Below are 144,179 nucleotides of genomic sequence, written 5' to 3'. Positions count from 1 at the left end.
TTTTAGTAATTTCCTGTTATCAAAGTGGAAAATTTGTTCTGTTTAAAAATAAGAGTCACATTGCTACTTTATATTGACCATGATTCAACATTGAATTCCAAAGGTTCATTGGCTCAGGAAAACAGCCTGATACTGGTGTGTGTGCTTATTAACTTTTCATTGGTTGAAAGCAAGTCATACTATTTCATACTGTAATGTGGAGGTTATTAGAGTTCAACTCTGTATTGTGCCTGCTCTTTGTAGAAAATTTAAATGTTTTTCATTTTCATAGTGTCACAGACTTGCTACCAATGTGTCAGCTTGAGCCAGTTAGTAGCTGCCTCACCTCTGAGTTAGAAGCACATCATTTAGGTTGACACTGCTGAGGGAGTGCTGCATTGTTGGAGGTGCCATCTTTTGATTGAGATGTAAACTGAAGCCTGTCTGCTTGTTTCAGTGGGTCAGGTGGATTTAAAGATTCCAGGGCATTGTTCGAAGAAGGGCAGGGAGTTCTCCTGTGTGTCTGCATAAGCTTGGCTTGTATTCCCTTGAGTACTGAAGATTGAGGGGTGACCGGAATTTCCTGGCTTCATGTCCATGGATCCTGCCCCATTTTCCACACCCTTTGAGCAGCAATGCCCAAGCTTTTTGTTACCTTTCCAACTATCCCCTTCTTTGGCTCAGTGTCCATTTTGTCTGATTATGCCACTATGAAGCACCTTGAGATGTTTTTCTTTATTAAAGGCACTATATAAATGCATATTTCTGTTGTTGTTGAGATGTGACTACTGCAATGGCGTAATTTCAGGCACAAGTCTTTCTCACTGTCTCATTTTTGCAAGTACCACAGTACAAACATTTTAAGAGCCACATCGCGAACATATCCTACGTGCAATCCTCAATTTATTCTTGTCCCCTGAAATTTCCCACATTCCATTATATAATCAACCTTGTGTTAGAAACATAGGAACAGGAGTAGGCCATTCAGCCCCTCGAGCCTTTTCTGCCATTCAATTAGATCATGACTGATCTGTATCTTAATTCCATTTACCCGCCTTGGTTCCATATCCCTTAATAACCTTACCTAATAAAAATCTATCAATCTCAGTTTTGAAATTCTCAATTGACAGCTCCTCCACAGCTTTTGGGGGAAGAGAATTCCAGATTTCCTCTGTGAAGAAATCCTTCCTGACATCACCCCTGAATGGCCTAGCTCTAATTTTAAGGTTATGCCCCCTTGTCCTGGACTCCCCCCACCAGAGGCTAGAGCTTCTCTCTCTATCTACACTATCAAATCTTTAATCAGCTTAAGCACCTCAATTAGATCACCCCTCAATCTTCAATACTCAAGGGAATCCAAGCCAAGCTTATGCAAACTGTCCTCATAATTTAACCCTCTAAGACTCAGTATCATTCTGGTGTTCATACACAGAAATTGGAGTTATTGGAACATCTTGTATTTTTCCTGGTTCATGTAAATATAAGATAATGGCAACTTGTGCCATGAAAATGTTCTTTTTTACATCTCCCGAATACCTTTTCAACAGTTCTCACATTCCATTCCTACTCCAATAAATGTAAAAACAATATCCTTTTTTCTGCGTCACGAAAAAAGCACCATGTTTGCAGCAATTAAAATTAATTCTTTTTTGAATAAATTGTTCATCATCTTAAAATGGGGGTTGTCTCCTGAAGTAGAAAGAATTTCTTCTTCATACATAGAAATTGGGGCAGGAACTGACACACATGAAGACAATGGGGGGAAAATTGAATAGGGCTTGTTTTTGGGCGGGAGTAGCACAATCCGCGATTACCCTGCGCCCAATGGTCCCTGCGCAGGCAGGACGAGATTTTTGTCAGGCCTGAGGACTTATCTTCAATCTGCATTGGAAATCAGCGTTGAACGAGGATTCAATGCAATTCGCACTTTCCACCAGCAGGGGGAGCTCCAATCTCTTAAAGGCAGGCAGTCTGTTAGAAATCTCTTAAAGCTAGCTGGTACCTGTTATTTGCTGAAAATAACAATCTGCTGTCTGCACGGAGTCTGAAAGGAGATCAGACATCACACGCGTAAAGTACAGATGCATGTCCCTTCCCTATATTTACACACTGATGAGTTATGTTAAAACATTGCATAAAGGTTGCACAACACTAAATCCCACATCCTCCAATCTGCACGCCAGACCTCACCAATCTGCCGATCTGAGTTTGTACCAGGCCTGCGAGAGAGCGTTCACCAAGATTCTCTGCTGATGCACCAGGGGCCTTGGTGCAAGAGCTGGACAGAAAGAGGGACATCCTATATCCGCAGTGGTGGGGGGGTGGGGGGGGGGGCAAGAGGCCATCCAGACATATACCCAAAAGGCAGTGGGAGGCAGTAGGGGACGAAGTCAATGCCAGGCGCACAGCATCATGAACATGGATGCAGTGCAGGAGGAAGTTCAGTGCTTTGACATGAGTGGTCAAGGTGAGTGAGGTCAACTGTCAAGCGGTGTCTCCTACCAACTGCACCAGGCACTACACCCCCCATCACCCACATACCAATATACTCTTTCCATCAGTACTCAACTCATCCAATCAGATGCTTCCTCTCACCCTTACACATTACCACTGTTTCAAGCCGCCCACCCACAACTCACAGGCCACACACACTGGCAGCTATTCAACCATGACAGGCACATCACCCAGGCACACGTCCCACTTTCTTGCAGGAGAAGGTAGTGCATATCAAGAGGCAGCAAGGGGCAGTGGCATTTTGCCCCTCGAGCCTGTTCCACCATTCAGTGAGATCATGGTGGACCTGTGACCTAACTCCATATACCCTTCTTAGCCCCATATCCCTTAATACCCTTGGTTCACAGAAATCTATCAATCTCAGATTTAAAATTCACAAGTGAGCTAGCATCAACTGCCATCTGCAGAAGAGCGTTCCAAACGTCTCCCACCCTTTGCGTGTAGAAGCATTTCCTAACTTCACTCCTGCACGTCCTGGCTCTAAATGTTAGGCTATGTCCCCGCGTCGTAGTATTCAAGGAGACCTCCAAAAACAGGTACAAATGTCTCGGCAGCCAGAATCAATAATCCAGCCACTAACCTGTAAATCCTGCATGGTCCCTTTAAATAGCTCCGTGGGGGGTCCTCCAGGCACTCTAAGACACGTTCAGATGGTCGGGGTTAAGACTGTGCATTGAGTTGAGCGTTAAGTCCCAAAATGGGGTCCATTACTTTAAATCAGCGTTGCACACTGATTGAAGCCATTCTCTCCCTACTTTACATGATTTTAGCATGCGTTATCTGCGCCTACGTTAATCCCCAAACCAAGATGGCGTCTGGCACACGTCACGCAGGATACATGCGTGCGCATCCAACACGCCGTCTTGGATGTCGGAGCGGCCGTGTAGCGCCGAAACAATGGGCCCTACATGGCCCAATTTAGCGCCCAACGTACCATAACTACACTAATATACGAAGCACTGTATGATCTTTCTATTTTGAAAAAGGACGTCCCACCATTGAGATTTCATTCAATGAGAGACATGGGGCTCAATTTTGAAATAGAGATCGGTGGGACATCGGGGGGGGGGGTGAAGAGGGGAAGACCGGGGGGATCATCAGGGGGGAAGAGGGGGTGATCAGGGGGGCACGGGGGGGGGGGGGGGGGTGGAGAGGGGGAGATCAGAGAAGGCGACATCGGATATCAGAGCAGGGTGCAAAGGTCAGTTGATTTTGTTTCATCAGGCGTGAATCAGAAGCCATGGGAAAGCCGCCCAAGTTGAAAATCGTTCTAACTACCTAATATGTCACAAGTACCTTAAGTACCTCAATGAGGTACATTTAGTTCTTTAAATATTATTCCACCGGCTTTAATTGTCGACGGGACTTCCGGATTCGGGATGCCCGTGTGCACACAGGTGCGTCTGTGGGAAACTCCGAAGTCGGCGGGTTGGAGCCGGCTCCCGAACCCGCTCTGCATTTTCTGCAATTTTCGCAGCCCCCCCGCCTCCAACGCACCCGCAATTTAAGTTTAAAATTGAGCCCCATGGTTTCATCATCTTCAGGATCAATTAAAAATATTTATTGAATTTTTTTTGTAAGTTCTGCTGATTTTTTAAATATGGCATTTTATGATTAAGTACTGATAACATCAAAGATGATACAATCTACTCAGCCCAGGTTCTGAGGCAACTGCTTGCTTAGATATCATTTTGGCGTCCATAGGTTTCTCCTATAGGATCCTTCATGCTAGGATAGACATGGAAGGCAGAAATCGGTGGGAAGTAACCAAAATAAAAGATAGTATTCTGATCACACAAAAATGCCGTAGGTGAGCAGCATTCATAGCATATCAAAAAAAGTGACATGTGGTGGGTGGGGGGATTTGGATGAGAACAGTTGCACAAGCTGAGGTAGATGAGGTGAGCGAATATTGAATAAGGCCTCGGCCCCCACCATACCTCTGGAAATCCCTTGAAGCATTCTTTCCAATAGCACGATGCACATGGTTCTGTCTAAAGAAACGCATTACGCGGGAGATGATGAGGATTGCCAGGGGCTTAATAAAATAGGGCCTAGCAATTCGATTACACCCAAAAACGGGACCCCAGAGGGCAGGGTGCATGCTGCGCGCTGCACGCTCCTGTTCACATGGTCTCAGGGACCACATGAAATTGGTAGTGGCAGCTCATTATCGTGAGTCAGGTATGCAGCCAGCACTACCCACACTGCCTGCATGTCTGTTTATGGGAGGAGGGAACCAGCGTGCTCCTTCTTTAAATATGCTCCGATTGGACTCTGATGATATCATGACTGCTATTTTAACCAGAGGCCTGCGTGGGAAGCCATTGTGGTTTCCCCACCGAGCGGGAAGAGTAGGCGGGGCCAGAAGTTTTTTTAAACATTTTTTGACTTACCTTGCGTGGCCAGGAGAAGCAGCCCACTCCTACTCCAAGTTAAGTATGTTTTACACTGGAAGCAACACTTCACCACTTTGGTATTAGTGTTAATGCTGGAGATCTGTCCAATCCCAACTGTATAATAACAATGTACGTGGTAGAGTGCATCCAGTGCATACGGCGTATACTTTTGGAGCTTCCAATATTTGATCTAAATATATCAAACCAATCTTTGTCCTTTCTCCTCCCTTATATTGGCTAAATTGGCTACCTACCATGTATGTATAAGGTTTTTAAGATATCAATTTATCTCACCCTTAAATTGTCTTACATCCTCAGTCCAGAATAATTTAATAGTCATACCCCAAGCTAATTAACATAGAGCAACAGCACAAGCCAAGTGAAATGAGCTAACTTCCTCCTTGCCAAAGTCAATCCAAGATGAAGACAAACACAGACTTGTAACTATTACTAATTTACTCAACAGTCCAGTTAATACACTAACATTTTCATAAGATAAAATATTGAGTTTACAATTGGCATTTAGTTAAACATTTATCAGCACTAGTTGGAAATGATTACTGATGACAAAGTATAAATAGTTGGACGCTATGAAATTTAATCGTAGCTCCATAGCTCAGCCGTAGCTGGGTCTATAACATAGTATAACATAGCTAAAATTATAGTTTAATGTTGTAAGATAGATAGATAGACAGACAGACAGACAGATGTGTGATCTAGTCCTTTGGTAGGTTGATTTTCTGGGTTGATTTCCTTCTGGAAGCTTGCAGTCATGTCTGCAGGCGTCTTTGGCATTCAAATCTACTCATTCTCACTCAGCTAACTGCCAAGTCTTGTTATATTGTGAATAAGCCTAGCACTGTGCTTACAAGCATGAGGTTAAATACTGTAGCAATACGCTTTAATAGTTTTACTTCTATTGGTTGAATACTGAACCTCTATTAACCGTACAGTTTCGGCTCTGCTTGACGGAACTTGGCTGTTTCTGCCCAGTTGAACTGAGGAAGCCTGACCAACTGCTTGACCCAAGTAACTGAATGCTTGACTTGGCTATGGATTGCCAATTTCCATCGGTTTTCACGAGACCAGCACTTCCTGGCCTTCTCTCACCTCTGAGTCTCTTTCTCCATCAGTCATCACCCAATGGTCATAAACCCAGACTTTGAGTCATTTCAGCTTCTCACATGACTGGGACCACAAACAAATTGATCCATCCATATAGCCATTCAAACTGCAATTGGACATGATTATAGTCTTTACGGTGCCAGGATAATCAGCCATTGGCTGTTTGAAATTCTCTTTATCCTGGTTACCTGAAAACCTTGGCTCAGCATATTTCCAGTGTTAACCCCTCAAGAATGTCCAGAATTCAGTGGCATGGTTCAGAAAGCCCATTATCATATAGGGTTTTCCCAGAATTCAGTAAAACAGTTCAGAGAGCCCGCTGTGCTACACAACTAACTCCGATAATGTCGGTTTCATTTTTCTGAATTGGTTTAACAACCCGCCAACACTAAGCCAGCCGTAGATAGAATGGTTCGGCACTGCTTTCTTTCATCTGTGAAGGAGAAAAGCTCACTTAATCGATAGTTCTGTGTCTGAACTTTCAGCTCTGATCTTTGAGAGGAAAGAGGTTATGGCCCTGAAAATGTGCAGGGAGCTGCTTCCTGGCCTAAATGCTGGATGCACCTGCCCACAGCCTCCACAGTTCACAGGGTCATGGGATGGGGTCAGGAGAAGCGGGCCTTTGGAGCTTGGAAGGGGTTGTATCAGGGCGATCCCCAGGAGGAGGCCACATGCAGCAGCATAATAGCATAGGGGAGTGCCAGCATTCTCCCCAGAAACAAATAAATTATGGTGCCCTTCTGTGGGTTTTTTAAACCCACAGCAAACTGAACCTTAAGTCTCTTTAGAATTATTGTTTTCTTCTAGAAGTCCTTCCTTAAACAGCCCAGGGCATCTGAAAATCCCATGCAGGAGTTTACCAGGATGGCATTACATTAGGTCACAGTTTATCCTCTTTGATTGTAAACATTATGGTCTGTTACAAATTTCAGATCTGCCTTAGACACCCTGTCAGGTTCAGCGATGCTGGTCACTCCCATAAGTGATCCCCATGTCTTAGGTTCAGGAATATGCCCATTTTGCCCAATATCTAATCATACAATAGTGTAACCTGGGGGCATGACAATAGCACTCTCTATCATGTCTTTCACATGTGCTTAGAAGCACAGAACCATAGAAAAGGTGCAGCACAGAAGGGGGCCATTCAGCCCATTGTGTCCGTGCCGGCTCGAAGAACAACCAAGTGCCCATTCTAATCCCACCATCCAGCATCCGGTCCGTAGCCCCGCAGCTTACAGCACTTTAGGTGCACGTCCAGGTACTTTTTCAAAGAGTTGAGAGTCCCTGCCTCTACCACCAATTCAGGCAGCGAATTCCATACACCCACCACCCTCTGGGTAAAAAGGTTTTTCCTCATGTCCCCTCTAATCCTTCCGCCAATCAGCTTAAATCTATGTCCTCTAGTTCTTGAACTCTTCGCTAGGGGAAACAGGTACTTCCTGTCTACTCTATCTAGGCCCCTCATAATTTTGTACACCTCAATCAAGTCTCCCCTCAGCCTCCTCTGCTCCAAGGAAAACTACCCCAGCCCATACAATCTCTTCTCGTAGCTGCAATTTTCAAGCCCTGGCAACATCCTTGTAAATCTTCTCTGCACTCTCTCCCGAGCAATTACGTCCTTCCTATAATGTGGTGACCAGAACTGTGCACAATACTCCAGCTGTGGCCTTACCAGCGTTTTATACAGTTCCATCATTACATCCCTGCTTTTGCATTCTATACCTCGGCTAATAACGGAGAGCATTCTGTATGCCTTCTTCACAAGCTTATCCACCTGTACTGCCACCTTCAGGGACCTGTGCACATGCACTCCAAGGTCTCTCACTTCCTCTACTCCTCTCAATATATTTCCGTTTACTGCGTGTTCCCTTTTACTGTTTGCCCTCCCTAAATGCATTACCTCACACTTCTCCGGGTTGAACTCCATTTGCCACTTTTCCGCCCACCCCACCAAACCATTGATATCTTCTTGGAGTCTACAGCTGTCCTCTTCACATTCAACTACACGGCCAATTATTCTGTCGTCTGCAAATTTGCCAATCATGTCCCCTACATTCAAGTCCAAATCATTAATATATACCACAAACAGCAAGGGACCCAACACTGAGCCCTGTGGCACATCACTAGAAATGGATTTCCATTTGCAAAGACATCCAGTGACTTTTACCCTTTGTTTCCTGTTACTGAGCCAATTTTGGATCCAATTCACCACATTTCCCTGTATCCCAAGGGCTTTTACCTTTCTGACCAGTCTACCATGTGGGACCTTGTCAAATGCCTTACTAAAATCCATGTAGACAACATCCACTGCACTACCCTCATCAATCCTCCTTGTCACTTCCTCAAAGAATTCAAACAGATTTGTAAGGCATGACCTTCCCGAAACAAATCCATGCTGACTATCCCTGATTAAACCATGCCTTTCCAAGTGACAGTTTATTCTATCTCTCAGTATTGATTCTAATAGTTTGCCCACCACTGAGGTAAGACTGACCGGCCTATAATTGTTCGGCCTTTCTCTCATACCCTTTTTAAACAATGGTACTACGTTTGCAGTCTTCCAATCCTCCAGTACCTCCCCTGTATCTTGTGAGGATTGGAAAATGATCCTCAGAGCATCCGCTATTTCCTCCCTGGCTTCCTTCAATAGCCTAGGAAACAATCCATCCGGCCCTGGTGGCTTATCGACTTTCAAGGATTCCAGTCCCTCTAGTACTTCCTCTCTCATTATGTTTACCTTATCCAGTATTTCACACCTCTCCTCCTTAACTACTACGTCCAGATCATCCCTTTCCTTTGTGAATACGGAGACAAAATATTCATTTAAAACCCTACCCACATCCTCTGTTTCTACACACAAGTTACCCTTATCATCCCTGATAGGTCCCACCTTTTCCTTAGCTATCCTCTTGTTCTTAATGTACTGATAAAACATCTTTGGGTTTTCTTTAATCTTACTAGCTAATAATTTTTCATGCCCTCTCTTTGCTTTCCTTATTTCCTTTTTTACGTCATCCCTGTACTTTCTATACTCCTCTAGGCTTTCTGCAGTATTTGGTTTTCTGTGACAGTCATAAGCTTTCTTTTTCTGCTTTATCTTGCCCCGTATACTTCTAGACAACCAGGGGGCTCTACATTTGGCAGTGCCACACTTTTTCTTTGAGGGGACGTGTCTGCATTGTACCCGTAGAATTTCACTTTTTAGTGCCTCCCACTGGCTTGCCACTGATTTCTCCTCAAGTAGTTGTGTCCAGTTCACTCCTGCCAAATTACCTTAGTTCTGTAAAATTTGCCTCCCCCCAATTTAAAACGTTTACTCCTGATTTAAACTCTGTCCTTTTCCATAATAATGCTAAAACTAACTGAATTGCGGTCACTATCTCCAATATGGTCACCCACTGTCACTTCAACCACTTGCCCATCTTCATTTCCCAGGACTAAATCTAGAATTGCATCCCCTCTTGTTGGGCTTGTCACGTACTGGCTAAAAAAGTTCTCCTGGACACGATCAAGAACTTTGCGCCCCCTGTGTCCCTCACACTGTTTGAATCCCAGTTGATGTTAGGGTAGCTGAAGTCCCCTACTATTATTGGCCTCTTATTTTTGAACTCAGAAATTTGCCTACATATTTGTTCTTCTATCTCCCTTTCGCTATTCGGGGGTCTGTAGTACACTCCTAGTAGTGTGACTGCCCTTTTTTTATTTCTTAGCTCAACCCATATGGCCTCGATTGATGATGCATTTAGCATATCATCCCTTCTCACAACTGTAATTGATTCTTTAACCAATAATGCTACCCCCCCTCCTTTTTTATCACCCACTCTATCCTGCCTGAAAACTCTATATCCAGGGATATTGAGCTGCCAATTATCCCGCTCTTTAAGCCAGGTTTCCGTTATAGCAATGATATCATGTTGCCATGTGTCTATCTGTGCCCTTAGCTCATCTGCTTTGTTTGTAATGTTCCTTGCATTGAAGTATATACCCTTTAACCCCATCAAATTCCTGTGCTGAACACTATTTAACTTTTGCTTCTTTTGCCTTTCTGAGTCGCTAACTACAATCATTCTGTAGGACTGAAAATACTTTAGTGAAGCAAGGCTAGTTACAAATTATTTTACAGATATGTTCAGTTACATAAAGTGACAAGTTATAATCAAAAGAAACTCACTTCATTTAATTTCAAATCCCTCCTCATGAGTAATAAGAAAAAAATAATAAATCACCCTACACTATCCCGCGTCAGTGGGCTAACAAATTTTCCTCTGTCAGTCCTCTGGTTCTCACCGGCCCTGAGCTTAAGGTGAGCAAACCTTTCCTCGCTTGGCCAGGCTTCCTACCTACATCTAACGGGATCGCCTCCTCCCACAGGACTGGATGTAGCCAACGACCTGTGGGTGCTCAATGGGTGCTCAGAGGTTTTGTGGCCTTTCCCTTAGTTTAATAAGCTCCATATTCGAACAATGCTTTATTCTTCGCTCTGTACTAACAGATCTCCCATGAAATTGCATATGGTGAGTGGGAGGATATACAGTTTCATGCTATGTAACATACACTGATTTACAGTGATTGAATAAGTCAAATTTCATTTTGCTGTAGCTCTACAGCCTTATGCCGAGCCAACCAATTTGCCGCTCTCACCTGCCTTAGAGCGCCTATTCAGCACCCACAGTTCATTGGCTACATGCTAGTGAGACTCAACCATGAGATGGTTTAGGCCTCTCGCTGGTGCAATGAAACGGTGGAGCGATCGCAATGGCGGCTGCCCGCTCAATTAGTCGACCAGACAAAAATTGGCCCTTCCGTATGTTTTGAATGCTGACATTAGAAAATGGAGAAGTTTCTATTTTCCAGTACAAATATTTTTAAAATGTTTTTTAAAATTACAGAAATAACTACAAACCAACTTATAATCAATTAAATCAACTAAACGAAAACATTTTTTCATGAGGGAATTGAAGCTACAGAAGAATGGTTCTGTGGCTTTTGAATTTTGTGGTCTTTCCCTTAGCTTAATAAGCTCCATGTTCGAACAATGTTTTATTCTTAGCTCTGTACTAACTGATCTCCCTGACATTGCTCATGGTGAGTGGGAGGATATGCAGTTTTATGCTTTGTAACATACACTGATTTACAGTGATTGAATAAATACTGCCGGCCAAGAGCTTTACCCACCTGCAGCTGTACTCAGAACATCTGCCCTAAAGGGTTTGATGGGCCATTCACATGAATGAGAACAAAAGAACTTCTTATGCAATGGTTGAATAAAACTAGCCGAGTTGAAGCATAGTGTTGTCTCAGACTCGTGTCCTTTATCAGTTTTAATTTTTGTCTTTATTGCCATCTGCTGTGAGCTGGTTCAAACCCTTATTGCCTTCATTCCCTTTCTGCTTACTCTCCCCAGGAACAAATCTTGAACTCACATCCTCTCCATTTCCCCCCTCCCTCTCTCTCCAATATAATGGATGGATAGAACCTCATGCTGAAAACATGACTAATTTGAACCAAATTTTCTCCCATTCTTACTCCTTTTTACTCCCAGAAATACAGCCAGCCCTAACCCACATCTGTACCATTCTCTCTCCATAACTGACGTCCATTTCCTCCATTCTTCTTCCTCCTCCTCCTCACCTCTCCAGGAATTGTCTTGTATTTACAGAGGTTATTCTGCAATCCAGTGCTCCGAGCAGGAAACCGTGTTTGCATTAATTTTAATGGACAGAAAAGCACGGTACGTGCATGGTGATTTCCCAAAGTACACTCCCTGCGAGCAACATTCCATGCTGGGAGCGCTGGACCATGGAATTTCCCCTCACATCTGGGAATTCCTGCTGGGGAAAGTGTTTTTTTCTAGTGGGAACTGTATTAGCAGGGGTCAGAAAATCATAAGTTCATCAAATCATTGGCTTTCTGCCCACTCTGTATTTTGCAACACATTCCTAAACTGCTAGCTTGCCAGCAGTGCAATCTCTTGTAGGAACATACATAGGAACAAGAGTAGGCCATTCAGTCCCTCAAGCCTGTTCCGCCATTCGATTCAATCATGGCTGATCTATAACTCAACTCCATTTGCCCACCTCTGATCAATATCCCTTGCTGCTCCTTTGCACCCGGTGCAGCTGATGAGGTAGGCACTGGGTACTGGGCACCGAACGTGGCTGCCCAGCGTTAAAATATAGTCAGGGTCTAATTGACGTCAAATGATCCCGACTTTTGAATCTCAATGAGACCCTCGCCTGCTTGGTGTGAGGGCCTCGCTGATTGGCCAAAACGCGCCTGTTAAAATGGCTCACCGTGTGAAGCCAGCAAGGATCATGTGAGTAGGTCGCTGCAAAGATTTTAATAAGAACATAAGAAATAGGAGCAGGAGTAGGCCAATCGGCCCCTCGAGCCTGCTCCGCCATTTAATAAGATCATGGCTGATCTGACCCTAACCTCAAATCTAAATTCATGTCCAATTTCCTGCCTGCTCCCCGTAACCCCTAATTCCCTTTACTTCTAGGAAACTGTCGATTTCTGTTTTAAATTCATTTAACGATGTAGCTTCCACAGCTTCCTGGGGCAGCAAATTCCACAGACCTACCACCCTCTGAGTGAAGAAGTTTCTCCTCATCTCAGTTTTGAAAGAGCAGCCCCTTATTCTAAGATTATGCCCCCTAGTTCTAGTTTCACCCATCCTTGGGAACATCCTTACCGCATCCACCCGATCAAGCCCCTTCACAATCTTATATGTTTCAATAAGATCGCCTCTCATTCTTCTGAACTCCAATGAGTAGAGTCCCAATCTACTCAACCTCTCCTCATATGTCCGCCCCCTCATCCCCTGGATTAACCGAGTGAACCTTCTTTGTACTGCCTCGAGAGCAAGTATGTCTTTTCTTAAGTATGGACACCAAAACTGTATGCAGTATTCCAGGTGCGGTCTCACCAATACCTTATATAACTGCAGCAATACCTCCCTGTTTTTATATTCTATCCCCCTAGCAATAACCGCCAACATTCCGTTGGCCTTCTTGATCACCTGCTGCACCTGCATACTAACTTTTTGATTTTCTTGCACTAGGACCCCCAGATCCCTTTGTACTGCAGTACTTTCCAGTTTCTCACCATTAAGATAATAACTTGCTCTCCGATTTTTCCTGCCAAAGTGCATAACCTCACATTTTCCAATATTGTATTGCATCTGCCAAATCTCCGCCCACTCACCCAGCCTGTATATATCCCCCTGTAGGTTTTTTATGTCCTCCTCTCTCTCTACTTTCCCTCCCATCTTTGTATCATCTGCAAACTTTGATATGTTACACTCGGTCCCCTCCTCCAAATCGTTAATATAGATTGTAAAGAGTTGGGGACCCAGCACCGACCCCTGCGGAACACCACTGGCTACTGGTTGCCAGTCCGAGAATGAACCATTTGTCCCAACTCTCTTTATCCCTGCTCTCGAGGGACGCGAGGGGTTTAAATCAGGACTTTTGTGTCAGTAAATGAGCATGCATCATGCAACTAGATTGTGTGAGAAGGATTTGCTGTGTGTAGGATCTTTAAGCCCTCAGTGTGACAACAGGTTCAGATGCAAGCTGCAGGGTTTTTTTGCTCTGCGCCATACAGCCATCCATGTGAAACATTTAAAGGGTTGTAGGATTGTCTAAGTGCTGTGAATGGGCCAGTGGTACAAAAGTAACAGGATCCGAGGAAGCACCTTGAGCCAGCTTTTGGTATAGGAAGCTGTTGTATAGCCTCATTTTGACAGCTTTCCTTTGGTCTTCCATCTTCTTCTAAATTTGCATCAAGGTCTTATGGGCTTTTGGTGATGGCATTTTGGTAGGCAGAATAAGGAGGCCACATATTACTTGGATAATAAGTGTCGAAATGGGGTAGAGGAGCAAAGGAACTAGGAGTACAGATACACAAATCACCAAAAGTAGCGACACAGGTTAATGAGGCCATAAGAAAAAGTAAACCAGGCACTGGGGTTCATTTCTAGAGGGATAGAATTGAAAAGCAGAGAAGTTATGTTAAACTTGTACAGACTCTTGCTTAGACCACATTTAGAGTATTGTGCACAGTTCTGGTCTCCATATTATAAGAAGAATAAAGAGGCATTGGTGAAGGTGCGAAAATGATTCACAAGGATGATACCCAGAACTGAAAGGATATACTTATCAGGAAAGGCTGAACAGGCTGGAGCTCTTTTCTCTATAAAGGAGAAGACTGAGGGGTGACCTGATAGAGGCCTTTAAGATAATGAAAGGGTTTGATAGGGTAGACATAGAGAAAATGTTTCCACATGTGGGGGAGTCCAAAGTGCGAGGTCATAAATATAAAATAGTCAATAATAAATCCAATAAGGAATTCAGGAGAAACTTCTTTATCCAAAGAATGGTATGAATGTGAAAAGCGTTACCACAAAGACTGGTTGGGGCAAATAGCATAGATGCATTTAAGGGGCAGCTAGACAAGCGCATGAGGGTGAAAGGAATAGAAGGATATGCTCAGGGTTAGATGAAGAGGGGAGGGTGGAGGCTAGTATGGAGCATAAACGTGGCATAGGCAAGTTGGGCCAAATGGCTCGTTTCTGTGCTGTAGACTCTATGCAACTATATGCATTCGCTCTGTCAGCTATCTGCTACTAGCCTAGTCTTTTCTTCAGTGCCAAAGAGGGCAGACATTCTTTCTTTCATTCATGAGTTCCATAAGAACATAAGAAATAGGATCAGGAGTAGGCCATACACCCCCTCGAGCCTGCTCCGCTATTCAATAAGATCATGGCTGGTCTTTGACCTCAACTCGACTTTCCCGCACGATCCCCATATCACTTGATTCACCTAGAGTCGAAAAATCTATCCATCTCAGCTTTGAATATATTCAATGACTCAGTATCCACAGCCCTATGGGGTAGAGAATTTCAAAGATTCACAACCCTCTGAGTGAAGAAAGTCCTCCTCATCTCAGCCTTGAATGGCCGACCCCTTATCCAGTAACTATACCCCCAAGTTCTAGACTCTCTAGCCATGGGAAACGAACCCCCTCAGAATCTTATGTGTTTCAATGAGATCACCTCTCATTCTTCTAAACTCCAGAGAGTATAGGCCCATTCTACTCAATCTCTCCTCATAGGACAACCCTCTCATCCTAGGAATTAATTTAGTGAACCTTTGTTGCACCACCTCTAAGGTAAGAATATCCTTGCCTTAGATAAGGAGACCAAAACTGTATGCAGTACTCCAGTTGAGGTCTCACCAATGCCCTGTACGACTGTACTAAAACTTCCTTACTCTTGTACTCCAACCCCCTTGCAATAAAGGCCAACATGCCATTTGCTTTCCTAATTGCTTGCTGTACCTGCAAACTAACTTTTTATGTTTCTTGCACAAGGACATCCAAGTCTCGCTGAACACCAACATTTAATAGTTTCTCACCATTTAAAAAATATTCTGTTTTTCTATTCTTGCTACCAAAGTGAATAACCTCACATTTCCCCACATTATACTCCATCTGCCACCTTCCTGACCACTCACTTAATCTGTCTATATCCCTTTGCAGACTCTTTGGACTCGATATTGCCAGGGCTGCGGGTTCGCGGCGGGGGGGCTATTGGGCGCGTGGGTAACGCGCCCGGTGAAATCAGTCTGCCCCGCGGGCGATCGCAGCCTAATTGGATCCACTTACCTTCTCTTCCGGGTTCCCCGCTGCTGATCTGCACGTCAGGCGGACTGCGCATGCGCAGTAAGTTCCGTCAGCTGGAGGAGCTCTATTTAAAGGGGCAGTCCTCCACTGACAGATGCTGCAACAAAGAGGAAAAATTACAGCATGTAACAGCCCAGGGGAAGGCGGCTGCCAGTTTAATGATGCCTCACTCCAGGTATCATTAGATAGGGTGAGGAGGAGGGGGAGGACAGAGATCTTCCCCCTGGTGGGTGGGAGGAAGCGGCCTGCCTCTGCCACCAGGAAGGCCTGGCTCGAGGTGGCAGAGGAGGTCACCTGCACCATCAACATATTGCCCACCTGCATACAGTGCAGGAGGCGCTGCAATGACCTAAGTAGGTCAGCCAAAGTAAGTACACTTACTCATTTCCCTACACTCCATCTGCCACATCACCGCCCCCACCCCACATCTCCTTCTGCACTGCCAACACTACTCTGTCACATCACCCCTCACACCCACTCAAACCTCATCCTCATCTTACCTGCACTTACTCACCTCGCCAGTACTCATCCCGCCACTACCACTCAACCCAATCCTCATACAATCTCATGGCTCTATCTCATACTCACCCTCTCATGCATCTCTTTCACGGTCAGCCTCACTCAACCTGCCACTACCTGTGCTGCAGCCACAAGGCATGCATCACATATGTGCAGTAGGAAGCGTAAGGCAAACGTGCCGTGAGCATGATGGGGATGCACAAGGGTGTTTGAGGGTTTGTCATGGTTTTTACTTACATTTAATTTCTGACCAATTCACATCACATATTATATTGGCACCACGACTGCCACGTCTTTGTGAATCTTGTCTGGTTTGTGCAATAATGCCCTTTCCTGAGGATCACAATGAAGACCCACACCTGATGCCACCCATTGTGTCACTGCAGAGTGGGTGTAGGTGTATTTCATAGAATCATAGAATCATAGAAGTTTACAACATGGAAACAGGCCCTTCGGCCCAACATGTCCATGTCGCCCAGTTTATACCACTAAGCTAGTCCCAATTGCCTGCACTTGGCCCATATCCCTCTATACCCATCTTACCCATGTAACTGCCCAAATGCTTTTTAAAAGACAAAATTGTACCCGCCTCTACTACTGCCTCTGGCAGCTCGTTCCAGACACTCACCACCCTTTGAGTGAAAAAATTGCCCCTCTGGACCCTTTTGTATCTCTCCCCTCTCACCTTAAATCTATGCCCCCTTGTTATAGACTCCCCTACCTTTGGGAAAAGATTTTGGCTATCTACCTTATCTATGCCCCTCATTATTTTATAGACTTCTATAAGATCACCCCTAAACATCCTACTCTCCAGGGAAAAAAGTCTCAGTCTATCCAACCTCTCCCTGTAAGTCAAACCATCAAGTCCCAGTAGCATCCAAGTAAATCTTTTCTGCACTCTTTCTAGTTTAATAATATCCTTTCTATAATAGGGTGACCAGAACTGTACACAGTATTCCAAGTGTGGCCTTACTAATGTCTTGTACAACTTCAACAAGACATCCCAACTCCTGTATTCAATGTTCTGACCAATGAAACCAAGCATGCTGAATGCCTTCTTCACCACCCTATCCACCTGTGACTCCACTTTCAAGGAGCTATGAACCTGTACTCCTAGATCTCTTTGTTCTATAACTCTCCCCAACGCCCTACCATTAACGGAGTAGGTCCTGGCCTGATTCGATCTACCAAAATGCATCACCTCACATTTATCTAAATTAAACTCCATCTGCCATTCATTGGCCCACTGGCCCAATTTATCAAGATCCCGTTGCAATCCTAGATAACCTTCTTCACTGTCCACAATGCCACCAATCTTGGTGTCATCTGCAAACTTACTAACCATGCCTCCTAAATTCTCATCCAAATCATTAATATAAATAACAAATAACAGCGGACCCAGCACCAATCCCTGAGGCACACCGCTGGTCACAGGCCTCCAGTTTGAAAAACAACCCTCTACAACCACCCTCTGTCTTCTGTCGTCAATCCAATTTTGTATCCAATTGGCTACCTCACCTTGGATCCCGTGAGATTTAACCTTATGTAACAACCTACCATGCGGTACCTTGTCAAAGGCTTTGCTAAAGTCCTCAATGACGGCGGAGTCCAGCACATGAGTGCAAAAGACAAGGCTGAAGCGTTTGCAACCATCTTCAGCCAGAAGTGCCGAGTGGATGATCCATCTCAGCCTCCTCCTGATATCCCCACCATCACGGAAGCCAGTCTTCGGCCAATTCGATTCACTCCACGTGATATCAAGAAACGGCTGAGTGCACTGGATACAGCAAAGGCTATGGGCCCCGACAACATCCCAGCTGTAGTGCTGAAGTCTTGTGCTCCAGAACTAGCTGCGCCTCTAGCCAAGCTGTTTCAGTACAGCTACAACACTGGCATCTACCCAACAATGTGGAAAATTGCCCAGGTATGTCCTGTCCACAAAAAGCAGGACAAATCCAATCCGGCCAATTACCGCCCCATCAGCCTACTCTCAATCATCAGCAAAGTGATGGAAGGTGTCGTCGACAGTGCTATCAAGCGGCACTTACTCACCAATAACCTGCTCACTGATGCTCAGTTTGGGTTCCGCCAGGACCACTCGGCTCCAGACCTCATTACAGCCTTGGTCCAAACATGGACAAAAGAGCTGAATTCCAGAGGTGAGGTGAGAGTGACTGCCCTTGACGTCAAGGCAGCATTTGACCGAGTGTGGCACCAAGGAGCCCTAGTAAAATTGAAGTCCATGGGAATCAGGGGGAAAACTCTCCAGTGGCTGGAGTCATACCTAGCACAAAGGAAGATGGTAGTGGTTGTTGGAGGCCAATCATCTCAGCCCCAGGGCATTGCTGCAGGAGTTCCTCAGGGCAGTGTTCTAGGCCCAACCATCTTCAGCTGCTTCATCAATGACCTTCCCTCCATCATAAGGTCAGAAATGGGGATGTTCGCTGATGACTGCACAGTGTTCAGTTCCATTCGCAACCCCTCAGATAATGAAGCAGTCCGAGCCCGCATGCAGCAAGACCTGGACAACATCCAGGCTTGGGCTCATAAGTGGCAAGTAACATTCACGCCAGATAAGTGCCAGGCAATGACCATCTCCAACAAGAGAGAGTCTAACCACCTCCCCTTGACATTCAATGGCATTACCATCGCCGAATCCCCCACCATCAACATCCTGGGGGTCACCATTGACCAGAAACTGAACTGGACCAGCCATATAAATACTGTGGCTACAAGAGCAGGTCAGAGGCTGGGTATTCTGCGGCGAGTGACTCACCTCCTGACTCCCCAAAGCCTTTCCACCATCTACAAGGCACAAGTCAGGAGTGTGATGGAATACTCTCCACTTGCCTGGATGAGTGCAGCTCCAACAACACTCAAGAAGCTCGACACAATCCAAGATAAAGCAGCCCGCTTGATTGGCACCCCATCCACCAACCTAAACATTCACTCCCTTCATCACCGGCGCACTGTGGCTGCAGTGTGTACCATCCACAGGATGCACTGCAGCAACTCGCCAAGGCTTCTTCGACAGCACCTCCCAAACCCGCGACCTCTACCACCTAGAAGGACAAGAGCAGCAGGCGCATGGGAACAACACCACCTGCACGTTCCCCTCCAAGTCACACACCATCCCGACTTGGAAATATATCGCCGTTCCTTCATCGTCGCTGGGTCAAAATCCTGGAACTCCCTTCCTAACAGCAATGTGGGAGAACCGTCACTACACGGACTGCAGCGGTTCAAGAAGGCGGCTCACCACCACCTTCTCGAGGGCAATTAGGGATGGGCAATAAATGCTGGCCTCGTCAGCGACGCCCACATCCCATGAACGAATTTAAAAAAAAAAAAAAAAAAATGTAGACCACGTCTACTGCACAGCCCTCATCTATCTTCTTGGTTACCCCTTCAAAAAACTCAATCAAATTCGTGAGACATGATTTTCCACTCACAAAACCATGCTGACTGTTCCTAATCAGTCCCTGCCTCTCCAAATGCCTGTAGATCCTGTCTCTCAGAATACCCTCTAACAACTTACCCACTACAGATGTCAGGCTCATCGGTCTGTAGTTCCCAGGCTTTTCCCTGCCGCCCTTCTTAAACAAAGGCACAACATTTGCTACCCTCCAATCTTCAGGCACATTTGCAGGGCTCTTTTGTGCAGACGACTGAGAGACGTCGGCGATGTCCCCGGTGGCACCCTGGAAGGATGCGGAGGAGAAGTTGTTGAGGGCAGTGGTGACGTTGACAGCGACAGGTAAGAAGATGGTGCTCGGGCCAGCCGGGAGCAGCTCGGCATGAAGGAGGCTGCAGATGTCCACCACTACATGTCAAGTGACTCTGAGCCTCCGTGTGCACTGCTGCTCAGAGAGGTCCAGGAAGCTGAGCCTCGTTCTGTGGACCCTGTGGCGAGGGTAGTGCCCCCTGCGACGCATCTCTCTCTGCGGTTGCCCTCCCTCCTGCTGTGCAGGTGGATGTGTCACAGCACTGTATTGTGGAGCTCCACGTGTCAGAGGTGGACGGCTTGGCCGGCGAGGCTGGTGATGCTGTTCGCCCTCCGAGGAGGTCATGACTGCAGTTACAGTGGCCCCCATCCGCAAGATGTACATCTGAGGGGGTCCGCAAGGTAGGTACATGTCTCTGGACCCCGGGGTAAGTGTGCAAATTGGTGAATTTGATTGTCAGGAGGAGGGTGGTAGAGGCCAAACTTTGTCCCAAGTGACAGAGTGGCCTCCTGCAATGAGTGAGGGTCTCCCCCCCCCCACAACTGTCAAATGGACCTTTGCAGCTGCCACAGGCTGCTGGCTGCAACACGTCCATTTCAACTGGGAGTGTTTCCCCCAGTATGAGAAACAGTCCCAGTTGTTTCTAAAATCCCACCCCTCCTGAAATATTCCCTTAATCAGGTCTGTTAATGACCTGAAATAGCACAATAAATACTCTCAAGTGGCACCCCGCTGGCTTTAATTGCCTGCGGGAGTCCCACATGCGGGGGCTGCGCGCGCACGTCGGCGCGTCTGTGGGGAACCCGGAAGTGGTCGGGTTGGAGCCGGGCTCCCGACCCGCTCCGGGATTCCCCGGTTTTCGGAGCCCCCCCCGCCAGGAACGCACCCGATAGCAGGTGCTAAAATAGAGCCCTTTGTGTCCTCCTCACAGCTTACTTTCCCACCTAGTTTTGTATCATCAGCAAACTTGGATACATTACACTCGGTCCTTTCATCCAAGTCATTAATATAGATTGTAAATAGCTGAAGCCCAAGCACCGATCCTTGTGACACCCCACTAGTTAAAACCATGCCAACCTGAGAATGACCCGTTAATCCGTACTCCCTGTTTTCTGTCCATTAACCAATCCTCTATCCATGCTAATATAGTACCCCCAACCCCATGAGCCCTTACCTTGTGGAAGAACCTTTTAAGTGGCACCTTATTGGATGCCTTTTGAAAATCCAAATATCCATTGGTTCCCCTTTATCCTACCCTACTAGTTACATCCTCAAAAAACTCCAATAAATTTGTCAAACACGATTTCCCTTTCGTAAAACCATGTTGACTCTGCCTAATCATATTATGATTTTCTAAGTGCCCTGTTACCACTTCCTTAATAATGGATTCCAGCATTTTCCCGATGACTGATGTCAGTCTAACTGGCCTGTAGTTCCCCATTTTCCCTCTCCCTCCCTTCTTGAATAGTGGGATTACATTTTCTACCTTCCAGTCCACTGGGACCGTTCTAGAATCTAGAGAATTTTGGAAGATCACAATCAATGCATTCACCATCTCTGCAGCTACCTCTTTTAGAACCCTAGGATGTAGGCCATCAGGTCTAGGGGATTTGTTGACTTTTAGTCCCATTAGTTTGTCCAGTACATTTTCTCTGGTGATATTAATTGTTTTAAGTTCCTCACTCTCATTTACCCATTGGTTCCTCACTATTTTTGGTATGCTTTTTGTGGCTCTACTGTGAAGACAGATAAAAAATATTTGTTTAACGCTTCTGCCCTTTCCTGATTCCCCATTATAATTTCTCCTGTCTCAACCTCTAAGGGACCAACATTTACTTTTGTTACTCTCTTCCTTTTTACATACTTGTAGAAGCTCTTACAATCCGTTTTTTAATTTCTTGCTAGTTTACTATTTTCTCCCTTTTTATTAATTTTTTAGTCATCCTTTGTTGGTTTCTAAAACTCTCCCAATCCCCAGGCTTAATTATTCTTCTTGGCAATATTATAGACCTCTTTTTTCAATCTAATATTCTCCTTAACTTCTTTAGTTAGCCATGGGTAAATCACTTTTCCCATGGAGTTTTTATTTCTCAATGGAATGTATATTTGTTGAGAATGTGGAAATATTTCTTTAAATGTTTGACATTGCTTTTCAACTGTCAAACACTTCAATTTATTTTCATAATCTACCTTTGACAACTTGCCCCTCATACCTATGCAATTGGCTTTTTTTAAGTTTAAGACTCTAGTTTCTGACTTAAGTACGTTACTTTCAAAATCAATCTGAAATTCTACCATATTATGATCACTCTTCCCCAGAGGTTCTTTTACCTTGCGATTACTAATTAACCCTATCTCATTACATCATACAAGATAAAAAATATTTTGTTCTCTGGTTTGTTCCACGACGTATTGCTCCAGGAAACCATCTCGAATGCATTCCGTGAACTCGTCTTCCAAACTATCTTTGCCAATTTGATTTGCCCAGTCTATATACTGATTAAAATCTCCCATGATGATTGCATTTCCTTTATTACAAGCTCCTATTATTTCATGATTAATACTCTGTCCAACGGTATTGCTACTATTAGAGGGACTTTCAACTACTCCCACCAGTGTTTTCTGCCCTTTATTATTTCTAATTTCCACCCATATTGATTCTACTTCCTGATTTTCCAAGCCAAGATCCTTTCTCACCACTGTCCTTATGTCATCCTTTATTATTAGGGCTACACCCCCTCCCTCCTTTTCCAATCTGCCTGTCTTTTCATAATGTCATGTACCCTGGAATATTTATATCCCAACCTTGGTCATTTTGCAGCCATGGGCTCAATTTTAAAACAGAAGTCCGGGTGCGTTGGGGGAGGGGGTGGGGGGGTGCAAAGAAAATCAGGATCTTCTGGAGCGGGCAGGAATCCCGGCTCCAACACACTGAGGAACACGCATGACACAGACTCATCTGGATGCACGCGCCCAGTACTTAAAGTACTTGAAATGTGCATGAATGTAATTAATTATGCTGGCAAGCGAATTCAATGCTGCCTCTGCGTGTTTCCCCTGCTGTGTGAAACACGCCATGATGAAGGAGTCGTGTTTCAGCCGGCAGCCATTGGACATTTAAATGCCTGTTTGACAGATGGGGATAAAGTTCAGTTATTGCAGCAGGGCACTCAGTTCTGTCAGATAAACTTTTGACTGGGAAATCTTTCTGTTTAGACCGAGAATTCTTAGTTTCCACTCAGAATTGTTCTGTTTACACATATTTACCGACTTTTCAGACCCCCTCAGGATTGGGGAGGGGGTGGGGGGGGCGCGATGGCTCCCGTACCTGTGTCACCATTCCACTCATGCAGGAGTTGGACTCCTCCATCCTCTGCACTATTGTGGAGAGTGTGGGTGGAACCTGTTCCAGTACCTCACAAATGTGCTGCTGCCCCTCAATCATTCTCCTTTTAATGGGTGGCTCTCGGGTTCAGCAATCTGGATCCATCTGAGCAAAGCCTGGAGAGGAGTGCGGACTCTCCACAGTGCCCCTGCCACCAGTGTCTGCTCGTGCTCACTTGTGTGTGGTGACTCACCAGGTGCCAACCCAAATAACTGACTACTGGGACCCACCGAGGTGTGAGTATCTGCGCTGGTGGATGGCCCACTAAGATATGACGGTGCACTCTCAGAGTCCTGGAGCTCCTCTGAGGAATCGCCCTCTGTCGTCACTGCGGTCGTTGAACGGCCTGTAAGAGAACAGAAGGCAATATGAAGCATCATCACAGATGTGTAATGTTGCAATGAGCATACTGAAGTGTTCAACATGCCAAGCATTGTTAACATCAATTCATGTTGTTTGTGATGAATGTTAAAGTTGTGTCACCAGATGTTTGTGGGGTGCCAGTCTCGGTGTCCCGACAGACAGGCACTTGAGGGTGCGGCTGATCTGCAGGACCTCCTAATCCGTGTTTGTGAGAACCAATATTTGTTGTGACCCCCCTCCAGTCCTCGCCCTCTTGAATACATTTTGTTCTCTCTTCTCCTAGAAGGGGAGAAGGTACAGGCGTGTGAGTGAGTGATGGTGAAGTGGCCAACCGATGAATGCGTTGGTTTGGATGAGGCTGACCGTGAAAGAGGTGCATCAGAGGGTGAGTATGAGACAGAGACATCAGATTGGATCAGGATTGGGGTGAGTGGCAGTGGTGGGGTCACAAATGGGGAGGTGAGGAAGGGCAGGTAAATTGAGGATGAGCCTTAAGTGGGTGTGAGGAATGATGTGATGGAGTAGTCTTGGCAGTACAGAATGAGTTGGGGGGTAGGGGGGTGATGTGCACCATGGAATGTAGGAGAATCAGTAAGTGTACTCACTTTTGCTGACCTAGTTAGGTCATTGAAGTGCTTCCTGCACTGGACCCAGATGCGGGAGATGTTGCTGCTGCTGGTGACCTCCTCTGCCACCTTGAGCCAGGCCTTGTTGGTGGCAGAGGCAGGGCACTTCCTCCTGTGGGCTGGGTAAAATAGTTTCCTCCTGCTCCTCACCCCGGCCAGTAGCAGCTGAAGTGAGGCATCGCTGAATCTTGGAGTAGCCTTGCCCCTCTGCTGCTCCATTGCGTCTTCTTGCTCTTTGGTCCAGCAAAATCCATTGGAGCAATGGCCCTTTAAATCTAGACGGAGCAGCTGACAGCCTGTCATGCGGGTGCGCAGTCCGCCCACTACGCAGCTTTCGGACGGCCAACCCGGAAACAACATCAATGGCCACCAATTAAGTTGTGATCGCGTGGGGAAAGGTAAGTTTTTATTATTCAGGTTTGCCACGCGCCCACTGACTCCCCCCGCTGCCATCCTGCCACCCTTTTAAAATTGAGCCCCATGTCTCTGATATAGCTATTAGATCAAACCCATTTATCTCTATTTGTGCAATTAATTCATCTATCTTAGTCATAGAGTCATAGAGTTATACAGCACGGATAGAGGCCCTTCGGCCCATCGTGTCCGCGCCGGCCATCAAGCCCTGTCTACTCTAATCCCATATTCCAGCATTTGGTCCGTAGCCTTGTATGCTATGGCATTTCAAGTGCTCATCCAAATGCTTCTTGTTGCGAATGCTCTGTGCATTCAGATAAAGAGCCTTTAATTTTGACTTTTCACCATTTTTTCCTGCTTTGACCTTACTTGTTGTTGCACTATTATTGGTAAACTCTCTGTCCCTTCCTGCCACACTCTGTTTATCTTTACCCAAGTCACTACACTGTTCTATTGTCTTAACTTTCCTCATTAGATTTCTAAATTTCCCCTCACCTGACCCCTCCCCACCTTTTTGAGTTTAAAGCCCTAACTACAGCCCTAGTTACTCGATTCGCCAGGACGCCGATCCCAACCTGATTTCAGCTTAGCATCAGTGAATCTGAGCATGAGTGAGAAGGAACCCTGGAATTTCCTAACTCAACGCCCCTTTACTTATCTTGCAGGTAAGATTGAAGCCACGTAAATGGCTGTTGGTGCCCTTTAGATCCCTGTCTACAGTTTTCTTCACTCCTCAGGCAGCCCACTGCAAAGGCAGAAGTCCGTATGTCCCACATTGTGCTGAAAGCTGTTCAAAAAATGACAACGACAGAAGCTTGCACAAAAAAGTTAATTTATTCCCATATAATCGGGAGTAAATGGCCGTATGAATGCAGGCAGCAGCTAACCTTGCATTACACCATTTATACCTGAGGTGAGCACATACAGAAATTTTCTGACTCAAGCCCCCAATTTGAAAGCTTTCTCCACCCTCTCCAGCAACATGGTCAGCACTAACCTATGTCTCGTCTGTTCCTCCTTCATGTTGTTCTTTAGTATTTATTCATTTTGGTCATTCATTTTTCATTTCAAAGTCCCCTAACAGTCAGTTTACAAACATCCCATTATCACACTAAACCATGAAGAACAATATAGCAAGACGATGAATCACACTGTTCTCTCTGGCAATCACGATGACTGTGTAAATGCCTCTCTTGTGAAATGGTACCAGGGACAGAACAAAACCACAGAAACTTCTTCAGTTCTTAGAAGCTTTTCTTTGAATTTGGTCATTGTAACCTTGTTGTATTTCAATCTTCGTCCAAATATGTTAAGCCTTTAACACCAGCATATGACTTGTGGTTATTTTGGATGATTCCAACATTCCTGGAAAGTTTCCTAATTGTAGTTGCATGTATGGGTGGTGGAAGCAGATTCAATAGTAACTTTCAAAAGGGAATTGGATAAATATTTGAAAAAGAAAAATTTGCAGTGTTATGGGAAAAGAGCAGGGGAGTGGGACTAATTGGATAGGTCGTTCAAAGGCCTTCTGTTCTGTATGATTCTATGCTTGCTGAATAATTTAATACTTTCCAATTTCAAGCACTCGGTGCTGGATTAAATATTCCCACTTGGTATAGCCAGCTGCAAAGTAAAACGCCTTCTACTCTGCCCTGATAATGACCCTTGGTCAGCATCCCAGAGCAACACCCTCTACTCCACCAGCAATTTCTGCACGTGACTGCCAGTTTAGAGGCAGTTTGGTGCTGTGACCCCCATAGTAGATTGTAATTGACTAAACTATTTGAACATAGAACCCTTACAACAAGCAGTCAGAAGAAACCTTCAACCTGTCGACATGGGTTGGATTGAAACTAACTTTCCAGTGGTGAAAGGGTTGTGTTATGACCCGCTGCCCCCAAGTTGTCCCCACCAGTGCCATTTTACTGTATTAAAAAATTGTCATTTTACAACAAAGGAAAGTAATTTTATGTAGATTCCTTCATCACAGCAGCTGCCTAATTTATCACAGTTTTGAGTTGGAAACACTGTCATATATTAGAGTCATTAATATATCTGGATTGTTTGAAATGGGGATTTACATAGAATTACATAGAATGTACAGCACAGAAACAGGACATTCGGCCCAACAGGTCCATGCCAGTGTTTATGCTCCTCATGAGCCTCTTGCCTCCCTACTTCATCTAACCCCACCAGCATATCCTTCTAAAGGGATTTGTTTTATTATTTCCCCTTTTCACGTTTCTCCTCCTTCTCTGCCTCCACTGCACAGCTTTCCCAGGCCAAGAAGACATGCTGGTGACTTGCTTCCAATCCTGTACTGAAGCTGCTTCACAGAGTAGTCTGGGATGACTGCTCCTAGACTCTCCTAACTTCCATCCTTCCCTGGCTTCCACCCGCACCACCCCACACTGTCATGGTTGCGATCACATTGTGAGGAGTCCTGGTACAGGCACATGACCTTCCACAATGTGGCACAGTGCACTCTGCCTAATTCACCATACCACCATGCCATTTATTTCAGCTAAGCCTTTTGCTTCTATTACATCAGCTTTATTAATCCTTCCCTCTGTCTTAAAGTTAAAACGAGGCTATTCGCTGATGATTCCACAGTCACAACTGTTCTAATAATGAAGCAGCCCATCCCAGCCTACAGCAGACCCTGGACAATATACAGGCTTGGGCTGACAAGAGGCAAACCTTCGCAGGACCATCTCAAACAAGAGAAAGTCCAGCCATCACCCCAACCATCAGCAACTTGGAAATCACCACAGACCAGAAGCTTAAAGGACCGGCCATTTCAACACTGTGGCTGCAAGAGCAGGGCAGAGGTTGGGTATTTTGCAATGAATGCCTCCGGACCCCTCAAAGCCTACCCACCATCTACAAAACAGGAGTGTGATGGAACACTCGCCACTCACCTGGATGGATGCAGCTGCAACAATACTCAAGAAGCTTGACACAAGAGAGAGCTGTTATCTTGATCAGTCCCCTGTCAGTGTGGACTCTATAGCCAACCCCTCCATCACTAGTGCACCATTGCTCCAGTATATACAATCTAAGAAATGCACTATAGCAGCTCACCAAGGTTATTTCAACAGCACCTCCCTCCCCCGCGGCCTTTATCATCGTTAGCTGATCTCAACTGGGGTAGCAGTCGGGTACCACGATTGGCTACCACATTCTTGAGCTAGGGAAGGTGAAAATTAGCCCGGGTTTCCAGTTTTGACCACTATCCACTGACCCTGGCTGGAAAGTGCATACATGTGGACGTCGATCAAGGACAGGGATGAGCTCAGCTGTGATGCCCTCCAAGGTCTATTAGCCAGCTGACTTTCACTATCCAGACTCAGACATGAAAAAGGGGCCACTTGAAGGGCAGCTGGCAGCTGTAGAACTGTGCCTCCGTTTAAATCGGCGCTTTTAGGAGAGGAAAAGACAAAAGAACAAAAATGTGGAAGAAAACAAACTGATGGTGAAATTCAAGTTGAATGTGACAATAAGAAATAGACTCAGAAGAGCAGGAGAAGAGTAAAACCGAATTTGAGAGTCAGAAATGGCTTTACCTAGTGATTGTCTTGGAAATTTGTTAGAGGGTAGCTCAGTGCCCCAGCTTTAAAGGGGCACTCTCTTCCAAAAATTATTTGGTAAACCTTTTATCATGTACAAGCTTACAATGCAAAGGTATAAATTGTAGTGAGCAGTTGTGCCTGGAATTATTATGATGAAAATGCAACTTGACTCCTCTGGTTCTTAAAGAAAGTTTTATATATCAAGACTGTCGCTAACCAAGCAAGTAAACATGATAGGAAGAAGGATGGTAAATGAAATACACCAGTAAACTTAAATAAAGCCAATTACATAGGTACGAGGGGCAAGTTGGCTAAAGTAGATTGGAAAATAAGATTAAAAGGTATGACAGTGGATAAGCAATGGCAACTTTTAAAGAAATATTTCAATATTCTCAACGAATATCCGTAGAATCTTAGAAATTTATGGCACAGAAGGAGGTCATTCGGCCCATCGTGTCCAGGCTGGCCAAAAAAGAGCTATCCAGCCTAGCCCCACTTTCTAGCACTTGGTCGGTAGCCCTGTAGGTTACGGCACTTTAAGTGCACATCCAAGTACCTTTTAAATGCAATGAGGGTTTCTGCCTATACCCCCCTTTCAGGCAGTGAGTTCCGGACCCCCACCACCCTCTGGGTGAAAAAATTTCTCCTCAGCTCCCCTCTAATCCTTCTACCAATTACTTTAAATCTATGTCCCCTGGTTATTGACCTCTCTGCTAAGGGAAATAGGTCCTTCCTATCCACTCTATCTAGGCCCCTCATAATTTTATACACTTCAATCAAATCTCCCCTCAACCTCCTCTGTTCCAAAGAAATCAACGCCGGCCTATCCAATCTTTCCTCAGAGCTAAAATTCTCCAGTCCTGACAACATTCTCGTAAATCTCCTCTGTACCCTCTCTAATGCAATCACATCTTTCCTGTAATGTGGTGACCAGAATTATACGCAGTACTCTAGCTGTGGCCTAACTAATGTTTTATACAGTTCAAGCATAACCTCCCTGCTCTTATATTCTATGCCTCAGCTAATGAAGGCAAGTATCCCATAACCACCTTCATTACCTGCCCTGCTACCTTCAGGGATCTGTGGACATGCACTCCAAAGTCCCTCTGTTCCTCTACTCCTCTCAGTATCCTTCCATTTATTGTGTATTCCCTTGCATTGTTTGACCTCCCCCAATGGAATATATATTCCATTGAGAAATAAAAACTCCACAGGGAAATATGTGGCTAACTAAAGAAGTTAAGGATAGTATTAGATTTAAAGAAGAGGCCTATAATGTTGTGAAAAAGAGTAATAAGCCTAAGGATTGGAAGAGTTTTAGAAACCAGCAAAGAATGACCAAAAAATTGATAAAAAGGGAGAAAATAGAACATGAAAGTAAACTAGCAAGAAATATAAAGTGGATTGTAAGAGCTTCTACAAATATCTAAAAAGGAAGAGAGAAGCAAAATTAAAATTGGTCCCTTAGAGGCTGAGACAGGAAAAATTATAATGGGAAATAAAGAAATGGCAGAGACGTTAAACAAATATTTTGTATCTGTCTTCACTTTAGAAGACAGGAAAAGCATACCAGAAATATTGGGGAACCAAGGGGCTAATGAGAATGAGGAACTTAAAGTAATTAATATCAGTAGAGAAAAGTACTGGAGCAACTAAAGGGAATAAAAGCCGATAAATCCCCAGGACCTGATGGCCTATATACAAGGGTTCTAAAAGAGGTGGCTGCAGAGAAAGTGGATGCATTGGTTATGATCTTCCAAAATGCCCTAGATTCAAAAACAGCCCCAGCGGATTGGAAGGTAGTAAATATAACTCCGCTATTCAAGAAAGGAGGGAGAGAGAAAACAGGGAACTACAGGCCAGTTAGCCTGACACCAGCCTTCGGGAAAATGCTGGAATCCATTATTAAGGAAGTGGTAACAGGGCACTTAGAAAATCATAAAATGATGCGGCAGAATCAACACGGTTTTATGAAAGGGAAATCATGATTGACAAATTTATTAGAGTTTTTTGAGGATGTAATGAGCAGGGAAGATAAAGGGGAACCCCCAGTGGATGTAATATATTTAGATTTTCAAATGGCATTCGATATAAAGGTTGTTATGCAAGATAAGGGTTCATGGGATTGGGGGTAATATATTAGCATGGATAGAGGATTGGTTAACGGTCAGAAAACAGAGAGTAGGGATAAACCCGTCATTTTCAGGTTGGCAGGTTGTAACTAGTGGAGTGCTGCAAGGATCAGTACTTGGGCCTCAGCTATTTACAATCTATATTAATGACTTAGATGAAGGGACCGAGTGTAATGTATCCAAGTTTGCTGATGATACAAAGCTAGGTGGGAAAGTAAGCTGTGAGGAGGACACAAAGAGTCTGCAAAGGGATATAGACAGATTAAGTGAGTGGTCAGGAAGGTGGCAGATGGAGCATAATGTGGGGAAATGTGAGGTTATTCACTTTGGTAGGAAGAATAGAAAAACAGAATATTTTTTAAATGGTGATAAACTATTAAATGTTGGTGTTCAGAGGGATTTGGGTGTCATTGTACTAGAAACACAAAAAGTTAGCATGCAGGTACAGCAAGCAATTAGGGAGGCAAATCGCATGGTGGCCTTTATTGCAAGGGGGTTGAAGTACAAGAGCAGGAGGTCTTACTACAATTGTACAGGGCTCTGGTGGGACCTTACCTAGAGTACTATGTACAGTTTTGGTCTCTTTATCTAAGGAAGGATATACTTGCCTTAGAGGCAGTGCAACGAAGGTTCACCAGATTGACTCCAGGGATGAGAGGGTTGTCATAAGAAGAGAGATTGAATAGAATGGGCCTATACTCTGGAGTTTAGAAGAATGAGAGGTGATCTCATTGAAACATATAAGATTCTGAGGGGGCTCGACAGGGTAGATGCTGAGAGGTTGTTTCCCCTGGATGGAGAGTCTGGCCCTAGGGGGCATAGTCTCAGGAAAAGGGGTCAGCCATTTAAGACTGAGATGAGGAGGAACTTCTTCACTCAGAGGGTTATGAATCTTTGGAATTCTCTACTCTAGAGGGCAGTGGATGCTGAATCTTTGGATATGTTCAAGGCTGAGATCGATTGAATTTTGGACTCTAGGGAAATCAAGAGATATGGGGATTGGGCGGGAAAGTGGAGTTGAGGTTGAAGATCAGCCATGATCTTATTGAATGGCGGAGCAGGCTTGAGGGGCCATTTGGCCTACTCCTGCTCCTATTTCTTATGTTCTTATGTAAATGTAAATATAAAGCGATCTTTATGAGCTGACACTTTTTAAAGAGTTTTTATCTTCAGTATTTCCCAATACTTTTGATGATGATGCATAAGATTTTGGGTAGAACATTGTATTGCCAAGATTAATAAGCTGTCATTTTAATGTCAGCTTATATTTATTATTAAAAGATGTGATTGCAGGAAATGCATGTTTACTAGATGACAGCGGTTAGTACATACTTACACCACATATGTTATGAGTCATTTCTTACATAAAGTTCAATTCTTTTCCCAACTGAAATGACTCTTCTTTGAACAGTATTCTCAAAGAATTGTTCTTTTAGATTTTTTTAGCCAGTTTGCATCAAGCAGAGGTGAAGCATGCTCTTCTAGGAAAGTCATAAAACTGGATGGAAAGTCACTCTGGGCTGTTCTTGCGTAATTGCAATATGGCACTTGTAGCAACAATGGCTTAATTAGAAGCAGACAGATAGGCATCTAGGGAATATTATGTAGCTACAAAACCTAAGTCGCTAGAATGGAAGAAAGTTAACCATAGTGCTGGTGTGAGCCAACTCTCAGCATTGCCAATTTATTGATTTTGCACTATTGTTTTAACGTAAATGATTCACGGGAGCAGAAGAGAAAGAGAGAAAAATAGTGTAAAATCCACGGTGGTAATTTTGACTTTGTGCGAGAGTGTAAATGGGTGATAGCGTATCAACGGAAGTAAAAATCGGGAGAGATATAAAACGGGCTACAGATTCCCTATCACCCGTTTTACACTATCGCACAAAATCAAAGTTACCCCCATTCACAGTTAACAAAATTGTGAGTGTTGGCAGCCTTGAGTAGTACATTGTTATAGGTTGTGGGCGCTAAATTGGGCCATGTACCACCCTTTGTTTCGGCGTTACACGGCATCTCCGACATCCAAGATGGGGTCTTGGATGCGCACGCACTTTTCCAGCGTGACGTGGGCCGGACGCCATCTTGGTATCGGAGTTAGTGCAGGCGCAGATAACGAATGCAGGAATCATGTAAAGTAAGGAGAAAATGGCTTCAATCAGTGTGCAACGCTGATTTAAAGTGATAGACACCATTTTGGGACTTAAGGCTCAACTCAACGCACAGTCTTAACCCCGACCATCTGAACATGTCTTAGAGTGCCTGGAGGACCCCCCACCAGCGCTATTTAAAGGGACCATGCAGGATTTACAGGTTAGTGGCTGGATTATTGCTTCTGGCTGCCGAGACATTTGTAACTGTTTTTGGAGGTCTCCTATATTTGAATACTAAGACTAGGAGAGAAAGCCTAACATTTAGAGCCAGGACGTGCAGGAGTGAAGTTAGGAAATGCTTCTACATGCAAAGGGTGGGAAACGTTTGGAACGCAGTTGATGCTAGCTCACTTGTGAATGTTAAATCTGAGATTGATAGATTTCTGTGAACCAAGGGTATTAAGGAATATGGGGCTAAGACGGGTATATGGAGTTAGGTCACAGATCAACCATGATCTCATTGAATGGTGGCACAGGCTCTTGGGGCTACATGCCACGGCCACTTGCTGCCTCTTGATATGAGCCATCTTCTCCTGCAAGAAAGTGGGACGTGTGCCTGGGTGATGTGCCTGTCATGGTTGAATAGCTGCCAGTGTGTGTGGCCTGTGAGTTGTGGGTGGGCAGCTTGAAACAGTGGTAATGTGTAAAGGTGAGAGGAAGCATCTGGTTGGAAGAGTTGAGTACTGATGGAAAGAGTTTGTTGGTATATGGGGGATGGGGGGTGTAGTGCATGGTACAGTTGGTGGGAGATGCCACTTGACAGTTGACCTCACTCACCTTGGCCACTCATGTCAAAGCATTGAACTTCCTCCTGCACTGCATCCATGTTCATGATGCTGTTTGCCTGGCATTGACTTCGTCCCCCGCTGCCTCCCACTGCCTTTTGGGTATATGTCTGGAGGGCCTCTTGTACGCCTCCCCCCCCGACCCTGCAGATATAGGATGTCCCTCCTTCTGTCCACCTTTTGCACCAAGGTCTCTAGTGCATCAGCAGAGAATGTTGGTGCACGCATCCTTCTATCCACCTCTTGCACCAAGGTCTCTAGGGCATCAGCAGAGAACCTTGGTGCATGCACTCTCACAGGCCTGGTACCAACTCAGATCGGCAGATTGGTGAGGTCTGGCATGCAGATCGGAGGATGTGGGATTTAGTAGTGTGCAACCTTTATTCAATGTTTTAACATAACTCATCAATGTGTAAACATAGGGATGGGACCTGCATCTGTGTTTTACATGTGCGATGTCTGATCTCCATTCAGACTCCGTGTAGAGAGTTTACTGTTAGTTTCAGCAAATAACAGGTACCAGCTGCCTTTAAGAGATTTCTAAGAAACATCCTCCCTTTAAGAGATTGAGCTCCCCCTGCTGGTGGAATGTGCGAATTGCATTGATTCCACGTGCAAGGCCCGGAATGGAACACTGATTGCCAGTTAGTACTCGGGCCAGCCGAGACTCGCGTCCTGCCTGCGCAGGGGTCATTAGGAGCAGAGTAATAGCACATCACGCGACCCGTGCCCAAAAATGGCCCTTATCCAATTTTTCCCCGTGTGTTTTATAAGCTTTTACTCAGGAAATGACGTGACACTGAGCATTAAAGACAGGGATTGGTAATTGGGTGGGAGGTAGGAAACAGAGCGTAGGGATAAAGGGAACGTTCTCTTATAGGCAGGATGTGACAAGTGGTGTTCCCCAAGGATCTGTACTGGGGCCTCAGTTTTTCACCATATATATTAATGACTTGGATGAAGGACTAGAGAGTTGCATATCCAAGTTTGCACATGACGTGAAATTATGACCCAAAGTAAGTTGTGTAGATGGGACATAGACAAAGTGAGTGAGTGGGCAAAACCATGGCATATGGAATTCAATGAGGAGAAGTGTGAGGTCATCCACTTTGGATCCAAAAAAGACAAATCAAAATATTTTCTTAATGGTGAGAGACTAGGAACTGTGGAGGAACAAAGGTATTTAGGCGTCCATGTATACAAATCACTAAAAGCAGCTTTATAGTGAGGGTTGTGATAGGTGAGACAGTTTTTTGTTCACAGGAAGTGGGCGATGCTGGCAAGGCTGCAATTATTGCCCGTCCCTTGTTGCCCCCAGAAAGTGATGGTGAGCCTTCTTTTTGAGGCTATTGTATGACAACTGAGTGGCTTGCTGGGCCATTTCTATAGGCAGTAGATGTCAACTACACAGTGTGTGACCTGAGTCGCATGCAGGCCAGACTGGGGATAAGTGGCAGGTTCTTTTTCCTGAAGAACGTTAGTGAAATAATTAGATTTTTACAACAATCCAGCAGCTCTCGTGGTCATTTTCTGGTGCTAGCCCGAAAAGTTACCAATATTATTAAATTTAATTTCACAACTTGCCATGGTGCGATCTGAACTCAGGACTTTAGCCACCATGCTGCTCATAGGAACATAGGTGTAGGCCATAAGAGATAGGAGCAGGAGTAGGCCATTTGGCCCCTCGAGCCTGCTCCACCATTTAATGAGATCATGGCTGATCAGATTTTTACCTCAACTCCACTTTCCCACCTTTTCCCTATATCCTTTGCTGATCAAAACCCCTCGAGCCCATTCTGCCAATACTCTACCCTAATACTGTGAGGAGTGCAATGTAGGAGATAGCAGAGAAGCTTATCATAAGAGGTCTGATACACTAGAAAGCGTCATATTGTGTTAGTCAATGTTATAGCGAAAGGTTTGGTAAATCAGTGATATTTTGAGGGGTGTGATGAGAGAGATTGGAGATATAGAATTTCTGTTTACATTCCTTTTTTAGGTGGTTGTAGATCTGCTAGCATTGTGACCACTGTAAATTGGTTACTACATGCTGAGAGAGATTCTCTGCTATCAGTCAGAGGGCTGCGGTGTTACTGGTCCCGATATTTACGGGCAGGCCGGGGGGGGGGGGCGGGGGGGGGGGAGGGGGGGTGCGGAATGCAGCGGCCAGGAAACCCGGAAATGTGGATAACGCGGAGGTCATGACGAATTTAATGGCAGAACCTCATTTAATTTTTTGTCTCCGTATTCCGGCCGGCAGCCGGCCAGATTGAGAGGCTGGCCGGCTGTCGGGCAGAAAGGCCTACGCTGGAAGCCGGAAGCCTGGGAGTGTAGAGGAGGGAAAGAGGGAGAGATCGGGGAGTGAGGGGGCTTTGGATCGCGGGTTGGCCCGGAGATGGGGGGCTTTGTATCACGAGTCGGCCTGGAGATGGGGGGGGGGTGGCTTCAAATCACAGGGTGGGGAGAGGGTCAACGGATTGGGAGGGGGGGGTGGGCAGATCACTGGGAGGCTGATTGCAGCAGGTTAGCTTGAGGAGCCGGGGAGGTGGGGGGAACGGCTGGAAGCACTCCTGCTCCTCCTGGCCCACAAGCAATGCTGGAAAAACACTTACCTGCTTGATCCGGCCGTTTTCGCCTCCCTTCAGCTGCCGGGTTTCCCGGGCCCTGGGAAATCCAACCCACAGCCGCTAAATGTAAAAATCTGCTCATAGCTGAGGCATGCAGACTCATTAACATATTTAAATTGCTGACCCGCCTCTGGAGAGCAGGTTACTCGCCCGCCACCCCCATCCACCCCGGTTAAAATGGAATTGGGCACGTTCGAGGCAGGTCGGGGTCGGGTTTCAGATTGCTGAAATTTTAACCTACCCACCCCCCGCTACTGGCCTGCCTGTCGTAGGAGGGTTAAAATACCCCCCACTGTTTCCAGTGTACATATTGACTGTATTGGCATTGATCACTCAGAGCACGCTACCTCACAGCTTAATTCCTGTTACTTTTAGGCTCTATTCAGATATTTCTCTCATGCTCAACATCAAAGGCCACTTCTATGAGCAAGTCTTCTTTCTTTATGAATCGAAGTGTGACCTTGCACGTGCAATATCTGGTGCAGTGTTGCTCATGGGTCTAACCAATGCATTTATTGCTGCATTTGGCTTACGCCCATGAACCCTTTGATAATCTCCTAGACTTTAGAAATCAGAAGAATAAACATTCTATCAGACCATCATGTAGTCTCTTAACTAGGGAATGGATTTATTAAAAGTAACAGATAAGCAGCAGCAATAGACAATAGAGCAGCTTGCACTATTTTTATGGCACTTTTAATTCACAGACTCTCCTCGGATACAAATGTAATAAAGAACGTTACACGTAGCTAACACTACTGATGATGACTCGTGACCATTCTTTAGCATTTATATGTGGATATAGAGGAATACTTCCACTCGAGCTACAGTATAGTGATGAAAGATATGATGTGGAGATGCCTGTGATGGACTGGGGTTGACAAATGTAAGGAACCTTACAACACCAGGTCATAGTCCAACAGGTTTATTTGAAAATCACAAGCTTTCGGAGGCTTTCTCCTTCGTCAGGTGAGTGACAATTGGATCAATGGGATAGAGCCAGCAAGCTGACAGAGATGGCCCAAGACATTCCTCCACCTGGCGTGGAGCCCTCACTCACCCCCTTTGCCAAAAGAGCCCTCTCAAAAACTGATTCAAGTATTTCTTCTATTTCCAGGACAAAAGGAATCAAAATCAGAAGTACAGCTGTCACTTGTAGTGAGGTTCAAAGGCACATGGCTTATTTCCCAGACCTTTGTCTCCAGCCAAATGATGTAAATGGCTGACAATCATGCAAATTGAATGAACTATGCAGATAATTATCTAGAAGCGATTCTTCTGAGATCAACTCCAATGGATTTTGTAATTAAAAAGTACTAACACATTAACGTTGTCTAGAGTCCTTCTGATTTAACTTGGCCGTGCAGAGAACAAAGCAAGTCGGTTCAAATTAGCCTATTAATGTATGAAGCATGCTGTCTCACCCTATCTGGTTTCTGAATTTCCTGGTTAATTTGAATATTCAGATCACCTAGCAGATGCACTGAAATAAATTTTCTCATAAAGGGATATTTAAAAATATATTGACTTTTTATAATTCAAAATTTAATGAAGCTCCCTATTCCTCATACTTTGCGCATAAGGTAATATTTTGATTCATAGGAAGCAGAAACCTGCCTGTGGTAACAGTTCTTGGAGTTGTGCCCAGGAGTCCTCAGCCCATTGATCCAATTGTCATTCAAAATGTACAAATGAGTGGATTGTGTAGTGTGTACATTCAATTATATAAATTTCGGTCAGAGATTTATATAGAGAAGTTTCTTCAAATGTAATTTGAACCACAGTAACCACTTAGGAACAAAATAACAATTACAGAGTATTTGAAATGCATAGGATGAGACCTGAAAGAATGAACTTTACAGGACATGGTCATTTAGAGGATGTTGGGAACTAACTAAAGAATTGGGAATAAATCAAATATCAACGGTTAAAATTTATTTCTAATTCACATTTTGTTGCTATTTGCTCACAGCTGCCATCAGCCAATCATAGAACGAGATTAATGCAAGCCATGGAGAAGATGCCGCCCAATAACCCCTTTGAGGTACACATGGACATAGCTTCCACCACAATCCCACCCCCCAACCCCCACTCACAACAGCCAAAGGGAGCTTACAATGACTAAGTGAACAAAGGCCCTCCTTACCCACTGATTTCACCCAATCCTAACATCCAACAATCCATCTGTCCCACTCTATTTGATGTAGGCCCTCTGCTCTGTAAGTGAGTAATACCATTCAGGTGTACTGAACTGTGTCAGGCTCTCAGTGATGTGTCTAGATGTATTGTCAACTTGACTAAGTTGGTAGCACTTGTGTCTGTGAGTTAGAAAGTTGTAGGTTCAAGCTCTACTGTAAGACTTTTACACATAATTTCACAGCAGTACTGATGGAGTGCTACATTGTTAGCGGCACTATCTGTTAGATGAGACATTAAACTCTGAGACCCTATCTGCCTGTTTTGATATTTCAGGTGGACATAAAAGATCCAATTGTATTATTCGAAGAATACCATAATAATAGTGACTACACTAAGTAATTATTTGATTGTTGAGTGCTTTGGGATATCTTCAGAGCCTGAAAAGGTATTATATAAATGCAAGTGCTTTTTTACTTAAAATTGAAACAGAAAAAAAGATATTGGGCATGATTTTAACGTGTAGATGGGAAGGGGGGGAGGGGAAAGATAATCGGACGCGAAACCCAGAAGTTAAGTTGGCAGGCAGATCACGACCTTAATGAGGGCTATAAATTTTATTTTCAGGTTTCGCACCTGGCAGCCATCCTGGTTGACAGGCTGGCTGGTTGCCAGCAGGAATCAGAGAGGAGGGAGGGAGAGATTGTGGGCCGTGGAGGACGTCATAAGAAGACCGGAGGACGTCGTAAGAGGACTGGAGGACATCGCCAGAAGATCGGAGGACATCGAGAGAAGATCGGAGATCGGGAGGAGTTGGAGCTATGGAGGGGTCTCGACCATTGGCGGGGGGAGGCGACGGCCATCGGCGGGGGGGCTCGGATATATGGGGGGGGTCCACCAAAGTGGGGGGGGGTCCACCATCAGGGGGGAGGGGTCAGCTGATCGCAGGGGTCCAGTCATACCAGATGAGCTTGTTGTGCCTGGATGAAGCAATCATGCACATCCTGGTCCATAAGCAGTGCAATAAAGGCACTCACCTCATGGTTCCAGCCCTTCCCACCTGTTTTCACCTGATGCAAATCAGAAGCAATGGGAAACCCAAACAGGTCAGGTTAAATTTGTTTGACATTTGTAATACACAAAAAATGAAGTGCCTCAACTATTGCAATGAGGTACATTGCCCCTATAAGTATCAGCCCGCCGGCTTTAAGTGGGGGTGGCACTTCTGGGTTTCTGTTGTGCGCGCGCATCCAAACGTGCCTGGGTTAAACCCGGAAGTGGGCGCGTTGGAGCCGGGATGCGGTCCCGCTCCAAAAATCAACTATTTTTAATATCCACCCACCCCAGCCCGCCCGTTCTTGGGGGTTAAAATTACCTCCATTGTCTCTTTGACTGGAAATGCACATAATTACTTACATTTACCATCTTACCTGCCATATTCAAGGCAATCTTGCCAAAACCTGATTAAATATTTTTAAATGTTTTGATTTTTAATATAGGTCTTGGATAACTATCACAGTCTGAACATTTTGACTTCTGAACATGTGGAGGCATCACTAAAGAGTACTTTTTTTAATTGCACTGAGTCAAAATAACCCTGGGTTTTAAAGAATCGAACTCGAAAATTACCTGTATCCTTTTCATTTTGTATGGGAGTTCTTGTGGTATACAAGAAAAGCCTGATCGTGGGACAGATGTCTCATATGCTGTCCTTGTGTTTCTGGAGGGAACCTCGCCCACACACCAAAACTGAAAGCAGTCATTCTGCAGTCTCCCCAGACAGCCCCTGGCAGCCGCAATAATTAACAGTTGTCATTTTCAAAATGAATTAGAAAAGAATTATCGCTTTCTTTTATTATAATGTACACTCAGAGGTTTTTTGTGTTGTGACTTTTATGCTTGTCAAGGTAGAAGACATTGGTGCTGGGAATAAGAGCGTTGCTGAGCCTGAATTTCCTCTATTGCCGCAATGGCGGTTTGGCAAGACAGGACATGATTTCCTCCCCTCCCCACCCTTTGCCTGTGCCCTGATCCCGACTCATTTCTCAGGGTCAGGTATCCTGTATGTATTGAGGGTGGATGCCGGGGCCATACATGCTACTGCTGGACGCCTTACTGAAGTGAGGAGAAGGGTGATTGCTGCAGTCCTTTGCCACAACATTGGTTGACTGAAGATTTTTAAAAGTAAATTTCAAGAGTTCAAACTTTTTTGAATTCGCTGCTTTGTGTAATGCATTTGATTACCCCGTGATCGATTGCACTAAGCAAAGTGGCCATTTACATTTTAACCATCCACTCTTCGAGCCATAACAACACCGGGGATAGCAGCTGTCTCTTCTGCCCAGCATTGTTAGCATACAAATGAAGGGAAATATGAGAAATGACAACATCCCATCACATGTCCTCCTGCGATCTTGTGTATTCTTCACACTTTGCAATGCCTCCTAATTTGCTATCATTAATTTGATATTGTTCCTCTTGTACCATTCCCAAATCATTTCTAAAAATGGAAATCAAAAGGCACATCCACCAATCCATTTACCCCTATTCTTTGCTTTCTGTGTCCCAACTACCTTTCTGTCCTCTAGCCATCCCTCTATCTCCTCTTAAACCTATACTGGTGCTTTGTTTAGGTGCTGCCTCAGAGACAGGCATTGACTACTATGCTTCCATAACAGCATGTTGGGATTCAGGTGGTTTTCAATCCCTGGCAGCTGGTCCCTGATAGAGACAGCTTTCTAACACGTATGTAGGCATTGGAGGGAGCTGGCATAAGGGAGCCGGTGGTGTTTGTTTCCTGAGAGACTGCATCATCATTCATGTCCATTGCAGCAATGCCTGTTGCTGGGCACTCTCTCACCATGGCCACTGATCGGCATGTCCACAAAGCTGATAACAATAATGAGATCATTAAAGCCTGCTTCATGAGTTTGTCTAACTAATCCCCAAATCTATCAATGCTGGAAGAGATAGCCCATTCCACTCTGGAATCGCAGATTTCTATGACAGCAGTTTGAGCATCTATGGGAGAAACTCTGACTGGTCTGAGGGCCTGTGGTAGGAGGATGTCCCTGGAGTTGCCACATACTACATAGAGGACGACACTTTTGCAAAACCATAATGCAAGTCTGTGCACATGCAATTAGTGGACTCTTCCTCCTAAATCGCCATCTGCAGCACCCTGGCTTGTAACAGTCCTCAATAATTGCATCAACTTTCAATGCTCAGAAAGCGTCCATCCTTTAAATATAGGCCCCATGAAGTCAAGATTCCTAGGGTCACTGTAAGATCGCTTAAAGTGTGAGCAAACTTTGCAACCTTGTGTAGCCTTGCAAATTTCTTCCTCAGCTCCTCCAAGGATTGAGGCAGCAGTATCTGTTGCTGAGACCTTTATCCAGACTGTTCCAGCAGCACTTTGGCCTGGAAGGTGGGCCTCATTTCCAAAAAGATCCATGCTGCTGTGCAGGACCTCCTGCAGAACCACCTCCAAAGCAGTTTGTTGAAATAGTGCTGCTCTGTTGCCGTACTTTGCTACTGTCAGCTTTTCAAGTTTTAGCCATTTACACTTTAAGGGAAACTATCAGCCCTTTAATTCACCTCCTGAATTTTCATTTCCTGCTTAATGGAATATAGCACATGCATCACGTAATCTTATCTTCTGTAGGGGATGACTATACACTCTGTCAGACTGAGGCTTAGGCTATAAACCAAATTTATTTAACATTAAACAGGTAACTGAATAGTTCCTAGTATGAAAAGTGTATTTACTATAGTTACAAGCTTTACTCAACTCTTCAAGTTATCAAAACAACAACGCGACTTCTCCTCCACTAACTCTTAACATAAAATTGATCCTTAATACACAGCTGTTTACTCCTAACATGGCTATGCCAGTGTCTCCATCTAGCTCAGTATCTCTGCTGAGTCAGATTGACTCTCGAACCAAACAAGCAGTTAAATATAAGCCCACAGTTAAAAGCTGCTGACCACAAAGCTATCTGTCAAAGAGACTACATGAAATCATTGGCCCTGTCTCTTTCGCAGAGCTGACCCATGGCTTCACTCCAGACATAGCTATCAATTAAAACCACTACCCCAAAAGGATCTGTGAAGGTTAGATATGGATGAATTGTCCACCCTGCTATCAAGGGCACTACTTGACAGGTTGATACCAGCGGCTTTGCGTCATTAGACATCAGCACGTTAAACTCCTTTTTAGTCAACAGGAGCCAAGCCACAGATGCATATTAATACCTTTGGCATACCAAACTGTAACATATATTGAAGAGACCAATATTAACCCTGTAAGTGCCATGACCAGCAAGAAGGAATTTCAGATATGCTATATTTTTGTCATTGTGTCGATTGTGGAATCACACTTCTGATGTCACTCACGTAATGTTCTTCATTAGCACTGACTTGTGCAATCACCTTGACCTGATGCAGTGACAGCTATTTTCATGACAGCCAGCATCAATAATTTCAGAAACACAATGCAAGCTGATCAAATTCATAGATGATAACTAAATTTGGGGTGGGGCGGGGGGTGGTGGTGCGACTGAGTATAATGAAGCAACCAAATACAGGATGACCTGCACAATACTTACATGTGGGCAAAGATGAAATTTAATACAGATATAACTGCAAGGTGTTACATACTGGAAGAGTAAACTGATGACATACAGGTGAATGATGTCGAACTGGTTAGGGGAGAGGCTGAAAGTGATCAACAAAGCAAACAGAATGTTGTCAAATCAGTAAAGTATGTGGTAAATTTTACAAGCTATTACTCCCAGCATGGAGCCTTGCCTTAATGAAGGACAGATCAGACAACTGAGCAAGGTGGTCTGGGCACTCCTATTGCTGGCCTCCCAATTTTCCATTGGTTAGTTTTAACAACCAGAAAATCAGGAAGACTGTGATCTGCGCCAATTGTCTGATTTGCCTTCCTGTCAAACAAGGCTCCGCACCAGGAATGTTAACTAGTAAAATTTACTCCTGTATGTGTGATACAATCATGTTGAAGCTGCAGAGTGCTCTAGTCAGGCTGTACCCTGAGTACTGAGTTCAGTTTGAGCAGAAGAGAAATATCCAAATCCTGGAAGCAGTACAGAGGAGGGCAGCAATTCTGATTACATAGAATTTACAGCACAGGAACAGGCCATTCGGCCCAACTGGTCTATGCTGGTGTTCATACACCACATAAGCCAGTACTCCATTTAACCCTAAAATCTAATAGTAAAGGACTGAATAATAAGGAAAGGTAAGAAAATCTCAGAGTGGGAGAAATTTGACTTGTGCCCAAAATAAGAGATAAGTCAGCGGAGAAATTGTTCTGAGCGCTGGTCCACGCTGGCCTGAAGCCCAAGCCAAATTCAACATTGGGCCTTATTTGAATAGTAGCAGAGAGCTGCTGGTGCCAAACAGGCATCCCATTAAAGCTTGCTAGTGTCAGTGGGGGGGGGAGGGTCTGTTGTATACTGCAGCAAAGGTGTCCAAAATAATTACCATCTGTTGTACGTTGCAAGGCTTCACTGTTCAAAAGGTGAGTAAGTCATGCAGCAGGTGAAGAACTACTGGCAGAGGAGGGTGAGTTGGAAGAAGAAGAAATGCAGGAAGATAATGTGTGGCCAGAAAGAATGGAGTGACCGTAACTAATACAGAACTGCTTCAATTAAGTGTCCTGCACTAATAGTCCACCCAAATTGTTAACATAGTTTGACCTATTTGACCCTTTGCCTTCATTGACATCTATTTTACCATAAGTGCTATGCTTGTCCATCCTGCCATTTGTTGCTACCTTCAAATGACCCTTCTCAAAAAAAAACCTTTCTGGGCAAAGGTGAATTAAAGTGTAACAGATTTATTTACCTACAAATGAATTGTGAATCTGAAACTGGTGATAACCACTGCGCTTTCCCCTTGGTCCTAAATGGTTTGTGTCTCCTACTTCCTAACCTTATGGTGGATCTATGTGCTACCTCAGTGGGAGGAGCAAGTGTTATGGCAGGCTACCATTTTTCACTGGGGGCCTCAAAAGATGGAGGTGGCCCTACACCTTTTGGAACACCAGCTAGTGCCATGTCTGAGAATGCAGTGGCTGTTTGCAAGTGCCCACTGCACAGAATTTACAGCACAGAAACAGGCCATTTGGCCCAACTGGTCTATGCTGGTGTTTATGCTCCACAGGAGCCTCCTCCCATCCTACTTCATCTCACCCTATCAGCAGCATATAGGGTTAGGTAGTGCCACTACCTGGCACCTCTTCGATCCTCTAAGGACTGGTTGGATTGGGCGGATGTGACTGCAATGGACAGAGAGCTCCGTCATGTTTCAAATAATAGAAAACTATTTGTTTTTTTAATATCTATTTATGTGATGGCTTGGCTACTTTAAATCTGTTTTACTGTCGATTTAAACCTTGATTTTGTGGTTCAAGTGGTGGAGAAAGCTGACCTTGTCAAATTTTCCAAGGCAAACCTCTCCCCTTCATTAGAATAGGCTCCCTGCTCATGGAAACACTAGTAGGGAATCAGGCCTAAAGCTGCTTGGCTGTGATTTAGAAAATGGGATTTGCCCTTAAAGGTGAGTTGCTGCTGGAAGGAAGCAACACGTCATTTGTGTCTTGTTGAAGGCAGTGCCTAAGACTCCACACAGGGTGGTTAGATTGTGGAATTCTTTGCCACATACTGTTGCTGAAACAGAGTCCATTTTTTATTAAAGAGAATTGCTGAAGAAAAAGGAACAGTAAAGAGTATGGGCAACAAGCAGGAGAGTGGGATTAGATTAGGTGGCTTATATAGAGGAAGGCATTGACACGGACTTGAGGAGTTAAATTGTCTCTTTCGATGATATAACATTCTAGGATTCTATTTTATGATTCCTCCCTCCATCTGTACTGTAATTAAATCATTGCACCTTCTGCTTCTCCAATTCATTCTCTCTCAGGACCTCAAAACTCCTTTACTTCCCTTAGTCTTTCCCCCAACTTTTTAAAATCCAGTTTGATGACACCAACCTACTACTTTGTAAATTACCTTGTCTTCCCTCCCATTCTTTTCAGTCTTGGTGAAGTCGTGCAGTGTTGACCTCAGCCCTTCATTTATAGATTCTCAACTCATAGGAAAGATTAAATTGTCGACCTACTACTCACTCCTAACCATCGGTAATTTGGCATTTTATCCCACCAAGGTGTGTGTTTATTACTAGAGGCTCATTCTGGTGATCTATTTCCATATTGCCAATTCCTTTTTCCTGGAAGCACAAGCTTCCTTGCTTGATGAGAACTAAGAAATCAGTAACTGGCTTTCAATGCTTTACTGGCGCAGCTCCTAATCAAATAATAGGAAAAAATTCCAATGCACACAAACAAAAAAAGATAAGAAGCTGATTAGTAACCTCCCAGAGGAGAGAAATTAAAACAAGACGAGACAAAAAGAACACAATCTGACCTTGCAAAAGCTGCGATAAAAAGGGGCAGAACAATCTCAAAAATACAAACTGCTCCACAGCCCACTGAACACTCGAAAGCCCTGAATGTCGGTGAAGACAGCAATGACTGAGTGTATGTCATTCATTTTTGTTATTTCATTTTGTTAACAATGGGTCATTCTGTTTTACTAAACAAATAATTTCTCTCTTGCTAGGGGATTAATGGTAAATTCATCCCAAAGTCTAATAACACTATGGAGAGAAGGAAAAGGAGCGGCTTGCAAGCAGTGACAGAGCGTGTAATGATGAGAAGATAGCGATGGGCAGGCCATGTGTATGATTTGTCCCCTCAGTGGGTGACAAAAGAAGTCCTTCTTGGGAAAAGACCACTTGGAAACCCGAAGTTGAGATGACCAGTGCTGGAAGACCTGAATCGGCGGACAGCTTTAGGAGCTGGCAATGGAGACAGCCTGGTGTTTAGAGCCTGTGGCACCAACGGCCAGACTGGTTATGACTGATGGACAATAACAAAATCTATCTGTACAGCATCACTGGCTTAATAACAAGGAATGACAAATGAGCCACTGTTTGCAGTTTGCTGGTGGCAAATACAAATGCCACTCGAGTGTAATATTTTCACATCACAGGCAGTTATAAATTGTAATGACTGTTAATGGACATCCTCTACAGTATTGGCTAGATTAACAGAGGAGTCAAACACCACTGCTTCACAGAAAGTGTTCTGTAGATTTAGAGGGTCATCAGTTTGTTTATTTTTGGAGTACGATATCTTCTACCATATTTTCTATCAGGCATGATTGGAGGTTCCAACAGACAATGTTAAGGGACATCACTAAAGTATAAAATATTAAATGTTATAGAAAGGGAAACCTAGAATATTACTTTAAAGTATGTCAATAAAGGTAGAGCCAGAAATCATTAATGGAAATTAGTCAAAAGTGAATTTAGAACAGGTATCAAGAAAAATGTATTTACAGAAAGAAAGGCAATAGAGCAAAAACATTGGAATTATTTTAAATACAATTAGGTGTTATAAAGAAAGATGTCCTTTCATGGGCTTTTCTCACCCCTGATTTTTCTAATTTGCAAATCCTACTTAAGCAGACTGTAGGTATCGATGGCAAGCAAAGAGCAAGTTTCACACTGCTGAAGTAGGTTGTGCTGCATAAGTGACTCCACATCAAAACTGACCCTTTGGTTGTGCAGCGCTTTGGGCTATTCTGAGGACATGATCAGGCACTATATAAATCCTAGTTCTTTCTTTGCTCCTCTCCTCAACCTAAGACATCTTGGTCCCTAATGAACATTTTTTTAATGACATCGCCACAAATAATGGATGTAACAGATGTGAAATGTTAGCGAATGCGCAAGAGTAGAAAATAGAAGCGCAAAGTTAATACTGCCCTGGAGGCATCTGACTAAAACCTACATATAGGATTCATACTTGTGCTGGTAAAGCAATTATGTCCATATTTTTCTAGTCTAGTCAGGTAAATATATGCACTTTAAAAAAGCAAATCTAAAGAGGACAATCATACTGTACAGAAAAGGTTGGTGCCACCTAACCATCCATTACCTCCTCCACTCTTTCCTTTCTCAAAAAATCTACGAGCTTTTAAAACCCAAGCTTTGTGTCTTCTAATCACTAGTTCCATCATCTCTTATTCAACCCTTGGTGTCACCCTGCTCTGTGGGCCTTGGCCCTTCACCCAAGTTTCTCAGTTAAGGTAATAGAAAGAACTTGCATATATATAGCTCATTAGGACATCCCAAAGCACTTCATAGCTACTGAAGTATTTTTGAAATGTAATCACTGTTGTAATGTAGGCCAACGTGGCAGCCAAGGTACCATAAACAGCAAAGAGATAAATGACCAGATAACCTGATTTCATTTTAGTTATGTTGATTGAGAAATAAATGTTAGCCTGGACAACTGCCCTGCTCTGCTTTGATGTGAGAAAGCAGATTAGTTTAACCTCATCCAAAAAATGACATCTCCAAGAGTGCAAAACTCCTTCAGTATTGCACTGAAGTGCCAACCTAGATTGCGTTTTCAAGTCTCCAGAGTGAGGCACGAACTCACAACCTTCTACTTCAAAGACAAGGCTTCTTCGACAGCACCTCCCAAACCCTCGACCTCTACCACCTAGAAGGACATGTGCAGCAGGCGCATGGGAACACCACCACCTGCATGTTCCCCTCATCCACCATCCACCAGTCACGCACCATCCTGACTTGGAACTATATTGCCATTCCTTCATCGTCGCTGGGTCAAAATCCTGGAACTCCCTACCTAACAGCACTGTGGGTGTCCCTTCACTACACGGACTGCAGCGGTTCAAGAAGGCGGCTCACCACCATCTTCTCAAGGGCAATTAGGGATGGGCAATAAATGCTGGTCTTGCCAGCAATGTCCACATCCCATGACTGAATAAAGAAGTGCTACCACTGAGCCACAGTTAACAAATTGCACTTTGCGGGGCCAAAAATGCTAATTCTAATGAACTTGCAGAATGGCCACAAACTCTGCCAGGGCCTGTTATGCTGGATCCCAGCTACTGGGCAAAGTTTCTGGGATGGCTTTCAATTGAGACCCAGCATTGGAACAGTGAAGATAAATCTTGCTGATAGGGGCAAACGTGAGGATCGTTTGGAGTCCAGAAAGGGATCGGGACCTGGACGTCTGAAGATGAGGGGTGCAAAACTCTTGCATGGGAGCACCTACATTACAGCAGTGACAACACTTCAAAAGTATTTCATTGGCTATAAAGTGCTTTGGGACATCTCAACGTCGTGAAAGGCTTTCTTTTCTTTTCATACACGCCCCCAAACCACCAATTACTCATGGCCCCTTTACCTGATCTCACGATCTTTTGGCGGGATCAGCAGATGAGGCCGCAGGCTGATGCATCCTGGCACTACTGAGGCAGCAGCTGGGGTACTAAAACTGGCCTCAGCACCCTCGAGCTAGGAAGGGGAACAAAATGAGCCAGGGCAACCTCCTGATCAGCTACTCCCGCTGGTAGCACGTTGAGTGAGAATTGGTTCAGGCTCGGTTGTGAAGCCTGTCCAGTCAGACAATCTCCTGACTGTTTAGGCTTGAGTGAGATAGTTGAGTCATATTGGTGCACGTAGGAACTACACACCAGCATGAGTCAGGGCCTTCAGGACAGCAAGTGTCAAACTTAGAACACATTTTAATTAATTAATTCTATTCTTTCCAATTGTTACAGAAAAATAATTTTATTTTCAAATATACAACACTTCGATATATAAATAGCATTTAACAAACGCAAGTCCACCATGTACAAAAATGTAGCGATACAATATATACAAATAGGACTATGAAACAGACGTTTTCTTTTAAATTATCAGCAGTATAAAAATCAACGTGGCTTATAGCATTAGAGAGTCACTGCAATATTGAGGCCACGGCTGGCGCAGGATGTCTATTTATGAGCTCCACAAGAAGAGAAGTATAGATGCACTGTGGGAACTCTTCTTCCATGATATACCACAGCCAAAGCTCAGGATGTCTCTTCCCGTAATGGAGTGCAACTCGCTAAACAAACTCAGCGGAGCAAACGAAGTGACCGGACAGTAGGAATAATCTTTCATAGGATATGCCAGCTGTGACACTTCCAGGATGGTATCCAGCAAAAGGTCAATCATGGGCCGGGAAAGATATCCTTCAAGGTCCCTTGAACATGATGTAACATATCTCCAAAGATCACTGTGGCAATGTTAAGAGTGCAAACTAAAGAAAATGAACAGGGAAAAAATGTGTTTAATGTGCATTATGAAATCCAGTCAAGCTCATACAATTTTTAGGAACAAGAAAAGACCATTAAATCCAATAACCCATCCTTTATTGATTGATCTCAACTCTATCTACTCGACTTCTCACTTTACCCCTCAATCTTTTCTGTCTCCAGAAACATATCTAAATATTTTTTCAACCCATTTATATTATTTGCCTCATTAGCACTTTGTGTAGAAAACAAATCCACCTGGTTTCTCTTCTCATTCCTGATTCCCAATTTTAATTGTGTATCCTGGTATTTAACCCTTCTCCGGAGTGAACATCTCTATAACACTGCCTTTGAGACTATACCAAAAACAAATTATACAGAGTTGTGTTATGGGGAGGTATGTTTTTCAAGTCGTGTTACATTTCTTATAGTCTCTTGCACTAGACACCAGAATATTCCCCAATCAAGTGGGGAATGCAAACTGTTTCTTGTGTTCTTACATTTAGTTCTGGGCATTGCACCTCAGGAAGGATATATTGGCCTTGGAGGGGGTACAATGCAGATTTATCTATATGATACCAGGACTTAAAGGGTTAAAATGAGGACAGGTTTCCAGCATCCACAGTATTTTGCTTTTGAATAGTTTTGGTTTGTATTCCCTGGGGTTCAGAAGATTGGGGTGGATTTAATCGAGGCATTTAAAATGGTAAAGGGATTTGATACTGTGTGTATAGGGTGTGTACTGAGAAACTTTTTCCTCTGGTCGGGGAATCCAGAACAAGAGGACATAATCTTAAAATTAGAGCCAAGCCATTTAGCAGTGAAATCAGGAAGCACTTTTTCACACAAAGTAGTAGAAATGTGAAATCTCTCCCCCAAAAGGTTGTGGATGCTGGGGGTCAATTGAAATTTTCGGGACTGAGATCGACAGATTTTTATTAGGTAAGGGCATCAAGGGATATGGAGCCAAGGCAGGTAATGGAGTGGAAGTATAGATCAGCCATGGTCCAATTGAATGGCAGAACAGGCTCGAGGGGCAGAATGGCCTACTCCTGTTTCTAGGTTCCTTGTGTCTTCCAATGCCGCTCTGTATTTCACCCCTACAGGGTACCTGAGTAAGACTCTCAAATTCTCTTCCCCTCCCGTGGGGAAGAATATGGCTTTCGCTCAGCGCCTCTCCCTGAAAGTACAGTTGAAATTCGGAAGCATGGATTTGACTGCACTGTGCTGCAAAGCATTTGATTACATCAATATGTAATGACATGGTACCATCTGTTGAGCATTTCCTCTTTTGACCCTATCTCTAGTGAACAAGTAGGATTCCATATAGTAAGCAAAACACATGGTAGCCGATAATATGGTGCAGCAGTGACAGAGTTGCAGCAAATTATGCACTTGCCATACCTGGAAATTAAGATGCTGACTTTGGCAGATAATGAAAGTCCCATTAATAATAATTTTTAAATGATTCTGCCAGCACATTGCATATAACACACTGGCAGAGCACCGAGGCTGTAGGAGCAGGATTTCTAGCACCAGCAGCTCATAAAGGTCTGCTGATTCTTTGAGGATACCATTCTTTTACAGGGTGGGGGGGTAGCGGGAATAGCATCATGGTGGATGGCGCCAGCTTCAAATTGGCCTTTTGAGGACAATATCTGACAGCAGCAGGTAAGCTGAATGGATGGTGAGGTCCATCCAGGAAAAAACACACATGGAACACCACATCCAAAACTTGCAAAGCCCATTTGCAATAGATGCTGAGCAGCTGTAGTTCTGGTCAGTTAATCAACCCACATTATGGGGAGCTCCTTGAACTTAAATAAAACATGAGTCTTAATCATCCATGGAGCACCGACAACACTTGCCAGCCCCATTTTGGGGATAATGCACGTCGAGTGCCAAGTAGGCCTCAGGCCTCAACATTCCATAATATGGGGTCTTGGAGTTCTGCAGTGGTTCAGGTACTTGACAACACATTATAGGCTCCATGGAATACTTATCACTTTAATTCCCAGGTATAAGCAATAAGCAGCTCATCACACCAGATGTCACTGTGCATTTACAGCAAGGGTTAAAGCATATTCAGAATTTTTACGGTTATGTATCCTGAGCCAATAGATTTGCATTAAATGCTTTACATTATTAAGATGCAGAACATGAGGACAACACTTCACAACTTGCCCTAACCCACAAACAAATCCTGAAATGTGTGTTAACGTTGAACAAAAAAGGTAACAGTAAAATGATGTCCAGTACCTTGTTTTGTTTTTAATTGGCCAGCCATCCAGACATTTGATAAACAACATTTCATTTCCCGGTGAAATTTTTGTGGCAGAGCGATTGGTCGCGCAAAACGTGTATCTGTGAATAAAACCAGTTTGAATTTAATTTAAAAGGCTTTTCTTAACTTTTTTCCCCGTCCTCTTTTACCATCTGCTTCCCCTCTCTCCAACTAAACAACTGCAATATGTTTCCCCAGCAGGATGAGTGGGTGAATATTTCAGGGCAGCATCTATGATGCCCGACTACAGTGCCAATCTGTATATCAGCCAATGAGTGACACAATTCAATGGAAAAGGATAGGCATTTTGGGCTCTTTCTATTAAATGGATTTTGTGTTCATCAAGGTGACGGATGGTCGTGCTGGGGAATGGAACACTCTCCCATTTTGGCTACCCAGTGACAGCATCGAGCACTCCCAGATCAGGTATACACTGCTTTGCCCCAACAAGGCAACTCAGCTCAATCTTAGGAGAGCATCCCGATCGTATCAATGTGATATTTTATATTTCCCACACCAGCCCCCCTTCAGCCTTTCAGTGAGATCACCACAGTGCCAAATAAGGGGCCCCGGTCCGCTGAGGGACCAGGTCAAGATTGCCCAAACTCACTTCACATCTGACCCAGACAGCCAGCAGACAGAGGAATCTTTCATCTCATTCTGCCAGGTTGGATTTGAACCCAGACAAACATACAGCAGATTTTAATGCAGACGTACAGCAGAAATTGAGAATTTGATGCAATGCAGACACTTCCTCCATCTCTTTTCACTATTTTTAAACCAGTTTGCAGTGATTATTTATATTAAAAAATCCCAGAATTCAGTGCAAACTCTTCAACATGATAAATCAATTTCTTACAAAACTAGCAGGTGTCCCACGGCTCACTGAAAATCAGGGCATACTCTGTTTTATAATGACAGAAGTGGCATACCATATAACCCACAATGTATTATTCTGCTGCTGAAGGTGGATCTGAGTGTAAGTTGGCCTGTTCCTTTAAAGCCACAAAGTCCAATTGCCATAAGTAAATACACCAAGGTCAGAGTTTAATTGCTATTTGGCAAAGGAAGTCTGCAGATTAGAAGGAACGTGTAAGTTTCTGGCTGTCGGTCAGGAAAAAAATCTTGAAATGACTGCCTTTCTTTCTCTTTTTTATTACTTTTGGCACTTTATAGTACGAGGTGTAAAGTGTGCTATATGCTGTCAAAACTTTTAAAACTTACAGTTGACTCCCTTGATAGCTCATTGGGCAATCCGTTTGTCCTCTCCAGACTCGGGTTAAACCAAACTGTTTACTAACTCTAGCTTCCGATTTGACCCTGAGCTGATGATCTGATCCGCTCCATCACAAAGACCGCCGCCTTCTACCTCCATGACATCTCTGCCCCTAACTCAGTGCATCTGATGCCAAAACCTTCATCCATGTCACTTCTAGACACAATTATTCCAATGCTCTCCTTTCTCCCTTCCTCCAATCTCCGTAAACTTCAGCTCATCCAAAACTCTGCTGCCCGTATCCTATCCCACACCAAATCCCACTCACCCATCACCCCTGTCCTTGCTGACCTACATTGGCTCCCGGTTCCTCAACACCTTAAATTTGAAATTCTCATCCTCATGTTTAAATCTCGCCCCTCCCAGTTTCTGTAATCTCCTCCAGCCCATCAAACACCTCCCCCACCCCTGCTCCCCTACTGAACTTTCCGTTCCTCATAAACTCAGCTCATGGTTGAACAGGACATCGAGGTAACAACATTCTGGCTCAACCAGAGACAGTGAATAGGGAAGGGGATGCAGTTGGTGGCAAAGGCATAGAGTTTGTGGTGAGACTGAAGACAATAGCTTCGGTCTTCCCAATATTTAGCTGGAAGAATTTACAACTCATCCAAGACTAAATATCTGACTAGTAGTTTGACAGCACAAAGGCAATGGAAAAATTGAGTGAGATGGTGGAGAGGTAGAGCTGGGTGTCATAAGTGTATATTTGGAAGTTAACGTTATGTCTGTGGATGATGTCGCCAAGGGAAAGAATGTAGATAGTTCCTTGGAGAATTGCCAAGGTGACAGGTTGGGGGTGGGAAGAGAAATCATTAAAAAAGCTTTGACTACAACTGGATAGGTAAGAGTGGAACCACGTGAGGGCAGTCCCATCAAGCTGGACAACAGAGAAGCGTTGGAGAAGGATGGTGCGGGCCAGCGTACAGAAGCAGAGAATCCGAGGAGGATGAGGAGGGATAATGCACACAGTCAAAATCACATAGAATGGCATTCGTGACTTTGGTTAAGGCTGTTTCATTGCTGTGGGAGGGGCAGAAACCTAACTGGAGGGATTCAAACAAGGATTTGTGGGAGAGATAAGCAAGGATCTGGTAGGAGAGAACATGTTCAAGGACCTTGGAAAGGGAACAGAGATTGGAGATGGGGCGATAATTTGCAAGGACAGAGGGGTGGAGGTTGGTTTTTTTTGAGGGGTATCAATGTTGCTGATTGCTATCAAGTGATTGATCCTGTGGATGTGTTGAAAACAAAGATTACCTTGGTTGGCTGTGGACCCATGTCTGCGATGGTGTGGCAGAATAGTAAGTCGGTGGAGCTTACTTGGAACTAATTGTTACAGAAGATAAAACCACCTATTAGAAAATGGGTGTGGAGGCTGAGAGAAACTTACAAATTCTCAGGGTCAGCACCTGCTTAGTAAGCAGAAATCAAGAAGATAAAGGAACATGTCTGCAAGGGTGGATCGTCAAAGGCTGAATTTGATTGAGGAAAGATTTGTTTAAAACTTGGGAGAACTGGTGGTGTGATCTGTTAATGTACAAATGCCGTAAAATAGTAAGATGCAATCCTCCCATTCCAATGCCCAGAGTTTCTTGTAGAATGATTAAGCCAAACTGTCCAGGGAAGCATGGAACAGAAGTGAGAATGCTTTTCAGAAGAAGGGAGGGAATGTCATGTTGTAAATTAATCCATTCTGTCCTGTCTTCATAAAAGCAGCATGAGCAAAGGACTTTATTATGTATTAAGAAAACCAAGGTGAAAGACCAAGATCCATACTGTAGGAACCCCATCCGAGGTTGAAAAGAGTACGCAAGAAGACGCAGTAAATCAGGAAGCAGTGATTAGGGAGATAAGGAGCTCTGTTAGAATAAGTTACGTATAGGGGATGGTGGTAAGTCTTCATTTCGACAGTGAGGATGTAGAAGGGAGCAAGCGTAAGTAGAACAGCTAATCTACAAGTTAAGAGGAACAAGAGAGAGATCAACAGAGGCACACTGACGATTATAAATTAAATTAAGAGGCAAGAAAGGACTGGGGACAAATCCTCTCCATCAAGGAAAACTACATAGCAAAATAACTTACAAATATGTGGCAGGAAGGATTAAAATTGCAAAAAAACAAAAAGGTGTTACAGTAACTTTTTTATGCCGATGAATAAACAATTATCTGACTTTTTGTAACCGAGTAAACTTTGTATCATAACTGGCAGAATGTGAATGAAACCAAGGCCTTGTATTGTTACATGAGCTCCAAGGTCATGGTGACAATGGGTTTGGATCACAGTGTATTAAGATCAAGGCAAGCTTCCAGTACAAGCTGTGTCGTTCTTCAATTTGAATGGAAAGCTGGCATAAAGCACAACATTTAAAAATTATTTTTTTCATGTGCAACAGTATTTAAAAGACAGGAATGAGTGGCTGAATCCAGAAGCAGCTGCTATTTGAAAATGCTGCCAATTATGCCAAGCAAACGACGTTCCAAACACCATGGAGCTGAGAAACGGTGGCCCTTCCAGTTCACTCCTGCCGTAACTCTAGTAAGAGCAAGCCAGAAGGGCTCTAAATTTAAGCTACGACCCTGATCCCAGCTTTGTGTGGGAGTTTCCTGGATGGCTTCTTGGGAGCAGAGCGTGCACCCGTCCCAAACAAGGCCATCACTTGGGGTGGGACAGGGCACATGAGAGCATAAGAAATAGGAGCAGGAGTAGGGCATACGGCCCCTCGAGCCTGCTTCATCATTCAATAAGAACATGGCTGATCTTCAACCTAAACTCCACTTTCCTGCTCGATCCCCATATCCCCTGATTCCCCTAGAGTCCAAAAATCTATCCATCTCAGCCTGAATATACACAACGACTCAGCATCCATAGCCCTCTGGGGTAGAGAATGCCAAGGATTCAAAACCCTCTGCATGAAGAAATTCCTCCTCATCTCAGTCTTAAATGGCCGACCCCTTATCCTGCGACTATGCCCCCTAGTTCTAGACTTTCCAGCCAGGGGAAACAACTCTCAGCATCTACGCTGTCAAGCCCTCTCAGAATCTTATATGTTTCAATGAGATCACCTCTTATTCTTCTAAACTCCAGAGAGTATAGGCCCATTCTACTCAACCTCTCCTCATTAGGATAACCCTCTCATCCCAGTAGGGGATTCCCTACGTCAGGAGTTCCCACATCTTCATTCCTCAAAGGGATCTGACATTTTGTCGGGAGCCTGGCAAGAATAGCCCCCAGCCAGCACAAGTGGGCCCCACCTGGGGACCTGGCCAGGATCGTGCCCTGACTCCTGGAGAAAGGTAATTTCTTTCCCCTAAAATAATGCAAATGCGGTTCCTTTATTTCAGGCACCGTTGTGGCAAATCAGAGTTCCTTCCGGGAATGGGACTCGGCCCACCTCTCATAACCAGCAAGTTGGGCCAGACTTTCCAGCATCTTGGAATTGACAGGTGCCCCAGACTCCCCCTTATTGCTACAGGCACCCACCAATGGGATGTAAAATAAAGGACCTCCCCCTGACCTGCAAACCTTGGCAGCATCAACAGTGGAGATCCTAGGTGGGCACTCAAACTTGAATTGGTCCCTCCGCTGCAGATTTTCAGCCCCCATTTAGATTTCATCCCACGTTAAAGGTTGCAATGCAAGAGGTGGTTCTGCAATCCGGCACTCCCAATGGGAAGCAGAACGTGCAGGGAGCACATCCCGGGAAATTGAGGGCTATACTTTTATCCACTAGACCATTGAGGGGTGCTCACAGTGGTACATAGGAATTGCTAGATTAGAAAAGACCAAGATCTATCTAGTTCACCTTCTACCATCCTCGTAGTCGCATGATGCAATGATAATGGAGTTGTTGACTAATCATAGTAGACTAATCATAGCAATCAATCGCTATCAATTAGTCTACAACAGACCAAGACATGAGGTGAGGAAAACCCCAGTGGTGGAAAGCTTTGGGAACCATAGGTCCAAAGTCAACTGTTCCTCCCAAGCATGCTACATTTACCACTTCATGTCCAAATTATTCATGTACTGTAACCCAAAATGCTATTTTCTGAAAGTAATCTATCTAATTTGCATTTGAATGAATCAATACCAACTGCTTCCAACGTCTCCCCAGGGATTCTGTTCCACAGATTGCACATTCGCTCACTGAAATATTGGCCTCAATATTAACCCCCCACACCAGGCAGGGGGAGGTCGAGGGGAGGTTAAATCCGAAAAATCACGAAATGTGTCCCCAACCTGCCGCATGCATTCCTGCCTCCATTTTTACGGCAGCGGGTTGCGAGGCGTGCTTGTGTCCCACCTTGAGAGATGGAACATCTCATTAACATATTTAAATCAGGCTCCCACAGTATAAATGGGAGCCTGATTTAAATTTAACAGTTGCCGGCCGGGTTTCCCAGGGCTCAGGAAACCCAGAAGCAAAAGGGAGGCGGGAGCCACAGGCTCCAGAAGGTAAGTGCTTTTTATAGCACCCCTTGTGGGCCCGGAGGAGCAGGAGTGCTCCCCCCAACACCTCAAGGAAGCTTTCGACCTCCTTTCTGCAGCGATTGTGGCCCCTCCAACCCCGATCTGCAGCCTGCCCCGCGATCGCAATTGCCGGGGACTGTCCCAAAGGCTGCGGCCTCCTGCCACTGGTTTACCCGCCCGACAGCTAGCCAGCCTATCAATTTGACCGGTTGCCAGACAGGAAACGAAAGAAAGAAATTATAATGAGGTCCTGCCGTTAAATTCGGCAGGACCTCCATGTCCCTGGCCTCACCGGGTTTCCCCCTTGCCGCCATGCTCTCTCGCACCCTCCCCGTAAATATCAGGGCCATTGTTTCTGCAGATTAGTTTGGAATTTAACCCCCTTCAAGCAGAGGCAGTGTTCTCTGGTTCTACTGTTCTAGACAAGGTGAAAGCTTATCCAAGATCGATAGATTTTTGGACTCTAAGGGAATCAAGGGATATGGGGATAAGCCAAGAAAGTGTAGTTGAAGTAGAAGACCAGCCATGATCTGCTCCTATTTCTTATATTCTCATGTTCGTATGTCATAGTCTACATTACCTAGTCCCTTTTGCAGTAGCTTGGTTTGGAGACATAAGCATGATGATGGGTTTTAGACACCCAACTAACCAAAGAAAAATTCAATAAATCATCAAAGCAACGGACCAGTTTTTACTATAACAGCTATAATACTGAAGCAGTACTACTAACGACTGCTCACGACACACAGCTCAGAGAGATATTTAATGGTGGTTCTGTCTCTAAATCCATTCAAGCTGATATTATCACTGTTCAATTCTAATGCTATGGCGGTGAATTTCCATGGAGGTTAATGCCGTTTTTCCGGGGTTTCCGCGGCTCTTCCGCCGAACTTACAGCAGGGAGTGGGAGAACCCCTGCGGAAATTCACCCCCACTATCCAACTGACCTGAAATTAACCTGTGGATAATTTTTGTTGGACTGGACACTTGACCTTTAGCATTGTTTTAAATGTACAGTGGGGATAAGTTTATCTTTTGGTGATAGTGTAAATGGGACGATGTTAGATCGGCCGCCAGTTATACACATCTCCTAATTTTGGTTTCCAGATGACTTTAGGTGGTATAACTGATCGCCAATCCAATATTGCCCCGCTCACACTATCACCATAGGTTAAAATTATCCCCAGTATGTCCATACTCACTTCTTCTGCATTTCCCCAGACTTCACTCGAATCTTCCTTATCTCCAGCTCTTTCACCTCTTTTGTTGCCGTAGAATCTGACCCGGTCCAGAAACTTCTGAACTGACTCCACAGTGACCAGGTTGATGAGGACCCCTCCCACATCAACTTAATCCCCAGCAAGTCTCCAATGTCATCCTCCAAGTAGACGAGGAAAGAGTTTGTCCTGTTTGCAACAACTTGCTCAGGCCTGTAAGAGAACTAAAATTAGACACCTCAAAGCACATTTCAAGACTTCACTGATTGTCATACACCTGATGCCCATCACTGTCATTGGCATGAAAACGAAGGCCCCGAAATCACTGTCCAGAGCTGCTGGCCGCCCTTCAGTTGCCCAGATGCCCATTACTCATGTGTCAGTCTAAACAGTGAGTGCCAGCAGCCTATTCAACTTCAAGAGGCATCACAGTTAAGCTTGATCCCGGCTTCATCAGACATCCACACATGTGCACTTTCCAGCGTGTGGCAGTAATCCGGGAACTCCCTACCTAACAGCACTGTGGGAGAACCTTCACCACTCGGACTGCAGCTGTTCAAGAAGGCAGCTCACCGCCACTTTCTCAAGGGCAATTATGGACGGGCAATAATTTTTTTAAATTATTCGTTCATGGGATGTGGGCGTCGCTGGCAAGGCCAGCATTTATTGCCCATCCCTAATTGCCCTTGAAAAGGTGGTGGTGAGCTGCCTTCTTGAACCGCTGCAGTCCATGTGGTGAAGGTTCTCCCACAGTGCTGTTAGGAAGGGAGTTCCAGGATTTTGACCCAGCGACGATGAAGGAACGGCAATATATTTCCAAGTCGGGATGGTGTGTGACTTGGAGGGGAACGTGCAGGTGGTGTTGTTCCCATGTGCCTGCTACCCTTGTCCTTCTAGGTGGTAGAGGTCGTGGGTTTGGGAGGTGCTGTCGAAGAAGCCTTGGCAAGTTGCTGCAGTGCATCCTGTGGATGGTACACACTGCAGCCACATTGTGCCGGTGATGAAGGGAGTGAATGTTTAGGGTGGTGGATGGGGTGTCAATCAAGTGGGCTGCTTTGTCCTGGATGGTGTCGAGCTTCTTGAGTGTTGTTGGAGCTGCACTCATCCAGCCAAGTGGAGAGTATTCCATCACACTCCTGACTTGTGCCTGTAGATGGTGGAAAGGCTTTGGGGAGTCAGGAGGTGAGTCACTCGCCACAGAATACCCAGCCTCTGACCTGCTCTTGTAGCCACAGTATTTATATGGCTGGTCCAGTTAAGTTTCTGGTCAATGGTGGCCCCCAGGATGTTGATGGTGGGGGATTCGGCGTTGGTAATGCCGTTGAATGTCAAGGGGAGGTGGTTAGGCTCTCTCTTGTTGGAGATGGACATTGCCTGGCACTTGTCTGGCGCGAATGTTACTTGCCACTTATCAGCCCAAGCCTGGATGTTGTCCAGGTCTTGCTGCATGCGGGCTCAGACTGCTTCATTATTTGAGGGGTTGCGAAAGGAGCTGAACACTGTGCAATCATCAGCGAACAATCCCATTTCTGACCTTATGATGGAGGGAAGGTCATTGATGAAGCAGCTGAAGATGGTTGGGCCTAGGACACTGCCCTGAGGAACTCCTGCAGCAATGTCCTGGGGCTGAGATGATTGGCCTCCAACAACCACTACCATCTTCCTTTGTGTTAGGTATGATTCCAGCCACTGGAGAGTTTTCCCCCTGATTCCCATTGACTTCAATTTTACTCGGGCTCCTTGGTGCCACACTCGGTCAAATGCTGCCTTGATGTCAAGGGCAGTCACTCTCACCTCACCTCTGGAATTCAGCTCTTTTGTCCATGTTTGGACCAAGGCTGTAATGAGGTCTGGAGCCGAGTGGTCCTGGCGGAACCCAAACTGAGCATTAGTGAGCAGGTTATTGGTGAGTAAGTGCCGCTTGATAGCACTGTCGACGACACCTTCCATCACTTTGCTGATGATTGAGAGTAGACTGATGGGGCGGTAATTGGCCAGATTAGATTTGTCCTGCTTTTTGTGAACAGGACATACCTGTGCAATTTTCCACATTGTCGGGTGGATGCCAGTGTTGTAGCTGTACTGGAACAGCTTGGCTAGAGGCGCAGCTAGTTCTGGAGCACAAATCTTCAGCACCACAGCTGGGATGTTGTCGGGGCCCATAGCCTTTGCTGTATCCAGTGCACTCAGCCGTTTCTTGATATCACATGGAGTGAATCAAATTGGCTGAAGACTGGCTTCTGTGATGGTGGGGATAACGGGAGGAGGCCGAGATGGATCGTCCACGTGGCACTTCTTGCTGAAGATGGTTGCAAACACTTCAGCCTTATCTTTTGCACTCACGTGCTGGACTCCGCCATTATTGAGGATGGGGATGTTTACAGAGCCTCCTCCTCCTGTTAGTTGTTTAATTGTCCACCACCATTCACGATTGGATGTGGCAGGGCTGCAGAGCTTTGATCTGATTCGTTGGTTGTGGAATCGCTTAGCTCTGTCTATAGCATGTTGCTTCCACTGTTTAGCATGCATGTAGTCCTGAGTTGCAGCTTCACCAGTTTGGCACCTCATTTTTCGGTACGCCTGTTGCTGCTCCTGGCATGCTTTTCTACACTCCTCATTGAACCAGGGTTGATCCCCTGGCTTGTTGTTAATGGTAGAGTGAGGAATATGCCAGGCCATGAGGATACAGATTGTGCTGGAATACAATTCTGCTGCTGCTGATGGCCCACAGCACTTCATGGATGCCCAGTTTTGAGCTGCTAGGTCTGTTCTGAATCTACCCCATTTAGCACGGTGGTAGTGTCACACAACACGTTGGATGGTATCCTCAGTGCGAAGATGGGACTTCGTCTCCACGACGACTGTGCGCTGCCCTTGCCAGCGACGCCCATATCCCATGAACGAACAAAAAAAAAATAGGGATTTTTTTTCTCCCAATTTATTTTTCACCTCTCTAGCCATGAGACACTAAGTACCTTACTTAGAGCATTTACCCAATTAGCTATGAGAGGGAGCATGCAAGGTTTTCTATACTGCCTTTACTTCAATGCTAACATCCGAAGCCATGCACCACACCCTTCTCATCACCGGCTACCCATTGGTCCCCAGTGCAGGATTTTTGTCTGATTACACTTCTGTGTTGGCCTTTATTGCAAGGGGGTTGGAGTACAAGAGTAAGGAAATCATACTACAACTGTACAGGGCTTTGGTGAGACCTCACCTGGAGTACTGTGTACTGTTTTGGTCTCCTTATCTAAGGAAGGATGTACTTGCCTTACAGGCAGTGCAACGAAGGTTCACTAGATTGATTCCTGGGATGCGGGTTATCCTATGAGGAGAGATTGAGTAGAATGGGCCTATACTCTCTGGAGTTTAGAGGAATGAGAGGTGATCTCATTGAAACATACAAGATTCTGAGGGGATGCGACAGGGTAGATGCTGAGGGGTTGTTTCCCGTGGCTGCAGAGTCTAGAACTAGGGGTCATAGTCTCAGGATAAGGGGTCGGCCATTACGACTGAGATGAGGAGGAATTTCTTCACTCAAAGGGTTTTGAATCTTTGGAATTCTCTACCCCAGAGGGCTGTGAATGCTGAGTCGTTGAGTATGTTCAAGGCTGAGATAGACAGATTTTTGGACTCTAATCAGGGGATATGGGAATCTGGTGGGAAAGTGGCATTGTGGTCGAAGATCAGTGTTGATCTTATTGAATGGCGGAGCAGGCTCAAAGGACCATGCGGCCTACTCCTGTTCCTATTTCTTATGTTCTTATGAAGAACCTTAGGACAATTTTCGATGTTAAAAATACTCTAAATGCAAGTTGTAACTGTTGTTTTAAGATGCCTTAGTCAATGGCTGAGCTGGCTGGGCTTTTACTGCTGACACTAATAAAACAGACATTGTTTTTATTTGTAAAATTAGTCGAACTCCTGGCATTTATTAGTACAAACTCTAAACCCATACTACTTGTTCTTCACAGTAAAAGGCCCAAGCTGTTTCCTGAAAACAATCATGCATCAAGTCAACTAGCACTGAATGTTTCTGCAGATGCTAAAAATAAAACTTTAAAAATAAAAATTATTGGAAGGATCTATTATTGAAAAATGTACCAACAGACTTTTAGGGCCGATTTTAACCCTGCATGCCCGGCAGAAACCGGAAGAGTGGGCAGTTAAAATGGCCACAATGACTCTCCGCCCCCTCCCCCCCAGCAATCATACTGGGTTGCAATTTTAACCTGCTCTTTTTTTACCCCTGCCAAATACACCAAAATTGCCCCCACTTCCCACACACAATACAAACACACATTCCGGCAACTTCTGCTCAGAACCTCCCTTTCGGGTTTCAAACACATGCAGTTTGTGCTACGTACATTTCGATACTGGTCTTCTTGCTGTCGTCACTGGTCCCGTACAAGTTAACATACAGTTTTGGGTTTGAATCTTGTATTTCTTCTGCACTGAACAAGTGTATTTTTAACTGGTAATGAAAAACTGAAAAAGAAAGAAAAGTATCGAAAATATTTTAATCCGTATTGAGGATAATATGAAACATCTTCAAAGTCCCTATCCGATTCAGTCCTGGCTTGGGAGTCTGGAACAAAGACACCAAAGTCTTTGTGGTTATTTTGTGATTGTCTTTCTCTTTACAGCATGGATGGCAGCTTTTCAAAGTCAACGAGGATGAGATGCTTCAGAGCTGCCATGTGTTATTGGAGTGGTAAGGTTTGTGCCTCTATTAACACAGGGTGAATTCCTGGGCTCAGCCTTGCTATTGTAGGGATGCAGCAAGAAAAGGTCAGGTGTCTCATAGGATTATCAACTATCCAGTTTTGGGCTGAACAGTCTGATTTTTGAAGGAGGTGTGTGGAAATGTTTTAAATATACACAAACCAACACAAAGGGGGCAATTTTAGCCTAACCGCCCGTCTGGAAACTGACGAGATCGGGTGCAACGCCTTGGGCAGTGTGTAGAACTGGTGTCCCACCTGATGCAGTGGGTTTCCTGCCCAAACGGAGTTAGGTTAAAATTACCCCCTAAAAGGAATAATTTTTAAAGTGGACCTTCTTTCTCCCCCCATGTACTTCTGTGTCTCACAAGGAGGCATTACTTATGAAATTATTATGGCTCTCAATGAGTCTTCATGAACCACCTAGCAAACATCAGTATTCAGGTGCTGATACCACCCCTTCCCTGCTCCTACACTGCCTCATGTCTGGTTTTGACTTAGGAAAAGGTGCCAAATCCAAGTACTTCCCGTGGGGAGGAAGAAAAAATTAGAGAAGGAGCTACCTCAGCCACTATTCCAAAAGGCCAATTACAAAACAGCATTGACATAAGGCCGAAGACCAGGATGCTACAATTGGCCTCAGTGCTCCTGGAGTAGGGAGGAGTAATAAAAAAAGTCAGGATTCCCAGTCTGATTGCTGTCCATTCCTGATCGCTGTCCAGTGATCCCTGCTGAAAAGTGGATGTGTGCAGATGGCAGGCGAGGACAGGATCAGGCTACGCTGCCATCCTGAGGAGCAAATAGTCTGCCTCACAGCACAAATAATCACTTGGGTGAAATACCGAAGGACGACCAGTACACATGAAATCAGCAACAAGTCAACACCTTCAGGAGGAGAGGGGAGAAAATTGAGGAAAAAAAGTCCCACTACAGTTAAAATTCTTTGTGGTAACTAATCTGACTTGCACATGATGGCTCATCATGTTTTCATTGAACTTCAATAAAATGATCATATATAACACATTTCCAAGCAGAAACAGTTTTCTTACTACTCCTTCCAACTAAAAGATGTAGCCCTTCCAAATGGTTTGTAGGCCAATTCAGACAGGTATAGAATCCACTATTATGACAGGCTCTTCTGATACTCACCTTTAAAGGGCATATCTGCTCTTGTCTTCAGGTACATCCTGTTGCTGCGTTTACTTCTGATTTTGTTGACATTGTAGCCCAGCTTATTGCAACGATTCCTCCGACAGCTGAGGCACATCCCCTTCTCGAATGTCTTAGTGTCAGGACATCGATACATCACGCTCTGCTTATCCTGGTGTAGGATGGAGTCGACGAAGAGGTGCACTGACCGCTCATGCTCACAATAAACAACATTACCAATATCTGCCAATAGAAATATGGAAACGATTCAAACATTCAACACTCAAAACATTCTCTTCACCCCTCCTGACAAAGAGTTCCACAGGTGCTGTCTGTCTTCCTGTACCTCACCAATTCTTCAGCTGTGGCCTAGGAAGTGCATGTCAGCAACCAAATTAAATATGGAGGTCGTCACAGCTAACCTGGTCATGTTCGCACCTAAAATTCAGACACAGTTCCCGGCAGGCAACTAGGGGTGGGCAATAAATGCTGGCCTTGCTAGCAATGCCCATAGCCTGAGAATTAATTTTAAAAAGTCACTGAACAACAATTAGGAATGGAAATGGTATGGGTATCTGTTCACTTCAGAGTCTTGGAAACTTCAATTAGACCTCATTAGGATCCTACAATTGATCTAAGTGTCCCTATAACATGGTCACAGACAAATTATAGGACCCCACTGAAGTCTAAATGAAGTTTCAAGATTTTGAAAGGAGCTGACAAAATTGACCCAGGCAACTAAAAAAATTAGGAAGCTTTGAGTAAAAAAAGAAGTTGCGTGGAACGTTTTTTACCCAAAGGGCAATAGTTTTGTGTAATAAATTAATAACAGTCCACTGATGTGGAATATAAATAGATTCAAGAGACAATTGATTATGCTCTATACAGAGAAGGGAATGAAGGATATCATGAGAACGTGGGGTGGGGGGTGGGGGGTTGGGGATGATCTCTGAAAAAGGAACAGGCGTCTTTGCCTTAGAGGCCGTTCCCTGCTCCTGGAAGTTCTAATATATCCTAACTGCTGTTTCCTTTGAGATCAGCCAATGCCACACAGATTGGCAATCAAACCCGGGACCTTCTCCGTCGATTCCTGTGACATTACTTGCAGTTAAGTCAGGAGATAGGCTGGTTTCAAATGTGGGTGGGCTAAATACTACCCAAGAGTCACACTTAATAGAGCTACTCTGCCAATCAGGATTAAAACAAAGAAACAGACAGTGAACTTACTAACTGACCCAGAGAAACTACCATATCTTAATAATCACTAACTGCAACTAAAAAGCAATTTGACGTTAGAGGGGACAAAATAACCAAATAAATACTTACTTCCATAGGCTATGGCATTGATGACATCATGAAGGCCACAACCAGGCTGGAAGCTGCCACCGTTTGGATAAACATCAATATGGCCAACAGGCTGCTCAATGCCAATGCTAACTCCTAGGGTACCATACACAAACGTGTGAAGCACATCTACAAAGTCTGCATCATCAGGGGAAAGTCGCTTATCAGGTGCAGCCCCTTCAAACAAAGGACCGGCTGGATCCAAACCTGGAAAAAAATGGGTTTGTTCATTGAAGGAATGCCTCCTCTCCGCTCACTCCTTTCTGGGCCCCCTGCCCTGCATGTAAGTAGTCAGATTTTGTTACTAAAATGTGGCAGTGATTGGAAAGGTTAATTTTTTTCCCCTATTACCCCCACCTCCTATCCTGAAAATGGCGACTCTTTCGAGGTAACAATCCATGACCTCCCTCAAGTGACCACTCTTCAGGTCTGAACCTGAACAGTGAATGAGGGCATGTTATTCAACTACCGCACTTACCACGGCTAAGCCTGACCCCTTTCTCATCCAAAATCCACATGCGTTCTTTCTAACAAAAGTCACTCAGTAGCAATCAGGAGTTGGAACACAGACTGATTTTCTTTCTCGCTTATTCAGTTGAAGCCAAATGTAATACCCGAATTCCTGCCCTGGCTGAGATGGAACCATAAAAGCACAGATGTTTACAGACTGAATGACTGCCTTCTGTGCTATTATGTCTAGGTCAGTTCTTTGCTTGAACAATCCATAACTAATCCCTCTTCCCCAGTCTCTCCCCATAGCCTTATATTTTGTTTTGCTTCCTTAAAAGATAAAATGGCCCTTGCCTCAGTTAATCCATACTCTTCTCTGCAACAATTCTCTGCATTAAGAAATTGCTCATAGCCTCTCTCTCTCGGTGATAATCTTAAATTGATGGCCCCTTATCATTGACTCCCCAACCAGAGGAAATAGTCTTTCCCAATTCAACCGATCAAAGCCCCATCAGTTAACTCAGCTCAGAGATACCCTCAGTACCATATCATTCAATACATTTGTGGAATATGGGATTGGAGTAGACAGGGCTGATGGCCGGCGCGGACACGATGGGCCGAAGGGCCTCTATCCGTGCTGTATAACTCTATGACTCTATGACTCTATTTGTCTAATCAGCCATCGGGGCCAGGAGGCATGCAACCATGATGTTTCCCCCATCCCAGCCTCAGAGGAAGTGCCTCACTTCTGTTTTTGCCTCCTGCAAGATGAACTGGCAGAGACAGCTATGAACTCACCAGACAATAAAGTCGGCATTGTGCCATTCCTTAGTCAAATGCCTCCCAAATATTTATACATTTAATTTACTTGGGTCAGAAAATTCAACTCAGCTTTATCAATTGATACCTGTTATTCGTCCAATTTTATTTTTTGCAGCTTTTCCTGCGAATCCCGCAACATGGGCACCCAAGCTGTAGCCAATCATATGCACCTTCTGAAGAGGTATTTCTGTCACCTGCTGCAGATGGATAATTTTTTAAAATATGTAATTAGACAACCTTCTTTTCACAGTAACAACTGACAAGAATAAGCAGCTCTTTTAGTACTAATTGTTATGTTCTTAAAAATGAAAAGATATATCCAACCTGGTAGGACAGCGAATTGTGTTGCTGTACGAATGCATTGCTTCACTGAAAGGCCCTTACCCAGAAGGAGCTTGAGATGTGGCTCTAGCCTGACTGTCGCTGATGTCCAGAGGTTACAATGGGCCAGAATGGTGTTCCATTTCTTAGCCCAATGTAGGCTAACTACAAAGCTGCATTTCTTTAAGAAGCAGAACGTCATTCTGGAGCATTCAGCCCACTTGAACCTTAGGGTTTGCCAATTTGTGGCCTATCTGCTAGATGGACATCACTATTATAGTGAGAAAATCCATCTCAGCAGATCGAGATTGATTGGCCTAATCCAGTCACCATGCTGCATTAATCAATTGAACCTGCTGCAAGTTCCCCTACTGTCGGCTGTTTGCAAGATATCATGGATAGAAGTCCACAACCCTGATTACCTAGCCTTCAAGCTTACAAAATTTACAGAGCTTATAGGCTGCTGAAGATAAGCCTAGCTCAATTGTAGCACTCCCACCTTTGAGTCAAGAAGCTTGTGGGTTCAAGTCCCAATCTAGGACTTGAGCACATAATCCAGGCTAACATTTCAAGGCAGCACTGAGGAAGTTTATTCTTCAACTATCACCACAAAAACAAATTAACTGGTCATTATCTCATTGCTGTTGGAGAGTCCTTTCTGTGCACAAATTGGCTGCTGCATTTGCCTACGTAACAACACTAAATGCACTTCAAAAGTAATTTATTGGCTTTGAAGTGCTTCAGGATATCCTAAGGAAGGGATGTATATAAGTGTTATATAAATGCAAGTTCTTTCTTCTTTCCTTAAGAAGCGAAATTGGTGGAACTTGAACATGTGAAACTAAGACAATTAAACCTTAACTAAACAAAACAGTTTATTTTTTGGGTGCTGAATTTTTGTGTTCATCAATGTGAAGGATCGTCACTGCTGGAGAACATTTCTAGTTTTTGCTTCAGCACCAAGCATCCCCTACTCTGCCTCCCTTGCTTCAGAATAGAACATCACTGATGCAATATTTTCACCTTCTGCACCAACCATCCTTGCAGCCTCTCTAAGTAAAGCTGGCAGTTTAATGGACTCAGACTGGCTAAATCTCAACTGAGTTGAGAGGATTACAGCCCGAGACAGGAATCTTCCATCCCCTCAGTTTAGATTGAATTTCATCAAGTCCCAGAGGCAAAGGGATAGTTTCACTGACTGGGTCATCTAGTCAGTATCTATATATAATTTAAAATGCTGTATCTGTAAGAATGAATGGCTTTCTGATTGGTTGGTGCTAAGCACCATTTCCTCTGTGCATTATGTGTGTCAAAATCCTAAACCAGCTTATAAAGAATGAGTTTATGATTTTGCAAGACACAGTACACAGAGGAAAGCTTCCTTCCACGTGATATTATCAGTCATGTGTTTGCCAGGATCCAAATAGATCACAAAATCAACAACAGAAAGGAAGCATTACACTGGCACCACTGTGTGACTAAATGAGGTAACAGTTATGTGTCTTACCCACACAGCAGATGACAACTGGAGGCATAGAACAGCCAAGGGCATATTTGCATTGCCAATGAGAGAGCTGGGAGCTGTCTGTTTCTTTACTTTAATCCAAACTGGTAGATCAACTGTTTCTGCCAGCAGATTTTCCCAAATGAAGTAATAAGCATGACTAAGACTTCCTATTTTGTACTTGATCCACCCACATTTTAAACCAGCTCCTTGTGGGCAACATCACTCCAACTCCAATCATATTAAATAGAAATAAATTCACAAAGAAGATAAAGAGGGACGGTGTTACTCTGAATTGTCATATAACCTCAAGTGTAATAAATAATAGACTTGCCTACTCTTTTTTATTGCTTTAAAATTATTGATCAGATTCAGCCTGAAGACAAGCATTTGGATAGATTTTTTTCTTTGCTGACATCACAAATGGGATTGAGAGGGTCATGGACAAAGCCCACTCTGAGTTATTGATAACACCACTGTAACAGAATGCTATTTGGTGTCTGCATGAGCTTGGATATCAACACTCTCACCTCTGAATCAAAGGGCAGTGAGTTCAAGATCTACTTCAGAACTCTAGGCCAACAATTCAGCACAGTGCCTAGAGACTGCTGCACGGTCAGAGGTGCCATGCCTTGGATGAGACGTTTAACCAAAGCCCTGTTCAGGAAGAATTTGATCCTATCGCACTATATACAATTTTACAGAACAAAAGGTCGTCATTTGGCCCCTTGTCTGAAAGAGCTATCCACTTAGTCCATTCTCCTAACCCTTCTTTGTTTTTCTTTTCTAAATATTTATCCATTTCCCTTTTAAAAGCTATTATGCATTTGGTTTCTAGTGGAGCATTCCATGACCTAACAACCTACCACAGAAAAAATTCTTTCCACCTCTACTTTCATTCTTTTGATGGTGATCTTAAATTTATGCCCTCTAATTACAGACTCACCGACCAGTGGAAATAGATTTTCACCGATTACTTTGATCAAAACTCCTCATAATTTTGTACATCTCTCCATCAGGCTTCCTCTTTTTCTGCTTTAATGAAATAGCCCCAGGTTCTCTAGATACTCTCATCACTAAAGCCTCTCATCCCTGGTGTAGCACTCAGCCATACAGACCAGAAAGTCCCAGGTTCAATTCCTGGTCTGGCCTCAGTACCCTAGGTTAGGGAGGCCAAAAAATAAAATCAGCCAGAATGTCAGCTCCTATTCATATCCAGTGTCCTGTGTGGATATCAGGTGAGAAAAGAATCTGGCTAGTCTGTGTTGGCTCACCCATGGTCCATTAGTCAATATCTAGGCTCACACTTGAATGAAGTGCGTAAAGCTGCCAGTGCTGAGGAAAACAAGGTCCAAGGAACCATTCCCCAATGTAAATTATCATCTTCAGGAAAGGAGGGGAGAAAATTGGAAAGAAAAAAATCTTTCCTGTTTCTCAAGTCACAACTCAAATTCTGCCTTGCCTTATAGGATTTGGCCTGAACACCTTCTGCTGGACAGTTCCCATCCTAGTATGTCCTAGAGGAGTGTGCAGCAGGAAAATCCAGTTGACATCAGCACATTGAAAACTAAATCCATGCTAACCATGCAAGCAAGATCAAGGATGAACAACTTTAAAAGATAAATCTGATCTAGGATGTATATTGGCATTATTTACCTGGAGCCAGTCAACTAACATAGCAATTTCTCTTCCAACTGCCTCTGAGTTATTGACAGCGACTGTGTAAAGCTGGTGCGCACGCTCAAGCCAGTTGACCACAATGACGTTCGCGTGTACTTCCTGTTTTTGTAGAGCTTTAACCATACCGTTGATCCAAGATTCCATCAGCCCAGTCGTCTAAAAGGAAAGGCAATGATAAAAAAGTCAACCCTTCACTTTCATTGATACGCACCACTTTGCTCAAGCCTGAATAGGTTGAAAAATGTTATTAATTTTTAATTCTAGTGCTCATCCTAGTGAATGCATTCCCATTTTGGGCACCCAGTTATCAGTACATACAGATTTGATGCAAAGTAAAGTTCCCTCTTACTCTCTCCAATAATGAGGATGGCTATCTTTTGCTTAGTTCCGAATCCAGCTGAGGGGAGGTCATTTAAAAAGAAAACTAGGGGGTCGATCATGCACTTTGTTCACACATATGCACAACTTTTAAAAACAAACTAGTGCTGGAAAACTTAACTTTTCTGTTCATTTTTTTATTTTTCAACATTATTGTATGGCCAACTCTGAAACCAGACTGTCCGATTGGAAAACAGATAGATGGTCACCTTACCAACAATAGGCCTTAGCTTCAACCTCAGAGAAAGCGTACCTCACTGTACTAATGTGACGGTTTCTATTTCCTACATCAGCCATCCTCATGGCCTGCTTGAAGAGGTCACCAGTTAGTGTCAATTTTGGGACACTGTTGTGCTGTGGGCCCCTGGTCAATAGAAACTGGGCTGAGACTACATAGAATGTACAGCACAGAAACAAACCATTCGGCCCAACAGGTCCATGCCGGTGTTTATGCTCCACATGAGCCGCCTCCCTTCCTACTTCATCTAACCCTATCAGCATATCCTTCTATTCTTTTCTCCCTCATGCATTTATCTAGCTTCCCCTTAAATGCACAATGAGACTATCCAAACTCATTTCACATAGATCCTTCACAGCCAACAATTAGAGAAGATTTTAATCCCATCAATCTGGATTGAATTGGAATCTAGCTGCAGGTATGATAAAATACTACATTAATCTACTTTGCTTTCCAGCCCATTTTCAATAGGACTATTGTATAAATGGACATAAGATAATAAAATTGGCTAGTGTTGTTTTTTTTTAAATTTTTATTCTAGGCATATCAAATAAGTACAAAAAAAATACAGATTCCAGGAAACTGAAATACAGCAGCTCTTGCAGCGAGCTACAAGATACAATCACACAGCATAGCCAGCAGCAGGCCAACAAACTGTTAACCTTGGGTATCCCCCACATGGAGATGAGATTCTTTCTCAGGGTCTTCCTCCACTTTTCCTTATCACACTGGGCTGAGCATTTGGAAGAGGCTAACAGTTAGAGGCACTTCCTTAATCCAACATCCAACTGCCATTGAGTATCTATAATTGCCTTCCAGCTGATCTGATGCTGACCTTGCTTGCTCTTACTCTGAATATAATCTTGGTTCAAATGACAAATTTGAATTATTTGATCGACTCAGCAGATCAACACATGCTTTTCATTGCTAGTGTCCATTACATCGTCTAACTGACATCAGATGAACAGTAACCTTACAGCACACGCGTCATTCTCATAAGGTCAATTATTCAGAGACTGGGATCACAGCATTTAGCACTCTCTCAATAATTAGCTACAAACTTCTAAATGCCTGGAAGAAAGAGCCTCGTTCCAATCTGCTGAATCTCAGGTTATATACTATATTCATTGCATTATAACATGGCCATTGGTAGCCGGACAGTTTGCAGTTATTAATGAGGAATTTGCCTTAATAAGTGTGTCACATTACATCATATCATAAATTATAACTGAAAAACTCAGGTGCCAAGGACTAGTAGCTTTGTTATAACATATGTTCTTAGAACCACAAGCTCCAAGGTATCAGCACTTGGCTCAGTGGTAGCACTCTCACCTTCTGAGTCTGTAGGTTCAAGCCCCACTCCACAAACTTGAGCACATAATCTAGGCTGACAATTCAGTGTAGTATTGAGGGAGTGCTGCACTATTGTAGGTGCCATCTTTTGGATGAGGCATTAAACCAAAGCCCCGTCTGCCCTCGCAGGTGGACGTAAAAGATCCCATGGCACTATTTGAAGAAGAGCAGAGATTTTTCCTGGTGTCCTTACCAAAATTTCTTCTTTAACCAATAACCATCACAACATATTATCTGGTCACTTATCTCATTGCTGTTTGTCGGATCTTGCTGTGCGCAAAGTGGCTGCTGTGTGATTCCCTACATTACAACAGCGACTACACTTCTACAGTACTTCATTGGCTGTGAAGTGCTTTGGGACGTCCTGAGCTTGTGAAAGGTGCTATATAAATGCAAGTTCTTTCATTCCTGGTAAGATACTGAGCCATATAAGCCAGGAAGATCCCAGGTTTGATCCATGTTAAGTTAGCTGATTTAGCGAGAGATAGGGAGTGGGATGCTACAATTGACCATAACAACCCTGGGATAAGTTTGGTGGGGTGGGGGGGGATATCACCCACTCCTGATCATGATACAGTGACCCTTGTTTTAAACATGTATGCGTGTCGATGTTGGGCTTTTAAATCTATTCATTTTGTTTGGCTATGGTTTATTTAACAATATTACGTCACTAGAATACTCACCCTAAACATTTTTTTTTTAAAAACCCTCCTTTTCCAACAACTTTATAAATCATGATTTTATTTTTAATATAAGTATTAAATGTAAGTTATTGAAATGCACTGTTTCAAGAACCTTGTTTTAAAATGGCTGCTCGGCGGAGTTAGGGAGAAAATAGGTCAATAAAACAAGATTTTTGAAACAACCTATTGTAAGTGAAGAAAACACTTTGTTTGAAGAAAATACAGATTGTTCAGAACATCAAATAACTGAATTTTTAAGGGTTTTAATCGCTGCAGCTCCCTGAAATGCTAAAATTATTTGACAAGATTTGCTAACAGAGTTGACTGGATATTTTTCTCAATAGGGCAATGTTGTTATATCCGAGGTAGTCAATTGAGCTCCTGGGAAGAGAATAGGTCAGAGTAGCAGACTGTAACTCACCGTCCAACCATGGATGATAATGAATGTTTTGGAAGTCGTGTTGAAGCTACATTCCACCAGACTCTCTCCCACACCTGCAATAATGTCACATTCTTTTTCATCTGTATTTTTTGAGCTCTGAAGGTTAAATTTCGTCTGAATATTGCTGTAATCCCGACCTATGTTTTCTTTATGCAGCACATTCTGAACTGCTTTGCCTGTAAGAAAGCCATGAAAGGTCAGGTTGTGGAATTGCTGTTAAATACAAGGTTGCAGTTGAACTGAAAACGAAATAATAATGAAATAGCAATTCAACATGCACAACCTTTGATATCTGGTCTTAATCCCCAAGGCTGTGTATAGTCTAGAGACACAAAAGGAGACAGGAAAAAAAGACTTATGACTGCTCAACAAGATTGGATCAGGTTGTGCATGATTGTTATGTAGAGATAGCAAAGTGGTACAGTAGAACAATATTAGACCCACAGGCTGTTAAGTCAAAACCATCCTAAGCAATAAATTATATGTGTTAACATATACAATGCCTTCCTTCTTATACAGTCAGTTAACAGTGCATGCAGATTTTGTATAGAAAGAGAAAAGTAAATTCCATTCATTTTCTTCTTTACATCTAGAAACTGGACTGGATAAGTCTGGGAATTTAAGCTGACGATCTTCCTCTGTCCATGCAAGATTTTAGGTAAGGTAATTTAGGTTCTATTTTAGGTAAGAGAATCTTTTGTTCATGTTGTTCAGTAAGGGTCAGCGTTCCAAAAGTTCAGTTTTCCAACACATATCCACTACACGTCGAGGAGTGATGTGGCATGTGTGCAATTTTCAATTGAGCTGCGATGGATTCCAGAAATTCAGAACAATACATAAAAGTCATGACAATCAATAAATCACATCAATGGCAGAGATCTTCTATTTTTGAAGTGTGTGAGGCAGCTTTCAGTGCAAATACCTTCTAGGAAGATAGAAATAAAAGAGTAAACTGCACTTCAGAAGATGAAATCGGAAATAAAAACAAAAATTGCTGAGAGTGCACAAGTTTATCTACATCGGATAAAAGAAAGGTTAACGTCAATAGAATCCTCCATTTCTTTGGTTTGGATGAAAGGTCCACCAGAAACATTAACCTTTCTTCATAGGAGGATGAGGTCAGTGGGTAACATAAACTCACATTCGAATATATCTTCTTCCTTTCACCACTGGTAGAAAAAAAAATGGCCAAATATATATATATATACTCATGTTAACATTAAAGAACAGAGAAGAATATACCCAATTGTTTTCAACATTTTTGCTGAATTTTTGTGAAGAATGTAGGTGCTAAAATATGAAACACTTTTACGTTTTGGACAACTAGTTTTATATAGGCATATTATGCCATGATAATTGTCTGTTAATTATCAGTCAATAAACTTCTAGTGATTACATCGCAATTATTTATCCTTCAGCGCGGACTTCATCACACGTCAGTAACAAGTGACAAAGTCCACACTGAGCCACATAGACTGGAAAGGTCCCAAGAGCAATTGTTGATCAATCTCAGATAAGCAGCAGTTCAGATGCTAAAATGAAAACCTGCGCTCCTGTGCTATGGTGGGGGGTTTGGGGAGAAACTCCGCATAGGTCCCCACACCCGAGTGTTATCCAGTGACCCCTGTAAAAAATGTGTGTGAGTGCACATTGGCTGAGGACAGGGTTAGTGATACACCCTGCAGTCAAATAGCATGCCAACTCTCACTGAAAAAGCTTACACAAGAAGAATAACCACTTCTGCAAGGTAATAAGAGAGAGGCTGCTACTTATAGAACCATATCCCAACAAGAGACAGCACCTTTAGGAGAGGAAGCGAGGGGAGAAAATTAAGAAAAAAAAACATTTACCAAAAAATTAAACAGCTGAAGAGGTAAGACAGGAGGGGTAGCAGAGTTTTTTTGAGGAGGAAAGAACAGGTGAATCCAGAATTGGCCACAGATATTAAAACCATTGACTACAAACCACCACTATGCTACACAACACGTACAGTGTAAAACAGAGTCAATCAGAAATGCAGTTTTTCTATTTTGCGGTTCCTGTCACCTAAATCCATTCTATGTGTAATTAGTTAGTCAGATCCTAACTGGACTACCAAGCTGGATGCCTTATGAAGGAGTGTTTCACCTCGGGGAGGAGGTTGGGCAGGAAGGATCAGCGAACGGTAAACTAAGATGCAATCATGCTAGATTCAGTCTCACTTCACAGCAACTGTCAGCACTAACTTTGAAGTTACAGGTGGGAGGGGGAGGGGAGATAGTAATTGGTTCATTTTTGGATTTTTACTCCAGATATTTTTCCCAGGTTTAACATCGCAGACCACTCCCGGAGGTGAGCCCTCATTCCCTGTTACCTAGAGTGTACCTTTACCTGCCCAGTAGCTAGGTAATTTGTAACAAGCCAAACTGAATAAACAGAAAAGCTTTGCTACTGCATTTCAGCTACTGGTTATATCCCGTGCCCTTGACTTCAGATGGTGGTAGAATAAACATTTGCATTTGAATTGAATGACTTGGCCTTCTCCTTCACATAACTAACCAGATTCAATGGGCATAATTTTGATTTTGTACGATAGTGTAAAACAGGGTGATAGCAAATCAGCAGACCGTTTTACACCTCTCCCGATGTAAAATGGGCTGCTGATTCGCTATCACCCTGTTTTACGCTATTGCACAAAATTACCCCTAATGTCGGTATTCTACGACTATTGTATGAATGGACCATTCTTTTTTTTTACAAATGAACCTGGTTTTTAACACCATATGTATCTTCACAGAAAGAAAGAAGTCAATACCATGATACAGTATAGACAAAAAGTACTTTACTTTTTTCATAGGGATATCAAGGTTGGAATGCACTGCCTGATATGGAACTGAGCAATACAGTTCCAGATTTGATCCATAGTCTGCGCTGAGTGAATTAATCTCAGCTGGGGCAATAGTTGGTGAGCTGTAATTAGCTGCTCAACCCCTAAGGCCAGAGTGGGGAAAATTAAACCAGGATTCCCACTCTTGGTTGTTATTTAGTGACCCTTGCTGGAAAGAGCGTGTATGAGGATATTAGGGAAAAGACAGATTCAGGCATGGCTGTGATTCCTCCCATCGTTAAATGGCATGCTGACACTGTCTCAACTCACAGATGACGAACTGTCACTTGAGTCAGGTATTGGAGGGCAACCAGCCCCAAGAGAGGAAGAAAAAATATCAGTTGTCAATATTATCAGTAGTAAATCAGATAAACTACTATTGGAGCTATGTTCTTCCAGGAAACCAGAGGACAGCCTGTGCATACTGCAAGCCTGAGAGTGGAGTTCATTGTTACAACATGGAAACTTAATGCTGCATTACTGTGACAAGAAGCATCTGTTCTGATTGCCACATGTAGACATCAGAGCAGGCACTAATACATGTTTAAACTGGCAGCCAATTCAGCTGCCAGCAGTTATAACTTAAAGGGGCATTGTCATCTGGTAAATTATCTTGCAAGCCCAAACAATGCGATTAGAGTCATTCCATTTCCAACTGTATCCACAGCTACCTATTTATTAACTTTATTTTACTCTCAGTAAAAAAAATTGAGGCTAAAAACTTAATGTAGACAGAGACAGACTAATACCTTAATGAAATGTAAAGGCTACTTGGAATTTTGACTTCCTCGGAGCTCTCCTGATGCCTCTGCCCAATGTAGAACTTAGCTATTCAGAGCAGCAAGGTGTCCAGTTTGATCCCCAGACTGTGTTGAATTGGTTGATGTCAGCTAGTGGGCATTACTGGTATTACAGTTAGTCTCAACACTCCTCAGCTGGGGAAGGAGAAATAGCCTGGATTCCACTCCTGACCGCTATCACTGATTCCTGCATTGAAATTCTGTGCGTGTAGGTGTCGGGTAAGGATAGGCTCTGCTCTTGGCTCGGTTCTGATGTCTTGCACAATTGTATACTCTATCAACACTCCCTGTGTAGGTTCATGTTCTGAAAATGACCACTTGCGACAAATATTACAAAAACAGCAACTTGCATTTATATAGTGCCTTTCACATAGTAAAACATCGCAAGGTGCTTCACAGGAGCGTAAACAGACAAAAATTGACACTGAGCCAGAAAAGGAGACATTAGGACAGGTGATCAAACACTTGGTCAAAGAGGTAGGTTTTAAGCAGAGCCTTAAAGGAGGAGAGAGAAGAGGTTTGTGAAGGGAATTCCAGAGCTAAATATTGGAGAACTGTATTTTAGAACTGTACCTCAGCAGATATCAGAAGATTTTTCAGAAGAAATCGAGGGTTCCATTGTACTATCACTGTCCAGGACATGGAAAAGTATGTTGGAGCCTACTCAGCTTCCAGAGTATTGCATACTGGTTAAACATTAAGAGGTGGGGAGCATCGGCAATAACCCTAAACATGAGCTAGGCTTGGACTCTATGCTGTAGAAATCTCACTGAGGTAAGAGAAGTTTAAATTGAGGAAGACACATAGGTTAAAAATAATAATGTAATGCCATTAAAACTGTATGGATGCTTAGGTTTCAAGCTGATCTTGCTTATAGAATGGTTTAACAGAAAACTCCATGGCCTAAAAAATTGATGGTGCTGCACCCATTTTTCAGGCGCAAAACGGGCACCTACGCATCCAATATGATGGGCACTGCTAGCTATATTGGATCGGCCTGCCCCGTAGGCGTCCAGGGCACAGAACTATTTAAAATTATGAATAAAGCATTCAAATTAGGGCCCTATGCATGTTGTAGGACCTTTTTCTGATATTGGTCTGCCCCAACTCCAGATTCGCCATGTGCTAAACTCGTGGCACTAACAGGCAAGAAGGACCCTTTAGCAGGGCTATTAAAGGGCTCATCCACTTCTTCCAAGTTAGTTTCTGGTTTGTCATTTGAGGCTGCTGGTCAACTTCTGGATGTTTTTTTCCCTGTTTACTGACTGTGTATACTTAATTCTGACTGCTGAGATGATTTTGCTGGTGCTGCACTGTTTTTGGCTGCCTCCCAGACCATTTTATTGCAGTTATAGGTGGTCCGGTAGGACTACCTTTGGGCTGGAGGGGGAGCTGCAAGGAAGACAGGAGAGAGCAGATGCAGCTCGCAGAAGAGGGAAGAGAAGGGCATTGTGCAGGAGGCCATTCCCACAGCATGTCTTCAGGCAGCACTTGTCCTACCTGAACTTCACTGAGGAGCAATGATTCAGGTGCCTTCGCTTCACACAGGAGGCTGTGTCACCTGCTGCAGCCTCAGACCAGGGCATGGACAGCACTGATTGTGGCTGTCAAGGTCACCGTGGCTCTTAACTTTAATGCCACAGGTGCCTTTCAGGCTGCGGTAGATGACATCAGTGACATCTCACAGTTTGCAGTCCACTGTTGTATCAGGATGGTGACAGAGGCTCCCTACACCAGAAGTAATACCTACATCCCTTTCCTCATGGTCAGAGTGAAGCAGGATGAAAGAGCACTAGACTTTACATGCATTGCAGGTTTCCCCACTGTCTAAGGTGCCATTGACTGCACCCAAATAGCCTTGTGTGCTCCCCATCACCAGTCTAGCATCTATCTCAATAGAAAACGATTCCACGCCTGCAATGTCCAGCTTGTTTGTGACCACAGGCAGCGCATCATGCAGGTCTGTGCCCGGTTTCCTACCAACAGTCATGATTCATTTATCCTGTGCCAATACTCTGTGCCACCTTTGTTCCAACCACACTATCAGGCTGGCTGCTGGGCAACAATGTTTATCCCCTCCAGATTTAGCTAATGACTCCTGTCAAGAACCCTGGCATGGCTGTAGAGTCAGCCTACAAAGACAGCCATGCTGCCATCAGAAACGTCATCAAGCAGAGTGTTGGCATGTTCAAGCAATGCGTCTGCTACCTGGACCGTTTGGGACGAGCTTTGCAGTACATCCCTGAGATGTCACTGATAAAACCACCTGGGCAGCAAGAAGTGCAGCAGGTGGTGGAACAGGAGCAGTCGGAAGAGCAGCATGAAGGAAGAGGAAGTGGCATTGACCATCAGTGCCTCTAGCTCCCAGAGCTCTCAGAGAGCAGCTTATCAAAGAGCACTTCACGTGAACCATCCCTCCTATCTAATACACCAACAGTCCCACAATCCTATCAATAGCATCCGATTGCCTTCCTTCAGTCCTGCCTCATGGGTCTTGCCCTCGCTTCATTAAAATATAAACATCACCAAATGCAGAACAAAAAGTTAATTTATCAAACAATTGAATTCTATCCATCTAATAGTTAATAAATAATTATGAATCATCCCTGTGCATGCCCTTACTGCAAGCACATTTTTCTGTGCTTATTTAATCAACCTAGTGCTTCTATGAAGTGTTTTCCTAGTGGCTACAGCTTGGGAGGTGGAAGGTTCCTGCGCTTCCACTGAGGACACTTCAGATGGACGCGGTGAGTGACCTCAAGCAGTTGTGGGCCTTGAGGGCCCAGCTGCAGCACCTCAGCATGGACCGGGTCAGTCTGACCCAGCTGAATGAGTGGCACTAAATGGACACTGGTGGAGTCAGTGGAAGGGGAGCAGGAATGCAGTCATCCTGAGAGGAGGCAACAGGTGCCTCTCCCATGGAACTGTGGCCACTCTCCTGTACAGCTCCTCAGCACTCCTACAGCTCTCCACGAGTGCAGGAGCGATGTGATGCTTTGGAAGCCCCAGTCAACACTGGCCTCCAAAGCCAAGATGGCAGCCGTCTGAGCTTCTATGGCAGCAGTGTTGGCTGCCTTGGAAGCCATCAGAGCTGTCAGCAGAGACAACATCATGGTGAGCGCCTCTGGTGTGTTCATGGAGCTGACTGCTTGGCCCATGTTGGTCAGAAGCTTTTGTTACAAGTTGGATAGCCAGGTGAAGGATAGAATACCTGAGCCTGGTCTTCAGTTGCTTCTAAGCCTTTATTCACAGAGCTCCACATCACACCCTAGATAAGCACTTTTATATATGGATACAATTGATACGCACCACCTAAATACAATTAACACTAATTGATATAAATCAAATGGATACAATTAACAGCTTTGACACAAATTGGAGTTGGACTCATTCATGCTCTAAGCCATTGTGCGCAAGCTTGCTGGCAGGCTGTCCAGTGTACCTAGCATATCCTGGTGTATGCCCTTCAAACTTCTTCGACAGCCTGGGCCCTCGAAGTCTGCACCTGAGTCCTCTGCAGTAGAACTAATGTGTTATCTCACCCTCCAGTGAGCTGGCACCTGTGACACTCTATCCCCCTGTACTAGCTCCTCCACGCTTGTGCCTGGTGATTCACTACATGAAGACCCCCTCCTCCAGCCTAACCTTCCCAGCTACTAGTTTGTAAAACTAAACATCGTTCCACTGTATAATGTTTCCACGTGTTGCAGTGGCAGGCTATCTGATATGAAACAAGGCAAAGATTTACAACTAATGGATTCTTCTCCATCCCTTGTTTGTATTAGAAAGTTTCCTGCATGCAATACAAAGCAGATTCACATCGTGTTTAAGGTTGGATACAATTGTATAAAAGAAAGACTTGCATTTTTAGAGTGCCCTTTCATGACCTCAGGACGTCCCAAATTGCTTTACAGCCAATGAAGTACTTTTTGAAGTATAGTCACTGTTGTAATGTTTAAACACTATTTAAAATAGGTCCTGGTGTAAATTTGAAATATCCCTTGTTTACTTGCTGATGTTATTTTCTAACAGTTTCTAAGATTTACAGTGAGCCAGTAGGAAATATTTTCAGAGTAAGGCTATGTCACAAACTACCTGAGTGCACGAATCATCCCCTCTCCGACTCGAAAGCTCAACTTTCCCTTCAGGTCTCCTCTCGGTCCTTTTTCCTTTCTTTGCCATTTCCATTTTCTTCTCTTTCTTTTCCCACCCTCTCCTTTTTGTTTCTTTGTAAATTTCCATTCTTGGGTATTTTTTCAGTTCTCTTTCAATTTAGTTTCTTGCTGTAAATTTTCTTTTTAAAATTAATTCAGGTTTGCTTCATATTTTGCTAAACCTTTTCTCTTTTTTTAAAAAACTGGTGTATAATTTCCAATTTTTGCTTTAAACCTTATAACTATTCTCGCCCGCCATATTCAGCCATCAGGACAGAGTTTAGCAAGTAGCAATGGACAAGGGATGGTGCAGAGGGGTGCGGGGTGGCTGAATCTTTCTGGACAACAAGAACCATATCTGAATGTCAATACAACTTAAAACATCGCAGTACCTCTTTGTATTTGATAAAGATGAGGTGCCCTAAAATATTTTGCGGCAGCTCATCTTGATCAAAGGGACGATTTGCTTGAAACGTTCTTACCTGTGCAGCAATCCATGCGCTTGCGCTGGAAGGGAACTCTGCTGTTGTCATTTAAATTGTACCTTCGCAGCAGGTGAGCAGAAGTTATTTCCCTATAAGCAGAGAACCCCTTATCCAAGAGATTGCACAGGCCAATTTCAGGGGGAAAGTACTCACCTGCTTTAGTAGCTACTTTTTTTTAAGTGAGTTATTTTTTTAAATTGTGAGCCAGGTGAAAGGCCCCATAGAGTAGTTCAGTCCCAAGATTGAAAAGAGTACAAGAGGAGATAAATCAAGAGAATATATGATACACACACAAAAAATAGAAAATTGGGGATGTCAATTTCAGAAGCATGAAAAATGACTCCAGCAAAGTTTCCAACACATTTTGTTCAATAAGATAGTTAAAACATCTATAGAGCCCTTAATAATAATACAAAAATATATATTCTTACCAGTAATTGCGTCCTTGGAACTTTTCTCTGAGAAGCCGGCAGATAACAGAGATAGCAGACTGATACATAAAGTGAAGCTATTCATTGCCTTCACTCAGATATCGCACTAATCGTCGGGCGAGCTTTGCAACGGTGGATTCCGTAAATTATTTTTGGTATTTTTTAGTCAATGATATTGCTGTCGAACAGTCAGCCCCGAGCTCACTGATCCCCCAAAAAATTAATGCAAACTCCACGAGTTAGTTCAAACTTCTCCATGCAGCTTGTTACAATTTTTTTTGCATGCTCGGGTTCTGCAATTGGCTTTTTAAGCAGATATTTTCAGTCATCCGACTAATCGGCAGATAGATATTTGACTAATTTATGCAACGTTTGGTTTTACCATTGGTCGAGCCCGGAAGGTGGAGTCTACGTTATTCAATAGGATGAATGACATTCAGCGCTGAATTGCTGCCAAATATTCCAAACTCAACATGGGGGTGAGAGAGAAACTGTGTAAAATCGACATTCTCATAATCTGATAAACCGTCTGAATCACAACACGCTCCATCGCAATGTAACGTTTAAATCATTTCCACTGAAAGAAGTGAACTTTGTTGAAAGTTGTATAAAGTTTCTTTCAGTTACATTATAGTCTGTGTATAACGGGTTGGCGGAATTCCACAGCTGTAATACATTAATTTACAACAGCAAAAACGAATAAAAGGAATTTAGTGAGACAGGACTGTAAGGATCACAGATCAGAGGTGTCCGATGAGTTTGCAGATTTCTGTCCGATCATTTTTTCAATGGAGGAAACGTTTACTTTGAAGCCCTTTCGATTTCAGACGTGACCAACAGTTAACACCTCTCCCGTCCTATATCCCTTGTAGTAGGGGTGACTGAGCGTGTTACAAAGAACCAATCTTTGTCATTAATGCAATAATAATAAACTACAACACAGAAATGAAGAAATATGAAATAAATAAAACAAAAAACTTTTAATAGAGAATGGAATGATTTTTGCAGTCCTATGATTCAGGATTTAAATAATTTCGGAGATCCAGAGTACGCACACAGTGGCACATATCTGTCCTAAACATTGAAATGTTAAGCTACCTAACCTGCTCTTTAGCAGGAGCCGAAACAGGTTTCCTGTACGATAGGTAATGGGGAAAAGTGAAACCTCTAATACAATTAGCCTAGCTTCCTGGAGAAAGGGTGTATTTACCTTAATGAATTATAGTTTGCTGCTGTTGTGCAATATCAGTTAGCTGCTTGACCTTCAAATGTCGTGATATGATGGAATTTTCTCTGAGTAAGGTACGAAAATAACATAAAGACCAACGACAGTGTGATTTTTTTTGAAATTTCACTGATGTGTGTCATACATATCAGGAAGGTCCCAGGTTTGATCTCTGTCTCTGCTGAGTTAACCACCGAATGGGGTGGCAGGAAAGGCAAAGAATTACAAAGAATGTACAGCACAGAAACAGGCCATTCGGCCCAATAGGTCCATGCCGGTGTTCATGCTCCAGGTGAGTCGCCTCATTTTTTCAAGTGAAAAAGTGGCCACTCATGGCTGACATTACTTGTGGAATCATACACAGCGAAGAAGTATCTTTAGCAGAGGACAGGAGAAAAATGGAGTTGTTAAACAACATGCATTTATATAGCACTTTTAATTTAGAAAAAACGTCCCAAGGAGATTCAATCAACACCAAGACAAAGGAGACATTAGGAGGGGTGACTAAAAGCTTGGTCAACCCAGGTAGGTTTTAAGGAGAGTCTTAAAGAAGAGGGAGGTAGCCCTCCAACAGGTACTGAAACTGGGTTCTTTCCTAAAAATCCAGTGATGTGTTTCCTCGGGGTCTGCTATCTCTGGGTAAGTTCCCAGGCTCCAAAGTTCCAAACTTGCGATCTCCGCGACATCCCTTGGAGCCCCTTTGCAATGTCTGGGGCTCCTTCTTAGCAGTGATGTGCGTCACTGGGACAGCCAGTAAGGAGACTTGAACTGGTAGATCTTTAGTGAGGGGGAGAAAAGACCTTCTTAAAAATGTAACGGCATTTCTTTAATCGTATTTATTTGACTATAAAGTATTTTCTTATGAAGCAGCAGTCAAAAATGAGGTATTGTCCATTATTGTTTAAGAGTTAGAAAAGGAAGGATTGCACTGGAGGCTGTTGAAAGGAAGGGAATGGAGCCACGAACATCAATTCCTTTCATCTGATTTCCATTAAAAGCAGGAAATGTGGGAATTATAAAATACAGAGAAAGGCAGCAAGAAATGAGAAAGCATGCAATCACAATATATGTATTTTGAAAAGTATTGTACCTTCAAAAACTCACATTTGTTTTGAAAGTCAAGAATTGTAGTGAGGTAGTATCTGAGCTGGAAAAAGCTTAGGGCTTATTGCAAAACCATTTCAATGTATTTGGTTGCTGTAAACACCAGAGATCTCTAACATATACAGTCTCTTTAATTAGTTTCTAGGTTTTGTGAAAATGTAAATTTTTTTTTAAATATATAAATTCATAAGCTTGGCAAGAGATCGAGCAAAAATGAAGCAAATTACCAGAACCATGATTTTTTTTAAAAGGTCAACAACACAAAGCCCAGTTGTTTTCCTTCCCTCTCTCTGCTTTCTGGCTCACCCCAACAAGAGGGTCAAGATCAAGAAATCATCACATGGGGAATTGCAGCTGTGAGCCAGTATCCAATCATTCCATGTGAATTCTGATGTAGGGACCCATCAGAAACATTAGAAGAAGAACTTGCATTTATATAGTGCCTTTCACAACCTCAGGATATTCCAAAGTGCTTTACAGCCAATGAATTTCTTTTCTAGTGCAGCCACTGTTGTAATGTAGGAAAGTTACCTTTTGGTTTTAGATGCTGAATGATTTTCTGCATTTTCCACTTTTATTTCAGACTTCCAGCATTCACAGTTTCACTTTTTATCTCTTGTTTTTATATGGATACATTGTTTTGTGTTCATTTTCAAATTGGGAAAGTTTTCCTCTAACAGGTACATCTAAGATGTCTTCAAGCACTAAGGTCTCTCTGATTCATGCCTACTATCTGATAACAGCTGTGATTACATAGTGATTGTAACTTTCCTTTTGGACTCATGCGCAACCTCAATAGTCTAACAAATTTGTGTTACTATGACCAGTTAGCTGTTACTGATCCCGATGGCCAGAACAATTTATAGAGGCTTATAAATGTAATGGGGGTGGGGGAGGATAATTGAAATGTTGTATATTGAACTGATTCCAGTGTTGAGGTCTTGTGGTAAAAATCATTGGTGGTGATTTACTCCAGTAAGTTAGCCGCAGGGTCTCTCTCTTTCTGTTCCTCTCACTCTCTCTCTCACCCATTTAATCTCACACACACCTAGTGGCTTCATTCTCAGTAAAACCTCTTAATCATGGGTTAATGAAAATCATAAGATGCACACATGCAAATGATCACTTCAATAGTACAATTCACTTATTATTTATTTGATCACAGGCCATAGAGTAAAAGGAGTTTTGGATTACTACAAGATCAGAATCAGCAGGGAGATTAGATTGGCAAACGTTCACAAGTTACAGACCTTTCTCATTCATAAATGAAAATCATTATTGCAGCTCTCCAAAGGGTAAATGCACCAATCAAAATCTAGCACTATAACAATATTGTGATCTCCCTCCATGTTCTCTCTGCGGCATTTAATATTATCAAGTACATCATCCTCCTCCACCGCCCCTCTTTTGATGTCGTGCTTTGTGGGATTGTTCTCGCATTGTTCCTACCTGTCCTACTGCTGCCAAAGCATCTCCATTAATGACTTCTCTTCCTACCCATGCACAGTTACCAATCAAGTTGGCCAAGGTTCCATCCTCGGCCCCTCCATTTCCACATCAAAATCCTACCCCTGATGGCAGATTCCATAAGCATGATGTCCATTTCCACACAAATGCTTACTATATCCAGCTCTAGCTTTCCACCAGTTCCCTTGATGCCTGTCTGACATTAAATCTGAAATGTGCCAAAACTTCCTCCAACTAAACATTGGGAAGCCCAAGGCCATTGTTTTCAGACCCCGTTTAAACCCCACTGTCTTACCATTGATTCCTCTCCAGCATATCCTTCAAGCTCATACAGGCCAGGGAAAATATCAGCGTCCTGTTTGAACCACAGTTGAGTTTCAAACCCCACATCCTATCCATTACCAACACTGCCTAAATCCACTTCTGCAACAATGTCTGCCTCCACCCCAATTTGCCTCCACCCCACTTAACCTCTACCAGCACCTAAAGGATCAGTGGGGTGGAAATTGCATCGTGTTGGCCCAATGGCACGAACTGGGCAGTATCACAGTACAAGCCCTGCACCAGAGCAGGTAGGTCCGTGGCCCAATAAAAATTGAGCCTCAGGCCTCCTTTAAAACAGACTGGTGAGCTGCAGACACCTGCTGCGACTCCCCAGGAAGCTCATCGGTGAAGCAGGAGGTCAATTTCGAGCCACTGTGATGCCGGCTACGGCCCTCAGGTAAGACGTGGGGTGTGTGTGATCGGGAGGGGGGCTGAACGGAGGCCAACAACAGTCTTCGGAGGCCAGCAGTCCTGCTCCTCCTGGCTCCCCAGCGAGGGTTTCTCTTAGGCCGTCGTTAGGCCCCTAATTTACATACTCAAGGGACCTTACTCCTGTTTTAGGTGTCCACCCGGGATGTCAAAAAGTGGGCTGCACGAATTTAGCAGTGGGATCAACGCTTGCACATAAGAACCTAAGTATATAAGAAATAGGAGCAGGAGTAGGCCATACGGCCCCTCGAGCCTGATCTGCCATTCAATCAGATCATGGCTGATCTTCAACCTCAACTCCACTTTCCTGTCCGATCCCCACATCCCTTGATTCCCTAGAGATATAAGATATTAAGGGGAACAGATAGGGTGGATAGAGAGAAACTATTTCCGCTGGTTGGGGATTCTAGGACTAGGGGGCACAGTCTAAAAATTAGAGCCAGACCTTTCAGGAGTGAGATTAGAAAACATTTCTACACACAAAGGGTGGTAGACGTTTGGAACTCTCTTCCGCAAACGGCAATTGATGCTAGCTCAATTGCTAAATTTAAATCTGAGATAGATGGCTTTTTGGCAACCAAAGGTATTAAGGGATATGGGCCAAAGGCAGGTATATGGAGTTAGATCACAGATCAGCCATGAACTTATCAAATGGTGGAGCAGGCACGAGGTGCTGAATGGCCTACTCCTGTTCCTATGTTCCTATGTTCCTAGTCCAAAAATCTATCTATCTCAGCCTTGAATATATTCAACGACTCAGCATCCACAGCCCTCAGGATTAGAGAATTCCAAAGATTCACAACCCTCTGTGTGAAGAAATCCTTCCTCATCTCAGTCTTAAATGGCTGACCCCTTATCCTGCGACTATGCCCTCTAGTTCTAGACTCTCCAGCCAGGAGAAACAACCTCTCAGCATCTACCCTGTCAAGCCCCCTCAGAATCTCATATGTTTCAATGAGATCACCTCTCATTCTTCTAAACTCCAGAGAGTTTAGGCCCATTTGACTCAACCTATCTTCATAAGACAACCATCTCATCCCAGGAACTAATCTAGTGAACCTTCATTACACCGCCTCTAAGGCAAGTATATCCTTCCTTAGATAAGGCGACCAAAACTGTACGCAGTACTCCAGATGAGGTCTCACCAAAGCCTTGTACAACTGTACTAAGACTTCCTTACTCTTGTACTCCAACCCCCTTGCAATAAAGGCCAACATGCCATTTGCTTTCTTAATTGCTTGCTGTACCTGCATGCTAATTTTTTGTGTTTCTTGCACGAGGACACCTAAGTCTCTCTAACACCAACATTTAATAGTTTCTCACTATTTAAAAAAATTCTGTTCTTCTATTCTTCCTACCAAAGTGAATAACCTCACATTTCCCCAAATTATACTCCATCTGCCACCTTCTTGCCCACTCACTTGACCTGTCTATATCCCTTTGCAGATTCTTTGTGTCCTCCTCACAGCTTACTTTCCCACCTAGCTTTGTATCGTCATCAAACTTGGATACATTACACTCGGTCCCTTCATCTAAGTCATTAAAATAGATTGTAAATAGCTGAGGCCCAAGCACCGATCCTTGCGGCACCCCACTATTTATAGCCTGCCAACCTGAAAATGACCCATTTATCCCTACCCTCTGTTTTCTGTCCCTTAGCCAATCCTCTATCCATGCTAATATGTTACCCACAACCCCATGAGCCCTTATCTTGCATAACAACCTTTTATATGGCACCTTATCGAATTCCTTTTGAAAATGCGCAGTTTTACGCTCGAAAAATGCGTAATTTCTACCAATTTCTACTCCAATTTTCCCCAAATGTTCCTGCATCCTTCACCCTCCATTACCTCTAACTGATCCAAAACTCAGCTGCTTATATAGATGCTGGCACTGTTCCATGCTAAATCGCATTTATGCATCACTTTGTCCAATTTGGCATTTGTACCGTTTCCCCACCTTGGGGTGTTTTTCGACATTAAAGGCACTATATAAATGCAAATTGTTGTTGTAAAATGGTACTGTGCAATTCACACTCAAGGTCTCCTCCTGATATCCCCACCATCACAGAAGCCAGTCTTCAGCCAATTCGATTCACTCCACGTGATATCAAGAAACGGCTGAGTGCACTGGATTCAACAAAGGCTATGGGCCCCGACAACATCCCGGCTGTAGTGCTGAAGACTTGTGATCCAGAACTAGCTGCGTCTCCAGCCAAACTGTTCCAGTGCAGCTACAACCTCGATAATGTGGAAAATTGCCCAGGTATGTCCTGTCCACAAAAAGCAGGACAAATCCAATCCGGCCAATTACCACCCCATCAGTCTGCTCTCAATCATCAGCAAAGTGATGTAAGGTGTCGTCGACAGTGCTAACAAGTGGCACTTACTCACCAATAACCTGCTCACCGATGCTCAGTTTGGGTTCCGCCAGGACCACTTGGCTCCAGACCTCATTACAGCCTTGGTCCAAACATGGACAAAACAGCTGAATTCCAGAGGTGAGGTGAGAGTGACTGCCCTTAACATCAAGGCAGCATTTGACCGAGTGTGGCACCAAGGAGCCCTAGTAAAATTGAAGTCAATGGGAATCAGGGGGCAAACTCTCCAGTGGCTGGAATCATACCTAGCACAAAGGAAGATGGTAGTGGTTGTTGGAGGCCAATCATCTCAGCCCCAGGACATTGCTGCAGCAGTTCCTCAGGGCAGTGTCCTAGGCCCAACCATCTTCAGTTGCTTCATCATTGACCTTCCCTCCATTACAAGGTCAGAAATGGGGATGTTCGCTGATGATTGCACAGTATTCAATTCCATTTGCAACCCATCAGACTAAGAAGCAGTCCGTACGCGCATGCAGCAAGACCTGGACAATATCCAGGCTTGGGCTGATAAGTGGCAAGTAACATTCATGCCAGACAAGTGCCAGGCAATGACCATCTCCAACAAGAGACAGTCTAACCACCTCCCCTTGACATTCAACGGCATTACCATCGCCGAATCCCCCACCATCAACATCTTGGGGGTCACCGTTGACCAGAAACTTAACTGGACCAGCCACATAAATACAGTGGCTATAAGAGCAGGTCAGAGGCTGGGTATTCTGCGGCGAGTGACTCACCTCCTGACTCCCCAAAGCCTTTTCACCATCTACAAGGCACAAGTCAAGAGTGTGATGGAATACTCTCCACTTGTCTGGATGAGTGCAGCTCCAACAACACTCAAGAAGCTCGACATGGATGTCTCATTGCAACACAATACAATGTATCAGAGTTCCACTGAGCTTGTCTCTATTTTATTTCAGAAAATAATACAGAAGTAGTGACATGCAGGCAAATCTTCTACATAGAATCTGCAGCACAGAATGTACAGGGCAGCTTAACAATAAATGTATGGCTCCCTCAGCAGCTCAGTGAGTATGTTCACTGTCTAGCGTAGAATTGAACCCCAAAGACCAAAACAATCCAGGTTTCAATTCTTGGTCTGTGCTGTTAGTGGATTTCATCTCGAGGCGGAGTTCAATTGACCTCAATGCCTGGGCTAATGAGGGCTCTTGATTCTGATCACTATTCAGAGACCTCTGATGGAAAGTGCTCATGTATGCACAGGAGTAGATTCAGCTATGATGCCTCCTATGGCTGAATAGTCTGCCAGCCTAGAATGTAAAGATGTCCACCTAGCCAAGATACCAGAGGGTTGCCAGTGGCTAAAGAACTGGAGCCCAGCATGCTTCTTCATCTTAAGGAAAGAAGAACAGAAAAAAATGAGGAAGGTTGAAAAAAAAGGAACATTCAGGCTGTCCATAAACCATTATTATTATACAAGATCGTACTGTGAGTAAATGGGGAAGCTGAGATTCTGTTTCCACTATTGGTGGAATTTCATAGGCTGAGGGTGACAGCTTCCCACCTGTTGCCAGGATTGACATGACTTTGGACTTGTATATGCCACGAGGTGAAAATTCTGATGATGCAGCAATGGATCACTGATTTTCAAAATGAAAGTTTTCCCCACAGGAATTATCTTTCTGGCCATCATCCATATATAAAGAACCATAACAACAATAAAAAAAGGTTACACACAACAAAAAGAAAAATTCGAACCGGTTGGCATCAACGTGTAGTTCTCCACTGGAGTACAATAGTACACAGTGAACACAAAACCATTGATAAGGACATGGTATCAGCATATTTGGGGAAAACATAGGCCAACATGTATTTTTTATCTACTTTGAGCATCTCTTTCCTTTTCCTGAAATGCTGCACACATCACTGCTGCCAAAGTTAGGAGTTTATTTATGAAACATTTTTACACAGAGTAGTCATACTGCATTTGGAAAAAAAGACTTTAACAGGACTCTGCCTTCAGGAAAAAGTGTTCTTTGTTTGTACGCACATGACACAATGATATATGTTGAAACAAATTTTCACATCTGTTCTTTCTGATGTCATCCATAACAAAATTGAAGCACGGCTCTTTTGGTTTTTCCTCCATCTCCTAAAAAGGATTGACAAGCACTTGTTCACAGTGACCCTTTAAAGTTCCATTTGAAAAAAATTTTTCCCCATCCTCTCCTGAGGGGGCAACTTGATGCCTCCCATGGTCAAACACATGGTCAAATGTGAGGAATAGAAATTGGGTGAGTTAGTGGGAGTCTGTCAGCAACTGTAGCTCAGCAAAAGTCAACACCTTCAGGAGAGAAGGGAAGGGAACAATGGAAACAAAAAGAGAAATGGGACAGTCTGCTGTCACAAAGAGGAAGTTTATGCTTCACACTTGATTTAAGTTGTTCAACTGGCTTTTGTAATGATCCTAACCACCTGTATCATCCTTCACAAAAAGGCAGAGAGATAACAGAAAGGATTTCCTTTGTGCTAGTAGATAACAAGTAAAGTTAGCACAACCAAGCAGGAGTTGGGATGTCTTGTTGAAGTTGTACAGGGCATTGGTGAGGCCACACTTGGAGTACTGTGTACAGTTCTGGTCACCCTATTATAGAAAGGATATTATTAAACTAGAAAGAGTGCAGAAAAGATTTACTAGGATGCTACCGGGACTAGATGGTTTGACTTACAGGGAGAGGTTAGACAGACTGGGACTTTTTTTCCTGGAGAGTAGGAGGTTAAGGGGTGATCTTATAGAAGTCTATAAAATAATGAGGGGCATAGATAAGGTCGATAGTCAAAATCTTTTCCCAAAGGTAGGGGAGTCTATAACGAGGGGGCATAGATTTAAGGTGAGAGGGGAGAGATACAAAAGGGTCCAGAGGGGCAATTTTTTCACTCAAAGGGTGGTGAGTGTCTGGAACGAGCTGACAGAGGCAGTAGTAGAGGCGGGTACAATTTTGTCTTTTAAAAAGCATTTGGACAGTTACATGGGTAAGATGGGTATAGAGGGATATGGGCCAAGTGCAGGCAATTGGGACTAGCTTAGTGGTATAAACTGGGCGACATGGACATGTTGGGCCGAAGGGCCTGTTTCCATGTTGTAACTTCTATGATTCTATGATTCAAGCAATGCAGCTTGAGGTTGAGCCCGCAGACTGCAAAGTGTACAAGAAAGACCACAATGGGTACAATCCAGAATCTGAGTGCAGGACATTAAATAGACCACTCTCAATTTTAAAGTTGATTCACTGTCTTCCTGCCTCCTCTAATGATCAAAAAGTTGTTGCCACAATCCCAAATTGCCTACATGATATCGAGACTTGGATGAGCCAAAACTTCCTCTAGTTGAATGTTGCATAAACCAAGGCCATCTTTTACAGCACCCATCAGCATTTCCATGTTTCTGGCCTCAATTCTATAAACTCTCCCAGCTATCTTCTCAAGCTGAGTCAGGAGGTACTGATCCTTGGCATCCTGTTCGATCTCAAGCTCAGCTTCTTCCCCAACTTTCTTCCATTACCAAAACTGCTCTCTTCCACCTGTGCAACATTGCTCACTTTCACCCCTATCTCCGCCCTTTTGCTGTTGGAACGGTAGTCCTTGTCTTCATCGCTTCAAGGCTTGACTTTTCTAATACCCTCTCAGCTGGCTTCCCCACCTTACCCCTCCACAAAATGTAACTCATCTAAATGCCACAGCTATTGAATTCACACACCATTAGGTTCCACACTCCCCACACTCCCAACACCCCCACAGTCCTCTCCAAGCTCCACTGGCTCCCCATGCCCTAGTGAGTTGATTTCAAAATTCTCATCCTTGTTTTCAAATCTCTCCATAGACAGGCTAATCTATCGGATGAGACTCTTCATTAGAAATGGCTGATCAGGAGAAGAGTCCTGGATTAAAACATAGGTAGGAGTTCAAATCTACTAATCACTTTCAGAAAGAGGCATCTAATGGGTCCAATGACCTATAAATAGATATTAGGAACATAGGAACATAGGAACAGGAGTAGGCCATTCAGCCCCTCGTGCCTGCTCCGCCATTTGATAAGATCATGGCTGATCTGTGATCTCACTCCATATACCTGCCTTTGGCCCATATCCCTTAATAGCTTTGGTTGCCAAAAAGCAATCTATCTCAGATTTAAATTTAGCAATTGAGCTAGTATCAATTGTCGTTTGCGGAAGAGAGTTCCAAACTTCTACAACCCTTTGTGTGTAGAAATGTTTTCTAATCTCGCTCCTGAAAGGTCTGGCTCTAATTTTTAGACTGTGCCCCCTACTCCTAAAATCCCCAACCAGCGGAAATAGTTTCTCTCTATCCACCCTATCTGTTCCCCTTAATATCTTATAAACTTCGATCAGATCACCCCTTAACCTTCGAAACTCTAGAGAATACAACCCCAATTTGTGTAATCTCTCCTCGTAACTTAACCCTTGAAGTCCGGGTATCATTCTAATATATTAAAATATAAGAAAGCGGTGTGAAGTGATGAAATATAGAAAGCTTATGCCAGTCAGACAGATGAAATGATGCAAGAAAGAAAAAAAGATAAGTTAATCGCCTATATATGTACCAGCAGCAGAAGTGAGAGTAGGGAGTGAGCCAGCAGTGCTGTTATTGTAATTTAAAATGTATTTGAAAAAAAGTCTATGGGCGTTAAATTGGTTAACCCCCGAAACCAGGCACGGATATGCGATTAACCTACGCCCAGTGCTTCCATCGCAGGCAGGACAAGGCATTCGTCCAGCCTGAATACTCACCTCAGCCATGCATTAAAAACCTGCATTGACACGAGGATTCAATGACATTCGAACTTTCGTCCAGCAGGGGGAGCCCAAATCTCTTAAACGCAGGCTGTCTCTTTGGCAGCCAGCCAAAATCTCTCAAAGGTAGCTGGTACCTGTAATTTGTTAAAAATAACAGTCTGCTGTCAGCACGGAATCTGAACGGAGATCAGACATTGCACATGTAAAACACAGATGCAGGTCCCATTCCTTTGTTTACAAACAGTTGAGTTATTTTAAAACATTGAATAAAGGTTGCGCACCACTAAATCCCACATCCTCCAATCTGCATTCCACACCTCACCAATCTGCCGATCTGAGTTTGTACCAGGCCTGCAAGAGAGCATGGGAACATAGGAACATAGGAACAGGAGTAGGCCATTCAGCCCCTCGTGCCTGCTCCGCCATTTGATAAGATCATGGCTGATCTGTGATCTAACTCCATATACCTGCCATTGGTCCATATCCCTTAATACCTTTGGTTGCCAAAAAGCCATCTAGCTCAGATTTAAATTTAGCAATTGAGCTCGTATCAATTGCCGTTTGCGGAAGAGAGTTCCAAACTTCTACCACCCTTTGCGTGTAGAAATGTTTTCTAATCTCACTCCTGAAATATCTGGCTCTAATTTTTAGACTGTGCCCCCTACTCCAAGAATCCCCAACCAGCGGAAATAGTTTCTCTCTATCCACCCTATCCGTTCCCCTTAATATCATAAACTTTGATCAGATCACCCCTTAACCTTCTAAACTCCAGAGAATACAACCCCAATTTGTGTAATCTCTCCTCGTAACTTAACCCTTGAAGTCCGGGTATCATTCTAGTAAACCTACGCTGCACTCCCTCCAAGGCCAATATGTCCTTCCGAAGGTGCGGTGCCCAGAACTGCTCACAGTACTCCAGGTGCGGTTTAACCAGGGTTTTGTATAGCTGCAGCATAACTTCTGCCCCCTTGTACTCTAGTCCTCCAGATATAAAGGCCAGCATTCCATTAGCCTTATTGATTATTTTCTGCACCTGTTCATGACACTTCAATGATCGATGTACCTGAACCCCTAAGTCCCTTTGGACATCCACTGTTTTTAACTTTTTACCATTTACAAAGTACCCTGTTTTATCCTTTTTTGATCCAAAGTGGATGACCTCACATTTGTCTACATTGAATTCCATTTGCCACTGTTTTGTCCATTCACCTAATCTATCAATATCCCTTTGTAATTTTATGTTTTCATCTACACTGCTTACAATGCCACCAATCTTTGTGTCATCGGCAAACTTAGATATGAGACTTTCTATGCCTTCATCTAAGTTGTTAATAAATATTGTGAATAATTGAGGCCCCAAGACAGATCCCTGTGGGACTCCACTAGTCACATCCTGCCAATGTGAGTACCTTCCCATTATCCCTACTCTCTGTCGCCTTTCGCTCAGCCAACTTCCTAACCAAGTCCGTACTTTTCCCTCGATTCCATGGGCTTAACTTAGCTAACAGTCTCTTATGTGGGACCTTATAAAATGCCTTCTGGAAGTCCATATAAATAACATGTTAACTCTGTGCTCCGCTGCACTCCATGCACCAAGTTTCTCCACTGATGCACTGGAGGCCTTGGTGCAAGAGGTGGACAGAAGGACGGCCATCCTATATCCGCAGGGGGAGGGGGGCAAGAGGCCCTCCAGACATATGCTCAAAAGGCAGTGAGGGTCAGCAGGGGATGCAGTCAATGCCAGGCGCATAGCACCATGAACATGGATGCAGTGCAGGAAGAAGTTTACTGCTTTGACGTGAGTGGTCAAGGTGAGTGAGGTCAACTGTCAAGTGGCATCACCTACCAACTGCACCACTAGCCGCATCCACTGCTCCATGCACTACACCCCCCCATCACCCACATACCATCAAACTCTTTCCATCAGTACGCAACTCTTCCAATCAGATGCTTCCTCTCACCCTTACACATTACCACTGTTGCAAGCTGCCCACCCACAACTCACAGGCCACACACACTGGCAGCTATTCAACCATGACAGTCACATCACCTAGACACACTTCCCGCTTTCTTGCTGGTGGCACACAACAGGAGGCAGCAAGTGGCAGTGGCATTTAGCCCCTTGAGCCTGTTCCACCATTCAATGAGATCATGGTGGATCTGTGACCTAACTCCATATACCCGCCTTAGCCCCATATCCCTAAATATCCTTGGTTCACAGAAATCTATCAATCTCAGATTTAAAATTCACAAGTGAGCTAGCATCAACTGCCATCTGCAGAAGAGCGTTCCAAACGTCTCCCACCCTTTGTGTGTAGAAGCATTTCCTAACTTCACTCCTGAACGTCCTGGCTCTAAATGTTAGGCTATGATCCCTCGTCCTAGTATTCAAGGAGACCTCTGAAAACAGTTATAAATGCATCAGCAGCCAGAAGCAATAATCCAGCAACTAACCTGTAAATCCTGCATGGTCCCTTTAAATAGCACTGGTGGGGGGGTCCTCCAGGCACTCAAAGACATGTTTAGATGGTCGCGGTTAAGACAGTGGGCTCGATTTTACCACCCGCTATCGGGTGCGTTCTCAGCGGGGGGGCCCCGAAAATCGCGAAATCCAGGAGCGGGACCAGATCCCGCCTCGATCCCGCCCACTTCTGGGTTCCCCGCTGACGCGCCAGCGTGCACGCGCAGCCCCCGCTGGTGGGAATCCCGCAGGCAATTAAAGCCAGCGGGACGCCACTTGACAATATTTAGTTTGGTATTTCAGGTCATTAACTGACCTGATTAAGGGACTGTGTGTGATTTTTGATCAACGTGGGACTGTTTCCCACACTGGGGGAAACACTCCCAGCTCGAATGGACGTGTTGCAGCTGTCAGCCTGTGGCAGCTGCAAAGGTCCATTTGACAGGTTGGGGAGGGGAGACCCTCACCCATTGCAGGAGGCCACTCTGTCACTTGGGACAAAGTTTGGCCTCCACCACCCTCCTCCTGACGGTCAAAGTCACCAACCTGCACACTTACCCCGGGGTCCGGAGGCATGTAACTACCTTGCGGACCCCCTCAGATGTACATCTTGCGGATGGGGGCCGCCGTAGCTGCAGTCATGTCCTCCTCAAAGGGCGAACAGTATCACCAGCCTCACCAGCCTCGCCATCCACGCCGTCCACCTCTGACACGTGGAGCTCCACAACACAGTGCTGTGACACATCCACCTGTACAGCAGGAGGGAGGGCTACCGCAGAGAGAGATGCGTCGCAGAGGGCACTACCCTCGCCACAGGTTCCACAGACCGAGGCTCAGCCTCCTGGACCTCTCTGAGCAGCAGTGCACACGGAGGCTCAGAGTCACTCGACATGTAGCCGTGGACATCTGCAGCCTCTTTCATGCCGAGCTGCTCCTGGCTGGCCCGTGCACCATCTTCCTACCTGTCGCTGTCAAAGTCACCACTGCCCTCCCGAACTTCTCCTCCGCAGCCTTCCAGGGTGCAACCGGGGACATCGCCGATGTCTCTCAGTCGTCTGCACAGAAGAGCCCTGCAAATACACCTACGCCCACTCTGCAGTGACACAATGGGTGGCATCAGTGGTGGGTCCTCATACTGATACCCAGGAGCGGGCATTATTGCACAAACCGGACAGGATTCGCGAAGACATGGCAGTAGTGGTGCCAATATAATGTGTGATGTGAGTTGTTCTGAAATTCAAAATAAGTAACAACCAATTCAAACCCTCAGACACCCTTGTGCATCCCCTTCATGCTCATGACACGTTTGCCTTACGCTGCCTACTGCACATATGTGATGCATGCCCTGTGGCTGCAGCACAGGTGGTGGCAGGTTGAGTGAGGCTGGCCGTGAGAGAGATGCACGAGAGGATGAGTATGGGATAGAGCCATGAGATTGTATGAGGATTGGGTTGAGTGGTAGTGGCGGGATGAGTACTGGCGAGGTGAGTAGGTGCAGGTAATATGAGGATGGGGTTTGAGTGGGTATGAGGGGTGATGTGACAGAGTAGTGTTGGCAGTGCCGAAGGAGATGTGGGGTGGGGGCAGTGATGTGGCTGACGGAGTGTAGGGGAAGGACTACGTGTACTCACTGTGGCTGACCTACTGAGGTCATTGGACCGCCTCCTGCACTATGTGCAGGTGGGCGATATGTTGGTGGCGCAGGTGACCCCCTCTGCCACCTCGAGCCAGGCCTTCCTGGTGGCGGAGGCGGGCCGCTTCCTCCCGCCCGCCGGGTGGAAGATCTCTATCCTCCCCCTCCTCCTCACCCCATGTATTGATACCTGGAGTGAGGCATCATTAAACTGGGAGCAGCCTTCCCCCTGGGCTGCTCCATGCAGTCATCTTTGCTATTGGTTGCAGCATCTGTCAGTGGAGGACTGCCCCTTTAAATAGAGCGCCTCCAGCTGACAGATCTTACTGCGCATGTGCAGCCCGCCCGACGCGCAGATCAGCAGCGGGGAACCCGGAGGAGCAGGTAAGTGGCTCCAATTAGTGGTTTGCCTGCTACGATCGCGCGGGAAACCCACTAATTTCACGGGGCGCGTTACCCACGCGCCCGTTAGCCCATCCACCGAGAACTCGCAGCCCTGCTAAAATCGGGCCCAGTGTGTTGAGTGGAGCGTTTAGTGCCAAAATGGTACGTATCACTTTAAATCAGCGTTGCACACTGATCAAACGCATTTTCTCTCCACTTTATACAATGCCGGTGTTCGTTATTTGCGCATGTACTAAACCCTTTACCAAGCGTGCGTGCGCATCCAAGATGCCATCTTGGTTTTCTCCGGGAGGCCACATAGTGCCGAAACAATGGGCGCCACACAGCCCAATTTAGTGCCCTATGACTCCATTAAAGGAAATAGAGAGTCAAAACTATGTATATTGCGGATCACACAGAGCTTTCCATCTGTACTCATTGGTGATGTAACTATGATTACTAACTTTTCCCAAGTCCAAAACCAGACAGGAAGTGGGATAGGTGAAAACCAAGACAGTATGATCAGGGTTTGAGTGATAATGTTTGCTTTGCCGATAATAAAAAAATAATTGGAAACCTAAATAACATTAATATGTCAGGTCTCCACATCATGAGACACTAAAGCAAAGTGGAAACATTGGACTAATTTCCAAAATCAAACTTTGGGGTGAAACTTTAGGGTGCAATTTAGAAATTGATAGACAGCTCACTCAAAAAATAGATTAGCTGTCCTAAAAATACACAGTTGTCCACCCTAGCTCTAGCTAGATTTAGATGGGCAGTATTTATCACCCCGGCATAGCTAAATTACCTCAAGCAATCTCCTGTTCCAAGACAATTCAGCCATTCAATATTGCAAGGCGAAACAAGGAGACTATAGGCACTGGGATCAGCTAGTCTTGACAAGTACAGTGGGACGTGCGTAGGTGGTTTTTATTTTTTGAGGTAATATTTATTTATTAAAACACCTTCTTTCAAGTTTTGGGATTAATATTTGCAAATAACCACGCTCCTATCGAATCCTTCACTTGCTTTAAGCAATTTGTTCCACTGAAGCTGGTTTAAAAGAAAATTAAATCCGTTTTTTTTAAATTGTAGAATAGAGTAGAATGGCCTGGTGAGAGGGCCTGTGTTTGTCCCTGTTGGTCTTCCTGTGGCACCATACTCCACTATGAGTTAACGCCTTCAAGGATGAAGAAAAAATAGGGGGATAAAATAAAATCAAAATTTCTCTTACTGTACTAACAGGTTCAAATTATGCAGTGCGACATGATAGCACTTTCATATGACATTGCTTCCTCTGTTACTTTAACAAAGATACCTGCACACTATAATTTCAAGCCATTTGTGTTTATTTTACCAATAAAGCAAATGGAGGGGATGGAGGTGGGGAGGGGGGGTTCTATTGTCATCAAAGAAAGTTAATAATCTTCAAGCCTGAGTCAAATTGCTCTGCTGCTTTTAGAAATGGCCCCTGCCTTGTATCCCTCACTGTAGGCTACTCCCCTTCTGCCTCACCCCACCCCTAAACTACACAGAGACTGCGGGTGCAATTGTAGAAAGATAGAAGTGCCGATTAAGAAATGCGATTAGTAGAAGATCTAGTTTTCCTTGTACCTAGGTCATCTTTATTGGATAAAACATACTGTATTTCCATTGCATGCACCCCATGGAGATTCACAATCACTGTGATTCTGGCTGGGATGATAAAACTACTGGCAATGACCTACAAAAAAACTGTTTCCAATTTTTTGTAAGTTGGTGAAGTCTTTCAATTTCTCCCTCCAAAAAATCACCAACAAAAAAAAGACCCTTGTGTCAATAGAACCCAACCTTTGACAGCATGGATTCTTTTGGAATAGCAGCTCATAATCTGACACTACAAGATTTAGCACTTCAATTTACATTTTACTGTAAACAATGATGCAGTCACACACTTCGGTCTTTGCTGGGAACCAGCTTTCAATGTTATTGGACTTTCTGGTGGGTAGTTTCATCTTCAACGCTTGGCAGGGAACTGGTGGGGTGGATTGCCTGCCCGGTATAGTACAAGCCTGATTTTCATCCTATCAAAATCAATAGAAATGAAAATTGGGTGGGTTCTGTAACAGGGTGACAGTCCATTCCATCAGTTCACCACCCAAGCGGATAAGGTGAAAATTAACTACCCCTCCTGAGTGTAATCTGTTTTTCTCTCTGGGATACAATCTCATTGAAACATATAAGATTCTTAGAGGGTGTTGCTGATGTAATCTCTTAAATAGCCACAGATGACATTAAAAAAGATCTAGAGGTGTTAGTAGATTCAACACTTAGCATGTCCAGTCACTGTGTCTCAGAAATCAACAAAGCAAGTAGAAGGCTGGACTGTATTGCCATATCAACAGAGTACAAGTCATGCTGAAACTTCAGTGTTCAAGTCAATCTGTACCTTGAATGCTATGTCCAAATTTGGTCAATAAGAAACATTTAAGCCCAACGCAAATTTATGACTGATGCAGGAAGTTATTTGTCACACAAAAAGTAATCAACATGTGGGAGGTGAAATTTGTTTTGGGAAGTAGAGCAAAATGGGCGATTGTGAATCGGCAGAATGATTAAATGACCATTTTGCACTACTGCCCAAGACAAATTTCACCCCCATGGAATGGACATTGAGGCAAGTCAATGGAGACAAAACTCCTGGAATCATTTAAGGGACAGCTTGATGCTATGATGGGCTCTTGTAGGCATGTTGTAGATGACGAGCTTCCTTGACTGCTATTTTGTGAACTTCTACTGAAGACAAATAGTGGCAGCAGATTGTTGATGTACAGTAATATTTGCGTAAGTTGGCAGGTTCACACTCGCACTTGTCAGCTACCTCAACCCTCCCCAAACCCCTGCTGAAACTTTGAGTCTTGTGACAACATCTCCAGCCCCTGAAACTTGTGGGAGGGTAAATGTCATATTTTCCTGAGGATTCAGTACCATATTTTATTTTTTACTCTGCACTCTTTTCTCTGGATGGCAAGTCTTTTGATGCCAGTTTGGTTTCTGTGGTGCTGAGTTAGGTGCTATCGCCAACCTCAGCACCTCACTCCCAAAATTTAATTTCTAAAACGTTAACAACAACAATTTGCATTTAATTGGCATCTTTAATATAGAAAATTGTCACATCATTCAGGCGCCATTGTCCAAAATTTAAAGAATAGGTTACTGAAGACATAGTGGAGGAAAAGTGAATGTAATAAATCTGTTCTATTCCAGCTATCTTTCCTACTTTACAAACGTGTTCATTGATGTCGCATTTACTAAATATTCTGGTGACCCCTAGTGGCAGAATCCCAATGCTACAGCAACTTTTCTTTTTATTAAGATAATACATTAAATAAATCCTTTGCATGACATATAATTGAAATATTAAACATCCCTTCGACAGTTGGACATATAATTAGAACTAACACTTTTGGAAAGTTTCCCAGCAATTGGAAAGTGAGTGGCTGATGGAACTTCAGAGTGTCACTGTGCACAGAGTATAATGGGAAGACCAATTTTTTTTCTTCTTCCAAGGTGCTCCAACAATTTTCCTTCCTCCCCACCTGAAGATGTTGACTCCTTCTGAGATAAAGTTCCACAAGCACATGCCGCTCCCTGATACCTCTCCCTTTATTCATGTATGAATCTTGAATGTCAACAAGCAATTCGACTACAAAGACACATTACAGCTGAGCCCAATCCTGTCCTCACCTGAAACCCACCCAAGCACACTTACAGCCCTCCATAATTCAGGGGCATTGAGGCCAATTGTGCTTCTACCACCACTGCAACTGAGAGCAGATAAGCCAGCACCAGGAATCTGAGTTCAAATCTTGGATCTTCCAGGTCGTATCGCTCAACTACTCAATGGATAAATGAGGTGACCCATTAGGAAGCCCAATCCCAACTTTTTAAAACAGAATTTGATGACTTAGTGTTGACTGCACCAATCTCATTTTAGTTTCTATATATATATAATATATATGTATATGTGTGCGTGCGTACATGTGCACTCTAACAACTGAGTCTCTGCATAACTATTTATTTGCATAATTAGAATTTTTTTTAACAGGGATAAAATCATGTTTGAACTGAAAGATTTTAGCAAGAATAATTGGAACGTACTTTAAAATAAAGTGGGTTGTGATCTCAGGTCCCGGGATGGATAATCCAGGATTGGGAATGAACTTTTGTAATGCCAGTTTTGGATGGGAGAAATTGTCTAGTTTAACTTTATGACACTAAGCTTCAGAATGCTGCCTTTTCGAGAAAACCCAGAGTCCAACCTTGAATTTAGGCCTTGGCCCAACCGAATAATACTTTGTCCCCAACAAGTCACTCACAGGGCCCGATATTAGGAGGGCGGCGGGTTCGCAGCGGGGGGGGTTCGACTGGGCGCGTGGGTAACGCGCCCAGTGAAATCGGGGTGCTCCGCACGGAATCGCAGGCTAATTGGATCCACTTACCTGTGCTTCCGGGTTTCGCGCTAGAAAGCTGCGCAGCGGGCGGACTGCGCATGCGCAGCATAGACTGTCAGGTGGAGGAGCCCTATTTAAAGGGGCAGTCCTCCACTGACTGATGCTGCAGGAAATAGGAAAAATTACAGCATGGAGCAGCCCAGGGGGAAGGCTGCTCCAAGCTTTAATGATGCCTCACTCCAGATTTTATTGGATGGGGTGAGGAGGAGGGGGAGGACAGAGATCTTCCCCCCGGCAGGCGAGAGGAAACGGCCTGCCTCTGCCACCAGGAAGGCCTGGCTCGAGGTGGCAGAGCAGGTCACCTGCACCACCAACATATCGCCCACCTGCATACAGTGCAGGAGGCGCTCCAATGACCTCAGTAGGTCAGCCAAAGTAAGTACACTTACTCATTCCTCTACACTCCATCTGCCACATCACCGCCCCCACCCCACATCTCCTTCTGCACTGCCAACACTACTCTGTCACATCACCCCTCACACCCACTCAAAGCTCATCCTCATCTTACCTGCACTTACTCACCTCGCCAGTACTCATCCTGCCACTACCACTCAACCCAATCCTCGTACAATCTCATGGCTCTATCTCATACTCACCCTCTCATGCATCTCTTTCACGGTCAGCCTCACTCAACCTGCCACTACCTGTGCTGCAGCCACAGGGCATGCATCACATATGTGCAGTGGGAAGCGTAAGGCAAACGTATCGTGAGCATGAAGGGGATGCACAAGGGTGTTTGAGGGTTTGTCATGGTGTTTACCTATATTTGATTTGTGATCAACTCACATTACATATTATATTGTCACCACTACTGCCACGTCTTTGCAAATCTTGTCTGGTTTGTGCAATAATGCCCTTTCCTGAGGATCACGATAAAGACTCACAACTGATGTCACCCATGTGTCACTGCAGAGTGGGTGTAGGTGTATTTGCAGGGCTCTTTTGTGCAGACGACTGAGAGACGTCGGCGATGTCCCCGGTGGCACCCTGGAAGGATGCGAAGGAGAAATTGTTGAGCGCAGTGGTGACTTTGACAGCAACAGGTAAGAAGATGATGCTCAGGCCAGCCGGGAGCAGCTCGGCATGAAGGAGGCTGCAGATGTCCACGACTACATGTCGAGTGACTCTGAGTCTCCGTGTGCACTGTTGCTCAGAGAGGTCCAGGAAGCTGAGCTTCGGTCTGTAGACCCTGTGGCGAGGGTAGTGCCTTCTGCGACGCATCTCTCTCTGCGGTAGCCCTCCCTCCTGCTGTACAGGTGGATGTATCACAGCACTGTGTTGTGGGGCTCCACGTGTCAGAGATGGACGGTGTGGCCGGCGAGGCTGGTGATGCTGTTCGTCCTCCGAGGAGGTCATGACTGCAGCTACGGCGGCCCCCATCCGGAAGATGTACATCTGAGGGGGTCCGCAAGGTAGGTACATGTGTCTGGACCCCAGGGTAAGTATGCAAGTTTGTGAATTTTATTGTTAGGAGGAGGGTGGTGGAGGCCAAACTTTGTCCAAAGTGACAGAGTGGCCTCCTGCAATGGGTGAGGGTCTCCCACCCCCCACTTGTCAAATGGACCTTTGCAGCTGCCACAGGCTGATGGCTGCAACACATGCATTTGAACTGGGAGTGTTTCCCCCAGTATGGGAAACAGTCCCAGTTGTTTGCAAAATCCCACCCCTCCTAAAATGTTATGTTAATCGGGTCTCTAAACGACCTGAAATACCTTAATGAGTACTTTAAGTGGCACCCTGCCGGCTTTAATTGCCGGCAGAAGTCCCACATGCAGGGGCTGCGCGCGCGTGTCAGCGCGTCACTGGGGAACCCGGAAGTGGGCGGGTTGGAGCCGGGTTCCAGACCCGCCCCGGGAATCCCCGATTTTCGCAGCCCCCCCGCCAGGAACGCACCCGCTCGGGGGGGGTGAAAATTGAGCCCACAGTCTCCCATCCCCATCGTTCCGTCATTACAGTTTTTAACTACTTACCCTCAAGACTGAGGACCACAAATTCAGGCAAACCTGGTGTAGAATTGGCCTGGTCATCCTCCACCAGATCTGGATTGAGCATCGCAAATAATCTCCCACTCCACACCCAAATTATTCTACTGCTCCATGATAATCCTTGAGGGTAAGAACAAATCCAGATTCCTCTTCTCAACAACCACATCCTCTACCCTCCTCAATGCTCATCTCCAATACAAGAAGCTTACAGAATTCTTTGTCTCAAAGAATGTGGCTTAAAAAAAGAAAAATGAATTTGCATTTATATAGCATCTTTTATGACCTCAGGACATCCCAAAGCACTTTACAGCCTATTAAGTACTTTTGAAGTGTAGTCACTGTTGTAATGTAGGACAATTCAAGCGACTGCCTTTGCCGCCACTTCCACTCCCCCATCCCTTACACTCTCCAGGCTTTCATTCACCCCAACCCCGATCTCATATCACTCTACAATGTTTACTACATTAAAGGTGCTAAATATGCAAGTAATTGTCCTTGAGAGAAATCTGGTAAATTTAGTTCTGTCATGCACCTTCCTTTGCACTATACAAATATGCCCCCTGCTGGCAAGTGTGCCACCGTAAACCGGGCCACAAACTGCAAGTTGCAGGCATAATTCAAGCATACTAGCATTTTTAGGGGGCGCCTTCTGGGGTAGGACCCATTTCCATCTGGTAATGGCAATGCTCGTGCGTCTGTCACATGTGTGCATTCACCAATGCTGCTGGAAGGTCATTAACATATATTACAATGAGGATGGCCAATGTTGAAGAGCCCAAAACCTGTGACTTGTGCCCCCAATGCACTAAGGGTAGTTAACGACAAGTTAAAAGAAGAGTACCTGTGCTTTACTTTGAAGCCTGCAACCATGAAAGAACTTTAAAGGAGTGATTGCTAGAGTTGCAGAAGAGCTTTTGAAGGGTTTTTTTTTGCTCTTCACCATGCTCTGACAGCCTGAGGTTTTTCCACCACCATGGCCGTGAATTTCCTCAGAACTGCTCCCACTTTGCCACACATCTAGTTAATCTCGTTTTACTAGATTTCCACCATATTTCATTACGGAGGGGGAACAGTTCTGAGCAAATTCCCAGCCATTGTTATGGTATTCCCAATGGACATTTCCTTGTTTGCAATTTTGCTGGAGGAGGAGGAGCAGCACAGAATGGAGGAAAGGAGATTGAGGCAGCTTTTGAGGAAGCTGCACCCTATGAGATATTACTGCTCCGCCAAAAAAATTGCAGGCCACACAGATCTTATGAAGACTTTAGTGAGAAGGATACACGTCACCAAAGAGGCAATAGGGGAGCTCTGCCACTTTCTGCATGAAGATCTATAGCCAAGATTAGGGCAATTATGGATGGGCAATAAATGTCGGAGTTGCCAGCGATACTCACACCCTGAGAATTAATATTAAAAAAGATCATCTGCCTGGACAGCTCTACCTGTCTGGCTCATTTCAAGCAGCTACAGGGTAACCTGAGTAATATCACCCAGAATGACATCCAGGTGTACATTTATCAGATCACTGACGCCATTTTTAGGAGAGAAGGAGAGTTCATTTTGCAAGGTATCCGTTTAGATGATCTTGGTTCAACAAAATGAATGAATTCCTCAACTCTAAATAATGACTTGTGGTATCATCCAGATTTAGATATCGTGACATGTAGTCAATGGGATTATTTGATCTGCGATGAAAGTTAATGATCATGCTATAAAAATTGGACTTTCAGCAACTAGCACTAGCTTGGAGAAAATGGGATCAACAGCTTGTGATCTGTAAACACTGTACATTATAATTGTAAGAATAATTACACTTATTTCAGTGTAACATTGCTGTAAAGAAAGGCTTGCTGCTTTCAGAAGCTGAGGGTGATGATGATGAAGAGGGGGTGGAAGGATTTCCCTCCCCACAACATGAGGACAGTGCACAAAAAAGAGAGGACATGGGACAGGGCAACCCAGCAATCAGCAGTCGGAGAAAGGAGAGCGCAGCTGATAGTCTAAATGGTTTCAATAAATAAAGGTTCACTCACCAAAAAAGTCACCTCACACCTGCCTGTTCTTCCCCCCCGGCAACAACCCCCTCACCCCACAACTTCACAACGTCGTTTACTGTCAAAGACTTCTGCCAAGCTCCTTCGTATGACAGAAGTCAACATTTTCCCAGTCATCATCCCAGCCCCAAAAAAGCTGAAAGCGTGTACAGAAATTAACTAAACTCTGTGCCCGTTTCCTTCACACAACTACATGTTCTCTGAGAATTGTCAAAAAAAAGTCCGATCACACTATCTACAACTATTTCTTAACACCACATCTTTGTACCAGCTAACTTACTTGTTTATGCTCCTAATCTACTACTCCTTTCAGGGGCTCTCTCAGTGAGATGAGGTTGAGAGATGGGTGACTGCGATGGTCCTGTTGGAGCCTTAGAGGCCTGCGGTTGCTCTCGGGGAAGCGGCTGTCCCGGGGGGACCAGCTGCCGGCAGCCTTTCTCTTGCAGTTGCAAGGGGGTGCGAGACCCATGTTTGATGCTCCCTCAATCGTAGGCACTGGAGGGGGCCTTAAAGCAACAGGCTCAATGCCACTCTCTGAAGTCTGTACCCATTCCTTGCAGGCCACTGGTGCTGCGCACAGGCTCAGAGGAGTCCGTATCATTACAGACTTTATTTTATTCGTTCGTGGGATGTGGGCGTCGCTGGCAAGGCCAACATTTATTGCCCATCCCTAATTGCCCTTGAGAAGGTGGTGGTGAGCCGCCTTCTTCAACCGCTGCAGTCCGTGTGGTGAAGGTTCTCCCACAGTGCTGTTAGGAAGGGAGTTCCAGGATTTTGACCCAGCGACGATGAAGGAACGGCGATAAATTTCCAAGTCGGGAAAGAGAGAGACAACCACGAGAGAAAGGGAAATTTAACTGGACCAGCCATATAAATACTGTGGCTACGAGAGCAGGTCAGAGGCTGGGTATTCTGCGGCGAGTGACTCACCTCCTGACTCCCCAAAGCCTTTCCACCATCTACAAGGCACAAGTCAGGAGTGTGATGGAATACTCTCCACTTGCTTGGATGAGTGCAGCTCCAACAACACTCAAGAAGCTCGACACCATCCAAGATAAAGCAGCCCGCTTGATTGGCATCCCATCCACCACCCTAAACATTCACTCCCTTCACCACCGGCGCACAGTGGCTGCAGTGTGTACCATCTACAGGATGCACTGCAGCAACTCGCCAAGGCTTCTTCGACAGCACCTCCCAAACCCGCGACCTCTACCACCTAGAAGGACAAGAGCAGCAGACACATTGGAACAACACCACCTGCACGTTCCCCTCCAAGTCACACACCATCCCGACTTGGAAATCTATCGCCGTTCGCTGGGTCAAAATCCTGGAACTCCCTTCCTAACAGCACTTTGGGAGAACCGTCACCACATGGACTGCAGCGGTTCAAGAAGGCGGCTCACTACCACCTTCTCAAGGGCAATTAGGGATGGGCAATAAATGCCGGCCTCGCCAGCGACGCCCACATCCCATGAACGAATAAATTTTTAAAAAGCCCAGTGAAAGTGTTCTGTTCAATGCATCTGGGATAGCACTGTTAGTTGCCGCTCCAGAAGCCATCAATGTCAACAGAAGCTGTTGCTGGTATCTTAATACGCTGAAGTCTCCCAGATTGTCACAGTCACCAGAGTTTTCTGCAGGTCATAAGAAACTTCCCACAATGAGTTGCAAATGTAGGTAGTGGATTCCTCATAATTATCCATCATCTCAACCATATGCATGGAAAATGTCACCATTGCCTACACACTAAATCAATGCTCCCTAATCATTGCTGTTTTGAAGACTTAGCCCCTGAGATCTGGGTCCATAGGCTCATCAGCCAAGGGTGGCTGTTTCTCCACCCTCTGTGGAGAAACAGCATTCTGCCTCTCTTGCGCTCCCAAGTCACTATTCTCACTAGTGCTCAGTGTTTCATCTAGTGACAGCCCTTCTGACTCATTAGATACTTTCTCTCGTGGTTGTCTCTGTGCTAGTGATATCACAAGTAAGATGCTATGAAGCAGTTGGTGAGGAGGTGGCAGCAACTAAGGCAGCTAATACCCCAGTGGAAGTACCTGGGTGGGCCTCGTCATGAACTAGCCTCTTCCAGCAAAGCACCTCTATGCTCTGAAATACAAAGGACCTTGTTTAGCTGTGCACACAGTGGTGTTTTCCCTTGAAAGAATTTTGCAGAATCTAAAGACGTTGCAATACTTTGCGAAAGCACATAAAGCTGGGACTACCCATAGTGACCATCTCTCAGCTTTTACTAACCTTGCCTACAACCTAGCACTCTTCTACAGGTTCTCTTATCTGCCTGCCCATTATGTGCAGTGTCTGCTCCTTATGTACCCTCAGGGTTTTCAGCACTGCTGCTCCTCCCCTAGTTGCATATTGTAGGTATTGGGCATAAGCCATTTTTTCCTTAGAGAGAGAGAAGGGCATGTGAGTGGCATTGGCACTTTCCCTCATATGAGTACATACATCCCATCATGATGAGATGTGGAGGTGCATTGTCCCTTTAAATGGAATGTCTTTGAAAACTAGCTGTAGCCCTTGTGGTGAGCAATGTGAGTTGTCAGAGTGGATTTGAGTAAAGAAGGTGCGTGAGTGTTTGTAGAGGTTGCCCTTTGGTTAATTGAGTTCCCCTGTAACCCAGAGAAAGAGTATGAGAGGTAAGGAGGTGAATGAAGGCTGTCAGTGGTAGAAGATGTGTACTGGATCTAATAGCTACACTTACCTTAGCTACACTTGTGAGATCATTAAACCTCTTTCAGCATTATATGGCAGTTCTTGGGTGTAGAGGCTGTAATGACTGCCTCTGCCACCTCCCTCCAGACAACCTGTTCCACCCTCTTATGGGGCTTCCTGCCCTCAGTATTCAACAATCTTACTCTTCTGTCCCTGACTTTTGCTAAAATGACCTCCATGAATGCATCCAAGCATTTGGGAGCCCTGCCACCTCCTGACACTCCGAGGCTGCTGCTACTTCAGCCATTCTTGCAGAAAGGTGATGCTGCCCTTTAACTGGCAACCAGGGATGGACAATAAATACTGCCTTGTCAGTGTCACCTACATCCCAAGAATAAATAACAAAAAAGTCACCCTGTAAATGTGCAATCTGGCTACCAGGTGGTGCTGCATTATCCCTTCTTAAGATGCTTTCTGAAAAAATGTAATTTACTATATTTGATCAGTAACTTATATTTCTTAAAAATACAAAACAAGGGTTTAAGCAAAATTAAAACAAAAAACATATTTTACAACAGTATGATTAGATTTAAACATTGGATTGTCTTTTGCATCTCTTAATGACTTCATAAAAGTTTTTTTACTTGAAAGCCTCAGCTTCATCCGAAAACCTGGGCTTGGACTTACTATTTTTGTCCAGTGCTCTGACCTTGTGAGCTGAATGCAGATGGTACAGTCTGACCTAATGCAGTGTACCCAATTTCCAATGGTGCAACAATACCAATCAGTAGCTAAACTATTGAAATATTTTTCTTTAGTTGCTAGCAGTTTCTGCTCAGTTATTTTTCAATTTTTTTGAAGAAAAACTAGAGGAAAAATTTCAAAAATGCTTTCAGGTAAAGTTTATATCGAATGTTTTTTAAATGTAGATGCTGTGCACGTGATTGTGTGTGAGAAACAAAGAGAGTGAGAGAAAAGATACACTGCTGATTAGAAACCGATTGTAGCTTTTGTTTTTGTTTCATAAACTTAAAAAAAACATGTTAAGATCAGAGAGAGACAGCATGTCATCTTAGTTTGAGGTCCTTTTAAAAGAACACAATTAAGTCAAATTTTGAAGCCGACAGACTGTAATGTCTCTTGGTTATTAGAACAGTCTCTAATTATGACATGATTAGTACCTATGTTATGTTGACAGTTAGCATGGCTTCTAATTATCCCTAATTATTACCTCTAATGAGGTCTGGAGCCGAGAGATCCTGGCAGAATCCAAACTGAGCATCAGTGAGCAGGTTATTGGTGAGTAAGTGTCGCTTGATAGCACTGTTGACGACACCTTCCATCACTTTGCTGATGATTGAGAGTAGACTGATAGGACGGTAATTGGCTGTATTGTATTTGTTCTGCTTTTTGTGGACAGGAGCTACCTGGGCAATTTTCCATATTGTCGGATAGATGCCAGTATTGTAGCTGTACTGGAACAGCTTGGCTAGGGACACGGCTGGTTCTGGAGCACAGGTCTTCAACACAACAGCTGGAACGTTGACGGAGCCTGTCGCCTTTGCTCTGTCCAGTGCACATAGCCATTTCTTGATGTCAGGTGAAGTGAATCGAACTGGCTGAAGACTGGCATCTGTAATGGTGGGGACCTCAGGAGGAGACCGAGAAGGAACAACCACTCAGCACTTCTGGCTGAAGATGGTTGCAAATGCTTTAGCCTTGTCTTTTTCACTCACGTGCTGGGCTCTGCAATCATTAAGCATGGGGATGTTCATGGAGTCTACTTCTCCCATTAGTTGCTTAATTGACCGCCACCATTCATGACTAGATGTAACAGGGATGCAGAGCTTTGACCCAATCCGTTGGTTGTGTGATTACTTCGGCCTGTCTATAGCATGCAGCATTTGCTGTCCAGATCGCAGTGATGGCAGTATGGCCCTTATCATCAAATCACACCTTGCTCTCTCCCCCTACTCCTCTGGCACTTTCTCGTCCTTTGAGCATCTTACCTTGTTCCACCCATCTCGCCTCTCCATTAAAACCCTCATTCTTTACTGCTCACCCAAATACCACGCCAAGTTTCTCACCAAAATATCTTCACTGCTTTCCTCCCTCAGCCTCTACATCGATCGACTACACATCCTTGGTGATTTCAACCTCCATCTCAACTCATCATGCCCTCTCTCCTCTAAGTTCATTGCCCTCCTATCCTCCCTTAATGTCTTCCTCCCTGCAAACTCGCCTACCTATATTCACGACCACATCCTTGCCCTTTCCATTTCATATGGTCTCTCTCTACTCCCATCGTGACAATCACGGATAAGGCCCTCTCTGATCACTTCCTTGTATCCCACTCTACTCCCACCCCACTTTCGCCTGTGAACCCCACCTCCTTCTGCATCCACCCTTGTAAAAAACTCTTTGTACAAGTCACTTACAACAGCACTTTCAAACTCCCAGCTGCCCAGCCTTTGGCCCACCACACCCTCACCTCCACCTTTAATGCTGTTGTCCCCAATAAGAGCCTTACTTCTCTCACCCTAATCACTCCCTCTGGTATGGCCCCCAACTTCGCTCCCTTAAATCCAAGGGACACAGACTTGAATGTTTATGTTCAACTGGTTTAGCCATTCAACGCCAGATCTGGCTGGACCACATAAAGCACAATTGGGTCCTGCTCTCCTCTGCCAAAACTGCTCACTATTCCAGGATCATCCTGGAATGCAAAGATAACCCCCGACTTCTCTTCTCCACTACAAACTGTCTTCTTAAACACCTCGTCCCTGCCTCCTCCACCCTCACTTCCAACAACAAGCGCGAGGAGCTTATGGACTACTTTGTCACTGAGTTTGAGACTATCCATTCAGCTGCCTCTGCTGCTTCCCTCCCTTCCCATAGCCAACAAGCCAAACATCCTCCGCCCTAACCATGAACTCGCATCTTTCTCTAGCTTCTCTCCTATCTTGCCTCATGCCCTCTCTGAGCTTATCTTGCCCATAAGACCCATTTCCTGCTCCCTCAACCCTATTCCCACCAAACTGCTGACCACCCAACTTCCCTTCCTGGCCCCCCATGTTAGCCGATATTGTTAATGGTTCTCTCTCTTCAGGTCCCCCTCCTCTTCAATCTGCCGTTATCACCCCCTTCCTCAAAAAACCCACCCTTGCCCCCTCTGTCCTTGCAAACTACTGCCCCATCTCCAACCTCCCTTTCCTCTCCAAAGTCTTTGAACGTGTTGTCACCTCCCAAATCCGTGCCTGTCTTTCCCGCAACTCCATGTTTGAGCCCCTCCAATCAGCACTGAAACAGCCTTTATCGAAGTTACAAATTACATTGTATGTGACTGTGACCATGGTAAACTATCCTTCCTCATCCTTCTCGACCTGCCTGCAGCCAGTCGAGAAGGATGAGATTGACCACACCATCCTCCTCCAACTCCTCTCCTCTGTTGTCCAGCTGGGTGGGACTGCCCTCGCCTGGTTCTATTTCTATCTATCTAGTCATAGCCAGAGAATCACCTGCAATGGCTTCTCTTTCCACTCCCGCACTGTTACCTCTGGAGTCCCCTAACGATCTATCCTCGGCTCACTCATATTTGTCATCTACCTGTTGTTCCTCGGCGACATCATCCGAAAACACGACGTCAGGTTCCACATGTACGTTGACAACACCCAGCTCTACCTCACCACCACACCTCTCGACCCCTACACTGCCTCTGATTTGTCAATTGTAAACAATTTTACAACACCAAGTTATAGTCCAGCAATTTTATTTTAAATTCACAAGCTTTCGGAGGCTTCCTCCTTCCTCAGGTGAACGATGTGAAAATGAAATCCTCGAGATGAAATCGCATTTATAATTCACAGAACAATGCTTGGTGAGTACAGACAGTTTTTTCAACTGCCCGTTGCCAAGGCAATCAGTGTGCAGACAGACAGGTGTTACCTGCCAGGTCTCACAGAATATACAAATCACAAAAAAAAAAACAACAAACAAAAAAAAAACAGAGATAGAGAGGTAGAAACATAGAAAAGACAGCAACTGACCCGTTATATTAAAAACAGATAACATTTGTTCGCTGGTGGGGTTACGTGTAGCGTGACATGAACCCAAGATCCCGGTTGAGGCCGTCCTCATGGGTGCGGAACTTGGCTATCAATTTCTGCTCGACGATTTTGCGTTGTCGTGTGTCTCAAAGGCCGCCTTGGAGTACGCTTACCCGAAGGTCGGTGGATGAATGTCCATGACTGCTGAAGTGTTCCCCGACTGGGAGGGAACCCTCCTGTTTGGCGATTGTTGCGCGGTGTCCGTTCATCCGTTGTCGCAGCGTCTGCATGGTCTCGCCAATGTACCATGCTCTGGGGCATCCTTTCCTGCAACGTATGAGGTAGACAACGTTGGCCGAGTCACAGGAGTATGAACCATGCACCTGGTGGGTGGTGTCCTCTCGTGTGATGGTGGTATCTGTGTCGATGATCTGGCATGTCTTGCAGAGGTTACCGTGGCAGGGTTGTGTGGTGTCATGGACGCTGTTCTCTTGAAAGCTAGGTAATTTGCTGCGAACGATGGTCTGTTTGAGGTTGGGTGGCTGTTTAAAGGCGAGTAGTGGAGGTGTGGGGATGGCCATAGCGAGGTGTTTGTCCTCATTGATGACATGTTGAAGGCTGCGGAGAACATGGCGTAGTTTCTCCGCTCCGGGGAAGTACTGGACGACAAAGGGTACTCTGTTGGTTGCGTCCCGTGTTAGTCTCCTGAGGAGGTCTATGCGATTTTTTGCTGTGGCCCGTCGGAACTGTCGATCGATGAGTCGAGCGTCATATCCCGTTCTTACTAGGGCGTCTTTCAGCGTCTGTAGGTGTCCATCGCGTTCCTCCTCGTCTGAGCAGACCCTGTGTATTCGCAGGGCCTGTCCATAGGGGATGGCCTCTTTGACGTGGTTAGGGTGGAAGCTGGAAAAGTGGAGCATCGTGAGGTTGTCCGTGGGCTTGCGGTAGAGTGAGGTGCTGAGGTGCCCGTCTTTGATGGAGATTCGTGTGTCCAAGAAAGAAACTGATTCTGAGGAGTAGTCCATGGTGAGCTTGATGGTGGGATGGAACTTGTTGATGTTATCGTGTAGTCTCTTTAGTGATTCCTTGCCGTGGGTCCATAGAAAGAAAATGTCGTCGATGTATCTGGTGTATAGTGTTGGTTGGAGGTCCTGTGCAGTGAAGAAGTCCTGCTCGAACTTGTGCATGAAAATGTTGGCGTATTGGGGTGCGAATTTGGTCCCCATGGCTGTTCCGGTCAGTTGCTCTCTTTTCTATGTTTCTACCTCTCTATCTCTGTTTTTTTTTTGTTTGTTGTTTTTTTTTTTGTGATTTGTATATTCTGTGAGACCTGGCAGGTAACACCTGTCTGTCTGCACACTGATTGCCTTGGCAACGGGCAGTTGAAAAAACTGTCTGTACTCACCAAGCATTGTTCTGTGAATTATAAATGCGATTTCATCTCGAGGATTTCATTTTCACATCGTTCACCTGAGGAAGGAGGAAGCCTCCGAAAGCTTGTGAATTTAAAATAAAATTGCTGGACTATAACTTGGTGTTGTAAAATTGTTTACAATTGTCAACCCCAGTCCATCACCAGCATCTCCACATCTGATTTGTCACACTGCATGTCCGACATCCAGTATTGGATGAGCAGAAATTTATTCCAATTAAATATTGCGAAGACCGAAGCCATTGTCTTCGGTCCATGACACAAACTGTTCTCTACCCACTGACTCCATCTCTCTCCCTGGCCACTGTCTCAGACTGAACCAGACCGTTCACAACCTTGCGTCCTATTTGACACTGAGCTGAGCATCCAATCCCATATCCGTAACGTTGCCCTGCCTCAACTCATCTGCTGCTGATACCCTCATCCCTGCCTTTGTTATCTCTATTCCATTGCTCTCCTGGCCGGCCTGCCACTTTGCGCTCTTCATAAATTTGAGCTCATCCAAAATTCTGCTACCCGTATCCTAACTCGCACCAAGTCCCGTTCATCCATCAACCCAGTGTTCACTGACCTACATTGGCTCCCAATCTGGTAACGTCTCAGTTTTTAAATTCTCATCCTTGTTTTCAAATCCATCCGTGGCCTCGCCCTTCCCTATCTCTGTAACCTCCTCCAGGCCTACAATCCTCCGAGATCTCTGTGCTCCTCCAATCCTTGCCTCTTGCGCCTCCCCTTGCTACCCTCAGTGCTTCCTCCAAATGGTGTTCTTATGGAGGAGTACTGATTCATCAGCCGAGAGGAGATGGTAGGTGGTAATCAGCAGGAGGTTTCCTTCCCCATGTTTGACCTGAAGCCATGAGGCTTTATTGGGTCCAGAGTTAATGTTGAGGGCTGCCAGGGCTACTCCCCACAACTGTATACCAATGTGTCCCTGCCTCTGATGAGACTGTCCTGCTGGTGGAACAGGACATACCCAAGGATGATGATGGAGAAGTCTGATGTTGTTTGATAGATATGATTCTGTGATTATGATTATATCAGACTGTACCTGACTGGGTAATTTGACCAAGCTGGAATTCATTGTTGTTTCCCTCTTTTTCTTGGTCTCCTGCAAAAGATGGTAAGGGAATGCTATCAGGTGGAAAGTAAGGTTTAGGGAGGAAACTTCAGAGCTTAGGGCCTAGGCAGTTGAAGGCACAGCCGCCAATGATGGAGCAATTAAAATTGGGAATGCGCAAGAGGCAAGAATTGGAGGAGTGCAGAGATCTGGGAGGGTTGTAGTGCTAGAGGAGGTTACAGAGATAGGGAGGAGCAAGGCCATGGAGGAATGTGAAAACAAGGATGAGAATTTTAAAGTTGAGGCGTCCCCAGACCGGGAGCCAATGTAGGTCAGTGAGCACAGGGGTGAAGGGTGAATGGGTCTTGGTGTGAGTTAGGATATGGGCAGCAGAGTTTTGGATGAGCTCAAGTTTATGGAGGATGAAAGATGGGAGGCCGGCCAGGAGAACATTGGAATAGTGAAGTCTAAAGGTAACAAAGGCATGGATGAGGGTTTCAGCAGCAGATGAGCTGAGGCAAGGGTGGAGACGGGCGATGTTACAGAAGTGGAAGTAGGCGGGCTTGGTGATGAAGCAGATATGTGGTCGGAAGCTCATCTCAGGGTCAAATAGGACACCAAGGTTGCAAATTGTCGGGTTCAGCCTCAGACAGTGGCCAGGGAGAGGGATGGAGTCGGTGTCTTGGGAACGGAGTTTGTGGCGTGGACTGAAGACAATGGCTTTGTCGCATCTGTTCTAACGATGCCACCTTCCACACCAATGCTTCCGATAAGTCTTCCTTTTTCCTCAACCGAGGATTCCTCAGTTGACAGGGTCCTTGATCGTGTCCGTCCCATTTCCCGCACTTCTGCCCTCACCCCTTCCCCTCCCTCCCAGAACCACGAGCGGGTCCCCCTTGTCCTCACCTTTCACCCACCAGCCTCCACATTCAACGGATCATCCTCCGCCATTTCCATCACCTCCAGCGCAATGCCACCACCAAACATATCTTCCCCTCCCCTACACTTTCAGCATTCCGAAGGGACTTTTCCCTCCCCGACACCCTGGTCCACTCTTCCATCACCCTCAACACCTGCTCTCCTTCCCACAGCACATTCCCGTGGAAGCGCAGGAGATGCAACACCTGCCCTTTCACCTCCTCCCTTCCCAACATCAAGGGCCCCAAACGCTTATTCCAGGTGAATCAGCGATTTATTTGTACTTCTTTCAATTTAGTGTACTGTATGCACAGCTCGCGATGCAGCCTCCTCCACAAGATTGGGTGATCGCTTTGCTGAACACCTCTGCTCAGTCCACAAGCGTGACCCTGAGCTTCCGGTCGCTTGCCATTTTAATTCCCCGTCCCACTCTCACTCTGACCTCTCTGTCCTCAGCCTCTTACACTGTTCCAGTGAAGTTCAACGGAAGCTCGAGGAACAGCACCTCATCTTTCGATTAGGCATTTTACAACCTTCCACACTCAACACTAATTTCAATAACGTCAGATCATAACCAATTTTTTCAGACAGCAGGTGCTGGTAATGGTTCTGCTGTTGCCATTTACAGCTCCTCTAGACCCATCTTTTGTTTCTTTACTTGTCCCATTACCACCCTCCTTGCCTTGTACCATCATCCCTTTTGATATTTAATCACTCCTGCCCTCCACCCTATCACAAATCTTCCCGATTGTTCTTTCCTCCCCTCCCCTTCCTCCCCACCTTCCCCCCCACCACCTTTGCCTGGCCATGTTCTTGCTTAAAAAGTGTTAAATCTTTAACTTCTTCCAGTTCTGACGGAAGGTCATCGACCTGAAATGTTAACTCTGTTTCTTTCTCCACAGATATTGCCTGACTTGCTGGCTATTTCCAGCATTTTCTGTATTTTATTACACCTTGTGGTAGCAAGTTCCATATTATAACCACTCTATGGGTAAAAAAAGTTTCCCCTGAATTCCCTATTGGATTTCTTAGTGACTACGATCATAATTCAGTTACATTTAGCATAGTTATGGAAAAGGACGAAGATAGAACAGGAATAAAAGTTCTCAATTGGGGAAAAGTCAATTTCACTAAGCAAAGAAGTGATTTAGCAAAAGTGGACTGGAAACAGCTACTTGTAGGTAAATTAGTGTCAGAGCAGTGGGAGGCATTCAAGGGAGAGATTGTGAGGGTTCAGAACAAACATGGCCCCACAAAGAAAAAGGGTGGGACTGCCAAATCAAGAACCCCCTGGATCACAAGGTACATACAGGGTAGGATACAGCAAAAAAGGGATGTTTACCTCAGATACTGAGAGCTATAGTCTCCTTATCTAAGGAAGGATATACTTGCTAGATTGATTCCTGGGATGAAAGGGAGAATAGAATGGGCCTATACTGAGGAGAATAGAATGGGCCTATACTGTCTGGAGTTTAGAAGAATGAGAGGTGATCTCATTGAAACACATAAGATTCTGAGGGGGGGGGGCTTGTCAGCATCGATGCTGAGAGGTTGTTTCCCCTGGATGGAAAGTCTAGAACTAGAGGGCATAGTCGCAGGATAAGGGGTCGACCATTTAAAACTGAGATGAGGATGAATTTCTTCACGCTGAAGGTTGTGAATTTTTGGAATTCTCTACCCCAGAGGGCTGTGGATGATGAGTCGTTGAGTATATTCAAGGCTGAGATATATAGATTTTTGGACTCTAGGGGAATCAAGGAATATGGGATCGGGCAGGAAAGTAGAGTTGAGGCTAAAGATCAGACATGATCTGATTGAATGGTGGAGCAGGCTCGAGGGGCCTTTTGGCCTACTTCTGCTCCTATTTCTTATGTTCATATGTTCAATACTGTAGAAAGTCTAGAGGAGTATAGAAAGTTCAAGGGTGAAATTAAAAAAGGAAATTAGGAAAGCAAAGAGAGGGCAGGAAAAAATATTGGCAAGTAAAATTAAGGAAAACCCAAAAATGTTTTATAAATACATAAAGAGCAAGAGGATAACTAAGGAAAGAGTAGAGCCTATTAGAGACCAAAAAGGTAACCCATGTGTGGAGGTAGAAGATGTTGGTACGGTTCTTAATGAATACTTTGCTTCTGTCTTCACAAAAAAGGGGGACCATGCAGACATTGTACTTAAGCAGGAGAAGGATTGTGAAATATTGGATGGGATAAACATAGCGAGAGAGGAAGTACTAAGGGGTTTAGCATCTTTGACAGTCGATAAATCGCCAGGGCCTGATAAAATGTATCCCAGAGAAGCAAGGGAGGAAATCGCGGAGGCTCTGACCATCATTTTCCAATCCTCCCGAGAATGATACTCGGACTTCAAGGGTTAAGTTACGAGGAGAGATTACACAAATTTGGGTTGTATTCTCTAGAGTTTGAAGGTTAAGTGGTGATCTGATCGAAGTCTATAAGATATTAAGGGGAACAGATAGGGTGGATAGAGAGAAACTATTTCCGCTGGTTGGGGATTCTAGGAGTAGGGGGCACAGTCTAAAAATTAGAGCCAGACCTTTCAGGAGTGAGATTAGAAAACATTTCTACACAGAAAGGGTGGTAGAAGTTTGGAACTCCCTTCTGCAAACGGCAATTGATACTAGCTCAATTGCTAAATTTAAATGTGAGATAGATAGCTTTTTGGCAACCAAAGGTATTAAGGGATATGGGCCAAAGGCGGGTATATGAGGTTAGATCACAGATCAGCCATGATCTTATCAAATGACGGAGCAGGCACGAGGGGCTGAATGGCCTACTCCTGTTCCTGTGTTCCAATGAGTGGCCAATCGATAGAACAGGTTCCCTACGTGGACAGTGAAAGCAGTATTGATTCATTCAAATTCAATTTATATAGATTTATTTCAGAAAATAACATTATGGGATACAGTACAAGAGAAATCATATGGATATGGGGATCTGGCAGGAAAGTGGAGTTGAGGCCAAAGATCAGCCATGATCTTGTTGAATGGTGGAGCAGGCTCAAGGGGCCGTATGGCCTACTCCTACTTCTTATGTTAATTTGAGACATTACACGTGGTAGGTGTAGCATGTTTGGGAGGAAGAGGGACTTTGGACTTGTGGTTCCCAAAGCTCTCTGTCACTGGGGTTTTCCTTGCATAATGTCTGGTGAGTTTTTCCGCGACTGGTGGGCGCCACAGGGGCTGGAATGCATCCTCGATCGTTGTAAGAAAATTATTATTTGACTCTTATTATTTGGTTTTTGGTTTGTTTTAAATAAAACACACCCTAATCCCCCTCTTGTAAAAGGGGGCCTAAAATACACACACAAAAAAAAATGTCTGTGTCTGTTGTAGACTAATTGATAGCTATGTAACCAACATCTCCATTATCACTGTATCACGCGACTACCAGTATGGTGGAAGGTGAACAAGATGAACCTTGGCCTTTTTGTTTATTCCTATGTTCCTACGTTTATTGTACTGCACAATTTTCAGGCTAAACATTTAAAAGAATTTTTTCCGATATTTAAATGAACAATGCACCTTCAATTACAAAAAAAAGTCAATAGGACTTTACCACGTCCCAGACTCTTCCATCACCATCCCTGGCTATGTCCTGTCCCACCGGCAGGACAGACCCACCAGAGGTTGCGGTACAGTGATATAGAGTCAGGAGGGAGTGGCCCTGGGAGTCCTCAACATTGACTCTAGACCCCATGAAATCTCATGGCATCAGGTCAAACATGGGCAAGGAAACCTCCTGCTGATTACCACCTACCGCCCTCCCTCAGCTGATGAATCAGTCCTCCTCCATGTTGAACACCACTTGGAGGAAGCACTGACGGTAGCAAGGGCGCAGAATATACAACATCCCGGCTGTAGTGCTGAAGACTTGTGCTCCAGAACTAGCTGCACCTCTAGCCAAGCTGTTCCAGTACAGCTACAACACTGGCATCTACCCGACAATGTGGAAAATTGCCCAGGTATGTCCTGTCCACAAAAAGCAGGACAAATCCAATCCGGCCAATTACCACCCCATCATTCTACTCTCAATCATCAACAAAGTGATGGAAGGTGTCGTCGACAGTGCTATCAAGCGGCACTTGCTCACCAATAACCTGCTCACTGATGCTCAGTTTGGGTTCCGCCAGGACCACTCGGCTCCAGACCCCTTTACAGACTTGGTCCAAATGTGGACAAAAGAGCTGAATTCCAGAGGTGAGGCGAGAGTGACTCCCCTTGACATCAAGGCAGCATTTGCCCGAGTGTGGCACCAAGGAGCCCGAGTAAAATTGAAGTCAATGGGAATCAGGGGGAAAACTCTCCAGTGGCTGGAGTCATACCTAGCACAAAGGAAGATGGTAGTGGTTGTTGGAGGCCAATCATCTCAGCCTCAGGACATTGCTGCAGCAGTTCCTCAGGCCCCACCATCTTCAGCTGCTTCATCAATGACCTTCCCTCCATCATAAGGTCAGAAATGGGGATGTTCGCTGATGATTGCACAGTGTTCAGTTCCATTCGCAACCCCTCAGATAATGAAGCAGTCTGTGCCCGCATGCAGCAAGACCTGGACAACATCCAAGCTTGGGCTGATAAGTGGCAAGTAACATTCGCACCAGAGAAGTGCCAGGCAATGACCATCTCCAATGAGAGAGTCTAACCACCTCCCCTTGACATTCAACGGCATTACCATCGCCGAATCCCCCACCATCAACATCCTGGGGGCCACCATTGACCAGAAACTTAACTGGACCAGCCATATAAATACTGTGGCTACAAGAGCAGGTCAGAGGCTGGGTATTCTGCGGCGAGTAACTCACCTCCTGGCTCCCCAAAGCCTTTCCACCATCGACAAGGCACAAGTCAGGAGTGTGATGGAATACTCTCCACTTGCCTGGATGAGTGCAGCTCCAACAACACTCAAGAAGCTCGACACCATCCAGGACAAAGCAGCCCGTTTGATTGGCACCCCATCCACAACCCTAAACATTCACTCCCTTCACCACCAGCGCATCGTGGCTGCAGTGTGTACCATCCACAGGATGCACTGCAGCAACTCACCAAGGCTTCTTCGACAGCACCTCCCAAACCCACAACCTCTACCACGTAGAAGGACAAGGGCCGCAGGCACATGGGAACAACACCACCTGCACGTTCCCCTCCAAGTCACACACCATCCCGACTTGGAAATATATCGCCGTTCCTTCATCGTCGCTGGGTCAAAATCCTGGAACTCCCTTCCTAACAGCACTGTGGGAGAACCTTCACCACACGGACTGCAGCGGTTCAAGGCGGTGGCTCACCACCACTTTCTCAAGGGCAATTAGGGATGGGCAATAAATGCTGGCCTTGCCAGCGACGCCCACATCCCATGAACGAATAAAAAAGAACATGTTAGTACCTGGATGATAAATGCACACGGTCCCTAACCTGAGATCGCATGAGAGACGGTGCCAGGGAGAGGAAATCTCGCGAGATGAGCAGTGTGATTTGCGGTCCCGCGAGCCTTTGCTCGCTCTTTTCTTGTTGGCGGCCTGAGGTGAGTGTTTGACGGATATGAAGCGGGGCTAAGGCGAGAAAGCAATCGGCATCCAATCTCGGCCATCCGAACCCGAGATACTCCAGCTTTGCTGACATCTGTTCCACGGCTCGATAAACAACTTCACCCGCCCAGTATTGCTATTCGAGTCCGTTTTTAAATATAAAAGATGAAGATGGTAAAAATTCCGGGGCCTAGTGCACGACAAAATGGCTGCCTCGATGGGCTAGAGGGAGCCATAGTGAAGAGTCTCCATGTTAGCGTTTTGATCTGTGATTTGAGTTTTATTTCACGTTTACCTGTTGGTGCTGCTCAGTCTGTATTGGATGAGCCGCCTCGCCGATCGGGCCCGCCGAGGTTTCCGGCGTTAGCCTGTCGCTGCAGAATCGCCTTAAAAGTGGGAGTGAAACCTCAAGCTTTCCGCCTGTGCTCCGTTTAAGATCCGCGGTACAATTTGTTTTAGATAATCCGGTTTTAATACACTGATATTCTATCGATTTATCTATTCTGTGATGGGGGGAGGGTCGTCGTCATTGAAGTGCAATGTTCTGCACTTTTACTAAAAGACACTCTTGAAAATTCTCCAGATGGTGGTTGCAATGATGACTATCTTAGGACACCTTTGGAATAATCATGAAAACAATTTCATTCTGAGCTTCCACGTTAGGGATTTTACAGAAGAAAATTACTGACCCCATTCCTCCCTAGGGCCACTCGGCTTTCGGAAGTAATAATCTAATTGCACAGCAGTAATAATTCTGATGCATAATGATGTGGAGATGCCGGTGATGGACTGGGGTTGACAAATGTAAGGAATCTTACAACACCAGGTTATAGTCCAACTGTTTTATTTTTAAATAAAACAGTTGGACAATAACCTGGTGTTGTAAGATTCGATGCATAATGAAATATAGTGGGGAAATTGAGGTCTATTAATTATTTGGTTTTCAAAAGTTTTGCCTTTAAAACTGGGATTAGCCTTAGAGTTGATGTATAATTTAAAATTATAGAATTCTATGTTTCTGACACTGGCATGCATTTAATGAAACCAAATTTACTTTGAACCTAGTTCTCTGAAAATGGTCCGCTACTCATTAGACCCGGAGAACCCCACCAAATGTAAGTAATTATTTACTTTTAAACTTAAACTTGTATTGAGAATGTGAAATGCAACTGGTTTACCTGTATTTGTATTTTCCACAGCATGCAAGGCAAGGGGTTCCAACTTGCGAGTACACTTCAAGGTAAGTCTTACTTGCATACTATTCTAGATTAAAATTTTTGCTAGGAGGTTGGTGAGTTGTAGGCTCAAGTTGTCACATAGGACTATGACTGGATTTATTGGGGAAAGCCATCATGGATTTGTTAAAGGCAAATTGTGTTTAACTAACCTGATAGTGTTTTGATGAGGTAACAGAGAGGGTACATGAGGGCAATGCAGTTGATGTGGTGTATATGGACTTTCAGAAGGTGTTTGATAAAGTGCTGCATGGTAGGCTTACCAAGATTTTGGCCCATGGAATAAAAGGGGCAGAAGCAACATGGATACAGAATTGACTAAGGGACAGGAAACAGAGTAGTGGTGAACAGTTGTTTTTTGGACTGGAGAGAGGCATACAGTTGTGTTACCCAGGGGTTAGTGCTGGGACCACTGCTTTCCTTGATATATATTAATGACTTGGACTTGGGTGTATGGGCCACAATTTCAAAATTTGCAGATGACACAAAACTTGGAAGGGTATTAAACAGTGAGGAGGATAATGATAGACTTCAAGAGGATATAGACAGGCTGTTGGCATGGGTGGACACATGGCAGATGAAATTTAATGCAGAAAAATGCAAAGTGATACATTTTGGTAGGAAGAAGGAGGAGAGGCAATATAAACTAGAGGGCACAACTCTAAAAGGGGTACAGGAACAGAGATCTGGCAGTATAATTGCACAAATCATTGAAGGTGGCAGGGCAGGTTGAGAAAGCGGTTAAAAAAGTATATGGGACCCTGGGCTTTTTAAATAGAGGCAGAGAGTACAAAAGTATGGAAGTCATGATGAAGCTTTATCAAACACTGGGCCACAACTGGAGTAGTGTCCAGTTCTGGGCACCGCACTTAAGGAAACATGTGTAGGCCTTAGAGAGAGTGCAAAAGAGATTTACTAGAATGATTCCAGAGATTAGGTACTTTGGTTACGTGGATAGACTGGAGAAGCTGGGGTTGTTCTCGTAACCGTCTCTGTTCCAAGGAGATTTGATAGAGGTATTCAAAATCATGAAGGATCTAGATAGAAACATTTCCCAATGGTGGAAGGGTCAAGAACCAGAGGACATAGATGTACGGTGATTGGCAAAAAAACCAAAGGTGACATGAAGAAAAACTTCTTTACACAGTGAGTAGTTAGGATCTGGAATGCACTGCCCCTAAGGCAGTGCATTCCAGGTGGTGGAGGCAGATTCAATCATGGCCTTCAAAAGGGAACTGGATAAGTACTTGAACAGAAAAAATTTGCAGGGCTACGGGGATAGGGCAGGTGGAGTGGGACTAGCTGGATTGCTCTTGCGTAGAGCTGTCGTGGACTTGATGGGCCGAATGGCCTCCTTCCATGCTGTAACCTTTATGATATAGTGGCAATAACAGAGGGGGAGGAATTCCTGGAATGTGTTTGAGAACTTTCTGGAACAGTGTTTTCCAGCCCAACCAGGAAGGAAACAAAGCTGGATCTAATTCTGGAGAATGAAGTGGGACAAGTGGAGCATATTTCAGTGGGGGAGCATTTGGCGAACAGTGATCATTATATCCGGTTTAGAATAGTTATGGAAAAGGACATGGATCAATCAAATGTGAAAATGCTTAACTGGACGAGGGCAAATTTCAGTGAGTAGGCAAAACAGTAATTGAACAATGGTAGGCCTTCAAGGAGGGGTTGATTCGGGGACAGAGTAGACCCATCCAAGAGGGGGGAGGCAAGGGCATCCAAAGCTAGAGCTCCCTGAATGACTCAAAGATCTAGAGATTAAAATGAAACATAAAGGAGACTTATGATGAATGTAAAGTGCATAATACAGTAGAGAACCAGGCTGAATACAGAAAGCACAGAGGTGATCTTAAAGGGGACAAAGTATGAGAATAGGTGAGCAACTAACGTAAAAGGGAACCCAAAAATCTTTTATAAACATAAATAGTAAAAGGATAGTCAAAGGAAGCGTGGGACCGATTGGGGACAAAGATCTTCTTGTGGAGACAGAGGGGGATGGCTGAGGTACTAAATGAGTACTTTGCATCCGTCTTCACTAGAGAAGAGGATGCTGCCATTGTAGCAGTAAAGAACATAAGAAATAGGAGCAAGAGTAGGCCATCCGGTCCCTCGAGCCTGCTCTGCCATTCTACAAGATAGTGGCTGATCTTCTACCTCAACACCATTTTCCTGCACCATCCCCATATCCCTTGATGTCTTTAATATCTAGAAATCTATCTATCTGTTTTGAATGTACTCAATGACTGAGCCTCCACAGCCCTCTGGGGTGGAGCATTCCAAAGATTCACCATCCTGAGTGAAGAAATTTCTCCTCATCTCAGTCCTAAATGGCCTAACCCTTATTCTGAGACTGTGACCCCTGATTCTAGACTCCCCAGCCAGGGGAAACATCCTCCTTGCATCTAGGAGGAGGTAGTAGCAATATTGGATAGGATAAAATTAGTTAGAGGGATTACTTAAGATTAGCAGTGCTCACAAAGTAGAAATGTCAACCAGTCCAGATGGGATGCATCCTAGGCTACTGAGGCAAGTACGGGTGGAATTGCGGAGGTTCTGGCCACAATCTTCCAGTATTCCTTAAGATATGGGGACAGTGCCGGAGGACTGGAGGATTGCAAATGTTACACCCCTATTCAAAAAAACCGGGCAACAACAGGCCAGTTAGCCTAATGTCGGTGGTGGGAAACTTTGAGACAATAATCCGGGGCAAAATTAATTGGCACTTGGAAAACTGTGGGCTAATAAATGAAAGTCGGCGTGGATTTGTTAAAGGAAAATCAGTTTGACTAACTTGATTTGAGTTCTTTGAAGTAATGGGTAGTGTGGTTGATATTGTCTATGGACTTTCAAAAGGCATTTGATAAAGTATGATGTAATAGACTTGTAAGCAAAATAAAAGCCTATGGGATTAAAGGGACAGTGGCAGCTTGGATACAAAATTGGCTATGGGACAGAAAGCAGAGAGTAGTGGTGAACAGTTGTTTTTCAGACTGCAGGAAAGTATACAATGGTGTTCGCCAGGAGTCAGCATTAGGACCACTGCTCTTTTTGATATATATTAATAACCTGAACTTGACATGAAACTTGGCAACGTAGTAAACAACGTGGAGGATGATAATAACAGACTTCAGAAGGCCATAGACTGGTGAAATGGGCAGGCACAAGGCAGATGAAATTTAATGTGATGCATTTTGGTAGGAAGAATGAGGAGAGGCAATAAAAATTAAATGTTACAATTTTAAACCAGGAGAGACCAGGGAGTGCACATACCCAAATCTTTGAAGGTGGCAGGACAGGTTGAGAAGGCAGTTTAAAAAGCATATGGGATCCTGGGCTTTATTAATAGAGGCGTAAGAAGCAAAGAAGTTATGCTAAACCTTTATAAAACACTGGTTAGGCCTCAGCTGGAGTGTTGTGTTCACTTCTGGGTGCCACATTTTAGGATGGATGTCAAGGCCTTAGAGAGAGAGGGTGCAGAAGAGATTTATTAGAATGGTACCAGGGATGAGGGACTTCAGTTATGTGGAGAGACTGGAGTTGTTCTCCTTTAGAACAGAGAAAGGTTAAGGGGAGATTTGATAGAGGTGTTCAAGATCATGACCGGTTTTGATAGGAAAAATAAGGAGAAATTGCTTCCAATGACAGAAGGGTTGGTGACCAGAGGCCATAGATTTACGGTGATTGGTAAAAGCCAGAGGTGACATGAAGAAACATTCTTTTATGCAGTGAGTTGTAATGATCTGGAATGCACTGCCTGAAAGGGTGGTGGAAGCAGATTCAATAGTAACTTTCAAAAGGGAATTGGACAAATACTTGCGGGGAAAGAACAGGGTATTGAGACTAATTGGATAGCTCTTTCAAAGAGCAGGTACAATGGGCTGAATGGTCGCCCCCTGTGCTGTACCTACTATGATATGAGTGTGTGTGACTGGAATAGAATTGCCCTGCAAAGGGTCAATGATAACGAGACAAAAAAAATTGTAAATTGTTAGGGGCGGATTACCAGAATTTTAAACAAAATATTCCCCAGGTGGTTCAGTGGTTGTACTGTGTAATGCACTACACTATACAGACCAAGAAGGTCCCTAGTCTTTGCTGAGGTAATTGATCTCAATTTGTGTGGTCCCCTTGTGGTTACTGTACTGCACTACCAACCTAGAGGGTGAGTGTTGAAATCCCACTGTGGTAAATTGTGAGATTGAATTAAATAAATCTGATGTGTGGGCTAACATCAAAACCCAACTGGTTCACTAATAATGCTCATGGGAGGGGATCTATCACCCATACTCAGTCTGGCCTGCACATGATTCCAGTCCTATTATGTGGTTGGCCTTTAATGTCCACTGGACAGCTGGGAAGGGCATTAAATATTGCCTTGTCAGTGTAGCCCCCATAATACCAAGAGCAACATTTTGTTGAAATAGCCTCTGCTTTGGGGAGGAGAGTATATTAGCTGCCTCTTGATGGCTTTCACCCTGCCAAAAGCTGGCTCAGGGCAGCATTGGACTTGGGTTGTAATGCAACTTCCTGCCAGCACTCGCTGACAAGATTCAAATGAAGAAGAATCCCTTGGATGAGATACCATAGCAATGCTGATGCTGGTGGAGCTGCTGTGAGAGGAAAGAATAAATGTATTCTCACTGTTTTTGGTGGTTGGTCCACTTTGTGTGTTCATTTAATAAGGTTGGACCATTTGAGCAGGGAAAGTGCCTGACAATGTGTTACTGTGTTCAAGTTTCTAGAATGTGGTTGCAGTGATGACCATCTTAGGACACCTTTGGAATGACCATGAAAAAGCACAGAATATTCTGAGCGACCACATTCAGATAGGCTATGTGACAGGCGCAGTGAATGTGACTTACTTAACCAGTAACCGAAAATGTTCTTTTCCTAGAATACTCGTGAGACTGCCCAAACCATCAAAGGTATGCACATCCGAAAAGCAACCAAGTTCCTGAAGGATGTTGTAGTCAAGAGGCAGTGTGTCCCTTTCCGACGCTACAATGGTGGAGTTGGCAGGTGTGCTCAAGTGAGTTTAAAGTTTAAGACAAAATGGGTCTGGTGTGTAATATCTTGCTATGTATATCACTTAAAATAAGCTTTGGCAGTGATCTGTCCTGTATTATTTTTCTTAAACATAAGGAAATGTGCCTACATTAATTTTGTCTGCCTCCCTGTTGGGGTGCTCCAATTGGTGCCAATGGTGTGCATGCTGCAGTAAGCTTGGATCATCAGCTCAATTTGTGCTTATTGCCCAGTTTACACTGTGTAGTGTACTATTGAGCCACCTCTATTGTAATTTACTGTCTGGAACCAGGGAAAACTCGCTTAAGACAATATTCTGTACTTCTAACTTCCCCAGAATGTGGTTGCAGTGATGACCATCTTAGGACACCTTTGGAATAATCATGAAAACAATGTTTTCTTTCTGAGCTTCCACATTTTGGACTTTACAGAAGAAAACATCTAGTATTGAATTTGTTTTTCCTGGGATCTCTAGGCTAGTATGGGTACAATCTGAGCAGTCATTCTGAAGAGAGAGGGATGTTTTTCATTTACTAGAGTTGATATTCCAATATAGTCTTTAAATACTTTGCTAGAAACAGATTAGATAAAATTGAGTTGGCACATAATTTTAAAGCACAGGCCTTGGAAGCTTCTGAAGCCAAATTTACATGGTCTGTACCTTAATTCTCCTTTGAAAGTCATTGCTAGTTTTTTTTTAGACTAAGAACCCTGCCAAATAGTTGCTGGAGATTGGGAGTAGTTCATGGTGATTTGTATAAATCCCATTTCCCCCATAAAGGGAGGATTTTTGTTTTAGATTACACCTAAATAACAGCAATATGTGGAATGATTTAACTTTTTTTTTGTTGTAAAGGCTAAGGCCTGGGGCTGGACACAAGGCCGTTGGCCTAAAAAGAGCGCAGAGTTCCTGCTGCACATGCTGAAGAATGCAGAGAGCAATGCTGAACTCAAGGTAAGTGATTTTTTTTAAAAATTGCATTCATTGTCTTAAGTGGGAGAGGACGTGAGCTTCAGAGTTCTAGATGGGCCGAATGGGGACCCTATGAAGGGTGCTGGGGAAATTAATCCTTGCGGCAATGAATGTGTGGATATCTTGGGATGGAGAGGGGGGGGAAAGAGAGAGAAGTAGAGGTGTCATTGGGCAGTGTTCTGCAGTGGAAGATGTTTTTTTTTAATATATGTCCTTGAAGTTTGTATGTAACAGTGACCATGCCAGTACCTGTCAGAAGTTCACTACAACCTACTGTCTTGGTTTCACCAGTTGGAACCTTGTAGTCTACCTGTGCAGCTTTGAAGGAAAATAGTTTTCCACCACTGCAATCTTTGTCTAGCCCTCTGCTGGCAACCTTCCCTGTCACTTCTGATTTATCCTGGAGTCACAGCTTGTCCCTCCAATTCACAGAAGGTGTCTGTTGTGGGAGGATATCTTGTCTAATGATGTTGAATCACTTCTGGGTGGAATTTACTGTTTCCCTGTAATTGTACAAGTTGTAGAACTATTGAAGGTCATTGAGACCACTGTACTGGTTTGTTCCAAAAATAATCCAAAGCTCTACTCTTTTTAGACTTGTATGTTCCTTTGCTTGAAATGTTTATCTACTTTTCCCTTAAAGGATGTAGTGATCTCTGGCTTAGCTCTTTGTGCTATTGCACAACAATTGTCTGGAAATATTTTATATTGAACTGCATATTGTGCATTAACTTTATGGGAAATATGAATCTTCAGCGCAGTTCATTTACCAACACTGCTTTTAGCTGTAACTGTGGTTTAAACATTCAGCTTAGTTTCCTAGGTTGCTCATTAGTTTTGTGACGTGGAACCTGGAGAATACTATTTCAACATTCCATTGACCGTTTTGAAATGTATTGTGGTTACGATGATGACCACCTTAGGACACCTTTGGATTATACATGAAAACAATGTTATTATTCTGAGTGACCACATCTCTGTCTTGAATGATGGCCTTGCTTATAGTCCACCTCACATTTGTGCCATAGCTCAATAATAAGTTGCCATCTCCACAGTGTTCTCCGGACGTGGGTGGCAAGGTTGTCGTTTATTGCCTGTCCCTAGTTACACCAGGTGGTAGAGCACCTTTTTCAACCTCTGCTGACCGTATGGTGAAGGTGCATGATGTAGATAGTACACATTGCCTTCACGGTAAGTCGTTGATGGAAGGGGTATATGTTTAGGCTAGTGGATGAGGTGCCGATCGAGCAAACTGTTTGGTCCGGGATCACGTTGAGCTTCTTGGGTGTTGTTGCAAATTTTGTTCTTGTTGCAGTATCAATTTGAAAACTGGCATTAATTTAGATTGAAAGTCTGAAGTTTGAGCACTGTTTGGAGAAAGCAGTTGTGTTGGCAAGGAGGAAGCTCATACTAGTCTAGTGTTTTTTCCAAAACAACTGTTTTGGGTTGTGGTATCTACAGTAACGGTGGAATGGGAAATTAAGAGTTTGTCATTTTTCCTTCTGATTCGGCAAGAATGGCCAAGGCACAAGTTGCAGTCAATCAGTTGTGCATTTGTTTGGAGTCTGCTGGTCTGGAGAAATGACTACCCCCATTGCCTACATTTTAAGCGTCTGTGCCGCTGCTCTGAAATGAATTTCAATATGGACAAACGTGAGGTAGTGCACTTGGTAGGAAGAATAATGCGGTCACATACCAGGAAAGTAACAACAACTTGCATTTATATAGCACCTTTAACATAATAAACTGTCCCAAGGCGCTTAGCAGGAGCGTTATCAAACAAAATTTTTCACCGAGCCACATAATTAGGGCAGATGATCAATGGGGTGGGTTTTAGGGAGTGTCTTAAAGGAGGAGAGAGAGAGGCGGAGAGGTTTAGGGAGGGAATTCGAGCTTAGGGCCTAGGTAGCACAGCTGCCAATGGTGGAGCGATTAAAATCGGGGATGCACAATAAGCAAGAATTGGATGAGCTCAGATCTCTGGAGGAGGTTAGAGATAGATAGGGGCGAGGCCATGGAGGGATTTGAAAACAAGGATGAGAATTTTAAAATCAAGGCGTTCCCAGTGCCAATGTAGGTCATTGGTGCGAACAGGACATGGTGCGAGTTAGGATACGGGCAGCAGAGTTTTGGATGAGCTCAAGTTTATGAAGGGTGGAAGATGGGAGGCCAGCCACGAGACCATTGGAATCATCCAGTCAGGAGGTAACAGGCATGGATGAGGGTTTCAGCAGCAGATGAGCTGAGGCGTGGGTGGAGACAGGCGATGTTATGGGGGTGGAAGGAGGCGATCTTGGTGATGGAGCGGATATGTGGTCGGAAGCTCATCTCAGAGTCAAATAGAACACCACGGTGCAAACGGTCTGGTTTAGCCTCAGGCAGTGGCAGGGGAGAGGGATGGAGTCGGTGACTAGGGAACGGAGTTTGCAGGGGGGATCAAAAGGATCTTAGGGGTACGGATACACAAATCACTAAAAGTAGCAATGCAGGTTAATACGGTCATTTTTTTTAAAAAAGCAAACAAAGCACTAAGGTTCATTTCTAGAGGGATAGGATTGAAAAGCAGTGAAGTTATGTTAAACTTGTATAGAACCTTGGTTAGATCACACTTGGAGTACTGTGCACAGTTTTGGTCTCCATACTTTAAAAAGGATATAGAGGCACAGAAGGTGGTGCAAAACAGATTTACAATGGTGATACCAGAATTGAGAGGTTATACCTATTAGGAAAGCTAGAACAGGCTACGGCTCTTTTTTTCTCTAGAAAAGACTGAGGGGTGACCTGATAGATCTTTAAAATTATGAAAGGATTTGATAGGGTAGACTTGGAGAAGTTGTTTCCACTTGTGGGGGAGACCAAAACCATAAATATAAAGTAGACACCAATAAATCCAATAGGGAATTCAGGAGAAACTTCACCCAGAGACTGGTTATAATGTAGAACTCGTTACCACAAGGAGTAGTTGAGGTGAATAGCATAGATGCATATAAGGGAAAGCTAGATAAACACTGGAGGGAGAAAGGAATAGTAAGTTATGCTGATAGTTAGGTGAAGAGAGATGGGAGGAGGCTTGTGTGGAGCATAAACACCAGCATTGATCTGTTGGGCTGAATGGCCTGATTCTGTTCTGTATATTCTATGTAATATTGCAGTATAAATGACATCACTCATTTAATGTGGGTTTAGGCTTTGTTTTTCCTGTCCTGTTTTCTTGCATTCACTTCGTTTTATCTACTTATCTATCTTTATTTCTTTTGGAAATGTTAACTTTTTACTTCCTTGCTGGTCCTTCAAACTAGCCCTCTCCAATAAAATTACTGACCTCATTGTGATATTTATCAGCAATTCATATGTAGTGAAATATTCCCACAGTAAAAATTATAGATTTGCACTTGAAGAATTGTACCATTGCTGTAATTTTGTGGATTATAGAAACAAAAGGGTTGTACATTGTGTTTATAGCAGATGATTAGTTTGGACTATAAAAGTGTTTAGAATTGGAATTTTAAGTCCAATTTGACTACTGGAATGAACACTCGATGTGGATTTTTTTTTTAAAGTTTATCGTTAGGAGTATTTGCTATTTTTTTGTCCTCAGGGTCTGGATGTGGATTCCCTAGTGATTGAGCACATTCAAGTGAATAAGGCTCCTAAGATGCGCCGCCGGACCTACCGTGCCCATGGTCGTATCAACCCATACATGAGTTCTCCATGCCACATAGAGATGATCCTCACCGAGAAGGAGCAGATTGTTCCGAAACCAGAGGAGGAAGTTGTTCAGAAGAAAAAGGTGATTTTTTTTTTTGTGTTCTCCCACTGAGTCACAAGACAAAATCAGATGACTGGGTTCATTTGAATTTTGTGCATTTGTACACATTCCTCCAAATCCACTTCGAAATGACATTTTTAAATGCATACAAGGTTTTTTTGCATTTCACCTGACAGTTTTAAAGTAGCCATCTTGCTTCTTGTCGATTTCAAGCTGGGTGTTGATTATCTGTATTCAATTTGGTGTGAATAATAATGTAAGACTAATGTCCCACGCTGTGGTTGTTGACATTTGCAGTTGCAGTGATGACCATCTTAGGACACCTTTCGATATTAACAATGAAAACAAACTAATATAATCTGAGCAACTGCATTCAGCTCCACTACCTACTGAGTACAATTTTGCATTGTTAACAAAATTTCAAATCTTGGGATGTTCCGAATATACTTGTGGTAAAATGGATTACTCCAGAGTAAAATAAGCTCCTTTTGTATTGCCATCCTTAAGTCAGAAGGATTCAACTTTAAGTCCTTGTGCTGAGTCATTTGTCTAGCTTGGTGTTTTTTTTATATATGCATGGTACCAGACCATGGTTTGTGTTCCTTAATGCTGAAAATAGTGGAGTAACATTTACCAATTTTTTTTTTCAGGTTTCCCAGAAGAAGCTGAAGAAGCAAAAGCTCATGGCACGGGATTAGACTTTACTAATTTTGCAGCAACCTCTGTACATATAATAAAACTATTGGAAACCACTGTGGTGACTCAACTATTTATGCCTTTTGTTCAGTCTCAACTGCCTTGAGAAATACAGATTTCCTGTGAGGCTGATTGCAATTTTTCTGAATTCCTTGTAATTTGTGTCTAGATACAGTTCTTTGGCAGCCCCCTTTTCTTCTCCCAAGTGTTAATTTTTCATTAGTTCATTTTTACCACAATGTATCAAAGCAGACCTTTTTAACAAGCAGGGGTTGGCAAATAATGAGGCATGAAAAGCCTGATATTTTCCCTTCCTAGTTTGGGTACATTGTAGCTAGTTGTAGTGGTTGTACTGTCGTCACTCCATTCATCCATGGGTGTCATATTCACGTTTAGCACTGGCAAATTGTAGCACTCGTGACCACCATTAAAGTGATGTGGAGACCACCATTAAAGTGGTCAGCTAGTTCAGTACAATGGAGTTTGACCCTGGGTATTTTGCAGGTCTATATGACTTGTCTAATTGCTGAGCCAACGAGAGGCGGGGGGGGGGGGGGGGGGAGAGAGGGGAAGGGAAGAGATTGAGCATAATGTTTCACTTTTGATGAAGGGTCATCGGCCTGAAACGTTAACACTGTTTCTTCACTGATGCTGAGTATTTCTGGCATTTATTTTGTTATTTCTATTTCACTTGTTTGGAATACTGTAACTTGCTTTTCTATTCTTAGTTATAATTTTAATACTAGTCCATTACCCAAGACTACAATTAAAATTTAATCTTTATGCTGGACTATTTCTTCTTAGGCATCATGGCTAAGTCTTATCTGATGTCCTCATTCATAACACTATCTACCAGAGATTACTGAATGATGCCTAGGTGCAGAGACTCATAGCGCATGTACAGAAGTTAATTCTAGCATTCCAGACTGAGCTCTAACGGTCATCTAGTGGTGTGGAAATAAGTGCAGTACAGGTTGAATATCATACAGTGGAAATCATCCCCTGCTGGAGTTATTTGGAACCATGTTGACATTGACCTCAGCAAACTTGATACACAAGGATGGGAGGGGGGTTGCATTGTAGCAACTCAACTAGTTGCATTTATGTAATTCCATTAACATGATGTCCATGGTGCTTAACAGGAGAAAATAGTTGGTGACTGAACGCATAGTGGAATAGATTGGTTAAGGGAGGGATAGTAGAAAGTTGAGGCTTCCAGAAAGTAGTAAAATCAGCTAATTTTGGTGTGGGTGGAGATGCACAGGAGACCAGAGTTGGTCCCAAAGGACCCAGGATGCAGATAGAGTTTAGATTGAGTTGGAACCTGATGGGATGGAACTTGTACAAAAAACAAGGAGGATGTTAGAGAAATCAAGTTGGGAATAAGAGTTCTAGCAATGTGGGGGGCGGGGGGGTAAAGGCATAAAGTTGTAGAGGAAGTAAGGCATTTTGGTGAGGGATAGGATATGAAGTTTCAACTCATGTCAAACACTGAATAGCAGTGCTCTCCCAGCCCCTGTTTTACAAACATCGGAACATACCAATTAAGAGCAGGAGTAGGCCATTTGATAAGATCATGGCTGATCTGATTGTGACCTCAACCCTACTTTCCTGTATCTACTATAACCTTTGACTTCTATTCCTCCATCTTAAAAAATATTCAATGACCTTGCCTCCACTGCTCTCTAGGGAAGGGAGTTCCACAGGCTCACGACCCTCCGAGAGAAAAAAATTCTCATCTGTCTTAAACAGGAAACCCCTTATTTTTAAACTCTGGCCCCTAGTTCTAGTCTCTTCCCACAAGGGAAAATATCCTCTCAGCATCTATCCCTTCTAGTCCCCTCAGGATCTTAGTTTCAATAAGATCGCCTCCCATTCTTCTAAACTCCAGTGTTTACAGGTCCAACTTGTCTAACCTTTCCTCATAAGATAACCCCCTCATCCCAGGAATCAGTCAAGTGAACCTTCTCTGAACCGCCTCCAAAGCAATTATGTCCTTAAATACGGAGACCAAAACTGCGCACAGTATTCTAGATAGTCTCACCAATGCCCTGTGCAACTGTAGCAAAACATCTCTACTTTTATATTCCGTTCCCCTTGCAATAAATGACATTCAATTTGCTTTGTTAATCACTTGCTGTACCTGCATACTAACTTTTTGTGATTCATGTACTTTATAGAGTTCTGCAATCTCCCTCTATTTAAATAATATACTGCTTTTTCTATTCCTCCTGCCAAAGTGGACAAGTTCTCTTTTTTCCCACATACTCAATCTGACAAATTTTTGCCCACTCACTTAAGGAGTATGCAATGGGATATAGATTAGTTATGTCCTCTTCACAACTCACTTTCCTACCTACCTTTGTGTCATCAGCAAATTTAGTAACCATACATTTGGTCCCTTCATCCAAGTCATTGATACAGATTGTAAATAGTTGAGGCCCAAGCATTGATCCCTGTGGCACACCACTCGTTCCATCTTGCCAACCTGACAATGACCCATTTATGCCTACTCTCTTTCCTGTTAGCTAACCAATCTTTTATCCATGCTAATATGTTACCCCCTACACCATGAGCTCTTATTTTGTGTGTAGCCTTTTGATATGGCACCTTGTCAAAAGCCTTCTGGAAATCCAAGTACACCACATCCACAGGATCCCCTTTATCCACGTTGCTTGTTACTTTCTCAAAGAACTCTAATAAATTAGTTAAACACGATTTCCCTTTCACAAAGCTGTGTTGACTGCCTGATTCCATTGAGATTTTCTAAATGCCCGACTATAACCTTAATAATAGATTCTAGCATTTTCCCTATGGCAGCTGTTAAGCTAACTGGCCTGTAGTTTCCTTTTTTGTCCTGAATGCACTGACTTGCTAAGTACAATTCTATGGGATCCTTCCACTACTTTACCAAGTGGCCATGCTTGCCTAACATTGAATTTTGGCAGGTTGTTTTAACTAATGGGGAAATCCAGGTGAGCCTGATTCCGTCCTGGTTTGCTATATGTGTTCAGTTTTTAGCAGGTGTCACTGGACTGCAGTAAGGAGTAAGGTTCCTGGCTCATTTTTGTTTCCCTCACTCGTGCCTTAGCCACTGATTGACATCAGCTCACTCAGTTTGGACCGGGGATTATATGAGGGACCTTCCTACTGTGCAAAACTGCAAGTCATGGGCATAATAGCTTAGTGGTTATGTTACTGGACTAGTAATACAGATGTGGAGATGCCGGTGATGGACTGGGGTTGACAATTGTAAACAATTTTACAACACCAAGTTATAGTCCAGCAATTTTATTTTAAATTCACAAGCTTTCGGAGACTTCCTCCTTCCTCAGGTAAATGTTCAGGAGCTCCTGAACATTAGTAATACAGAGGCTTGGACTAATAATCTGTGCAACATGAGTTCAAATCCTGCCACGGCAGCTGGGGAATTAAAATTCAGTTCATTAAAATAAAACCTGGAATAAAAAGCTCGTACCAGTAATGGTGACCATGAAACTACCAGAGTGTTGTTAAAAACCCATCCAAGTGTGACTCCAGACCCATAGCAATGTGGCTGATTCTTAACCAGCCTAACTAACCACTACGGTTGTACAATCTCACTACAAAAAGACATACAAATAAAACTGGATGGACCGCTAGGCACCAGACACGACAAAGGCAAACCAAACCCAGTCGACCCTGCAAAGTCCTCCTCACTAACATCTGGGGACTTATGCCAAAATTGGTAGAGCTGTCCCACAGACGAGTCAAGCAACAGCTTGACGTAGCCATACTCAGAATCATATCTTTCAGCCAACGTCCCAGACTCTTCCATTACCATCCATGGGTATGTCCTAACCCACCAGAAGTGGCGGCTTAGTGGTATACAGTTAGAAGTGAGTGGCCTTGGGAGTCCTCAACATTGACTCCGGACCCCATGAAGAATCATCAGGTCAAACATAGGCAAGGAAACCAACCTACAGCCCTCCCTCAGCTGATGAATCAGTACTCCTCCATGTTGAGCACCACTTGGAGGAAGCACTGAGGTTGGCAAGGGCACAGAATGAACTCTGGGTGGGGGACTTAAATGTCCATCACCAAGAGTGGCTCGGTAGCACCATTACTGACTGAGCTGGCCGAAGGACATAGCTGCCAGATTGGGCCTGCGGCAGGTGGTGAGAGAACCAACACGAGGAAAAAAACTACTTGACCTCGTCCTCACCAATCTACCTGTCGCAGATGCGTCTATCCTTGACAGTATTGGTAGGAGTGACCACCACACAGTCCTTGTGGAGACAAAGTCCCGTCTTCACTCTGAGGACGCCGTCCATCGTGTTGTGTGGCACTATCACCATGCTAAATGGGATAGATCCAAAACAGATCTAGCAGCTCAAAACGGCATCCATGAGGTGCTGTGGGCCATCAGCAGCAGCAGAATTGTGTTCCACCACAATCTGTAATCTTATGGCCCGGCATACCATTACCATTAAGCCAGGGGATTAACCCTGGTTCAATGAGGAGTGTAGAAGAGCATGCCAGGAGCAGCACCAGGCGTATCTAAAAATAAGGTGCCAACCCAGTGAAGCTACAACACAGGACTACATGCACGCTAAACAGCGGAGTCAGCATGTCATAGACAGAACTAAGCGATCCCACAACCAACAGATCAGATCAAAGCTCTGCAGTCATGCCACATCCAGTCACGAATGGTGGTGGACAATTAAACAACTAATGGGAGGAGGAGGCTCCATCCTCAATGATGGCTGGGCCCAGCACGTGAGTGCAAAAGGCTGAAGCATTTGCAACCATCTTCAGCTAGAAGTGCCGGGTGGATGATCCATCTTGGCCTCCTCCCGAGAACCCCACCATCATTCGACAAGGTGCCACATAAAAGATTATTACTTAAGATAAAAAATCACGGGATTGGGGGTAATATTCTGGCATGGGTGGAGGATTGGTTATCGAACAGGAAGCAGAGAGTTGGGATAAATGGTTCATTTTCGGACTGGCAACCAGTAACCAGTGGTGTTCCACAGGGGTCGGTGCTGGGTCCCCAACTCTTTACAATCTATATTAACGATTTGGAGGAGGGGACCGAGTGCAACATATCAAAATTTGCAGATGATACAAAGATGGGAGGGAAAGTAGAGAGTGAGGAGGACATAAAAAACCTGCAAGGGGATATAGACAGGCTGGGTGAGTGGGCGGAGATTTGGCAGATGCAATATAATATTGGAAAATGTGAGGTTATGCACTTTGGCAGGAAAAATCAGAGAGCAAGTTATTTTCTTAATGGCCAGAGACTGGAAAGTACTGCAGTACAAAGGGATCTGGGGGTCCTAGTGCAAGAAAATCAAAAAGTTGGTATGCAGGTGCAGCAGGTGATCAAGAAAGCCAACGGAATGTTGGCTTTTATTGCTAGGGGGATAGAATATAAAAACAAGGAGGTATTGCTGCAGTTATATAAGGTATTGGTGAGACCGCACCTGGAATACTGCATACAGTTTTGGTCTCCATACTTAAGAAAAGACATACTTGCTCTCGAGGCAGTACAAAGAAGGTTCACTCGGTTAATCCCGGGGATGAGGGGGCGGACATATGAGGAGAGGTTGAGTAGATTGGGACTCTACTCATTGGAGTTCAGAAGAATGAGAGGCGATCTTATTGAAACATATAAGATTGTGAAGGGTCTTGATCGGGTGGATGCAGTAAGGATGTTCCCAAAGATGGGTGAAACTAGAACTAGGGGGCATAATCTTAGAATAAGGGGCTGCTCTTTCAAAACTGAGATGAGGAGAAACTTCTTCACTCAGAGGGTGGTAGGTCTGTGGAATTTGCTGCCCCAGGAAGCTGTGGAAGCTACATCATTAGATAAATTTAAAACAGAAATAGACAGTTTCCTAGAAGTAAAGGGAATTAGGGGTTATGGGGAGCGGGCAGGAAATTGGACATGAAGCTGAGTTCGGATCGGTCAATGCCCTGTGGGTGGCGGAGAGGGCCCAGGGGCTATGTGGCCGGGTCCTGCTCCGACTTCTTGTGTTCTTTAGATTTGTGGTTGGGATCAGATCAGCCATGATCTTATTGAATGGCGGAGCAGGCTCGAGGGGCCGATTGGCCTACTCCTGCTCCAATTTCTTATGTTCTTATGTTCTTATCATAGAAGCCAGTCTTCAGCCAATTCATAGAAACATAGAAAATAGGAGCAGGAGTAGGCCATTCGGCCCTTCGAGCCTGCTCTGCCATTCAATATGATCATGGCTGATCCTTTATCTCAATACCATATTCCTGCTCTCTTCCCGTACCCCTTGATGCCTTCTGTGTCTAGAAATCTATCTATCACCTTCTTAAATATATTCAGTGACTTGGCCTCCACAGCCTTCTGTGGTAGAGAATTCCACAGGTTCACCACCCTCTGAGTGAAGAAATTTCTCCTCATCTCAGTCCTAAATGTCCTACCCCATATCATGAGACTGTGACCCCTCATTCTGGACCCCCCAGCCAAGAGAAACATCCTCCCTGCATCCAGTCTGTCCAGCCCTGTCAGAATTGTATACGTTTCAATGAGATCCCCTCTCATTCTTCTGAACTCTAAACTCTAGTGAATACAGGCGTAGTCGACCCAATCTCTCCTCATACAACAGTCCTGCCATCCCAGGAATCAGTCTGGTGAACGTTCGCTGCACTCCTCTATGGCAAGTATTTCCATTTCTTAGGTAAGGAGACCAAAACTGCACACAATACTCCAGATATGGTCTCACCAAAGCCCTATATAACTGCAGTAAGACATCCTTGCTCCTGTACTCAAATCCTCTTGCAATGAAGGCCAACATACCATTTGCCTTCCTAACTGCTTGCTGCATATGCATGTTTGCTTTCAGTGACTGGTGTACAAGGACACCCAGGTCCCCTTGTACATCAACATTTCCCAATCTATCACCATTTAAATAATACTCTGCCTTTCTGTTTTTCCTTCTGAAATGGATAACTTCACATTTATCCACATTATACTGCATCTGCCATGTATTTGCCCACTCACTCAACTTGTCTAAATCGCCTTGAAGCCTTTTTCCATCCACCTTACAACTCACAATCCCACCTAGTTTTGTGTCATCAGCAAACTTGGAAATATTACATTTGGTTCCCTCATCCAAATCATTAATATATATTGTGAATAGCTGGGGCCCAAGCACTGGTCCCTGCGATATCCCACTGGTCACCGCCTGCCGCCCCGAAAAAGACCCATTTATTCCTACTCTGTTTCCTGTCTGTTAAGCAATTTTCAATCCATGCCAGTATATTACCCCCAATCCCATGTGCTTTAATTTTGCAGACTAACCTCTTATGTGGGACTTTATCAAAGGCCTTCTAAAAATCCAAATACACCACATCCACTGGTTCTCCCTTATCTATTCTACCAGTTACATCCTCAAAAAACTCCAGTAGCTTTGTCAAACACGGTTTCCCTTTCATAAATCCATGTTGACTTTGTCTAATCCCATTGATATTTTCTAAGTGTCCTGTTATCACATCCTTTATAATAGACTCTAGCATTTTCCCTACTACTGATGTTAGGCTAACCGGTCTGTAGTTCCCTGTTTTCTCTCTCCCTCCTTTTTTAAATAGTGGGGTTACATTTGCCACCCTCCAATCTGCAGGAACTGTTCCATAATCTATAGAATTTTGGAAGATGACAACCAATGTATCCACTATTTCCATGGCTACCTCTTTTAGTACTCTGGGATGCACATCATCAGGCCCTGGGGAGTTATCGGCTTTCAGTCCCATTAATTTCTCCAGCACTATTTTTTTACTAATACTAATTTCCTTTAATTCCTCCTTCTCACTAGACCCTTGGTTCCCTAGCATTTCTGGGAAGTTATTTGTGTCCTCTTCCGTGAAGACAGAACCAAAGTATTTGTTTAATTGCTCTGCCATTTCCTTGTTCCCCATTATGAATTCTCCCGTTTCTGACTGTAAGGGTATTCTGACATTTGTCTTCACTAATCTTTTTCTTTTTACATACTTGTAGAAGCTTTTACAGTCCACTTTTATGTTGCTTGCAAGTTTACTCTCATACTCTATTTTTCCCATCTTAATCAATCTCTTGGTCCTTTTTTGCTGAATTCTAAACTGCTCCCAATCCTCAGGCTTGCTACTTTTTCTGGCAACTTTATATGACTCCTCTTTGGATCTAATACTATCCTTAATTTATTTTGTTAGCCATGGTTGGGCAGTTTTTCCTTTTGTGTTTTTGTACCAGAAAGGAATGTATAACTGTTGCAATTCATGCATTTGTTCCTTAAATGTTTGCCATTGCCTATCCCCATCATGCCTTTAAAGAAGCTCCCCAATCTATCATAGCCAAATCACTCCTCATACCTTCGTAGTTTCCTTTGTTTAGATTTAGGACCCTAGTTTTGGATTGGACTACTTCACTTTCCATCTTAATGAATAATTCTATCATGTTATGGTCACTCTTCCCTAAAGGACCCTGCACAACAAGATTATTAATTAACCCGTTCTCATTGCACAATACCCAATCTAGGATAGCCTGTTCCCATGTTGGCTGGGGAATTCCTCCTCATTTCAGTCTTAAATGGCCGACCCCTTATCCTGTGACTATGCCTTCTAGTTCTAGACTCTCCAGCCAGGGGAAACAACCTCGCAGCATCTACCCTGTCAAGTCCCCTCAGAATCTTATATGTTTCAATGAGATCACCTCTCATTCTTCCAAACTCCAGAGAGTATAGGCCCATTCTACTCAACCTCTCCTCATAGGACAACCCTCTCATCCCAGGAATTAATCTAGTGAACCCCTGTTGCACTGCCTCTAAGGGAGGTATATCCTTCTTTGGATAAGGAGACCAAAACTGTACACAATACTCCAGGTGAGGTCTCACCAAAGCTCTGTACAATTGTAGTACTCCTTACTCTTGTACTCCAACCCCCATGCAATAAAGGCCAACATGCTATTTGCTTTCCTAATTGCCTGCTGTACCTGCATACTAACTTTTTGTGTTTCTTGTACCAGGACACCCAAGTCTCCCTGAACACCAACATTTAATAAGTTTCTCACCATTTAAAAAATATTCTGTTTTTCTATTTTTCCTAGCAAAGTGAATAACCTCACATTTCCCCAAATTACACTCCATCTGCCACCTTCTTGCCCACTCATTTAACCTGTCTATATCCCTATGCAGACTCTTTGTGTCCTCCTCACTGCTTGCTTTCCCATCTAGCTTTGTATTGTCAGCATACATTACACTCGGTCCCTTCATCCAAGTCATTAATATAGATTGTAAATAGCTGAGGTTCAAGCACCGATCCTTGCAGTACCCCACTAGTTACAGCCAACCAACCTGAAAATGACCCATTTATCCCTACTCTGTTTTCTGTCCGTTAACCATTCTTCTATCCATGCTAATATGTTACCCCCAACCCCATGACCCCTTATCTTGCGTAACAACCTTTTACGTGGCACCTTATCAAATGCCTTTGGAAAATCCAAATATACTACATTCACTGGTTTTCCTTTATCTACTCTGCTAGTTACATCCCCAAAAAACTCTAATTTCCCAAATATGCTTTCCCTTTCATAAAACCATGTTGACTCTGCCTAATTGTATTATGATGTTCTAAGTGCCCTGTTACCACTTCCTTAATAATGGATTCCAGCATTTTCC

The 144,179-nt window shown here is 44.2% G+C and overlaps 2 protein-coding genes and 5 non-coding genes across 8 annotated transcripts; 6 read left to right on the top strand and 1 right to left on the bottom strand.

The window, feature by feature from the left end:
• Positions 1-48,855: 48,855 nt before the first annotated feature.
• Positions 48,856-82,715, bottom strand: LOC137321223 (endothelial lipase-like). Of its 2 annotated transcripts, none has more exons than XM_067983543.1 (10): positions 82,424-82,715; positions 73,667-73,863; positions 70,570-70,749; positions 67,174-67,285; positions 65,799-66,023; positions 64,473-64,715; positions 62,967-63,087; positions 58,582-58,809; positions 51,605-51,709; positions 48,856-49,350 (listed from the first exon to the last, which is right to left on the bottom strand). In XM_067983543.1, exons 1-10 carry the CDS (start codon positions 82,506-82,508, stop codon positions 49,338-49,340), a joined length of 1,509 nt encoding a protein of 502 aa, XP_067839644.1. In that variant the 5' UTR covers positions 82,509-82,715; the 3' UTR covers positions 48,856-49,337. The 2 variants fall into 2 exon arrangements, with proteins under 2 accessions (XP_067839644.1, XP_067839649.1); XM_067983548.1 differs by having other exon boundaries at positions 67,174-67,282.
• Positions 82,716-83,830: 1,115 nt separating this feature from the next.
• On the top strand, positions 83,831-134,571 carry LOC137321217 (large ribosomal subunit protein uL22-like). Its single transcript, XM_067983530.1, has 7 exons — positions 83,831-83,940; positions 123,870-123,919; positions 124,004-124,044; positions 128,946-129,080; positions 129,933-130,031; positions 133,648-133,839; positions 134,469-134,571. Exons 1-7 carry the CDS (start codon positions 83,846-83,848, stop codon positions 134,514-134,516), a joined length of 660 nt encoding a protein of 219 aa, XP_067839631.1. The 5' UTR covers positions 83,831-83,845; the 3' UTR covers positions 134,517-134,571.
• LOC137331365 (small nucleolar RNA SNORD58) lies at positions 123,395-123,459 on the top strand. The gene has a single exon (XR_010965436.1). It is a non-coding gene; the product is annotated as a small nucleolar RNA SNORD58 (small nucleolar RNA).
• LOC137331370 (small nucleolar RNA SNORD58) lies at positions 128,801-128,868 on the top strand. Its single transcript, XR_010965437.1, has one exon. It is a non-coding gene; the product is annotated as a small nucleolar RNA SNORD58 (small nucleolar RNA).
• Positions 129,421-129,488, top strand: LOC137331375 (small nucleolar RNA SNORD58). Its single transcript, XR_010965440.1, has one exon. It is a non-coding gene; the product is annotated as a small nucleolar RNA SNORD58 (small nucleolar RNA).
• Positions 130,952-131,019, top strand: LOC137331383 (small nucleolar RNA SNORD58). Its single transcript, XR_010965444.1, has one exon. It is a non-coding gene; the product is annotated as a small nucleolar RNA SNORD58 (small nucleolar RNA).
• Positions 134,116-134,186, top strand: LOC137331379 (small nucleolar RNA SNORD58). Its single transcript, XR_010965443.1, has one exon. It is a non-coding gene; the product is annotated as a small nucleolar RNA SNORD58 (small nucleolar RNA).
• Positions 134,572-144,179: the final 9,608 nt, after the last annotated feature.

This window comes from Heptranchias perlo, chromosome 1 (genome assembly GCF_035084215.1).
Source record: "Heptranchias perlo isolate sHepPer1 chromosome 1, sHepPer1.hap1, whole genome shotgun sequence".
NCBI classification, from domain to species: Eukaryota; Metazoa; Chordata; class Chondrichthyes; order Hexanchiformes; family Hexanchidae; genus Heptranchias; species Heptranchias perlo.
This window is presented reverse-complemented; position numbering and strand designations above follow the sequence as displayed.

Bases quoted from the DNA above. Each gene is read 5' to 3' on its own strand.
- LOC137321223 (XM_067983543.1), bottom strand. From the start codon at position 82,508: ATGAATAGCTTCACTTTATGTATCAGTCTGCTATCTCTGTTATCTGCC. The intron at 73,864-82,423 runs GTAAGAATATAT...GCTTTCTTACAG, and splicing joins TTCCAAGGACGCAATTACTG to GCAAAGCAGTTCAGAATGTG. The intron at 67,286-70,569 runs GTAAATAATGCC...ATCCATCTGCAG, and splicing joins TGTTAGTTGACTGGCTCCAG to CAGGTGACAGAAATACCTCT.
- LOC137321217 (XM_067983530.1), top strand. From the start codon at position 83,846: ATGGGGTGGCAGGAAAGGCAAAGAATTACAAAGAATGTACAGCACAGA. The intron at 83,941-123,869 runs GTGAGTCGCCTC...CTTTGAACCTAG, and splicing joins TGCCGGTGTTCATGCTCCAG to TTCTCTGAAAATGGTCCGCT. The intron at 133,840-134,468 runs GTGATTTTTTTT...TTTTTTTTTCAG, and splicing joins AAGTTGTTCAGAAGAAAAAG to GTTTCCCAGAAGAAGCTGAA.